The following is a 107,407-nucleotide window of genomic DNA, read 5'->3' as shown; positions in this document are numbered from 1 at the left end:
CAGCTGTCTGTGTGTGTGTGTGTGTGTGTGTGTGTGTGTCCTTGGGGGCTGCACTGGTCGACATTGGGCACAACAGGTGGTACATAAAATAATGGTAGCTTAAAAAAAGATACTCTTACAGTTGTTTAAATATGAAACATATAAACCTCAAACATTTTACCTCAGTCTTCACTAGCAAAAATAAACTTATGGAATAATGCACTAAACTTTTGCTAGTGTGGAAGGAGCACAAGGGACTATGGTGATGGGACATGGTAGAATTGGTGGTGGAAATTAAAACCTAAATGTAGTTGAGACGAGGCATAACTTCCTTACTTCCAATTTGCAGGTTTTATCCTATTTATCCAAACATTCCAGCTATTGCAAAACCTCTGCACACGTTGTGCATTTTTCCTATTTAATGACTATCAGTTTGTTAGGGGGAAAAGGATGTCCTAAAGCTAATTCCATACAGGCTTTGTGGACTCCACCCCCTGCTCCAGACCAAAGCCAAAAGACATTGGGAGAGACAAATCCCATCACCACCAAAAGGAAGGTTGCTGGGACCTGAGGGTGGGGTTAAGCAGCCAGGTGTGGTATAAAGCCAGACACGTGGGCTTTGGAGGGGAATCCCCCATTTTTGGCTCTCCACCAGCTCTGAGAGTGCCTTTGGGTTTCCAGGTCAGCGGATCGGGTCGGATGCATTAAAGACTTTATTTCCCTATTTTCTCCCTGAGTTGTACATTTCCTCATTTCCCTTTCCTTTGTAAATAAACCTTTTATTAACCTTTTTTGTGTGCGCTTGTAGTGGAGTATTAATAAGTCCCTTTAAAGCGTGCAGGTGAGGACCTGTTGTAGGGCAGCCCCAATACTGAACGGGTTGCCTAGCTGTGGGTCCTCACCCGCGCGCTTAAAAGGGACTTATAATACTCCACTACAGGCGCACACAAAAAAGGTTAATAAAAGGTTTATTTACAAGGGAAAGGGAAATGAGGAAATGTACAACTCAGGGAGAAAATAGGGAAATAAAGTCTTTAATGCGTCTGACCCGATCCGCCCACCTGGAAACCCAAAGTCACTCTGCGAGCTGGCGGAGAGCCAAAATGGGGGAACCCCTCCCCCCAAAAAAGCCCACGTGTCAGTCTTTATACTCACTTGACTGCTTAACCCCCAACCTCAGGTCCCAGCTACCTTCCCTTTGGTGGTGATGGGATTTGGAGTTCCCAGTGTCTTTGGCTGTGGCCTGGGGCGGGGGTGGAGTCCACAAAGCCTGTATGGAATTAGCTTTAGGGCATCCTTTTCCCCCTAACAGACCCACAGCCAGGCAACCCGTTTTTACATCGGGGTTGCCCCGTAACAAGTTAATGGAAATAACCCCTACTTTTTAAGTGTGGCCTGACCACTCCCAGCGTGCCAAGGTCGAACTTCGAACTTCGCCGGGACAACTCAGCCAGCGCAGATAAACACGCCCTGTCCCTCCACCTCGCCCAGGTAAGCGCCATAAACGTGGGACGCAAACTCCGATTGGCCACCGACGCCGAGAGCCGGCACAGAGACCCTCTGAGCATGCGCGGAAAAAGTACGCAAGCGCGGCGCGCCCTGCGCATGCCCAGTACGCACCTGTCGCACCTGGGGCGCCCGCGCCGGGTCGCGTAGTGCCGGCTGCTCCGCCACCGTCCGGCATGAAGCGCGGGGGTCTCGCTGCAGCCTGCTCTTCCCTCCGGCGCCATGGTCTGCCTGCGGAGCCTGACCCGCTCTCTGCCGCTCGCGGCGGGGCTGCCCCGGCGCACCCTGAGTGCTCTGGCCTGGAGCCTGACCCCCGTGACGCGTCCTGTGATCGCCCTGGGAAGGAACCCGGCGGCTCTGCGCTGTGGGCCCCGCCGGCTGCCCGTGGCAGGTACCGACCTGCCGCCCCCGGCCTGCTGCGGCCTCGGCCTCCGGGCCCGCCCTTGGGCGCCCAGGGGTCTGTCGGCTTGCTCGGTGCGCGGGCCGAGGTCGCTCTGTGCCCTGCAGGGACCCGCCCGCCTTCACGCCCCGAGCTGCAGGTCTCCCCGCTCAGGTGCCCTTGAAGGTGTTTTTGTTTTTGTTTTGTTTTACTCCAGCTAGGGTTTTCCCCTCTTTATGCTTTACTGTAGTTCTGAAGTCAAGATCTGAAATCTTTTATCGATCTGAAATTTTATATCCATCTGAAACCTTTTTCTGTGTTTTCATTTCTCCTCTCGGTCTTCTCTCTCTTTTGTACGTTTGTGCAGTTCTCAGGTGTGGGGGTGCGAGAACGCACCCAAGAGTGAGACTGGGGGCCTCCCTGTGGCGCAAGGGGCTAAGACGCAGCACTGTGAAGCTACTAGCCTCAGCCAATATAGCATGAATTCGATCCCCCGGCCAGGGAGCTACCCATCTGGTGCAGCAGACTTCTCCTGACTCTCCCGCTGCTCCCCTCAGCAGTGTATTTCAGTAGATCTGTCTGTTCTGCTCCCCACTCTGTCTCTGGTGAATCCTCTCACCCTCCTGCGCCTCTGACCTGTACCCCAGTTCTTGGATAAATAAATAAAATCTTTTTTAAAAAATAACAAATAAGAGTACATTTTCCCCTCTAGGGGAAAATGCTCAAAGCATAATAAAATTGTTTGAAGACCACATAGTATGAAAGTTGTATGTTAGCTGTATGTGAAAACCAATTGTCTAACCATAGAGAATTTACTTCTTTCTTTAGGTGAAATACAGCGGTTTAGAACTTCTGATGTCTCTCAAGCCACTTTAGCCAGTGTAGCCCCAGTGTTTACTGTGGTGAGTATGGCATATTCATAACTTACAGAAATTAGTTTCATACTTATTAAGTTAACTGGGTTGGACTGTGAGCCATGATCGTACTTATTATTTTGTTTTAGAATGAGTCATCATCAACCATGTTGGCTTTATGTTGTGAGCTGAGTGCCAGCACCCTTGCTGAAATTTTGCTAGTGTAACTCATCTTTTTATACTACAACAGAATTTTTAATACTACACAGTTCAGATTTTCCTACTTGAATGCTCACTTGACTTAATTTGGAATACCTTGAAAGCTATAGGCCATGAAGGTGCTAGAATCTGTGCTGTGCAACATAATGTATGCAGGAGCATTTTGAGGGCAGGACAGCACAGTTTCAGAGTGCATTTCAGCACTGTTTCAGAGTGGGTGCTTTGAAGGGTCATCATTTCTGGCACTTTTTTGAGATGGTTCAGGGAAAAAAGTAAATAAAATGATAAGAACGATATGTATCACACACATATTTAGAGAGAGAAATGAGGTCAATACAATGCCCAGAAGTGTTAAGAAAGGGTAACTTGCCAAAAGGCGCGGTTATAATCTTGCAACATTTTTGTAGGTTTTTAATTTTTTTTAAAAGATTCATTAAAAAGTATGCTGTACAATTGAAACTACAGGGGGAAGGAGGAGGTAGAGAGCAAAGTGGGGAGAGAATACAGTTGAATATGGTAGAAGGACTATGAATGCCTTGGTGGTGGGTGTGTATAGTAACACACATCTGAAAGGTGTGATCTTTTAACTCTAAATAATATACAATGTTGTAAACCAGTCACCTCAATAAAAAAGAAAAAATAACCTTTGGAGAATTCAGATCTCAGCTCTGCCTCTACCATTAATTTGGACAAGTTAAAATAATATCCTTGTACCTTTTCCATAAACTCAGGATAATAGTACCCACCTTATAAGATTACAGTAAAGCTGAAATTGACTCATGTACATATTTGTGTGTGTGTGTGTATATATCCCTTAAAATAGTGCCTTATGTATGGTAAGCATTCAGTATATAGTAGCATCATATATTTTGAAGACTTACTAACATATAAACTTTTCTTTATAAACTATGCCAGACAAGATAACCCCACATTTGCATATAAAAGTTAGCAGTGTTATTTGGTATTCTAGAAGAGCTGGCCATTTTAGTTAAACATATAAAATCCGATGCCTGTAGGTAAAATCTTAGTCCACCAGGATACTTAAGAAAATCAACAGATGCTGTTTGAAATAATGACAGTTTAGACCATCAGATATCAACTCACTTTCTGTGTAACAGAGTTGCATTATAAAGTAAACATTTTTTAAAATTAATTTGTATAATCTTATTTTTTAAATCAGAAAAATCCCATTAAAGAAAAAAATGAAATATAAATAAAGTGATTTAAAAATCAGTCTGTATTCTTAAGTTGAAAGCAAAGGAGAGAGTGCAAATTAGTGTGTAACCTCATTATGTTAAGAGAAGGGCTAGAAGAGAAAGATATTCAATAAATGGTTGTTTAGTTTTCTCTGCAATTTGATGTTTCAGGTGATTCATTTTACTTTGTTTTTAGATTTTCTGCCACAGGCAACATTTGTGGAGGAAAGCTAAATTTACACAAAACAAAGCTTCCTTTGACATAAATTTCCCTTTTACACTGATGTTCTGTGGTATCCTTTATATATTCATATTGCTATGTTTTTGCTCATGAGAAGCAAGCAAAACTATATATAGAGATTTTACTATTACTAGTAGCATGCATATATTTCTGTGGCAATAACCCATGATTTGTACCTACAACTGTACCCTAGAGTATATCTTTATGAAAATACATACTTAATAGTACTTAGTGTAGCCCCAGTACATAGTGATTCATTATTATTTGACATGTTCATACTTAACTATGGACAGATATAACAGAAAAATGTTACCTCTACTTTATAGAAAGGCTTCTCCTTTGGAAAGTCCTCTCCAAACTATCAGAAGAGGCCTTTTTATAAATCTTGGTTGCTTCTGCAGCACCCACCAGAGCTGACTTCCCACCAAGGACCTGTAATTCATTTATAGTCTTCCCAATCCAGTGTGGTCCCAGTCCAGTGGGCATTTTTACCATAAGCAGTGTTGCCTAGTAACACAACTGATAAGCCTATATCACGTTTCCAGGAGAACCAAGATAGAAAGCTAATTCAAAGTCAATATTGTCCTAGCATTAAGAAAAGGATTTTTTTACCTCATAACTGAATTTAACGTTGTAAGGTAGTTATGGGCTATAGCTCTATTTCAGTATTTGAGAGAGAATGCCATATGGGATATAGTACCATAAATAGTATGCTAACTTGGGAGGAAATAATATTTTTTTTTGTTCATCTTTCTTTAGACAAAATTTGATGAAGGGGGAAATGTTACTTCTTTTGGTGAGTATCTTTAATTTTCTTCCAAATTACTTCTTACTTAATCATTGAATGAGTTAATCTGATGGAATTCAAGAAATTACAATGTTTTGAGTCAGATTCCGTATATGGGTATGTTGAAGGAGATCTTCAGCACTTAGCAGTCCTAATTGGAACAGGCAGTGCCTGTAATGTACAATTTCTTACAGAATTGATTTTTCTTTTTTTTCTGTTTGGAACCACATTTACTCTGCAAGAATGTTAAAAGGAGTATTTGGAGAGCAGAGGCTGGTTCCTGGCTACAGCACACATGCTCTTCCCTTTCTCTGCTTTGGTCGTTCTTTGACTGCCCTAGTCTTCAGGTTTATCTACTCCTGTACCATGTTTAAGTGGAATCACATAGGGCCTCCCCTGGTGGCGCAGGCGGTTGAGCACCACACTGTGAAGCTGTCCGCAGCCTGCAGCGCCGGTTCAATCCCGGCCGTCCAGCAAGGGTCCCACATGGCGCAGCAGACCTCTCCTGTCGCATCCACTGCTCCCCTCAGCAGTGTATTTCGTCAGTCTGCCTGTTCTGTTCCCCTCTTTGTCTCTGGTGAATCCTCTCATCCTCCCGCACATCTGGCCTGTACCCCGGTTCTTGTATAAAATAAAAAAAAAAAAGAATCACATAATTCTGCTGAGATTGCAGTGGCAGTGGGGGGCAGAAGACAGGAGGACTTAGTCTTTGGTGGCAGTCAGGTGGAACTCTGCCAGTGGTTGCTGCTATAGACAGTTACTGTTTCAAATGAAAACAGACATTACTGTCCAGTCTCAGATTTAGCTCTCCCATGCACTGACAGCCCCATGATCCTGTTCCTGCTGTTGCTGAGATCCTATTAGAATATTTGGATTTTTTTTCTCATTGTCTCCTGCAAAGGATTGTTTTATTTGCAAATCTGTCAGAGGTGTGACTTGACTCCCTAAGTACATATAAAACTAGTATTCTTAAAGTAATAAATTTAGTCTTGAGGTAGGAGAATCTAATGTAAGAGCTGACTTTACATTCTCATTTTGTACTAATCCAAGAATAATAAAAATTGAACTTAACTTTTCACAGATTAAAAATACTGAAGATGGTCCTCCCTGGTGGCGCAAAGGGTTGAGACACAACCTATGAAGCAGCTACTGCAGCACAAGTTCACTCCCCAGCCAGGGAGCAACCCACATGGTGCAGCAGACCTCTCCTGACTTGCCCGCTGCTCCCCTCAGTAGTGTATATCAGTCAATCTACCAGTTCTCTTCCCCACTCTGTCTCTGGTGAATCCTCTCACCACCTCCCCCACACCTCTGGCCTGTACCTCAGTTATTGTATGCAAAAATAAATCTTTAAAAATAATAAAATACTGAAGATAACATAGATATTATAAAGAAGAAACAGAAAATGTATATGTCATCTTTAAAAAAGTATGACCTGTTTTTAGAGCTAGAAATTGATACTGTAAGTCCCAATGCTGTTCAGCAATATTTTTAAAGATTTATTTTTATTTATGCATGCATGCAAAAACTGGGGTATAGTACAAGAGGTGCAGGGGGGCGGGAGGATTCACCAGAGACTGAGTGGGTAGCAAAACAGGCAGATCTCCTGAAATACACTGCTGAGGGGAGCAGTGGGTGAGACAGGAGAGGTCTGCTCTGCCATGTGGGTCAGCTCCCTGGCCAGGGATCTAATTCGTGCTGCAGTAGCTTAATATAGCTTCATAGTGCTGAGTCTTAATCAGGGAGACCTGTGTATAGCAGTATTTTTTATATTCATTCCAAGGGGCTTCTAAGTACAAAAAAACATTTTACAAAGTATAGATAAGAGGAGAAAAGAATAATTAGTTTGATTACTTTTAGCCTGAGTACATTTTTGAGGTAAAACTGAATATTAAAAGGATCCATTTTAGCTTTTTTTCCTGGTAGTAATAGAAAATTATCTTGATGGTGGCAGGAGGGATGCTCTGATAGAAAAATCTGAACATTTTATTGGTTTAGCCCTGTCTTTATCGAGAACATTTCTTTTATAGAGAAGAAGAAGACTGACTTATATCAAGAGTTAGGCCTACAAGCCAGAGATCTGAGGTTTCAGCATTTAATGAGCATCACAACAAGAAACAATAGAGTCATCATAAGAATGGAGGTAAAGGATTCATTTCATCTGTTTCTCTATTACAATCTTATAAAAGTTACTTCTTGACTTCTTGACTAATATGTAAGTTAAGAGTAATTTTGTAAAATCTACAAAGAGCTGATGAGACTCAAAAAAAACAAAGAAAATAATCCAGTTAAAAAATGGGCAGAAGAGCTAAAAAGAAACTTCTCCAAAGAGGAAATGCAAATGGCCAACAGGCATATGAAAAAAATGTTCAACATCGCTTGTAATCAGGGAAATGCAAATCAAAACTGCAATGAGATACCATCTTACACCAGTGAGAATGGCATATATTAAAAAACTAGCAACAACAAATGTTAGCAAGGATGTAGAGAAAAAGAAATTCTCCTGCACTGCTGGTGGCAGTGCAAAATGGTCCAACCACTATGGAAAGCTGTGTGGAGATTTCTTGACCTACTAAAGATAGAGCTTCCATATGATCCAGCAACTCCTCTCCTAGGTATTTACCCAAAGGACACAGAAACATTAATTCAAAAGGGCACGTGCACCCCTGTGTTTATAGCAGCACTGTTTACAATAGCTAAGCTTTGGAAACAACCCAAATGCCCAAAAATAGATGACTGGATCAAGAAGTTGTGGTACATATACACCATGGAATATTACTCAGCATTCAAAAAAGATAAACACATGCCATTTGCAGCAACATGGATGGAGCTGGAAGGGATCATGCTCAGCGAAATAAGCCAGAAAGAAAAAGAGAAGTACCGGATGGTCTCACTCATAGAAGGAATTTAGAAAACCTAAACAAGGGACCAGGAAAAAGACTAATTTCAATAAAGTAAAAATCAAAATCAACAAGCAACTACAGACCAGAGACATACTACAGTGAGGGGCGGGGGGAGGAGAAGAGGGATTATGGTCAGAAAAAGGGGGTGGGAACTGTATGGGGAATATAACCAAAACGAAAATGCATACATTATGGAGAAATGAAAAATGATATAAGAATTACATAAAATAATTCATAAAAAAGGTAATTTGGTAGTCAAAATAGCTATGAAACAGCATTTTATAATAAAACACATTGTGAGAAGAACTCATTTTACACAGATTATTTACATATATGCGCAGCAGCCATAACACTGCACTACTTTATGTTGTGAAAATTCTGACTGTGGTTTTCATTCTATTTAAAATCAGTCTGAGAGCCTCCCCTGGTGGCACAGCGATTGAGCACTGGGCTGCAAAGCTGCCCACAACGTCTGCTGCACCGTTTCTATCCCCGGCGGCCAGCCAGGGTCCCACATGGCGCGACAGACCTCTCTACCGCGCCCGCTGCTCCCCTCAGCAGTGTATTTCATCACTCTGCCTGTTCTGTTCCCCGCTCTGGCTCTGTTGAATTCTCTCACCCTCCCACGCTTCTGACTGTACCCAGTGCTTGTATAAATAAATAAATAAATCTTTTTTAAAAAATAAAGTCAGCCTGAAATGTAAGAGAGAGAATTTGATTTATAACAGACATTTTCAGAAGTAATACAGTTATGTGTAGTTACAGTGTTTTCCAAATAGCAAGAAAATGTCCTTTAAATTTTTCAATCTTAATTTAAACTTTTGATTTTATGGAACACTTTCTAAAATATTTTTATTCCCTTCTATGCAAAGTATACCAAATACCATATGACTTTCTGTAGAGATTCAGAATTTATATAAATATAATTTTGGTAGGCTAAAGTTTAAGGTTTAGAAATAGATGAGTTATACAGGTGTCAGTGGTATTGGTCTTACAGTGGGCATGTGACAGTGGGCAGGTTTTCATCTATTTATCTAGAATTAATAATAAAAAAATATGGAAGCAGTCTTCACGCAAGTGATTTTTTTCAAAAAATATTCATCACTTTTTTGTCAATATTTAGCACCTCCAAGGTCTTTGGTAGAGAAATATGAGAGAGCACATTTAGTGGGATATTAGTTACATAATCTAATGGCTATATAGATGTTTGCTGAATAGGTTTTCAAATTTATAAAAATTGTCAATAAAATGTTTAAAAGCTAAAAAATCATATTCAGTTTTCATACTTTTTGTATTAAAAATACAGGGCCACAGTTTGCTAGCTTCTGTTAATCTTCTAACATGATAGATACCTTTCTCTTTGGAATCTAAATTTCTAATTTCATAGTGTTCTAAATTGAGCGCTAAGGCTGTATTTTGTCTTTATAATTTCAATTTAGCTTACTGTTTTGGTGATATTTTAAAAAGGAAACTTTCCAGTTTGAACCAAACTATTTGTGATTAAACTATATCTTTTCTGCAGGTCTGCCCAATACATGATTTTTAACACTTTGTTTTCTTTATTCCCTGTTTTTCTCAGTTACCTTGAAAGTCTTAAAGGGGTTTTTTTTTGTTTGTTTCCAATTCTGTTAAGAGTTATTCAGGACAAGATTTTAGGCTTCCCTTTCTTTAAAAAATAGTTTAGATTGTATTTTTTTGAAAACCAAATGAATAGTGGTTTTCTTTAGGCTTAATCCAAAATTAATACAATATAAACCCAATTTTATCAATGTTATGCTTTTTTTTTTTTTTTTTTTTTTTTTTTTTTTTTTTTTTTTTTTTGTGGGACCCTCGCCTGTGGCCAGGGAATCGAACTGGCGCTGCAGAGGCTGCAGGCAACCTCTCAATCCAGCGCCCAACCGCTGCGCCACCAGGGGAGAACCTCAATGTTATGTTTTCCTACAGCTTTACAACTTCCATATTTTTTTCTTTTGTTTTTACAGTATTTGAAAGCTGTGATAACTCCCGAGTGTCTTCTCATATTAGATTATCGTAATTTAAATTTAGAACAATGGTTATTCCGAGAACTCCCTTCACAGTTGGCTGGAGAGGGCCAGCTTGTTACATACCCTTTACCTTTTGAGTTTAGAGCTATAGAAGCACTCCTGCAATATCGGGTAAGTGTGTTTTTATTTCATTTCTTGAATTTATTCTGGTTTTAAAGTCTTACTAGTAGGAAGATAAATTGATATTGTTACCTGACCCTTTCCCTAAACATCCCTTCCCCCAAAGTCATAAAACATCTTTAAAGCTCTGTTTGGAGAAATACTTAATTCTTAAACTTTATGACCTAATCTGAGGCTGTAGGATGCAGGATCCTGGCCTTTTTATTTACAGAAAAGGGTGGATCCAGCTGAACACTGGATTTAAGGCTTTAGGGAGGGTGATTCCAAGATAAACTCCCAACTCCTACCCATGGCTCCAATCTTACTAACAAGGCGGTCCCTGATCACTCCCTGGGGCACAAAGCACATCAGTCATGCCTCCCTCGGGTGTTCACACCTTGAGATGTATACCTATTGCCCCAGGGGGATCAAGAGTCCTGCCTGCCCTTGTCTAACTTGAAAGGAGCCCTATTCGCTGCCACATCCACAGTAATCAAATCTGAAGTCTCTAGATAGTGTGTGTGTGTGTTTGTGTGTCTGTCTGTCTGTCTGTCTTCACTGTTATGACATTCAGTGAAGCACTTTTCAAGTTGGTGATCCTTTGTCCAGTTTTAATAACTATTCAGGAGTGATAATTCAGAACACATAATATCCTAAATATGTTATAATGAACATAAGTTTCAAATTGTACTCCATTTTAGTCTCTAGCTAAATTAAATTGTATATGGCAAAACTATTTACATGTGATAAATATTATAGCCTAAATCGTTCATCAGATTATACTAATACTTTGCAGATCATTCTTTGATTTCTTTGCACAAAGCTTTGTTTGAAGCAACTAAATGATGCCTGTTTGAGATCTGTTTTAACATAGGAATCTTATATAATTCTCCTAAAGACTCCCCCCCCCCATTAAATTGATTCATTAGTGTCAGCAGATCCTGTTAGGCCTTGAACAAGAATGGTCACAGCTTTTCTGGCCCCCATAAAGCTTTCATTATCTTTTCTTGACCCTGTTTGACACTTCGGGAACTGAGTGCCTGCAAGAGTTAGTGAGTGCTAAGAGCATGCTACCTTGAGTGGGAGGAAGAGGGTAGGTAAAAAAGACATGAGTTGGTAGGGACTGGGTGATCCCGGGACCCCTCTCTTTTTTCTGCCTTACTCTACTGCTCAGTAAAGGGGGTAGGAGGTGACTACCTACCCTACTTGGGCTAATTAGGCCACAGTACCAGCCAATACCAGCCTTTCCCTAATTGGAGCCCAGTTAGCATGCAAGGAAAAGAAAAGGTCAGTGGTCAGTGAGGAGTTATAGGGTTAGTCAGCTCTCAGGAACTCATGCTGATGTAAACAGACTATGCTGGAATTTGTATCGCTAATTAATTTTACTGTTTAATTTAGTTACTATTATGCTCTTTACCAATTAGTATGGAAGATTTTTAAAGTCCAAATTTTATAGTTTTTCCAAAATTTTGTTCATAAAATTTTGAATTATATTCCATTTATAAAAAAACATAAGTATTACTTACCGAATGTAGAGTTTGTGTTGTTAACTATGGGATGACATATTTTAATCAACGCCCCATTCCTTTTATAGTAAGTGTTTATAGAAGGAAGACATTTATGAGAGTTAATTTCCTGTCAATAAGATGCAAGCCTTATAATAACATTTTGCATGGTTATTTTTAGGAGATACAATAGTCCTTGAATCATCTAGAATGGGCATTCCAACAGTGACCATGTTCTGAAATGAACTTTCCTAACTGCTGTAGATTTCTGTATTGAATCAGAGGATTCATTGACCCTAAATATTCTAAAAAGATTTGTTTTAATTCTTATGAAAGGTCATGTTGTTATCTAGATCAACACCCTTCAGGGGAAACTTAGCATTTTGCAGCCACTGGTCCTTGAGACATTGGAAGCTTTAGTGGATCCCAAACATTCTTCTGTAGACAAAAGCAAACTTCATGTCTTACTGCAGAATGGCAAAAGGTAAATATCTTGAACTTCTCTTTCACTAGTTTTTTGTTTTTTGTTTAAAGATTTATATATTTATGCATACAAGACCTGGGGTGTAGGCCAAAGATGCGGAGAGTTAAGAGGATTCACCAGAGACAGAGTGGGGAGCAGAACAGGCAGCTCTACTGAAATACACTGCTGAGGGGAGCAGTGGGCAAGATAGGCAAGGTCTGCTGTGCCATGTGGGTTAGCTCCCTGGCCAGGGATCGAATTTGTGATTTAGTAGCTGCGGATAGCTTCATAGTGCTGAGATTTAACCCCTTGCACCAACAGGGAGGCCCTCTTCCAGCAGTCTTCACAGTGAAATATTCTACTTAAATACAGATATAAAATTAGTGTGATTATTACCAATGAGATCATTTAAAAATTGCCACCTCATATTGCTGATGGTAATAAGTAATAACTAACAGCGCTTTCACAATAGAAAAGTAGCCTGTGTGGGAAGTTAAGCCTAACAGGACACACAGACTAACATTCACTGAGAAGCTATTTTACATGAAATGTTCTGTCAGGCTTCTCTACCTTTGTGAGTTTATCTCTTCCTGTTGGTAATCCTGCTTAGCAGTTAGTAGTGTCCTCATTTTCAAGATGAGAAAACTTGAAGTTTAAGTAACTTGCCTAAATTTATGCAGCTGGTAAATAGCAGATCTAAATTCAAATCCAGTTTTCTCCCAAGATAATGTTGTTCTTTCTTTCAGTTTAGTATAATGCATTTTAAAATTTAAGAATGATATTTAATTAATTTGTATCATAACTTGAATAAACATGCTTTCAGGAATTGTATACCCCAAGATTCTTTCAAGAGTTAATGTTCCTCAGTCAATAGTTCTTTTGTCCAAAAATGTTGGGGTGTTTTTATCAGTCCTTATATTATCACTGCCATAAATTTCCTAACCAGAAACCTAAAAAAATTCAGTGATATGTTTCTGAAATAAGTAATATATGCTGAGATCAATTCCAATGAGTAATTTATGTTGTTGATCATTTCTGTACAATTACTCTTACAGTCTATCAGAGTTAGAAACAGATATTAAAATTTTCAAAGAGTCGATTTTGGAGATCTTAGATGAAGAAGAGTTGCTGGAAGAGCTCTGTCTAACAAAATGGAGTGACCCGCAAGTCTTGTAAGTATATAATCATGCTTAGGATCAATCTTCTGTTCAGGATGATTTTTCATAAAGAACATGACATTTTTCTGGAATGTGAATACAAACACATTGCATTCCTGCTTGGTTTTCTCTTTCTGTGCTCTATTGCATATATTAATAATTCAGTTTAACAAAGATATATTAAGTGTACAACACTATGCTGGGCTGTGACTTATTAAACACGCCAGTGGCTTTATCGTATTCTTACAACTGACCACCAAAATTGCACATCTGCCAAATAGCTTATCTAGGGAATACGGAATACAGCAAAAGAGGAGGGGAAATTCCTATGGGGAAGGGAAAACATGGGGTAAAGGGAAATGCGTAAGACATTGGTCTAAGTTCTGTAAATTTGGTAGAATTGAAAATTCTCATCTTACGAACTTTTTCATCTCTAATGAATTTAGAAATTACTCATCTTGTGTAAACTCAAGTTGAATGTTTACTTTTAAATATTCACAGTATTTCACTTTTCATTATAGACTAGTCTTAGAAATACAGACAACTTTGTCATGTTTGTTTCCATAGCCTGTACAGATTTTTAAACCATATTAAGAAATTATTTTCTAGTAAGAAAACATTAAGATAAAAAGGGATATTTTACTTTTAGTCTTATAACAAATACAGTAGCAAAAACTTGAACAAACTTGTAAGTAACTCAGTTGCATTGCTTATTAGGCTAATCTTTCTAATATACTTCATGATATAAATATCTTTTATAGAGTGCTTCATTTTCACTGAACTTCTTGTTGGGGCTAGGGATGTTGGTAAAGAGGAGCAAAGTATGTCTTGACATGAGTCAAAAGCAGTCTTCATATATGAAAATGACATACATTTGAAACAAAATGTTCTTTATATTCATGGTTAGTGTTTGGCTTTGTTTTGTCTCAACAGTTTGACGTTTGCACTATTTCATCAGCATTCACACTTGTGGATTTCCTGTAACTGGTAGTATTTATTTGCATGAAAGTCCCTTGGATTAGGGGCACAGATTATAATGACTAGCCAGTATAGTGGTGGGACTTATGCCCTGGATGTACCTCCAGAGTGCTCAGGGTCAGTTCACAGTGCCACGTATAGATTGGCCTCAATCACAGTAGTAGAAAAGGCACAGTCTAGTTTTTTTCATTGACACCTGAATATTATCTACTAATTCAGGAAATTTTTAGTACTGAAGGCAGGGTGGATATATTAGGGTCGTGTTAATTATGCTAACTCTTTCAATTGAAGTGAAAAGAGCAGTGCTGGCATTGACCACGCAGAAGAGATGGAGTTGCTGCTGGAAAACTACTACCGATTAGCTGACGATCTTTCCAATGCAGCTCGGGAGCTTAGGGTGCTGATTGATGATTCACAAAGTATAATATTCATTAACCTGGACAGGTAAGAAAGCATTATATAAAATAATATTTTCTGTATTATACAATAATTATTAAGTAAAACTTTTAAGGAATCATCGTTTTGGGAAGGATTTATACAATCATTATCATCTAGAACTATATGGAAGTCTGTCTTTTTTTTGTTTAAGGTATAATCCATGAGGTCTTTAATAGATTATTCAGTGAATTTACTAAGTATAGTTCATAGGCACTTCTGTTCTCCTCTCCAGCCACCGTAATGTGATGATGAGGTTGAACCTACAGCTGACCATGGGAACCTTCTCTCTTTCACTCTTTGGACTAATGGGAGTGGCTTTTGGAATGAACTTGCAGTCTTCCCTTGAAGAGGTGAGAATATGTTATTTCAGTAATGTAGAAGTTATTTTTTAATATTTTGAAGATCAATAGTAGGTTTTAAAAAAGCAAATCTTATTATGTATACTCCCCTAGTGAAATAAAACAAATGCCCTAAAATCATTTAAAATTCAGGCAGTATCATTATACCCTCCACTGTGAAGCAGTGTTTTATACTGTGAGGCATAAGATCTTTAATGAAGGATTTAAAAATTTTTTAATTCCTATGCATCAGGCATTGATGTCCTGGCAGTTTGCATGCTTTATTTGGCTTAATCATAATTCTGAAAACTGAACTGTTATCCCTACTTCATAGAAGTGAAAACTGAAGCTCAAAAAATTTAAGTAACTTGTCCAAGAGCACAAAACTAGCATTTAACCCAAGCTCAACTTTCCATTTTACTCTATTGCCTTTTCATATTAATATGATTTGGAATTCCTGGAGTTCCATCATAAACTTGTATTTTTTAAAAAATCTTAGTGTAAGATTTCTAGAAGTGTATCTGAGTATTCTTGTGGCATATTCTGGCACTGGGTTCTTTGTCCTAATTGACCTAGCAGGTCTGTTCTCTCTCTCCCTCTCTCTCTCTGGCTGTTTCCTTAGTTCAGCCCATAGCATCTCATAAGGACCACTGCATGATTTTAAAGATAAATTCATACCAATTTCCAAAATGGCTGTTCCAGTTTACATTCCTACTAGCAGTGTATCACGGTTTTTCTTTCTCTACATCCTGTCCAGCACTTCTTGTTGAAGTCTTTTTGACGTATCGTCATTTTTTTTAAAGATTTATTTATGCATACAAGAGCTGGGGTACAGGCCAGAGATGTGGGGGGGTGAGAGGATTCACCAGAGACAGAGTGCGAACAGAACAGGCAGGCAGGGGAGCATCTGCTAAGGGGAGCAGCGGGTGAGACAGGACAGGTCTGCTTCACCATGTGGTTTCTTCCTGGCCTGCCAAGAATCGAACTCATGCTGCAGAGGCTGCGGATTGCTTCACAGTGCTGTGCTTAACCCCCTGTGCCACCAGGAAGGCCTGATATATCATCATATTTTAAGATTTTTCATGTTGTTATACTTAACACTATTTTTTTCTTTTTATAACTGAGTAATACTCCATTGTATGACTATCCATTGAATTCCTTATACATGCACCTCTTGGTCTCTTGGATAGGGGCTTCCCTTTTCCACTAGGAAATCTTCCCTTTGATTCAGAGTCAGGAAAAGTGGCTGGTGTCATACCAGATGTATTCCAAATGACCTTACAGGAGTTGGGAGCTGTCTCACAATCTTATTCCCATCCTTTGCAGTGTTTCCCAAAGGTGTTTCCCATCCTTTGCGGTTCTGGTTTGGATTGAAAGTGCTTCTCTGGATTAGTTCTTTAATCTTTGTCTTTCATGAACTTGACATTCACAAATAGCGGCCAATTATTTGACATTTTCATTATTGGCTTCTGGTTTTGCATTTTGTCAGTGTGTTCTTTACATTGAATTCCATAAGGAGACACATGTCAGTTTGTCCTGCTAGTGATACTAACTTTGATCAATTCATTAAGGTGGTATCTGTCAACTTCCCTATAAAATTACTCTTTTTCTCTTTGGAAGGAGGTATCTTATAGGGAGGTACTTTGAGAGCTGTGTAAAAATCCTGTTTTGTCCAATATTCACCCTCTAGTTTTGGCATCCTCAAATTGATCCGAGTTTAAATATTACTGTGATGGTTTACTCAGTGCAGACTTTCTAATTCTGTCTCCTCCTAACTAATAAACTAACATTTATTAGTTATAAAGTAGAGCATTCCCTCCTCTCCCAGTTATTTATCCATTTACATCAGCATGGCCTCCTGGGATCGTATTTTAGTCAATGAGGTTGTTATCATGTTATCACTGTTTTTTTGATGCTCAAATTATGCCTTTTTGCTTCTGAGTACTTTTGACATCAGTTTTTAGTGTTTTTCTAGCCTCTGGCAGCACATCAAAAGGTTACAGGCATTTTATTTCTAAGTGTTATCGACACACTAAATAGTGGAGGAGATAAAGAGGGGAGAGTTGAAAAGTGGAGACTTCAGGCATCCAGCAAGGCTCACGCAGAGCAGAGGTAGCGTTAGACCACCCCCTCTCAGACATTCATCCTTTCCATTAATTTCCTAGAGGTCTCACACTCTGCTGTGTGTGTATTTTAATGACACATGACATTTGGAGTTTGGTTTGCCTCTCACTTGCTTACCTGTCAAGTTGGCACATTTTGGTATTCCCAGACTTTTGATTTACGGGGTATTGCAGACAAACTTACAGCAAAGAACAATTGTAATCTCTGTATTATATTTTTCCTTAATAAATTAGGAACCTCTTTGGATAACTAGAAATGGGCTTGACATTTAAAAACAGTTAACTCGTGTTAGCATGCGTCTTTCTAAATCTATGCCTGAAATCTGACTTCATGTTAAAAGGATAGATTTCTACCTGATCTGAGATAAATTTCCATCAGTGCTAACTGATCACTTGTGTAAGAGGCTATCTTGAAAGAAAGTAACCTCAATCACTGATAGCAAACTAATGGTATAGCTACAAATGGGCTATAATCTTCCCTGTGGGAGATTAAATATTTTGTGAAAAAATAAAAAATATTCCGTGAATCTGTCATAAATACATGAACTAAAAACATTGCACAGCAGAAATAACTACAATTTTGAAAATGACAGTGAAGAAAAATGCTTTCTTGCTTTCATGATGCTTTTTAGTGTCTTAGTAATTTTTTCCATAGCATCTCTAAACCAAAAGTTTCTTTTATTATTAAGTTACAGCTCTCTAACGGTTTCTTCATGAAGTAGCCAGGTCAGAACATTTTAAAAGTCATAATTTTCATGGTATCCCACAGATGTACTGTGTTAACCTTGAAAATTTAGAATATTTTGGGGCAGTATGCTATTTTGTACCTGAGTTCACAGTTTGGAAACTGTGGTTCTAAGCAAAAAATTTAAGTTGAATGTCCTATCTGATTATAATTGTTCAACTTTGTATACATAAAAGCGAACACAAAGTAAATTTTTTCATTATGGTATTCTTATAAGCGTCATATTGTTATCATTCTAAGAAGCACAAAAAAGATTTTCATATTGGGGAAAAGATGTACAACTACCAGTGCTTGATTCTTATCAAATGTTCAATTGCTTTCAGTTTTGTATTCACCAAAGGGATGTTCTTATGAACCTCAGAGTATGTGCTTTTTCTTTATTACATCTTTTCCCCAATGTGGAAATCTTTTTTGTTCTACTTAGAATGATAACAGTATGTAGCTTATAAGGATACTGTGAATCCCTGCCTTATTTTTCATGATCTTCAGATGAAGACAAACACTTTATCTGGAATTCTTGAACTGGTAAATTTGCAAGGAAACTGTTTTGTACAAATGAGACTTCATACCTGTTGTCACAGTCTAGTCTGCCTGGAGCGGACTCTGGATGCTCTCAAGGCACTTATTCTTAGTTCTTTCTGTAAGAGAGACCTGGGAGGGAAAAGTCTTCTTTTAAACTCTGGGGCAATCATAATTCGGGAAATTTTATCTCTATGGAACATAACCTTTTGTGATTGAAACTTACTGTGTGTTCTCTTAGGACCATCGGGTGTTTTGGCTGATTACAGGAATTATGTTTATGGGAAGTGGCCTAATCTGGAGGCGTTTGCTGTCATTCCTTGGACGCCAGCTTGAAGCTCCTTTGCCTCCTCTGGTATGAAGGGTCTGGTTCACAGCACAGTGACAAGATGACACGAGGCCTCTAAATTCTGACAACTTGGGCTTAATCTGTCACAGGCTATGTGACCTTGACCGAGTTCTATAATTTCTCTAAGTCTCTGTCAGTTTTCTCATCTGTCAATAAAGCCAGTGACCCCTGGTTCAAAGAGTTAATGGGAAAATTAAATAAGGTAACATATATAAAGTACTTACTTAGGATTTATTAGCAGTGACTAGCACAATAAATAAGTTATATTTATTTTGTACAGAACACTGTGACAGGCATTATATTTTATGTTTAGACAGATCTTAGTATTTTTGGTGCAGATTTGTCATAACCAAATTTAAAATGTAGAAAACATGTGTAGTGTTCTCATTAAAATACAAGCGCCCGTTTTTTTTCTTTTCTGCTTGTAGTTCATACTACTGGAATAGTTAAAACATTGATAATTGACATGCAGTCCTTCCCTCATTTAGTATTTACATATCAATTTACTAGGTTTTTGTTTTTTTTTTTAAAGATTTATTTATTTATACAAGCACTGGGTACAGTCAGAAGTGCGGGAGGGTGAGAGGATTCACCAGAGCCAGAGCGGGGAGCAGAACAGGCAGACCGACCAGGTATACTGCCGAGAGGTCTGCGCGCCATGTGGGACCCTCGCCAGTGGCTGGGGATCGAACCGGCACTGCAGAGGCTGCGGGCAGCTTCGCCGCCCAGCGCTCAACCGCTGGGCCACCGGGGGAGGCCCCACTAGTATTTGTTTGTTTAAGAAAGAAAGTAAAATTAGTTTTCTGTTTTCTTTAGATGGCATCTTTACCTAAAAAGGCAGATAGAAGGTTGGAATTGAAACACAGCTTCCGACCGGATGGACTTGGATCAAGCAGGAATGTCCTAACAAACCGTTAGGAAATACCCACTGGCAACTGGTATTTTTCATGGTAGTCATTAGAAACTCCTCTTATTCTTATGACTTTCTTTTATAGATTCAGGGACTTGGAAAAAAATGCTGATATTTAAAATATAATGCCTGATGATAAAAATAATGGCAGTCACCAAACTTCATTGCTGTCTCAGAATTCTGAGGACAGAAAGTGCTTGCTTCAAAAGGCCAAAATTCTATTTCCTGTAAATTTAAAAGGCTGTTTTTATAGACATGAGAATTGTAAAGTGTTAACACAAGTTATATTTTAATTTATACCTAGCAAGAAAAGTTCAATTCAATGCCTAATAAAGCCTGGAAACTTGACACACACACAGTTTTTCGATCACATAGCCCCTTCTTACCACAACGAATTATATTCTTGTGAATTTTCTCACTCCACAGGTCACTACAAAGCTAGTAAAAATGTATTGACCTTAAAATAACTCTGGAAGTTTGTGCTTTAAACCTTGACTTACAGTTGCCTTTTTTTGAGGTGAATAAAAAGGAAATACTTTAACATGAGCTTTTGATAATACTTAACATTTCACAGAGCACTCTTTGGCACTCCTTAAAACTCATCACTGTAAAATAAAGTAGTAATATTATTATACTTAACTGTGACATAGGAAGAATTAGAAGCTCAGAGGGCAAAATGTGATTTAACTAATCAGGTATAGGATAGAATGTTGGTCATTTTTCCTTGTGTTCTTAGTTTATAAACTTTTTTTTGATAAGTCTGTTTTTTATTGGAAAAAGGGAAAATAAATGCAACTACCTCATTAAGTCTCATAAAGGGAAGTCACCGATGTTTGATAAAATTTGCGAAGGTGCTTAGATCAAATCTGATTTGATCTAACTTTCAAACTCAACTAGCTCTGCTTTGGTGATTTCAGGATACTTCTTATAAAGTTCCCTTTAATAAAACAGCCTATGCAAAAAAAAAAAAGTTGATTGGTTTTAAAGTTTAAGTTAAAATAATAAATTGAGCACATAAAGTACTATTTGAAAGTAAGGTGATGGAATAAATGCCAAACTTAATTATGTAATTAATCTTAGCCCCCTTTTAACATGTGAAATGCATAATATGACACCCTTAATAGACTACATTTGCTTTTGGAAATCCTCTTAAAGTGTGCAGAATACATGTCATTTTCGGATGCTAATAACACTTGCTTTATTCTTGATAAATATAAACTGTGTTGAATAAAGTTAAACAATCTCATATTATAAAGCTGTTTATTTTGGTCAGTTGCCCCAAAAGTTGTACACGTCTTTATTATTTAGAATTGCAATATTAAGCTCACGCTTTAAATATAAGATTTACTTTCATTTACTTCAGTAATATCTACAGAGTGGTCTCATGGGTGATGCATGGGATATGGGCTTCAGAAACATCAGTTGATCCCCAAACTTAAATCATATTTATTCTCTTAGATCTGTGATGCAAAGGCATAAAATAATTTTGATCTTAAAGTTGAAAATTGTTACATATATACACATAATAAACACTGTAAAGCTGTAAATGTGATTTGCCATCTTGAAATAAAAGTAATTTTGACTTAAATGGCATAAAATTTAAGATTTGTATTAATGAGAGAATAAAACCCTACCAGGTATTTCCATTTTTGTTCCTCTACATTTCAGAGTGAATGCTTTAGAACTACAGTTAATACTTAGTAGAATGAAAAATTAATCCACCTACCAGAGTAATACATTTGATAGTCACACAGATTTTTTTTTCCTGAGTGCCAGGTTCTTACATATCTGCCATACAGGTTTTCCTTCACCAGTAAGAGCGCAGTTTACATCATTTCTTACTATGGGGTTAGTATGGTTAAATGTCCTGTATGAAAACTTGCTTACGATTGGTAATTTTAATCTGCAGCTGGGGGTTGCTACCTGGTATGTTCAGACATTATAAAAACTCGGGTAATAATGATGGTTTAAGCATGAGTCCTAGCATGTGATAATTGATATAATAATGACAAAGTACGCATTTTTCTAAAGGAAAGATCTAGTACAGAGAGAAACACTTCTGACTGAAATGCAATGTCATCAGTTTGTTCTTCACCCAGACTTCTTGAGAAACATCTAAGTAACTCCTTGTCGTTTAATATCAGGCTTCCTTTTAATTAAAAATACTTCCTGAGATGAGTTGCCAATAATTGTCACCCAAACTAAGCCAGTTTCCACAGGGAAAAATGCAGCAGCTTATCTCTTCCAGAAAGATGGGACAATGCCAGGAGTGAGCCAGGGGTGCTGTCTAGCTACATGCCTAGTCATGTTCTTTTCCTGTATAGACTCACTTTATGCTCACAATTGTAACTTTTAATTTTAGTTGATTTCTAATTTACCTTTATGCTTCACTGGATGCCTCTGACCATCTACTTCTGCCTCTAGGAAAACTGAGACAGGCTCTTGCCCTGTGTTATTTTCTCCCGTTTTTAGTTTCCTTTCACTGATAGCAGAAGAAGTTCTTCCCTGATTAATAGAGAATCAAATAGTTACGTTTACAGATAACCCTGTAATTTTGTAGTAAAACTAAAACCCCATGATGCATTCCTAGTCCTTAAATATGCCTGCAGGCCTAATGGGCGAAACCACTCTATTAAACCAGCCCGGGAAGAAGGAAAGCCAAGCCTGCTCCACTCCTCTTGGTCACGCTACTGCCTTTGGCTCAGCCCAGATCTCTCCTCTCTGCTTTCGTTCTGTTGGCACAACTTGTGGCATCTAATGCAACAGAGGCCACTCTCGGGATGACTTACTTAGCATTCTTTACATTTGTCCTTCACTATAGGAAACATTAAAAATAATTCTCGTTCAGAAATGACCGCATCATTTACATGATTTGAGAGTTGTGAAATCATTCCTCACATTCATTCACTCACCCCCATACTTTTTTCCTCATTCTACTGTTTCTCTGTACTGTTTGACCCTGTTCTATGCTATTGCATTTTGATTAGAGAGGCACCAATTTTAAAGGACATCTTTAGAAGAAATTGTATATAGAGATTTTCCTAAAAGAAACAGAAGCCTTTCTAGGCCCCAGAAAGATAGGGATTCATGTGAAGGAAGAAATACGTTGTACAAAAGGGCATGAATAACCACTGTCTGCCACTTCCCATATTTCTGATGTCGTCATAATGTGTTGTATGTCCAGATAGTCTGGCTGTGTATGTCTTCACTCCCAGGAGCCTCAGCTCTATCTAGAAGCATCTACAAAGGCTCCACTGGTCATGACAGTTTGTCCACCAGACTCTCACCTTGGAGATGACGTGGCAGGAGAAAGGGAGGGGTAGATAGGAAAAGCGAAATCTTTAATCTAAGCCAAGGCTGTAGATGTGGAGGGCGCCTGAGAGCCGGGCTCCAAAAGAACTCCTTCCGGCAGCAATGACCACTTGATTCTGTAGAGAACATGAAACAATTCATTATTCATCACCACTGTTACATTCCTGCTATAGTCCAGGCATCGTGTTAGGCTCTGGACATCCAGACACAGGTAAGAGACTGGCTACACCCTATGTTGCTCACTCTCAAAATATCTCCTTTCCCTCAGCTTAAAACCACTTTGACCCTTCAGTAGGTTAGAAACCAACCGCAGCGAAGGAAGTTCACTACAGCCCCCTCTCTGGCACACAGAGAATAAAGAACATGTTCATTCTAGTTTTCTAGTGGAGGTACATGACAGACAGCAGACCTGGAATAATGATGATTGTCAGAAGGGGCTGCCTTTGTCAGTGTGTTTGCAACACTTCTACTGCCCCTGCTGCTAAGATCCATCCTTCAGAATTCCTTTCAGAGCCTGGTACAAATTATTTTTAAAGATTTATTTATTGATGCATACAAGATTTATTTATTGATGGGTACAGGCCAGAGGTACGGGAGGTGAGAGGACTCACCAGAGACAGAGTGGGAAACAGAACGGCAGACTGAGTGAAATACACTGCTGAGGGGAGCAGTGGGCAAGACAGGAAAGGTCTGCCTTGCCATGTGGGTAGCTCCCTGGCTAACTAGGATCAAACTCATGCTGCAGAGGCTGCAGATAGCTTCACAGTGCTGGGCTTAACCCCTTGCGCTACTAGGGAGCCCCAAGCCTGGTACAAGTTTTTAAACATTTTCATTGGTGGCAAATCTATATGTTTTGAGATTGGATTTCATTTTTGGAAACCACCAAGAGATATTCTGAACAAAGGCTGGTAAGTGAGGTGTAAAAAATATTTTCATATGCCTACTGGCTGGCTGTCTTTAGAGAAATGTCTGTTCACATTCCCTGCCCATTTGTCATTCCATGTAGTTTATTTCCACTCTGATTTTTATTATTTCCTCCCTTCTACAGACTTTTGGTTTCATTTCTAGTTCCTTTTTTTTTTTTTTTTTTCATTTCTAGTTCCTTAAGGTGTAAGGTTAGATTATTTGAGTTCTTGTTTCTTATAGGCCTGTATTACTATATACTTCTCTCTTAGTACTCCTTTTACTGTTTTGCATTTGTCCTAGGCATTTTTAATTCATCTCCAGGTATTTTTTAATTTTCTTGATTTTTCTCATTAACCCAACAGACATTCAGTAGTAGTATTCAGTCTCCATATATTAGAGATTTTACTGGTTTGGATTTCTAGTTTGATACCATTGTGATCAGAGAAGATAAGATACCTGATGTGACTTCAATATTCATGAATTTGTTGTCAGTTGGTTTATGACCCAAAATGTGGTCTATCCTTGACAGTGTTCCATGTACTCTTCAGAATAATGTGTACTCAGCTCTATAGTACCCTTAAATGTTTAGTCCATCTGGTCTTACCAATTTTTCCTTGTTGATTTTCTGTCTCATTTGTCCATTAATATAGGTTGAAGTCCCCTATTTTTTAAGATGTTAATAGTTGTCATATATTTTGATGCTTCTTCATTTGGTATATATGTGTTGATGAGTGTTATACAACATCTGATGTATTGGGGCCTCCGTTGGTGGCCCAGCGGTTGAGCACTGGGCTGCAAAGCTGCCCGCAGCCTCTGCAGCACTGGTTCGATCCCTGGCCACCAGCGAGGGTCCCACATGGAACGCAGACCTCTCCTGCCATGTCCGCTGCTCCCCTCGCAGTGTATTTCGTCAGTCTGCCTGTTCTGTTCCCTGCTCTGGCTCTGGTGAATTCTCTCACCCTCCTGCACTTCTGACTGTACCCAGTGCTTGTATAAATAAATAAATAAATCAGGGGGGAAAAAAATCTGATGTATTGATCTTAATCGTTATGTCCATCCCTATCTCTTGTTACCTTCCCACCTTTTTGGGTTCTGTTTGCTGATAGGATTGTCTTAACAACCATTTACTTTAAACCTATGTTTATCTTTGAAGCTCTAGAGTCTCCTGGATATAGCAGAAAGTTGGGTTTTGATTTCTGATCCAGCCAACTACATTCTGCCTTTTGATGGGTAAATTTAGTTCCATGGTTTTGCTACTGACATTTTGTCTTCAGTTTTCTGTTTCAATTTAATCTGGTTTTTCTTTATTTCACTTTCCCAACACTCCTGATTATGATTTTTATATTGACTCGAGTGAACTACTACTAGAAAGGTAAACTTGCAGTGTTGTATAGAAAAAGTTACTTTTGGATGATCGAATCACTCTCGGTGTAAATAATTGTTGATTTATTGATAATATCTAATTTTTGAAAAATACATAAAATTTCAAATGCGAGGTAACCTAACAGTATTTCTGTGACCAGACTTTTTGAGAATCCGGTCATAAATTTAAAATGCTCTTTTGTTTGTATTTAACCCAAAAGTTGTGCTGTGAGGCTTGGCCACTTGAACTGGTGACCAGTAGGGGGCAATATCACCATAATTCTTATAAACCAAAACAGGGTCCACAACACTTCACATCTTACAAACCTTAATGTACAACATTACTTAGTGTTCACACTACTCTTTAGCATTTAATCTTATAGCATGTAATCTTTTAGCATTTAATCTTATGATTTGCATTGTATTTAATTTCCCATGTGTGTAATTCATATACTATATATCTCTCAGCCTAGCACACATATGTCCTGAGATGAATGAATGGATCTGGCATAGTTTAGCAGTATAATTTAAAATAAAACCTTGATCTAGCAGATATTTGCAGTTACATAAAGAGATAGCTGCAAGAATGCTCAATAACATTATCTATAGTAGTAAAAATTTGGAAATAAAAATATGGTCCATCCAGACAGTAAAAGAGTATGCAGCCATTAGAATCAGGTAGCAAATAGCTCTATATGTACTTCTCTAGGAAGAGACATAATATAGTATATGATTATCAAACAGTGAGCACTGGAAATGTGTCTATGTATATGTCTCTAAGTCTGGAAGAAAACAACATACTAACTACAGTTACCTAGTGTGGCAGTAAATTTTCTAGGAAGGGCTGTTATTGTAATAAAGTAGCAAGACTGTGTCCCAGTAAAACTTGATTTATGGACATTGGAATCCCAACTTCATGTCAATTTCATTTGTCATGAATTAGTCTTTTTTTTCCCCAATTAAACATGTAACAGTGTTTCAGTTTCTGGGCTATACAAAAGCAGGTGACCCAAGGGAGTTGGCCCCACACGTTGGGATAGGTCAGTCCAGCCCCCATTGTAGAGGATGAAACTGAAGGGGAAGTAGGGGAATTAAAAAAGTAATGAGTTATGTGAGAATGTTATTTTTATGTTTTATGTTCCTCTTCTTCAAAGAAGAAATGAACAAAATGAGATAATCCCAAAATACCAACCATAAAACAAGTATCAAAGGAGTATAGTCTTGATACTTGGAACTCACCTTGTTCTTGGACCTCACAGTGATCATAGCGCTCCCAAACCTTGAGCTTGCCTGTAAGATAAGCCGTGTTATTTTTCTCACCTTAAAATAAGAGAAAGGCTTTGTTTTTTTTTTTTCCGGGGGTGGGTAATTTTTCTTTCACCATTCCTTCAGGCAATACTTACTTCAGGAGAAATCAATACATATTGGGCCTAAAAGAAAATAGTGAGAAAGGGAGGCTATTAAAATTGGTTTTAAAAAACCCATAGTGATAGTAATATCATACCCTTACATTGACATTCCTACATTTCTAGTGTAGCCTTTAACGTTTGCATGCTCTTTGGCACCAAAAATTCCACTTGCAGGAATTTAGCTCAGAAAAGAATTCATTAGTCTAATAGTACTAATAGTCATTTAAAAAAAAAAAATGGTTAGCTTCTTCTCCGCGAACACACCAAATGGCGGACGACGCCGGTGCTGCGGGAGGGCCCGGAGGCCCGGGGGGCCCTGGAATGGGAGGCCGCGGAGGCAAGGCCGAGGACAAGGAGTGGATCCCCGTCACCAAGCTGGGCCGCCTGGTCAAGGACATGAAGATCAAGTCGCTGGAGGAGATCTACCTCTTCTCCCTGCCCATCAAGGAATCCGAGATCATTGACTTCTTCCTGGGGCCGTCCCTCAAGGACGAGGTTTTGAAGATCATGCCCGTGCAGAAGCAGACCCGCGCCGGGCAGCGCACCAGATTCAAGGCGTTTGTGGCCATTGGGGACTACAACGGACATGTCGGTTTGGGCGTTAAATGCTCCAAGGAGGTAGCCACCGCTATCCGCGGTGCCATCATCCTGGCTAAGCTCTCCATCGTCCCTGTGCGGCGAGGCTACTGGGGGAACAAGATCGGCAAGCCCCACACCGTCCCTTGCAAGGTGACTGGCCGCTGTGGCTCTGTGCTGGTGCGCCTCATTCCCGCCCCCAGGGGCACTGGCATCGTATCTGCGCCTGTGCCCAAGAAGCTGTTGATGATGGCCGGTATCGATGACTGCTACACCTCGGCCAGGGGCTGCACCGCCACCCTGGGCAATTTTGCCAAGGCCACCTTTGATGCCATCTCCAAGACCTACAGCTATCTCACTCCCGACCTATGGAAAGAGACCGTGTTCACCAAGTCTCCTTACCAGGAATTCACTGACCACCTGGTGAAGACCCACACAAGAGTCTCTGTGCAGAGAACCCAGGCGCCAGCTGTGGCCACCACATAGAAGAGTTTATACCAGGAAATAAAGTGAATTACTCCCAAAAAAAAAAAAAAAAAAAAAAAAAGGTTAAACCATGTTTTATCTGTAGATAAAATAGTAAGCATCCAGAAATGTGTTGTAAAAAATACAAGCTGGCACAGAAAAATCTTACAGTAGTGATAAAATCAAATACACAGTTGCCTACAAAATCATCTGCGATAAGATGGTTGTTAACGTACACAGTGAACATCAGCAGCAGCTCTTGGCTCGAGTGCCTGCTGGGCCATTTCCTAGCAATTTGATTTAAAACACCTTTTCTGATCTTCAAGTTCTCTATCTGTAAGTGGGCACAAGGCCCATTTGGTAACTTCAGTGTGCTTAGCGTAGTGCTAGACAGAGGAAATGCACCAAAATGGTATCAAGGTCATAGCAAAATAATACTAGGCAATATATATCAAAGGCTAACATGCACCTCTGCTGAGTCAAGTTCTAGGTAGATTTATTTGTGCTTTGTAAGAATTTTACAATAAACCTTTTTTAAAGAGGTGGGGTGGGGGCCTCGTGGAGGATTATGGGTGTGGTAGCATACATCTTAAGAGATGTGATCCTGTACCTCTGAATCATGTCCAATATTGCCTCAATAAAAAAATAATAATGGGTCAGTGTTTAATTCCAGGAAACCTGAGCATGGGAACAATGAAATAGGAAATCGGTACTCCAAGGGGTTGCAGCCAGATTCCTTCTGTGGCCTCTAACCAAGCACCAGAATGATACCAAGTCCAAGTAAACTTTAGCTCTAGGGAAGTGCTGCAAAATGCAAGTACCTGGGCCAGTGAACTACACGCAAGTGATTGTGCCCTTTAACCCAGGACCTCCCCATAAACATGGTAAATTACAGTGGATGTAACAAGGACTTGGCAAAAGGCCATACGTTCCCAATAGGGTATAGACGTTTATATGAGAACACTTTACCTTTTCTTCTGGACATGGAGAAATCCATGATTTACATTTTCCTGTCACGTCACCTAAGGTGGTGTGTTTGCCATTGTATACATAAACACGGCCATCTTCTCCCCCAATCAGTCCGGAGGTCACATCTGCTATCCTCAGTGGGGCTGCCATGATGATTTCATCTGTAAACAAAACCCGCCAGAAGAAAGTTTCTTGTCATCCTTTCCATTGTTCCCCTACTGGAACCTCACCCAGCCTCCCAAATATTACTAACGTGCTCTTCAATTAGCCTACCCTAACTGTATCCCATCATAGTCAAAAGCTTGTGTCATGATTTATCACGAACAATTGACATGGGTGACTCATATTTACCACCCTGGAAGAACAACTCACTCTTGTACATCTGGCGCCAGTCTCACCTGACTCAATCTACCTAAAGGCCCCAGGGCCCTGGACTGTCAAGCACAAGGACAGAGCCTAGATGATCTGGTTAGGGGACCGGTCTGATGGGAAAATGCACTAATTCCTCCCTACCTAAGCCATCGTTATCCAGGTCACTAAGGTGCAGAACTGCACCAAAGCGAGAAAAGCGGCGGTCTCCACTGAAAGTGCTGAGCAGAGAAGGCTGGGAGTCTGGTGTCAGTTCATACATCCGAGTAGTTCCGCCTTGGTGCAAGGTCATGGTCAGGAATGCCATTTTGGACACATCATCTGAAATAAACCACAGTACAATTCCTGCTGCCATCCTGAGAGCAAAGCTAGGGTGCAAGAGCACTGAATAAAATCTCAGCGCCACAAGGGACCCAAATCACTCAGTCATACCGGACAGACCATTTAGTGTCAGTCAACTCTTAATTGTCAGGAAGGTGAATCTATCTGGGACCCCAAGACCCAGACATTTGCGAAAGTTCAGTGATACCCCATCAGCCTTTTCAGTCTTCCACCTCCAGCATAGCCTCCACACAGCTCTTGTTTTACATCACAAATCACCTCTGTCACTCTCCTGACTTAGAGCCACTTGGCTGAAATCCAAACTCTTCAAGAATCTAACTCCTACCTGGGACTCTAGCATTCTTTGGGGCCACACCACCCTGGCTCATTGCAAATTTAAACCAAGTTTAATATTTCTTAAATCTAGGCCTTTGGAAATGATGTGCTCTCCGCCTGGAGTAGAGACCGCTCACTCTCCTCACTACCACCCTTCTGCTGGCAAAGTACTGCTCTTCCAGAATTTGACGCAAGAGTCACCTCTTCTGGAATCCTTTCCTCACCTCCCTGATCTAGAGTAGGTGCTGGTCCCTCCTGCACAGTCATCACCAGGGGGCAGCACCAGCTCCTGTGTCCCAGCCTCAGGCTGTCAGTTTACATGATGTGTATTTCTGTCTGCAAAATGATACACAGATGCAGGTGTGTGAGGTGACATACACACACGTACATATAATCACATGTTTTAACCAAGGTGCAGACTTTTGAAGATTATGAAGTTCTATATTCTTTTTACATTGAGGCCATTTCTAACTTTTTGCTATTATAAATAATACCATGATAATTCTTCCCCAGTTTTAAATATTTTCTGAGAACAAATCTTAGAGGTGGTCCACACAACATCCATGGGGACTGCCTTTTTTGAAAGGCTTTTGCCCTGTTTCCAAGCAGTATAATGGTCCATATCTCACTTCCGCCTTGCCACCTCTGAGTGTTTTTCATACTGTTAAGTATTTGACAGTTATTAATCAACACCCAAAAATTCCCACTAAATATTTGATTCTCAACTGCACACTGAAGCACTCTGCTGAACTCACAAGGACGCTGCAGCTACTTTGAACCTTTGAAGGTAGCACAATGACATCTGTCTGATGCTTCATGAACTACCCGGAGGCATTCACAGTGTCAACACTAAAGCCTTACATTCCTTTTGATGACATCCTACCTTTGCAAAACCGGGGTTTCCATGGTTGTTAATGACAAAATGATGGCCCCAGGAGCAAAATCAGTGTGGAATGGAAACGAGGTTAGTGGTGTCTGAAATGATTCCCAGGGCCTCCCTGATGCCATAAGGGGTTAAGACGCAACCTATGAAGCTCTCCGCAGCCACTGCAACACATGTTCGATCCCTGGCCAGGGAGATACCCACATGGCACAGCAGTCCTCTCTTGACTTCCCTGCTGCTCCCCTCAGCAGTGTATTTCAGTCAATCTGCCTGTTCTGTTCCCCACTCTGTCTCTGGTAAATCCTCTCACCCCCACACCTCTGGCCTGTACCCCATTTCTAGTATGCATAAATAAATAAATCTTTTAAAAAATGATTCCCAGGTTTCAGAAGTCGTCCAATGGCCAAAAGGAGCTAACTCGTGTGTGTGACATACAGTCACAGCAGGGGTGGGGCTGTGGGTGTACACTTAGAGAGGTGCTGTGTTTGGCTTTAGCCTCCTGTCACCAATTTGAAAATCAGAATAATTTTATAGCAAAGGATTCTGCATTTTTATTTTGTTTTAGGGCCCATAGATTATGGTGAAAATGGGAAAATCTCAACAGATCAGATCGGTGGAGTATACCAGTGTCGAAAACCTGGTTGTGATATTATAGTTTGCAAGACAGTGCTGGGGAAACTAGATAAAATGTAACTGGATCGCTCTACTTTTTTCCTGCAAGTGCATGTGAATTTATAATTTCCAAAAGTTTTATAATAGATATAGACATAGTCACCATTTTATTTTACAGACTATTTTAAAACAAAATTACAAAGATAGCAAGGAAGTGGGAAGCTCTAATTCACAGCATTCTGACAGAAAGACCAGTGAGACAAATAAAACCAGTAATGTGTGCTGCGAAAGCTGAGAAATCTCTACCTAGATTCTGTAAAGGAGGAAAAAAAAGGAGATGTTATCCCAAAACCAAGTCAGCCAACTCTTAGCGTTCTAATGCTGTGTCTTGTGTCACGCAATACAAATTTTAGCTATTCCGTTGCACACACTTCTGCTTATCAATCATATCTTCCCCATAATGTATTATGCAAAACTTTCTGAAAAATAATCTGTCAATATGTAATAAGAGCCTTAAAAAGATTAGACCCTCTAGTCCAGGAAGTCTACCTCCAGGGATCAATCTAAAAAAACGATTCACAAAGGCCATCAGATTTATGTACCTGGACTTCAGTTACACCTTATCCTCCATGGTAAAAACCTGGAAAGTCTAGATTTCCGGCAATAAGATTATGTTAGCAAATGTTGGCATGCGCCTATGGAAATCTGATACATTTATCAGAAATCAGTTTTAGAAGAGTATTTAATGACATATTCACATACTATCTGGCTGGATAAGGGGTGATTTATATATATGTAAACTTCCTTGTATTTTCATAACAAACATAACTCTTGTAACCTTGGAGGAAATAGTTTAAACTCTCCCACACTAAATCAATCTTTCTTTTTGTGTAGAACTGGAGTATAGGTCAGAGGTGCAGGGGGGGTGTGAAAGGATTTATCAGAGACAGAGTGGGGAGCAGAACAGGTAGATTGAATGAAAAACATTGCTAAGGAGAGCAGCTGGTGAGCAGGAGAGATCTGCTGCACCGTATGTGGGTCAGCTCCCTGCCTGGGGATCGAACTCAGGCCATAGCAGTGATAGTGCTGAGACTTAACCCCTAGGCCACCAGGGAGGCCCCCCACACTAAATCTTTCATGTGTGATTTTCGACAATCTTTGAGGTAGGAATTATAATTTGTATCTTGCAGACGATGATACTAAGGTTCAGGGAGGTAAAGTAATTTTACCAAGGTCACGCAGCTTGCTATTAATGAGAAAAGAAAGCAGTCCAAACAGTTCTAACTCCAGATCTCATGACTTGCCCTCAATATAGTCAAGGAACCACATGACTAGAAAGAAATGCTTCATGTTTCATGACCTACCGTGAGTTGGGGCCCCAACCAGAAGCACTTGTCTCTGGGTTCCGTTCACCATCACGTAGCCACTTGACAGAGAAGTACCCAGCTTCCCCATTGCCTGTGAAACGCAATCGATCAATAGAGCATAGCACCTAAGAAAGCTCCCTGTGACCTCCACTGTCCTGGGAGGGAGTGGCCCCCATACCTTGTCTCCAGAAATAGTAAACCGGCTTTGGCAGTTCGGTGGGAAATAGCCATAGACCCGTCCAAGACTCTGTTTCTCATCCTGAGTGCGGAACAAACTGCCCAAACTAGAAAGAAACACACTGGGCTTAGCTGCTGAGACAGAACTGGCCAGGTATTCAGGTGCAAGAAAAGGGCACATCTCCACCTCACCCATATACCCCTCCTGCACGCCTGGGGATGGGGGTGCTCTCAGAGTGAATCCCAACATCAAGATTCTCCAGACACAGAGTCCACCATCTTGCCTCTCAATTAACAGCAGAGCCTGGGATACCTACTCTTCTGGGCTGAATTTTTATCTCCCCCAAATTCATGTGCTGAAGTTCTAACACCCACTGCCCCAGAACGTGACCTATTTGGAGATGGGATCCTTAAAGGGGTAATTATATTAAAATGAGGTCATTAGGGTGGATCCTAATCCAATATGAGTGGTGTCCTTACAAGAAGCTATCAGGGATGGACACACAGATAAAATGAAAAATAAGGACAGAGGGAGAAGCTGGCCATCTACAGGCCAAAAAGAGAGACCTTAGAAGAAATCAACCCTGCCCGTACCTCAATCTCCAATTTCCAGAACTTGAGAAAATTATAGTTTAATTAAATTAATAGTGCTGATAGCACTGAAACAGTGCTATCCATATGGACAATTCCTATTGTTTAAGGCCCCTAATCTCTAGTACTTACATGGCAACACTGGCAAATTAATGCAACTATCTACCTCATTTTTAAGCTTCTAAGGGGGCCTCCTTGGTGGTGCAAGGGATTAAGTGTCAGCACTATGAAGCTATCCACAGCCACTGCACCACGAGTTTGATTCCCAACCAGGGAGGTGACCCACATGGCACAGCAGACCTCTCCTGTCTCACCCACTGCTCCCCTCAGCAGTGTATTTCAGTCAATCTGCCTGTTCTGCTCCCCACCCTGTCTCTGGTGAATCCTCTCACCCCCCGCACCTCTGGCCCATACCCCAGTTCTTGTATGCATAAATAAATCAATCTTTAAAAAAATAAAATAATAAACTTCTAAGAGGGCGAACTTGCAACTTTTTCCCAGAACCTTAGCTTGTCCTTGATGGGTAACAATTTCTTCACCCCTCTTTCTGAACCCTACACTTAATGGGTTCCCACGGCAGCAGGTACCTACCCTTTGGGCTGCCTTGGATCCCAACATGTGCACTCACCTGCTGGCATTCTTCCAGGTCGGGCTCCCAACCAACAGCAAAGTTCTGTTGTTCACGCTGACCCCGTGAAGCGAGTATCCCAGCCAGGAGAAATCTTCCTCGCCTTTCACCATCCAGTTGGCCGCCTCCACGTTCAACTGTTCTACACAAAACAACCAGTCCCTTCTACTTTAGGTGGGAGGGATGCTGAAGTGGCAAGAGTTATCTTTGGAGGCTAATGAGAAACAGATTCATTCTGCTGAGTTTTTGCCAGAACTCATATGCCCCCATGCAGTTCCCATTCAGAAATGGATCTGCCACTTCATACAAGAAATAAGTTTGTAGAGCTCACTTCTGTGGCGCATAGAAGGCTACTTAAAAAGAGCCTCTCTCTGGTATAGCATAGAGTGTAACATGTTACTTCCCAACTTTTGGAATGCCAGCTCTTTTGTAAATTTTTCATGACATTTAAAAAAATGTATTGTTGGGCCTCCCTGATGACGCATAGCACCGTGCTATGGAGGGATCCGCGGCCTCTGCAGCACGAGTTCAATTCCTGGCCAGAGAGAAACCCACATGGTGGAAACAGATCTCTCCTGTCTTGCCCGCTGCTCCCCTCAGCAGTGTACTTCATCAGTCTGCCTGTTCTGTTCCCCGCTCTGTCTCTGGTGAATCCTCTCACCACCACCACCCCTTCTCTGGCCTGTGCCCCAGCTCGTATATGCATAAATGTATAAATCTTTGAAAAAATGTATTGTTAATGCAAAATTTTTTTAAAGAGCACCTTTGGACAGAGCGCCACTGGGGTGCTTTTATTAGTGTTTCAATTCTTACACCGGGAAGCTATGAGAAGAATCCACTGGCCCTGGTAAATTTGGATCTAGAAGTTGGGTCCTTTTTTGTAGCTTCAGGGAATCTATCCCTATCACTCACCATAACATCTGCAAAAGTAAAAGACTATTAAAAAATGGAGGTGAAATGATATGGAAAGAGGAAGTAAAGACATAAATCATATAGAAAAGAAGTCATTCCAGGCATAGAGAACAGAAGGTAACCACCCATCCCTCCAGCCAGCACTACCTTTGTCAGTCCGTCTAGGGTCAGAATAAAATGCAGCCACAACTCCCTTCTGTTTCCCTCCACCTGGTGCAAAAGGGGAACCAATCACCAGATCAGGCTTGTTGTCCCCATTCATATCTGCGGCCAAGAGTGTCCAGCCCAAGTTACAGTAGACGTCCTTAAGAAGAAACCACATTTGACTCAGCCTTGGGGCCAGTTAAGATACAGTGAATGTTAGTTTTCTGCATCTGGCTAAGGTGATAAACATACCTGACAAGAGATGGTGATGTTGGGGGAACTTGCCATTCTCCCTTGCTTGGAACCAAAGTAGATGTACACTGTACCCTAGGCAAGGACAAACCTCAGGAAAGTCAGATGGCTCATGACTTTAAATAGCAAGATAAAGAACCTTAAATTGCAAGACAAAGATGGCTAATGATAAATCACCATCAGAGCTCAGGGACTGACAGAAACCTGTTCTAATGGTTGCTGCTGAGCTAAAAAAAAAAAAATACTTTTTTAAAGCTTATCATTTCCATCAGACTATTAGAGACCCCAAAGTAGAAACTGTTATTTCTATCTTTGCCTCCACAGTGTCTTGCCCACGATCTGACATCCATGACTGTTGACTGCATTTGCAGAATACCTTGTTCAGCTCCCCCCCTTCAAGGCCCTGCTGGATTTCTGGCTTTTCCAGGAAACCTACCCCAGCCCAGCCCATCATTCCTCTGAATACCCTGTTAATGCCATTCATTTGCCTTGGGACACGTGCTGTACTTTCATTCTGATTTATCAACCAGTTCCTATCTTATAACTTGCCTGTCTCTAGGCCTACCCATTACACAAGCAGTTATTTCCCATGCGGGGCTAAAGACTGGATATACAACAATCAATAAGACCAATCTGTGGCCTCCTGGAAAAGTACCTGATGGAACTGGAAAACCATGAGGCCAAATCAAAGCCAGGAAGGCAGGACCAGGTAACCCAAATTCATGTCAAGGACCCAAGGAAGTCCCTGAGGTCATCTACCCACAAATGTTCTGCCAGATAGTTGGCTGGCTGTATTTCTCCAGAGGTTCTACTCAGCACTGGCCTCCCCTCAGCAGCACCTCACCTCCCCCAGCTGTCCTCCCCCACCTCCCCAACTCCCCAACTCCATCAGCAGCCTTACCTTATATGTGAGCTCCTCCGAGCCCACTGAGGGGGCCCCCACCGCCAGGTCAGGCAGGCCATCCTGGTTAAAATCTAACACGGCCAAAGCTGACCCAAATCGGCCTGAGGGCTGAAGAGGCACAAATTAATTTTTCCTGGGCTGAGGAAAATTAAAATTTGCAAAGAAGCCCCAATTCTCTGGCAGTAGAGAGGCCGGGGACCCCATCCAGCACGCAGAGGGCTGGGGAACAAAATTGTAACAGCATGTTACACACCCAGGAAGTGTCAGCTAGGTAGCTTGGCCCTCAGGATATTTTTGGCATGCCTGTGTTTTTAGGAGAAGATGAAGTACCAGAAAGAAGGTAGTCGAAGGTATTCTTCTAAGTCCTAGGTCTTTAGAAAATGGGCTGGTGTGTACTCTATCCTACACAATGGCCAAACTGTTAACAGCAGCTAATATGTGTTGCGGACTCAGGGTGTTCACTGTCCATCCAGTAGCCACTAGCTAAAGGTAACAATTGCACTGACATTTAAAGTAACAAGAAACAGGGGCCTCCCTGTGGTGCAGGGGTTAAGTTTCAGCGTTATCCATATGGACAGCCACTGCAGCATGAGCTCAATCCCTGGCCAGGAGCTAACCCACACTTAGCTCAGCAGACCTCTCCTGTCTCACCCGCTGCTCCCCTCAGCAGTGTATTTCAGTAGGTCTGCCTGTTCTGCTCCCCACTCTGTCTCTGGTGAACCCTCTCACCTCCCTACACCTCTGGCCTACACCCCAGTTCTTATATGCATAAATAAATAAATTGAATCTTTAAAAAAAAATAAAGTAATGGGAAACAAAACAAATTCAGCTCCTCAGTTGCACTAGCCATAGTTCAAATTCTCAAAAGTCAGTGCAGCTATTGGTTCACACACTGGACAGCCCAGATGTAGATCATTTTCATCATTACAGAAAGTTCTATGGGACTGCAGTGCTGGAGACAACATTGTAAGCACTTTACATGGGTTAAGGTAAGGACTGTCGCTACCAGCCCCTTCATAGTTTGTAGATGGAAAACTCAATCCTGGAATGGTGTTCTTCCAAGATAGATTTTCTAGGTCTTTCATCTCCGACTGTCTAGAGTCAGCTTAGACTCCAACGTAACTCATTTTTAGGTTCTCAGATTCTTTCACAACATACATACATATGAATAGTCTTGCACAAGGGGATATTTGCCACGTAATACACATGCCACAGGGCCAACATCTATTATTTATTGCCTAATATCTGTATACCTGAGAGCAATGGCATCTGTGGACACTGCCCTTTCAACAAGACTGGAACTTGATAAACAAGAGAGGATATCCAGAACACAAAGCACACTGGGGCAGGGTGGGAACAACAGGTCCCCTCTGTTAAGTCAGGATGGGTTCATTTCATCACTACCAGCTGCGCCACCAAGCCCTTCTGTTGATCCACCAGTCATTCCAAGGAAAACACCTAATGTTAAGATGGGCAAATGCTTGAGAGTTGCATCCTAATCCTTCAGTTTATAGGCAAGGTAAACAGAAAGGTAAACAGACAAGGGAAACAGTAGGGGATTCCCATCCCCTAGTACATGCTTTAATTAAAGCACCTTCCAAATTATCAAAGAGAGAAGAGGGCATGGAGCCTCCTCCATATCCTTGCTTCAAATATCTTAGAGTTTATCATCCATAGGGTGCAGCTGTCTCTCTTGTTCCCTGCCTATAGGAGCCCAAGGAATGTATTTTACACAACACTGATGGGACTAGCTTCATGAAGAAGTAGGAAGCAACAGGAATGAGTAACTCTATTTTGGAAGTTTCTCACATGGTTTCAGAAAACACTGTCCCTGGGTGAGCATGTGAGCTCACACGCTGGCCAGACAACTTACTCACACCTTTCAGATTCAGGACTCCTGCTCTCAGAACCTAAACTAGATCACAAACCATTGTAGTTTTCATTTCGTAAAGGTTGTTCAGGCATGCCATCTTATTTTATCTTCACAGCATTAATGCTGCTATAACAAGAAGTTGAGTCAAGAACCCTCTCACCAAGAATGAGAGTTTCTTTTCTTGGTCTTTGATATTCAGAGCATGCGGTGCCCCAAGGCCCTCACAGTCATCTGTGACTAGTAGCAGGGCTACCTGCCCGTGGTATTGCTCTTGTAAGGACTCATGCCAATGATGCCCTGGAGGAAAGCCACCCAGGGCCCACTGCTCCCAGCAAGAAGAGTTAATGCTCAGTCCCTGAGGAGTTTCCTGGTGATAAATAACTCCTTAAAGGAATGAAATCCAAGCAAAGTGATGGACCAATGTTGCTCTCTTCATTTTTGACAAGTCTACCGTAATTATGGAAGATATTAATATAGGAGACTGTGGTTAACAGGTGAATGGGAACTCTGAACTGTCTTTAAAAATTTCCCATGAATCTGAAAGTCTTACAAAATAGAACCTTTATATAAAAAGGGGAGGTTTGGTATTATCAAGAAATCATCCCCTAGGGCCTCCCTGGTGGCGCAAAGGGTTAAGCACCACACTATGAAGCAATCCACAGCCTCTGCAGCATGAGTTCGATCCTCGGACGGCCAGGGAGAAACCCAGATGGTGAGGCAGACCTCTCCTGACTCGCCCGCTGCTCCCCTCAGCAGTGTATTTCAGTCAGTTCACCTGTTCTGCTCTCCACTCTGTCTCTGATGGATCCTCTCACCCCTCCCCTGCATCTCTGGCCTATACCCCAGCTCTTGTATGCATAAATAAATAAATCCTTAAAAAAAAAATCACCCTCTAATGGACTCTTCAAAGCAGTTCTAAATTGTATGTTGGTGAGACTCAGAGGTAGAGACAGACAGAGATAAATGAAGCGAACATGTTTTGAAAACTGAAAAGTGCTATTTCTTACTATCATTATTCTTGTTAGGGGTAATTTGTCCTGGAGAATTTTCCAGGTAATGTGGGCAGAGGCTTACTGACACTAAAGGGGGAAAGCCTGACATTAGTGTCATACCTGGAAACCCTCCAGGATCTCGTGGGCCTCCATGTCCAGGTCCACATCGATGGGGGGCAGGCCCAGGTCATTGCCATAGATGAGGTACACACGACCGACCTGGATGTGGCCAGGGTGGCTGTAGCCCGGGGCACCCACCACCAAGTCACCATAGCCATCCTGGTTGAGGTCAGCTGAGGCCATTGCCCTGTAGGGGAAATGAGGAAACCCACCGCAGTGACGATGAGAACTCTGGGTAAAACTGTCTCCTGCATCTTCCTTTTCTAGAATCTAACATTTTGACTTCCTCTCAGTGGTTCTTCCATCTGCATAACAGCTATGAGATCAATATTGTTTGTGTAATTCACAGTCTTGCTCTCCAAGAAATTTAAAAAATCAAGCTGAACAAGTTAAAGCTCTGGGCTTTTTCTGGATCATATAACCTGAGTAGCTGAAAAAGCATGCGCACAAGGCATCCTGGCACATATGAAAGCCCAGAGCAGCAGCAAAATCCTGGGCTGACCTGGTAACCAGAAAAGTCGTCTTTGCCAACCCCCTGCAGCTCATGGCACATGTCCATTTCTAATCTGCTCAACTCGTTTTAATTTGCAACCTGACCAACAAAGGCAAGCTTGAGTTAAATACAGCATTTTATTTCTACCATAGCTATATAGGGTGCCTTTCATTGGGCAAAAAATTAAATACTTGACATATTTAGCAGATCTTTCTAAAGGTGATTCCATGATCTACTAGTTATAGAGATCGACAAAATGAGACAGAGCTTGAAATGTCTCTGTTAAGGGTGGAGAAACCAAAGTCACTTATTTATTCTAGTGCGGCAGGCTGTGCCTCCCATGCTGTCTCTTGACAAGGTCCGGGCATTGGGGGAGACTGCCCAGAAGCGGGGAGTTCTTGTGCTCCCCCGAAGAGGGAAAGTTGTACTTCCCAGAAGAAGGAAGTTCTTGCACTTCCCAAAGAAGATCTGAACTAGGGAGTCTCCATGGCAATGCCTGCTAATGCTCTCCTCTTTGTTCTTGGTTAATGCTGAAGTAAGCAGTTACAAATTGGCCTGTGAAAACCTAATTCAGACTCAGGTGAGCATGAACTATCACAAAAGTAAAATAATTGTTTAAGGTATTGTTAGGAAAGAAATGTTTTGGCCCTGAGAACTATGGAGAACAAGCTGCCCTGAACCACCTTTGCTCGGAAACCATAGCCTAATATGGGGGGTACCTGTTTGCAGCAACAATACATTTCCTGGTGTATGAGGTCAATAATTCGCAGGCCGTGTGGAGGCTAAGAATTTCTAGTTAAGAGTTAGACTTCAGGGCCTCCCCGGTGGCGCAGCGGTTGAGCGCTGGGTTGCGAAGCTGCCCGCGGCCTCTGCGGCGCTGGTACGAACCCCGGCTGCTCCCCGGCCACCGGAGGAGGGTCCCACATGGTGCGCAGACCTCTCCTGCCGCCCGCTGCTCCCCTCAGCAGTGTACTTCGGTCCTTCTGCCTGCTCTGCTCCCCGCTCTGGCTCTGGTGAATTCTCTCACCCTCCCGCGCTCCTGACTGTACCCAGTGCATGTATAAACAAACAAACAGATAAATAAATAAATAAATAACATGCCTCTATTTAAAATAAATAAATAAATAAATAAATAAAAGAGTTAGACTTCAGTAGAACTTACGTAGATCTGATGAACTGTTTTAAACCACTTTGAAATAATTAATATATTAACCAAGTTATTTGAGTGCTAGGAAATAGATTGATTTTAGTAATTGAATATAGAATAGGAACTTTACACCCACGTTTGTAACTGGGAAAGTTTAAATGTTGCCAAATGTTGTGCTGTTGATCATGCTAGTAAATGAGCCATACCTAGGAAACTAATTGTTCTTAGGCAACAAAAAAATGGCCTACAGGTGTAAGGCCAAGGGAGTCTTTACATGATCATGAAAAAATATGTAATGATTGTCTTTGCTTTGCTTCAATGCTTATGCTGCTGTAATCCCACCACTCGCCTTAAGGTATAAATAAAGACCCGCTGAGACCCTCAGCAGGAGATACTTGCACGAACTAAGGTGTCTGTGTCTACCTCACTTCTACCTCGCTCCACTTCCCCTCAGCCCTCAGTCCTCCGAGAGAAAACTTGGCCGACGCTGTCCTCTCCTCTCTGAGACCCGACACAATTTCTAGCTGGGGCTGGTCTCCAGCATTCTAGCTCCTACAGCCACATAAAAAACGACAGAGTAGAAGAAAAAGAAAAAAAGTAGTTTCTGAAGAGTTTAGTGCCAGGTGGAAGGGTCCAGATACACTCAACATGGAGAAAATGCTGTTTCCTCATCTCCTGAGATGGACACTGACTAGTAGTGAGCCCAGAGATGGCCTCTGCATTGCTGCCCTCACAGTGGCAGTGAGCCTAGAAGGAGGCCTTCTTTTGGATCTTTCTGGAAAGCAGCCAAGAAGTGACATTATTCACAAATGAATGGCCAGTAAAACTGTATTCACCTCCCAATCTCTGTCTGGGGCTGAAAGCATTTCTAGCCAGGGAAATGCAGTGCACTGAATTTAAGCTGTATTATTTTAAAAGGCAATTTCAGAGCTTCCAGGTTGAACAGATAGATTCAAAGGGAGAGGTATACTCAGAGTCTTTCCCCTTGTCTTGCCCTATGCTTCTCTTTCATCTAGCTGTCCCTGAGTTCCAACAAAGGGGTCATTGGAATTCCCAACCTATAGATGATTCATCAGAAGCACAGATTGTTTTTTTTTACTTAACATCAAAAGCAAAGGTAACAAGCACAAAAATAAACTAAAAGACTTCTTTCCAGTAAATGAAGCCATGCATGGCAGAAAGTAGTTGCAAATCCTCATCTGGTAAGGGACTAATACCCAAAATATATAAAGAACCCATTCAAGTCAGGGAAAAAGAAAAACACAATCTAATTTAAAATGAACAGAGGAACTGAGATGTTTTCAAAGAAGACATACTGATGGCATGAAAAGGTGCTTAGAAAGTACATGAAAGGTGCTTAGAAAATCATTAATCGACAGGAACATGCAGACTAAAACTGCAATGTATTTTTACCTCACACTTGTGAGAATGGTTATTATCAAGAAGAAATAAGTGTTGGTAAGGATGTAGAGAAAAAAGAACTCTTACGCACTGTTGGTGGGAATGTAAGTTGGTGTAACCACTATGGAAAACAGCATGCCATGTTTCAAGAAATTAAAAATAGAACTACCAGATAATCCAGCAATCCCACTTTGGTATTTGTCCAAAGAAATGAAAATACTAACTTGAAAAGAGATGTGCGCCTCCGTGTTCATTGCAACATTATTTATAATTGCCAAGACAAAGGCAACCTACAGAATGGAAGGAAACATCTGGAAACTATATCTGATAAGGGGTTAGTATTATAAAAATATGAGGAAATCATAAACTCAACAGCAAAAAAAATTCCAATTAAAACTGGTCAAAGCGTCTCAGTAGATAGTTTTCCAAAGAAAACAAATAGCTACATGTTGGTACCTATATAGATATATATAGATATAGATACTTGTTGGTAGATGAAAAGACATTCAATAGCTTAATCATCAGGGAACTGCAAATCAAAACAACAATGAGATATTATCTCATGCTTGTTAAGATGTTGCTTTGTGAAAAAACCAAAAGATAACAAATACTGACAAAGATGTTCAGGAAAATCGAACCTGAGGTACTGTTGGTAGGAATGTAAATTGGTTTGGTCACTGTGAAAACAGAATGGAGGTTCTTCTAAAATTAGAAATGGAGCTATCACATGATTCACCAATTCTACTTCTGGGTGTTTATGCAGAGGAACTGAAATCAAGATCTTACAGAGACAATCAATCTCCAAGGAATCTGATTTTGGTCAATTTTTTAATAAACCAGAGGAATCCCAAATAATTCTCCTATAAATTATTGGGTATCATAGGCTTTTGCCATATGAAGTTACCATATTCTAGTCACCATAATAATTTTCTCCTATTATCCCTCTAAATTATTAAATTCCAGATAATCTGTAATAATATTTCTCCATGAAACCATTACAAAGATTCTATAAAATAATACTTTATTGATGTGATTGTTTAACAAAGCAGTTCCTCATATTAAAACATTTTTTGACCAATTTTAAGAAGATAGTTTTTTATCTTAACAATAACTTAATGTTATTGTTCATTTATAGTGATATAGGGCATCCCTAGTGGCGCAAGGGGTTAAGCACCGCACTATGAAGCAAGCATGAGTTCGATCCCCGGCCGGCCAGGGAGCAACTCACATGGCCAGCAGACCTCTCCTGTCTCGCCCGCTGCTCCCCTCAGCAGTGCATTTCAGTCAGTCTGCCTGTTCTGTTTCCCATTCTGTCTCTGGTGAGTCCTCTCAACCCCTGCATCTCTGACCTGTACCCTAGCTCTTGTAGGCATAAAAAAGTGAATCTTTAAAAAAAATTATATTGCTATATAAATTAATGTTTTATTGATGACTTGATTAAAAAGTAAGGTACTAACAGGCACCATTTTAAACATTTGTTGTATGACTGAATGAAATTAAACTGATGAAAGTGTTCAAGAATTAGGTAAACTTACACCTACCAACCAAGTCTTGCATAGGGCAGTGTCAAGAAATAAGATGCTGAGGGGCTGGAAATGTGCTTCAGGGACCGCCGAGAGCCCTCTGCAAACATTTTCCGTAGGTTCCTTTCCACAGTCTGGTACATAAATGATAGGGAATCCTGAAATAGAAAAATCACACAGGCAGATGAAGACAGATGCATCATCAACAAAGCTACCAGTTCCCATCAAAACCATTTCATAAAGGAAACAAGTTTTTACAAGTCCTAGAAGGTAAAACATTCATTCTTGTCAGCAAGGAAGATCCCTTAGAATAGGCAGTTAGGTATGCTAAGGGATGGAAGTTATAACCCTGGGGGGGGGGGGGCTGGGGGAGGAGGCAGGGCAACATGGAAGAGTCAGCTGGGACTTAACCGGAACCAAGTAGCCAGCATGAATCTTGCACATGTGAGTTTCAATGCATCGTTGTAAATCAAATCTGTACAGGCACTATCTTGTACCAGGAGGCCAAAATACCCTCCAAACCCAAATTGAGATGTTGCTGCATTTGCTTTGAGACCCAAGATATCCTGTGCACTGTGCTGGGAGCTATAAGAAAGAGAACTGTAGGGACAGCAAGACTCTCAACATGGCTCAACGTGGTTACTGCACACCGGAGCTGCCCTGGACAACCTGACCTGACACTACATCCATGTATGTTCAGGAGACATGATTTTAAATCCACCCAAAGGTGACATGAAACCAGACAAGAATTCCCAGGCAAGCCCCAGAACACAGCAGGATGTGCTCAGAAGCATTGCGGAAGCCCTGGCCAGCTCAGACTCTGGAGAAGAAGTACAGGTACTAAGGGTCACTGGGGAAGGGATCAGACAGCCTCTTGCAGGTTTTACACAGATCGTCTATCCTCATTCCAGTTCTTATTCATTCATCCAGAAATTATTTACTCAGCTCCTACTGTGTCTTAGCCACCACCATCACAGGCCATAAAGTAGACAGTGCTTCTCTTATGAAGCTTATTCTGATGCACATTTGATCCCAGTAACTGCAAGGTAAAATGTTATGATTTCATAGAAGTTCCCAGGTCCAGAGCTGGCAACATCATTTGTGGAGCTAAGTGTAAAATGAAAATGTCGAGTCTAGTGCTCAAAAGGGGCCCTTCCCTGTGACTGTTTTGGGTGCACACTCCTGAAGCAGGTTTTCCACAAAGCCATGGCCCAGCTCCTAGGAACACTATTCCCCAGGACATTAAATCTTTGTCCTGATATCAGGAATCCCCACTCCTACTTTCCAACTCTCTTTTAGTCTCTTCTATCTCTTGTCTCCTGTTCTAGGCAAATAAGACTACCCATATTTCCAAACATCCTGAGACTTTCCCAGTTCACTAGCAGAAAAACACACTCACGGATGAAATAATATCAGCTATTCAGTATACCAGCTCAAATGCCACATTCTCCATGAAGATTCCTCTGATGCCCTCCAAGATCACAATTATAGCCCTGCTAGCAAAACACCCCGCCATGTTATTTGTTGCATTATACTCATAAATGGTTATTTCTGTATTTATCATTCTTACCAAACTGAAATGTTCAAAGTCTGAATCTATTTTCATGTTATATCCCTCCTCCCAAGCCCCAGCACAATATCTGACACTTAAATGACATCAAGAATGAATTCCAGGGCCTCCCCGGTGGCGCAGCGGTTGAGCGCTGGGTTGCGAAACTGCGCACGGCCTCTGCAGCGCCGGTTCGATCCCCGGCTGCTCCCCGGCTACCGGAGGAGGGTCCCACATGGCGCGCAGACCTCTCCTGCCGCCCGCTGCTCCCCTCAGCAGTGTGCTTCGGTCCTTCTGCCTGCTCTGCTCCCCGCTCTGGCTCTGGTGAATTCTCTCACCCTCCCGCGCTTCTGACTGTACCCAGTGCATGTATAAACAAAACAAACAAACCAGCAAACAAATAAATAAAGCATGCCTCTATTAAAAAAAAAAAAAAAATGAATTCCAGGGCCTCCCCGGTGGCGTAGCGGTTGAGCGCTGGGTTGCGAAGCTGCCCGCAGCCTCTGTGGCACCGGTTCAATCCCCGGCTGCTCCCCGCCCACCGGAGGAGGGTCCCACATGGCGCGCAGACCTCTCCTGCCGCCCGCTGCTCCCCTCAGCAGTGTACTTCGGTCCTTCTGCCTGCTCTGCTCCTTGCTCTGGCTCTGGTGAATTCTCTCACCCTCCCGCGCTTCTGACAGTACCCAGTGCATGTACAAATAAATAAATAAAAAATACATACCTCTAAAAAAAAAAAAAAAATGATTAAAAAAAAAAAAAAAAAAAGAATGAATTCCAGGGGCCTCCCTGGTGGCCTAGGGGTTAAATCTTGCTATGGCGTGAGTTTGATCCCCGGCCAGGGAGCTTAGGCACAGATGGTGCAGCAGACCTCTCCTGATTCACCCGCTGCTCCCCTCAGGAGTGTATTTCAGTAGATCCGCCTGTTCTGCTCCCCACTCTGTCTCCGATGAATCCTCTAACCCCCACACCTCTGGCCTACACCCCAATTCTTCTACACACACACACACACACACACACACACACACACACAAAGAATGAATTTCATATACAATTATGTCCCTTAGCATGGAGCTACATAGTGAGTCCATAATATTGCTCATACACTTTGCACTGAGGACACAGCAGCCCTGGCCTGGGTGCCCAGGGTCACCCTGAACTCTATCAGATTTGCTGAATATCTCAGGAAGTCTCTGAAGCAAACCAGATTTGGAGGCCTAGGCTATCTGCCAGCCTGTCAAATGCCCAGGTGACTTTCAGGGAATGGTGAATTAACCAGTGAGTCTACGCAACAATGAGTTCACAAGAAATAACTTGTCCTCTTTCTTCATTCAAAAGCAGAACTTCTTACCGAGGTCCAAGGATCCATGCTAAAGAACACTCCTCTCTTGGTATGGTTTATATTTCTTCCAATATCTTTAGTGAGAGATGTAGTCAAATTTCTACGAAAATAATTCGTCTGTACTTTTGAGCTGCTGAAGAGAGAGAGGAGCAAAATGGTTGTGACTGAGAAAACAGCAAATGCCCTGAATAACTGAGTTGAAGAAGTTAATCATGGGTTAAATGACCATTAGAATTTTCACATCTGAAAGCTGAAGGAACAGAAACACAAAAAAATAAACTTTTAGAAAAACCTTCAAAGGAGAGTCCACAAAATCTTTCAGTAAATGCATTTCCAAGGCTTATGGCTTGTCCTGATATAAAGTATTTCCTATAGCCTCAAAGTTCTATAGAGCAGAAACTTTATATTACTTCCAAATGACAAAAAAATGTAAGGTGCTTCTTTTTGAATTATTTGTTTTTAATTGTGGTAAACTCAGGATACCCCCATCAAGTATCACCACCATGGTGTACCCACCTCAAATCACCCATATTTCACCACCAGAACACAATGTAATTCCTTTCTCCTTGTTTCTTTTCCTCACCCAACCCTGCCTCAAATTAAAGATATTTCAAAATTTCACAAAAACAGGAAGAATTAGGTCTATAGTGGGTAGAGAAACTGGTAAGCAGGTATACTGATTTATCTTTAGACACATGTTAGAGTTAGTTATACACTCAAAATATATTTCAAGCTCCTATGTTTTTAGCAACCTCTGAAACCTGAAGGATCCAGATAGCCACACAACAGAAAAAAATGGAGGGCCCATTACGACACCAGTGAGAGCAGGGGTTTGATGACCAAGAGATTACCAGTGTAATCTAAAGTCAATCAAATCAATTTTAAAAATTTACTTAATTTAAATAAATTAGCCAGTGAAGTCTTAATTGTGAACCCTTTCTGCCTTAGAACATTTCATTGCAAGCCCTCTTTGAGTATCCAACTCAAGTTCGGGCTTAAATATTTCCATTGAAACATCACTTCTTCACACCAAGCTCTCCAGTGACTGGGTTAGAATCCTCACCCATCCCCAAAACACCTGGCATGTTCCCTTCTTAACACCTAACAGTGTTTACGAGTCCACCAGCCAGGCAGTACACCCAACCAGAGCAAGAACTACTTGTTGGGCCTCCCTGGGGGTGCAAGAGGTTAAACACAGCACTATGAAGCTGTCTGCAGCCTCTGCAGCACGAGTTCGATTCCTGGCCAGGGAGCTACACACATGGTGCTGCAGACCTCTCCTGTCTCGCCCAGTGCTCCCCTCAGCTGTGTATTCCAGTCAGTCTGCCTGTTCTGTTCCCCACTCTGTCTCTGGTGACTCCCCTCAGCCCCCACACCTCTGACCTGTACCACAGTTCTTATATGCATAAATAAACTTATCTTTAAAAAAAAAAAAAAAGAACTGCTTATCATTCACAACATGGTGTCTAAAACCTAAAATAATTCCTGGCACTTAATGAGGAGGTATTATTAGTACTATTTGATAAACAATAAATACATATAATATTAATACAGTTATTAAGCATTAGTACCCGACTCTAACAAGAAATACCATCTCTTAGAATACCAGTCAGGCCTTTTGGTCCTCTTCTTCAGAAATTACCATAGATGACTTCTCTCCACCCAGTCTCATTATAAAAACATTTTAAGGATAAAAAAACTCAAAAATACTCTTTGAGTTAACATTCATGAGTAATAACAGTACTAATGAAAGGAATACTGTGAACTACCATTTGCTATTGAGGAACTTACTGATAGGGTAATTGTTTTATACCTATTGTTTACCCAATCCAAACCATAATTTGGGGAGGATGCATATGTGTTTTTCCCATTTTGCCAGAGGAACAGCCGCTCAAAAACATTAAGAAATCTTGTTTAAAATCACACAGTTGTAGGGAAGAGAAGGAAGAGGAGTCAAAACAGGGGAGGGAAGAGCAACAAGGGACTGTGGTGATGAATCACAGATGCAATCGTGGTGGGAGACCTACAGGGACTACACCTGAGGGAGAAACCAAATATTGTATAAAAATGAGCAACAATGTCAGAAAATTAATTAATTAATAAAAATCACATAGCTGTCAATGGCAGAAATGGAGTTTGACCCACTCTGTCAGTAAGTCCCAAGCATTTGGGTCTATTGAACACCACTCTGGGTGACATGTTCTTTTTCTATGGACAATTCCGGAATCCACTTACCCACTGGTATTCTTCCGCTGGCCACCACATGCAATGAACAGAGGGTTCTCAGGTAGGCTGCAGTCACTGGGGAAATAATAGTCCAATCAATTAGGCATATTTCTTTTTTTTTTTTTAAGATTTATTCATGCATACAAGAGCTGGGGTACAGGCCAGAGTTGTGGCGGGTGAGAGGATTCACCAGAGACAGAGCAGGGAACAGAACCGGCAGACTGACTGAAAACACTGCTGAGGGGAGCAGTGGCAAGACAAGCGAGATCTGCTGCGCCATGTGGGTATCTCCCTGGCCAGCCAGGGATCGAACTTATGCTGCAGAGACTGCGGATTGCTTCATGGTGCTGTGCTTAACCCTTTGTGCCACCAGAGAGGCCCAAATTAGGCATATCTCAACCTTCTTTACAGATAGGGAGTTTACGGACAACCCATGGTGCACTTCAAACCACCTCCAAAATTCTTAGTGCAGAGGGTGCTCATTACTTACAGGTACAGGACAGGACAGGTAAAGTCCTTCCCAACAATGGTGGATAACTGATTGTAGAGTATACTGTGATGCAGGCAGCCCCACACTGCCCTTCACCCCGAACCACAGCCTTCCTCATCCCTCCCACCTCCCTCTGCGGAGTTAACCATGTGCACAAGAACCTTCTCAGAGTCAAACCCTGTGAAAGGAGCCGATCCCCAATTATGACATCCTCTGCCTGATTATGCCCATGTATGCCCAAATGGGTCTTAATTTTTTCATCTCATTCCTTTAAAAAACAAAGAGTTATAGGGCCTCCCTGGTGGCGCAGTGGTTGAGCGCTGGGTTGCGAAGCTGCCCGCAGCCTCTGCAGCCCCGGTTCGATCCCCGGCTGCTCCCCGGTCACTGGAGGAGGGTCCCACATGGCGCGCAGACCTCTCCTGCCGCCCGCTGCTCCCCTCAGCAGTGTACTTCGGTCCTTCTGCCTGCTCTGCTCCCCGCTCTGACTCTGGTGAATTCTCTCACCCTCCTGCGCTTCTGACTGTACCCAGTGCTTGTATAAATAAATAAAAAATCTTTAAAAAAAAAAAAAAACCAAAGAGTTATTCTCTGTAATTGAAAGGATATCTAAATACCCCCTTTAACAAGTGAAAAGGCAGCTGAGAGAACAGAAGCATCAGGGAGTGGGTGTTACACTGGAAGAGTCTGCTCCAGAGTGAAGACTCTTTTGAAGGAGAGACAGGTTGGCATGGAGGACCTTGTGGGAGGTCAGGGTAGTATGGAGTCTGGAGGACTAGTTGCTGGAAAAGGAAAAGTGGGAGTAAATAGAAGGCAGGTTCCTATCAAAGTCTTTCTTCAGGCCAGTTTTAGGCAGAGGAAAAGGTTTTTCTCTGAATTCTCTTTTCCCCACCACTAGGCTTCAGACAATAGACTCACAACATCAGCGCTACAGTTCAAATACTGTTTGAGTTAAGCAGAGTTCTGACTGGGAATGTAACATTGATTTCCATTTCTTTAGGAAGAGACACTATGAGTTTCAAGTAATATAAATTCACCTTTGACGATAACCTATTATTAGAAAGTTGAGCAGTATCTATAATAACTATAATATGTATATAATATATAAAATGTTCCTGTTCTTCTTACTATCATGAAATTGTATGGTCTTTTTTTGGAGTCTTCTCCAGATTACCCATCAATCCTGATGAGTTTTTGCCAGTGTGTAGAAAGATACAATTAATTCAATGAATGTCCCACCTTGATAAATTAGGACAGGTCAAGAAACAAGAAACCTTTTCCTTCTTAATGAATTCTTCCTAATTAAAGGATGAGGTTGAGCTATACTTTCCTTAGCTACTGAACAGCCTAACCAAAAGCAAACACATAGATTGTTTTCCAGTTTGAGGATTAACACACATGGGCTTTTTAAAACAAATAAAGGAAGGTCACTCACTCTAACAAGGCCATATGTTACAAATCCACTATAAACTTAACTTCCTTCTAATAATAAATATGGTACTAGTAGCAAAACACTGATTAAGAGTTGACTCCATGCTGAACACCGAGTGATCTCATTTACTGCTCACAACAACCCTATGATAAAAAGAGAATTGTTATTGCTCCCATTTTACAGGGGAGGAAACTAAGGCTTATGGAGGTTTAGTAACTTGGTTGGGATAACTCAGTGGTAAGTGGCAGCTCTCAGATTCCAAAGCTCACACTCTGCTTGTTAACTCTTAGACACCTAAAAACCCACAGCCATAGGAGAGCTTGGGGATGTTACTGGAGGTCCATTTTGTTAGGGGGAAATAATGTCCTGAGTTAATCCCATACAGGCTTTGTGGACCCCACCCCCACTCCAGACTAAAGCCATCAAGACCTTGGGAAAGACAAATCCCATCACCTCCAAGGGAGGGTGGCTGGGACCTGAGGGTGGAGTTGGGTAGCCAGGTTGGATATAAAAACCAAACACGTGGGCCTTGGGCTCTCTCTGGCTCGCGATCGCTCGCCTCCTGGCTTCACTGCTCCTGGCTGGCGGCCAGCTCTGAGAGCGCCATTTTGGGATTCCTAATCGGCGAATTGGGTAGGACTCATTTAAAACTTTGTCTCCCACTTTTCACCCAGAGCTGTACATTTCCTCATTTCCCATTCCCTTGTAAATAAACCTTTTATTAACCTTTCACGTGTGCCTGCAGTAGAGCATGGATAAGTCCTTTTAAGCGCGGGTGAGGACCCACAGTCAGGCACCCCGTTTTGTATTGGGGTTGCTCTACAACAATTTCACTGTTTAAAAAAAAAAAAGGACCTCCCTGGTGGCGCAAGGGGTTAAGACACAACCTATGAAGCTGTCCACAGCCTCCGCAGCACAAGCTGGATCCCCGGCCAGCCAGGGAGCTACCCATATGGCGCGGCAGACCTCTCCTTACTTGCCCACTGCTCCCCTCAGGAGTGTACTTCAGTCAGTCTGTCTGTTCTGTTCCCCAATCTGTCTCTGGTGAATCCTCTCACCTCCCACACCTCTGGCCTGTACCCCAGCTCTTTCATGCATAAGTAAATAAATCTTTAAAAAAATAAAAAACAAAATAAATTAAAAAAGTAAAAAATAAATAAAAAATAAAAATAAATTTTAAAAATGACATTCACATTGAATTATTTGTCTGCCAAATTGTTACTCACCGAGTCTTAAAAACAAGTTTAATTATCCACAAGGCCAAAGTTGAATTTATCATCAAAGGGGATTTTGTTTCAAATTAACACAACATATAATTATGGTTAATATGACCTGAGTACCAGCAAATGTTTTTAAGGACAAAGCAACATGATCCAGTGTGTAATATTCCAGAGCTATGCCTACATAGGCCACTGAGCTAAGAAACCCCCATCCTCCTATGATTCTTTCATGGAACAGTGACTCAGGGGCAGCTTCTGCCATGGAACCCTCTCTCCTATTGTGGTTACGGTGTAATCTTCCTACGTACCCCATTCTCTGCATCCAGGGCTGCCCCCAATATCCCTCTCCAGACCCCATACCTGCCTCACTCAGTACAGCAGCATGGGAAGAGCTGCATACTCAGTGATAGGGCTGGGAACAGCTTCTGAGAGGAACATAGACTTTCTGGGGCCCTGGATAGATGCTCTGAGACCTGGAAGTGGGGATAATCTCAGTCTACCCTGGTCTACATGCCTCCTGAGTCTCTGGTTAACACTGGCCCTGGTCATGCTGGGGAGAAACAGAAAACTTACTGGAGGTTGACCAGCTGTCTCATCTGGACTACATATCAAGTTGCAACAGAAGGCTGTATTTTACAAGTACAGTCATTTCTGATTTCATTTTAGAGTATGGAGAGCTTGACCTGACAGTGGTTGGTAAAGTGGGGAGAAAAGAGACCCTCCACATCCAATGCTGGAGTCTCTGGAGAGCTGACACTTGGCCCACAATATAGGTTCTTCCAAAAGAAACAGATACAGCTCAGTAGTGGAAGCCAGTTCCTCCTGACTTGAGCTATTTCTCAAAGACCACAAATTTTGCAATATTTATCAGCCCCCAAAACATGAGCAACAGCAGCAAATTGAACTAGATGGGAGTTAGCTGGGGCTTTGAAATGATTGAGTTTTCACTCTTCCCTCTTCATTAGGTGGGACAGCACTTCATGAGACATCTTTCTTTGTTGGGTTTTTTTTTTTTTCCCCATTTAGTCAGTTTCAAGAAAACCCAAAGGGCCTTCCTGGTGCCCTAGGGCTTAAGTCTCAGCACTATTACCAATACAGCCTGAGTGCGATCCCCAGCCAGGGAGCTACACACATGGCGCAGCAGACCTTGCCTGTCTCGCCCGCTGCTCCCCTCAGCAGTGTATTTCAGTCAGTCTGCCTGTTCTGCTCCCCACTCTGTCTCTGGTGAATTCTCTCATGCCCGCCCCTCTGGCCTATACCCGCCCCCCAGTTCTTCTATACACACAAAAATAAATAAACATAAAATAAGAAAACCGAGATTTACCTTAGGGAGTGGGGAAGAGGAAAAGGAAAAGCAAGGCAAAAAGTGATGGGTAAAAAAAAAAAAAAAAAACAGTAATTCACCTGGTTCCATTCTCTAACATGAAGCTTGTCAGATGATAAATTTTAGTAGACCAAAATGCCATGTCGTCTAATCCTCCAAGGAAATATTCTTGGAATTGTTCCACCAAAAATGGGGACTTTCTAGAAAAAGTAGGATAAAGCTATGGCAGAAAGAAAAACAGTTAAGTAAATAAGTTGGTTTTCCTGGTATCTTTATAATCGCTTAAACTAAGATTTTGAAGGATGAAGCTTTTACCTTGGAAATGGCTAACATCTCACCGTGCCTGCAACACAAATAACAATTTTTTAACCGTAAGCTGTTGTTTCTTTAATGAAGCGAAACAAATAATGCAGGAAAAACCCCACCAACATGTATCCACCATTACAGTCATCTTTGCATAAGCAAAATCCAAGAAATCAAAATTCACTCACAGGAAACTAAATCATTAAGAAGCATGCCAAAGAAATCACAACAACATCAGCTGCAAATTTTCCTGTAGGTTATACCTACATTTCTAAGAACTGAAGGTAGGAACAGTCTGTAATCACATGTTTACTGATGACTTCTCGCCCATACAGTTTCTTGTAAATTTCCAGGAGATCTGTGACAGGCACATACCTGAGGAATGCGTTAGAATAAAACAAGCATTGTTTTGATTATGAAGTAGAATAACAGCAATAGTATGTATCAGATACCACGCGAAGAGCTTTATAGCCACCATTTATTTAATTCTGCCAGCAGGACTTCCCTGGTGGTGCAGGGGTTAAAGATAGCACTATCAAGCTGCTGCCAGCCACTGTAGCATGAGTTCAATTTCCCGGCCCTTGCCAGGGAGCAACCCACATGGCACAGCAGACCTCTCCTGTCTGGCCCGCTACTCCCCTCAGCAGTGTATTTCAGTCAGTCTGCCTGTTCTGCTCCCCACTCTGTCTCTGGTAAATCCTCTCTCTCACACACACACACCCCACCTCTGGCTTATACCCCAGTTCTTGTATGCATAAATAAATAAATCTTTAAAAATAATAATAATTCTACCAACAACCCTGGGTGGTCAGTGTTACCATATTTCTTTCACCAAGAGGAAACTAAAGCATAGAAAAGTTTAATAATTTGTCTAGTGATGCAGGGGATATGTCTGGTAAAACATTTATGAAGGTTATTTATGAAAGTACATGCAAAGATAGGAAATTAACTATAAAATATAAAAGGCACATTTAATTTTTGGATTAAGAGTTCAAAGAGCAATAAAGTGTTCTTATCCTTTTAAATTGAATTATTCTCGAGTTATTATTTTGAAAACACCAAGATGGCTCCTCATCCCAGTCTCTTACGTTTAAGATGCACAGTGCAAGGCAGTAAAAAATGTTCTATGTCAGGCTTTCGTTTCACAGATATTATTTCAGTTGGAAGAACAGCATCTTAAACATTAGATTTATATTGAATCACCTTCATCTCAAAATCCTTAGAATATACCAGACAGAAATAAGAACCAGTAAAATCTGATTTTACTATCTTTAATAGAATCTATTGAGATGTACACTTTGTCCTCTTTAACAGCACCCCAGAATGCTCCTCCAAATACAAACAACCTGAAAGGCTAGACAAAAATATTTTTTTAGATGAATCACCAAGCTAGTAACAAAATGAAAATTTTCCAAAGGCCAAAACAAATTGAAACTGGAAATTTTAGAAGGTAAATGAGTATGAAAAGCAGATTTTGCCTTCAGGACTTCTGACAAACTTTGGGAACTTGAACGTATTTTTTTTTCACAATTTTTGTGTAAAAGAACTGGAGTGTAGTCCAGAGGTGTGGGGGACAGGGGGTTGGTGAAAGGATTCACCAGAGACAGAATGGGGAGCAGAACAGTCAGATTTACTGAAATACACTGCTGAGGGGAGCAGCAGGCGAGACAAGAGAGGTCTGCTGTGCCATGTGGGTTAGCTCCCTGGCAGGTGATCAAACTCAGGCCATAATAGTGATAGCATAGAGACTTAAACCCCAGGCCATCAGGGAGGCCCCTCAAGGTATTTTTGATGGTTGTGCAGTTTGCAGGAGGCAGGAGATAAAGTATAGGAACCAGCTAAAGAGGGTCATCTCAGAGAAGAACCCCACTTAAAAGGTTACCTCTTCTGCACAAGTATAATCTAGTTGGAAACCCAACATACAAGTAAGAACAACAAAGAAACATGTCCGTCTTCATTTTGGCAATGGATATAGAGGGGTTAAAATCATCTTCACTTAGAATTAATAGCCTCTACCTAGCCCCACAAATACTTTGTATTATAATCATGCTGCGCAGTCAGAAAAATCTGTAAGGGTTGACAACATACATGGAGCTCAAAGGGATTATGCTAAGCAAAATAAACCAGAACAAGAATGACAAATACCCTATGATTTCACTTATATATGGAATAGAGAGAAACTAAACAAAGGGTCAGATAAAGTCAACTCAAAAAACCAATCCCTGAAAGCTGATTATAGAACTGAGGCATCCAGATTGGGAGGGGGAAGTGGGTTATAACAAAATGGGGAGGAGGCACAATAGACTATGGTAGAAGACTGTAGGTGCCTTGGTGGTGGGTGTGGTATGGTAGCATATTCTGAAGGGGTGGATTACTCTATCTCTGAATCGTATATAGTGTTGTAAACCATGTTTAAGAAAGAAAAACTTTGGGCCTCCCTGGCAGCGCGAAGGTTAAGATGCAACCTATGAAGCTATCCACAGCCTCTGCAACACGAGTTCAATCCCCAGCCAGCCAGGGAGCAACCCACATGGCACAGCAGGCCTCTCCTGACTCACCCGCTGCTCCCCTCAGCAGTGTACTTCGGTCAATCTGCCTGTTCTGCTCCCCACTCTGTCTCTGGTGAACCCTCTCACCCACCCTCCACACCTCTGGCCTGTACCCCAGCTCTTGTACGCATAAATAAATATTTAAAAAAAAGAAATTAAAGCTTTAATGGTTGTATGTAACTTGATGTGGTGGTCCCAGGTTATTAGTGCCTGAAGGCAACCTGCAGAAGCCACGGCCAACTCTGGAAAAACTGCAAATCTAACTCAAATCTTGAGGTCTTCAAGCAGCATGGAACAGAGAGTGGAAGTACAGTTCTGTCTGACAAAGTCAACTTGAAAGCAACCAGCACTGTTAGAAATACTACATCTGTGAGGATTACTACATCATGGTAAAAGGTGCAATTCACTAGAAAGGTAAGATTTTTGAGACTGAATGTACCAAATGACTATGTACCTTGCTTGTTTTGCCAAGTTATGTGGTAACTTAAATATATGTGGTAATTTGGCAAAACAAAAAGAATTGAAAAAAAATCCATTACCATAGATGAACACTTTTAAACAAATTTCTCTCCTACTAATTGTTAGATCAAGCTGATTTAAAAAATAGTTAAGACTATCTTACAGCTTATACATCTTTTTAATTAAACAGCAAACTTAGTAAGAGCTAACAAACACAAACAAAACATTAAACTGGGCCTCCTTTATGGTGCTAGGGGTTAAGTACAGCACTATGAAGCTGTCTGCAACATGAGTTTGATCCCCAGCCAGCCAGGGAGCAACCCACATGGCACAGCAGACCTCTCCTGTCTTACCCTCTGCTCCCCTCAGCAGTGTATTTCAGTCAATCTGCCTGTTCTGTTCCCCACTCTGTCTCTGGTGAATCCTCTCAACCCCTGAACCTCTGGCCTGTACTCCAGTTCTTGTATGCATAAATAAATAAATCTTTAAAAAAAAAGTTAAACCCAAAATTGAAGAATTACCACTCTTCCCAAGCACATATGGAATAGTTACAAAAGTTGATCACATGCTAGACTTTAATCAAGACTCAATGAATTTCATAGGAACCCAAAGGAAGCAGGAGAAAATAAATATGAGTAAAAAGTAGTGAAAGAGAAAATGAACATAAAATAAAGAGGATCAATAAATTCAAAAGTTCTTTTTAAAAAAAATAAAACTGAAAAATATTTGACAAGATTGATAACAGGAGGCAGGATAAATAACATTGTGGATAACAAAAAGAATGGAACTATATATTAAACAAGAGAAAGAAGATAGCCTTATAGCAAAATCTTTAAGCCTTTGATGAAATGGAAAAGTTCTAGAAAAACATAAAACTCTTTTAGAAGAAATTGAAAAACTATCCAGTCCAATAACCATTAGAGAAGTTTTTTTAAGTCTCTACCAAAAAACAACAACAAAACCCTAGACATAGAGAGTTGTATATAAAAGTAAGGACAATGCTCCTGAATGCTAGTGAGATATCACATTTTTAAATAGACAATGCTCTTACCAGCGCCGTGCCAGGTAATTAAAATTAAACTCAGACTGGCTCAACACGTCTCCTCCTATGGGATGAGAAAAGTATTTATACATTGGTGACTGAATCACAACACACAGCATTCAACAGTAATGTGCATAATCCAGATTATTGGTCCTTCACATTATTATATACTTATGTTCAATGTTTCAGGTACAGGCATGTCTTTAAGAAAAAGTAACCTCTACCTTTTTTTTTTTTTACATCTTTTAACATCTTAGCTAGTGAAACATGAATTAAGAAATAATCACCCATGCAAGTACTAACCAGGCTCAACCCTACTTATCAGACAAGATTGGGTGCCTTCAGGGTGGTATGGCCATAGACAACAAGCAACTATAAACCAGAGACACACTAGGTGGGGGGTGGAGGAGGGAGTAGAATTAAAACAAGGGGGGGGTGGGAATTGTATGGGGACTATAACCAAGATGAAAATGCATACATTGTGCAACAATGAAAAATGATGTAAAAAATATAAAATTTTTTAAAATAACAAAAAGGAAATAAAGAAAGAATCACCCATATCAGCAAAAGGCTTTAATTTTAAGATGAGCCATTAAGGTTCTTGTAAGCAAACACTTCACTTCTCACCATCTAATTTTTGTCTTTAAAGATAACTTACCACAACAACAACAAATGGTTGAGCTACCAATCTAAGGCTAAAGTATTAGGAGACACTAGGTAATGAATTTTAATCCACTATAAAAATAAAGTTTTTCTAAAATTTTGACATAAGTCGATGATAAAAATTGTAGCAAAGATCGTGTAACTTATAGGAGGAATATAGGGGAACCAAATATGACATCAGTGTAAAAAAAAAAATAACAATATAAAACACAGCAAAGCAAAAACAGACAATGATAAATCAGAGACATCCTGCAGGGAAGGAGGAGGGAGAGGGACCAGAGGGAGGGAGGGAGGAGCACAGGGGACTGAGGTGATGGTGCACGGGTGCATTGGGGAAGGAAATTCTATGGGGATTACACCTGAGGGGGTGGGGGGAAGCAGATATTGTTTAAAAATGGACAATGATGTAAAAAATAAACAGTTTAGGGCCTTCCCGGTGGTGCAGCGGTTGAGTGTTGGGCTGCGAAGCTGCCCGCAGCCTCTGCAGTGCCGGTTCGATCCCTGGCCAGCTGGCGAGGGTCCCACATGGCCCGCAGACCTCTCCTTCCATGCCCGCTGCTCCCCTCAGCAGTGTATTTCATCAGTCTGCCTGTTCTGTTCCCCACTCTGGCTCTGGTGAATTCTCTCACCCTCCTGCGCTTCTGACTATACCCAGGGCTTGTATAAATAAATAACTAAATCTTTAAAAAAAAAAATAAAGAATACACATGTACACAACTTGTCAGAAATTCATCTCTGTATTGAAATGTGGTATCCTATGCTCTATAAATGAATGCAATATTAAAATAGAAAACATTAGTATCTGCCATATACTAATATACTAATATGTGTTATATACTAATGTACTAATAGCTGTAGAAAGTATATTAATAGATGCTACTAGCAAGATAAGATAAAACACATTTTATTTCACAACAAATGAAACATAACTCCCACAAAAGAAAACATGGCAAATGTAAATAAACATACCAAAATCTCCAGCAGAATGCGCATCAGAGTAAGAGCCATGAAAATCAATCTGCAAAAGAAAGAGAAGCATCTGGTAGAAATCACAAAAGGAAGCCCAAACTCCTACTCCACAGGCAAGTGAGGAGATTACTGCCTATCCCAATTACTGAGAAGGTTGAATCGATGGACTCAATTTTCGGGAGAACATTTCATTTCATTATTTTATTTGTTAAGAAAATTACATTGGCATCTGAGTTGTATACTGTATGTCTGGAGACAAAGCTCTTATAGCTATTTGCACCCAATAAGATATGCCCAAAATGTCTAGTGAGTCCAAGTTTAAGCTTCTTATAGAATAATATTAATATCAATGAATGACCAGAGGGATTTCCAGAAACAAGTTACTAGGTAAGATCTCAATTTTCTGTTTGGGGCGATGACATTTTCATACAGAAAATTAAAAGGGAAAATCAGGGCCTCCCCTGGTGGCGCAGCAGTTGAGCGCTGGGTTGCGAGGCTGCCCACAGCCTCTGCAGTGCCGGTTCGATCCCCGGCCATCGGCGAGGGTCCCACAAAAAAAAAAAAAAAAAAATTAAAAGGGACAATCAAAACACATGCAATGATTACTTTTCAAAAGACCCAAGGAGTCGGTATACATACCCTTATTAAGATTCTCAAATATTGCTTGTCAGTACAACAGAACAGCACCTCTCCTGCTGTCCAGAGAGCATGTTACTCATTTTCCCCATGTGGCCGAATTTACCCAGTACCGAAAGAGGAAGACTATCATACAGAGAAAGGTGGAAATCTAACAAATACCTGTTAGGGTGAGAAGTCTTGTTTCCGGATGATATCTGAATAACCTAAAGTCTTCCTTTCCTTCACAAGGGTCTTTTGACATTGAGTGTGACTGTACCTCCCCTTCAGTCATTTCCCTTAAAGGCGTGTACTCACCATTCCCATTGTCCTAAGGAATCCTTGCTGAATGCCCAGGCTATGCCAACTGATATCTGCCACCATGTGAGAGGTGATGCCAAACAAGAAAGCTACCAGTTTCTCTGTGTCCTGCCAAATAAGCAAACTAGAGTCATGAGTGTTTAGATTCCTTTACAACAACAACCCTTTCTAATTTAGTTTAAATAAACATGAATCCTTTTCCAATACTGAGAAGGAACCAAAAAAAGTCAGAGGTAGATACACTGGACTTTTTGAAATGTTTTGTTTCAAAAGCCTGGGAAGTGCTTTCAGATTAATGACTCCAGGAGCAAAATGACGAAGTGACTTAACTAGCACATTAAAAAAAATATTTATCCACGTATGAACTAGCCATCTACGATGTTCCAAGCATTATGGAACATGGAAGAAACAATGGTGAGGGGCCCTACAGGGTCTGGGGTGGGGGTTGGAGACAGACAGGGCAAATGCAGGTGTAAAAATATGAATGGAACTGAATTTGCTTTTCTGGTTAGAGGGCCATACCTACCTCCTCCCAGGGCAGGGGATAGTTCTCTCGGATATAATGAATGCTTGCATTCAGAAATGGCGTCCAGTGAGTGCTCTCTGACACGTCATGGAATTTTCCTGACAAAACAAAAGCAAACCTCGGCCCTTAAATGGCTGGAGATTCCCAGCCAAATCTTCCACCACTGACTGCTGAGCTGCTGTATCTCTTTTCCTTTCTCTCCTCAAGACTCTTAGTTTCTTCTGTTGATGTTCAAAGGAAGTCTCTAGAACAGAAGAGTAAGTCAAACAAGAAACCTAAACTGGCTCATAGCATCTTGGACTGCAAGAGGGTGGATGTGTTCTCAATATCTGTGCCCTAGAACTAAGAAAATAAATTATGCGTGTTGTGTGTGCATGAGAGAGAGTGAAAGAGAAAGAAACCTTTGTCCATCAACAACCTAAGTGAATAATTGGAGAAAGAAGATGCGGTGTATATACACAACAGAATATTTCTCTACTATAATTTTTTCATCGTAGTAAACCTCTCCAATAGAACAAAAAACAAAAGCAGATTCCAATGGCTTTCAAGCATTATGTTTACAATCATTGCCTTAAAATGGCATCAGCCCCAAAGAATACTCTACCCAAGTATTATCTGAGTGAGTCGGTAGTTGTCCCTTGTTTCTCTTTATTCCCACAAGAGGGGCTGGAAAAACAGAACTAGCATCTATTTTAAACCTCCAAAGGCCACAAATTCTTCAAGAAGAATCAAATATCTCAGGGGTAGCTCAAAGCAAAACCCCGCTGTTCAGATCCCTCAGTTCAAATTTTCTGTGATGTAGCTCAAGTAAAAATTTTCTAAGCACTTTTAAATCATTGGTTTTTCTAAAAATGATTTTCAAAGACGTCATAACTGAGAAATTTTAGTTGTTCCACCCGTTGTCTTAGAGATAAAACTTAGAAAGCCTATTGCATAGCATAGAGTGAAAATCCAGAATTAAATAGTATAGCAGTCACTCTTTTGACAAGCTTCACTTAACCAAATTGATAGATTAACCAAAGCTTATTTTCCCCCTGCAACTAAGACTGACTGGAAGCACAAGAATAGCCATGTTGGATACTCTCTGCACACAGGCCACTGTCCAGAGGCCTTAGCCCTTCTGTCCCCACAGCAGCGCACAACTTACCAACAGTGAGGTCTGTTTCTAACCCAGAATATAAACCAGTGATCATGTAACTGTAATTACAGAATTCAACATTAGGTAAAGTGACGAATTATGAGTATAAGAAGAAACAGCTGTCTCTTTGGCAAGTAAGTGTTTAAGAAAGTAGTCTTTTGAAAGATTACATTAAAATGAATCATACAAGAAGAAAGAGATCTGCTACTGAATTCAAAAAGATTTAGAAAAATTCATGAAAATCCAAGAACCTGAACTCAGATTTGTTGTAATCAGTGTCTGTTTTATAATCCTTTCCAATTGACCTTTTTGATTTCTCAGTCATGCAAGGGAGTTGATCTTCACCTCAGATGCAAAAGTATTTACTGCTTAAAAAAAATAAATTATACAGGGGCCTCCCAGGAGGCACAGAGGTTAAAGTCTCAATGCTATCAAGCTATCACCAGCCACTATGGCATGAGTTTGATCCCCAGCCAGGGAGCTACCCACATATGGCACAGTAGACCTCTCCTGTCTAGCTCCCTGCTCCCCTCACAGTGTATTTCGGTAGATCCGCCTGTTCTGCTCCCCGCTCTGTCTCTGGTAAATCCTCACCCCCACACCTCTGGCCTACATCCCAGTTCTTGTATGCATAAATAAAAATAAATCTTTAAAAAGGTAAATAAATAAAATTACCCCAATTACTGGGTAATCTGCATTCTTTTCATTCTTCCCAGAAGATTTATTATTGTGTTTTTTCTAGCTCTAAAATTGGCATACATTAAACAATGTTTCTCAAACTTAATTGACAACAAATTCCCTTTCTATTTTGTTCTTTTTTATGTTAGAAGATATCAAGGAACTGTTAAAATATCAAGAGACATTGCAGCCCCCCTCATGGGAATATGGTTTGGGAAGTGACAGATTTGAAGTAACAGGTTAGAAAGAGGGAGAAACACAATAAACATGCAAATTAATAGAATTGAGATATGAGAGTTAACAGACTTGAGGGAAAAGGGGGAAATCCATAAATGAGAAATATACAAGTTTAGCTATCTGGGTTGATAACTATAGGAGTGAACAGCCCCCAAACATTTCATTGACCTTAAAGGCATCACTGTATTTTATTTTATTTTTTTATATTCTTTAAAGATTTATTTATTTATTTATACAAGCACTGGTTACAGTCAGAAGTGCGGGAGGGTGAGAGAATTCACCAGGGCAGGGGGCAGAACAGGCAGACTGACGAAGTACACTGCTGAGGGGAGCAGCGGGCGGCAGGAGAGGTCTGCGCGCCATGTGGGACCCTCGCCGGTGGCTGGGGATCGAACTGGCACTGTAGAGGCTGCGGACAGCTTCGCAACCCAGTGCTCAACTGCTGCGCCACCGGGGAGGCCCGGCATCACTGTATTTTAAAAAAAGGTTGGGGGAGAGATGATCAGTGCTGAGGACACCAGGCCTCCAAAAAACAGGCTTATTCAATGAGGCAGTGTGCTGGATGTTTTTTTTTTTTTTTCATCCCTACAGACCCATTCTCATTTTCCCCCAACCTTCAGTGAGCCTCTGAGGTGACCCTGCATCAAATGCCTCTGGTTTTGGTTCAGCTGGGTTTGACCAATGGGAAAAACAGACAGATGAGAAAAAAGACCAAGAAAGGTTGGGATATTCATTCTCTGTGGGTCCTGGGGGCTGCCATGTCCCTTGAGGGAAGTTCTGACCCCCAACCCCACCAACCTTCACTCTTCACATCCCTTCTCTTTGTCCACAATTCCAGTAACCACTCCCTCCCCTACACCATCCCTTGCAATTGTCTTACTTCTTGTTTATACCTTTGTAAACAGTCCTCTTATAAAATGTGCTTCTAGTTACTCATTTGGGTGTGTCATGCTGGGGCCTTGACTGATACAACCCATAAACCCAGTTTGCTGATAACACGACCTCAGATTTGCCAACCACTGGGCAAAATAGTGTCTATTAATGCCAACAAAAATTCAGTGAGGAAGCAGGACCTGCATTAATTAACATCACTATTGCTACAGACATGGAAACTGAAACTTGGTGTACAAGTGACTGTGAAAGTCACATGCTAACTGGCAACATGGAAGGAACAAAAACTCAGGCCTTTTGACCTTTTTCAAAATGCTTTTGCTTCTGCCATTTAAAAGCAGTAAAGGGGCCCTCCCGGGTCACACAAGGGGTTAAGCACCGCACTATGAAGCAATCTGCAGCCTCTGCAGCATGAGTTCGATCCCCAGCTGGCCAGGGAGCAACCCACATGGTGCAACTGACTTCTCCTGTCTTGCCCGCTGCTCCCTCAGCAGTGTATTTCAGTCAGTCTGCTTGTTCTGTCCCCCATTCTGTCTCTGGTGAATCCTCTCACCCCCCACATCTCTGGCCTGTACCCCAGTTCTTGCATGCATAAATAAATAAAACTTTAAAAGCAGTAAAGGGGCCTCCCCTGGTGGTGCAGGTGGTTGAGCACAGTGCTGAGAAGCTGTCCAGAGCCTCTGAAGCACCAGTATGATCCCAGCCAGCCGGCCGGTGAGGGTCCCACATGGCCTGGCAGACCTCTCCTCTCTCACCCACTGCTCCCCTCAGTAGTGTATTTCGTCAGTCTGCCTGTTCTGTTCCCCACTCTGTCTCTGGTGAATCCTCTCACCCTCCCACACATCTGGCCTGTAACCCGGTTCTTGTATAAATAAATAAATCTGTTTTAAAAATTTTTTAAATAAATAAATAAATGCAGTAAAGTGAGTAAGGGTCCTAAGAATAAAACATTCAGAATTTCTATGGTGGTTAAATGGAAAACTTGGTTAAATGAACCAAGTCATTGAGCAACATTTATGGAACACAGAATGTGCTGTTACATCTTTTTTGAGTCACAGCTATGCCTAATAACTAAGTAAAAGTGGGACCTTTGGATCTGCAAATCGTCATCTTACCTCCTTCACAGATGCCGGGATAAAAAGAATCAGGAAACACGGTTCCAGCCTGATAGGCATCCTGGTGTGCAAGTAACAACTGGAAATGAAAAAAATACAGAGATTAGGGGGCAAGATACAATAATTTGGGAAGTACTATTTACCAGTCCATTTCCAGCTATGAATTGTGATGGCTAGAACCATTTAGGGGGTAGAAGGAAGGCAGGCAGGCAGGCAGGGAGCAAGGCATAAGTTAATAAATTTCATACATAATAAATAAATTTCACTACAGTCTAAAACTTGACAATTTTTCCTACCAAGCATAAGCTAACTTAGAGGTGGTGAAAATCACCTATTTGAATTTTCACCTCCTTTCTGTCCACCAAAAGAGGAAGGTTTCCCTAAGGCTATTTCACTGAGCTGAAGCAGGTTTGTGGGAAGATTCTCCATGATCCAGTGAAATGAGGAAAATACAGACATACACACATATACATGTATATCTATGACTATATAGAGATATCAGAGAAATAGACATGGGCTGATTTATAGTTGTACCTATAATTTTGGGTAGGATTATGCATTCTTACTTTTGGAAAGTTAGAAAAATTATCCTTTCCCTTTAAAAATGATTTAAAAAAAGTAGATAGTAAAGGATCTCTTTTAAGTGTTCTTCCTTGGGGACTCCCTGGTGGCACAAAGGGTCAAGACACAACCTATCAAGCAATCCACAGCCTCTGCAGCATGAGTTCGATCCCCAGCCAGGGAGATACCCACATGGCACAGCAGACCTCTCCTGACTCACCTGCTGCTCCCCTCAGCAGTGTATTTCAGTCAATCCTCCTGCTCTGCTCCCCACTCTGTCTTTGGTGAATCTTCTCACCCCCCCACACCTCAGGACTGTACCCCAGTTCTTGTATGCATAAATAAATAAATCTTTAAAAATATATATACTTTGAATGTTCTTCCTTGGTTGACTGGCTCACTCCATTCTAACCCACAAAGGACATATGACCACCAATGTGAGGTTCTTACAATTCTGATTAGTGAACACACCCATTTTCTCAGCTTCATCCATTATTCTCCTATTAATTTAGTTAGTGTCAGTCAACATTGTTAAAGTACAGTTGGCTCTGATGTCCTAACAATAGATAATGTCCCAAAAAAAGATAAATCCAGACTAACACGAGTCAGACCCCATACGCGCAGACTCTATCCAACAGTCTGTGGGACTCTATCCACCCCCCCATCAGGCCATTTCTCACTGTATCTCTAGGGTAAGGTAAAAAGTATCAGGCTTTTCTGCCTTCCCGCCAATAGGATTGATGACAGAACGCTGTAGTCCTGAATGCAAGCCTGATGGCAGGCACCTGGAGTAGGGTGTGGGCATACGTAGATGGGGTACACCTGGGCTAAGGCTGGATTTATAAAGGCAGCGTCATGGGGACGCCAGCAGAAGCAGAACCACAAGAAGAGAATGAATGGAGAGTGGAAGAGAAGCAGAGCAGGAGCCAAGAGAAGCAGAGAGACCCCAGACAGAGTGAAGACTTGCTGGGGGCTGGGAGGCCTGCCAGCCTCCCGGCCCCCCAGCACCCCTGCCTGCTGTGTACCTGGTAAACCCCAATAAAAACCAGAAAAGGCACTGAGAGCTTCAGGACTCCCCTTTACCCCGTCTGCTCTGTGTCCTGTCCCTTCTTGCCGTTACAGTATCATTTCAGCAAACTGTGCCAGTGAGTCCTTGAGGTCATCAAGAAGCAGATTTAATAGGGAGTATAATTTTGTCTCTATTCTTTTTTTTTTTTTTGATCCTTTGTTTGCTTTCCTATATTCCTCCTATAAGGGAAACCATTGATATTTTTCTTTTTCCTTCTGACTTATTTCACTCAGCATAATCCCTTCTAGTTCCATCAAAACTTGCAGGCAAACTACAAATCTGAGGCACACAGCAGGGGGTGGGAGGGAGGTGGGTGAATAGGGGAAGGAAGAGCACAAAGGACTATGATGACAGCTCGTGGGTGTTGGGGTGATAGGAGGTTTATGGGGACAACACACGAGCAGAGAAATCAAATATTGTGCAAAAAAATAACAATGTAAGAAACTAAAAAAATTAAAAAGTAAAAAAAAAAAATAGGGAGACTAGGAAATCACAAAGATTCCCATCAAGCTTTGAAAAGAGATTTGACAACATTAGAGAGAGCAAGATAATCCCTGTCTTTTGGAAAGTTAGAAAAATTATCTTTTCTTTCTGTTTTTTTTTTTTTTTTTTTTTTGCCATTCTTAAGGCAGTCCTATAACTTGCAGTACAATGATCTCTGGTGTGAAACCATGATCCAGAAGAAAGCAAGAGTATTGAGGAAAATAGACTTCACTGTTTACTAACTATGCAGCCTATTTTTTTTTTCATATTATTTTTTTTTAAAAACAATGCAAAGTGGATAAAAGAACTGGACATAATACCTGAAACCATAAAATACATAGAAGAAAATATAGGGAAAACACTACAAGACATACATCTCAGAAACATCTTTAAAGACTCATCACCCAAAGCAGTGATAGTGAAAGCAAAGACAAACACCTGGGATTACATCAAACTGAAAAGCTTCTGCAAAGCCAAAGAGACATTAACTAAAACAGAGAGACACCCCACTGATTGGGGAAAAAATCTTTGCACTCCATCCAACTGATAAAGGACTGATCATAAAGATATACAAAGAACTCACCTGGCTCAACAAAAACAAAATAAACAATTCAGTCAAGAAATGAGCAGAAGAACTTAAAAGACATTTCTCCAAAGAGGAAATGCAAATGGCCAACAGTCATTTAACATGTTTTCACTTGAGCTAATGAGTTCGTGAATCCCTCTACTAGAAAAATCACTCTCAGGACTGAGTGATGAGCTCTGCTTCTCTTTCTCTTGCCTGGCTATTTTTTATCAGGTGAATGAGGTTGATGATCAACTCTAAATACTGTTTTTAAACAATGGGAAGATGACTACAATATAAATACAATATAAATACTGGCATGGGGCCTGTGATTAAGGAAGTTGAAACTAGTGACTAAAAGTAATGTGGGGATATAATACATTTTAGTTATTTGACCATTGCACTTCCCATTTGGTTATCAAGATGTGCTGGTAATAATTTGATCTAATTCTGATAGCACCAGGATATAGTCACCACTCTTATCAAAAGTAAATATTTAAGAAACATCTTTGTCTCAAAGAATTATTTAGCTGTAGAGCTAGAAATATTGGTTAGCGCCAAAATGGGCTTAACAAATTTGAGAATAGGTAAATATCTGTGAGGACCTTCATTGGAAGAAAGTTAATGCGCAAGGAATAAAAGCAAAATCAAACTCTACCTTTTTGTAGTTAACACTCCTATCCTGGAGATGGAGAAATTCCAGAGCTCTGTGTCCTGAGAGAAATAAATACATAAGTCAATGAAGTTCAGCTGTAACTGAAAACTCACTAGAGATCATTTTGAAGGGAAAATATATAATTGTGTGGTTGTAACTATCAAAGATTGGGAAATGAAATGTGTATGCACTTGTCATTTTCATTCGACATATTTATATTGTTATGATACAAGTAAAATTTGCATGGTGATGTAAAGTTTCTGCTTAATTACCTCTACGGACAAGTTACTTTACCTCTCGAAGCCTAAGCAACCTTCCATAGACAACAAGTACACAATACCTACAGAGAATCACAGAAAATAAATGCTAAATGAGAAACACACTGGCTGACACATAGTAGGAATTCAAGAAACAGAAGTTGTCATCAGATTTTCCCTCAACAAGACACTGAGGTAGAGAAGTCTAAGCAGGAAATAGGAGGCAAGGCCTACACCATTGACTGAATCATTGACACACAAATGTTTCTTCACTCACCATTTAGAAGGACAAATAAATGTCAGAGGCCACCTGCTGCACCCACATGCCCACACAAGTACACACACACTCACACACACACACTGAATCTTAGAATCAATAGGTAAATAAGCATTCCTTGTGAAGACGCATTTAGTAGTAATAGATTATTTCCACTCTGAATCACATCCAAATTTTTAATGCATACAGCAAAAACACATAATTACAACTACATTATAATAGATACCATAAGAGACAAGTTCACAAACCACCCAAGTAGCATATAGATAGGATTTCAGTGATTTACAGACCCAAATCTTTGGATGAAGCCAAATCTAATTAACTAATTCACTATATAAGAAGCAAAAACATAAACCACGATCTTTATAAAAACATCTAAGTTATTAGTAAATAAATATAGGAGCTTTATCTCCTTATATAAAGATGCCTCAAAATCTGTGCAGTTTAGAAGTTGCCTTCAATTGTGTTAATATGAACCTATGTATGTTTAATATATATTAATATATTCCATATTTGATATTCTATATTGTATTAAATACATTTAATATATTAATACTATACATTAATCTGTTAGGACCTTTGGTTTCTACTAAATAAAAGCAAGTAATTACTAGATTTTATTAAACTTTAAGATTTCATCTCTCTTATAATTGCTTAAAACTTAATTCCATTTATATTGGGGACAATATTTATATTCCTCTTTAGTCCACTTCAACAGTTTTGGCAACTTCGGTTTCAAAGAACTTAGACTTGGAAGTTAGGATTCATTTAGAAACTTAGACTTGGAAGTTTAGGATTAATTTAGAAATTCAGCCTCCTCATTTAAGAAGAGGAAGTAAGAGAGAATTGAATTGCTCAGACTCACATCTAGTTTGGTGCAAAGCTGGTATTAGAACCTCAGATCAATTTTCTTTTCCATTGTTTTCTAACTCACTTTCAGCAATAATAATTTTGCAAAAAACACTGGACTAGCTGTTAGGACATGTAATTCTAGGCCATGTCACTAACAAATTAGCTATGAAACTGTCAGATCCGTTTTTTCAAATGTGAAAGAAAACAGGAAGTGGACACAGTGACCTCTTCTGTGCCTTCAAATGGCAAAGGTCTGGAACTGCATATCTAGATCATTCTTCACTGATACATGTTCATGTTTCATTTGTAATCTTGTTCTGTTTTATTCCTTCTAGAGGTGGCATAACTATAAAATATTATTTTTATATAAAGGAAAAGAAACCTAGAACATCAGGTTGGATACATCCAAAATGAACCTGAACTTTGTCGAAGGATATATTGTGTAACACACTGATTCACATTCCCATGAGTTGCAAAAATAATACAACTACACCTCATGCAAGAACCAAATCTCTGCACTATCAAGCACCTCTATCCAGATAAAGCTTCACCCCTAAGCTTGCTGAACGTTCATCCTTTCCAACTCCTGTCATAATCCCGAGCACCTGTAATGCCAGCAACCAAACTCCCCTGCTTCCCTGACATGCCTGAAACCAACCATCTTTATATATATTTTATTATACAATGAGCATGATTCCGAGGTTCTTTGGATCTAAGTTACCACACCGCACCCATCACCAGGCCCGATAGTCCTCCAGCCTAGTCCATTGGGCCCATTCCACACTTTGCTCCCCACCCTCTCTCCCTTCGGGTTAGCCTCAGTTCTGCAGGCAGATTTCTAGGATTTTAGTTTGATTATGTCTGTTTCTTTGGTTAGTTTCAGAGAAACAAAACATCTTTAAAGCTACCTGAGCCAGGGGACAAACCCCTGGGGCCACAGGAGGCGCGCGCGTGTGTGTGTGTGTGTGTGTGTGCATATACAATATATATATATATATATATAAATCAACATACACACTTGGAAATGTAAACTAGCAAAAATTAGTTCCTCCTCTTACCAGAGTCTACCCATTTTGACCATTTTCTCTCCCATTCGATCTATTCTTTAGCTTTGTGGCAACCCTCTAACTTATCCAGCCCTTTGTTATTTCTCTACCCAGAAAAACAGCACCCTTGTACCCAAAGAGACTTGGGTGCTCCAGCTTATTCCCTCTTTCTAGCCAACCCCCTCAAAGCGTTCTCCCCTTCATTGTCAGTTACTGTTTTCAACACACAAATCGCCTTTAAATCAGCTGCCTACCATCTTTAGACAGATTCCTTGTCCTTCTTACCTGACGAGTCGAGGGCACCCACCTATTTCGATGTGTGTGGAGATGCCACACGAGGAGGCTCCCGGGCAGAACGCGCCCAGCAGAATCAGCAGGCCAGACCAGATCCTGGAAGCAGACATGTTCTGGTTACTCCCTGCAGCCGCTCACAGACTGAAATCCAGGTCCAGACCCACAGCTTCCCATTCAGAAACCCAGCCTCCTTTCAAAAGAATATATTTTTCGGGAAATCCAACTGTTTAACTACTGTTTAACTCCACCAGGACAGCAAACAAACCGCTGGGCCAAACCACTGGGCCTGGGAGAGGAAAAAAAGTGATACAGTGAAGTGGAAAAGTCTCCGGGGGAAGCAGTGGCATCTTCTGATTAAGGTTTTCTGTGGGTTTCTTTTTAAGAGGAAGTTCATTTCAGATGCACGTGAAGTTGTCTCCCAACATCCTTTGCTTTCTTAAAAGAAGACTCACCTGCCTCTATCGATAGGACATATATTAGATCGCCTCATTTTATTAGGGCTGATCTCCCATGCATCCTTCCCCCACATTTATCAAGCTGCTGGGATTCCTCAGCCTGCGAAGCCACGAGTGCTGGGAAAGTCTTATGATGATCAGCCAGAACCAGCTTCTCTTCTAGAATTTGGCAACAGATACTGACTCTTCTATGAGATTACACAAGAGCAATCACTCCAGCTCTCTCGACCTGACTGTTCCTACAGGGCTTATCTGGAGCCTGTTACACAGTCAGATTCCTGCAGCCCCAGCAAAGATGCTGATGCCACTGGGTGTGGGAGGGAGGCGAGGGAAGTCAGCTTTAGGACCAAGAAACAAGACTCAGAAAATGCTAGACTCAGAATTTACCTGTCACGGGGTATCCCACCGATAGCATTTAATCCTTGGGAAACTTTTTTCAATGAAAGGTAAAGATCTCCATGGAAATAATAGTGATCTTAGAGCTCAAATTATGAATATGGTACTTTATGCATTCTCAGATGAGCCGAATGGAAGAGATGAAGAGAAGATGGGATGATAAGGACCTGAGCTATCTACCAAATTTCCTCTGTAAACTTAGCTCAACCACCTGCAAAGCCTTGAGGAAAGGCAAACAGCTTTTCTCCTGAATTGAGGGCAGCTGCTCCTGGCTGCTTTTAGGCCAGAGGTCATAAGCTAATATGCTTTCTTGGCTAACAGGGTGTCTTATAAACTTAAGCCAACTTTTCCTTGGTGGCACAGGGGTTAAAGACACAGCACTATCAAGCTACTGCAGGCCTCTACAGCACAAGTTCCCGATTCCAGCCAGCCAGGGAGTGAACTGACATGGCACAGCAGACCTCTCCTGTCTTGCCTGCTGCTCCCCTCAGCAGTGTATTTCAGTAAATCTGCTTGTTCTGCTCCCTACTCTGTCTCTGGTGAATCCTCTCACCTGCCCCCCGCACCTCTGGCCTGCACCCCAGCTCTTGTATGCATAAATAAATCAATCTTTGAAAAATATAAATAAACTTAGACCAACTTTTTTAAATGAGAAAATTCACATAGAAACACAGATCTGGCTCTCTTTAAAACAGTCAAACAAGAATAGGCCTTGTGATATAACATTCCCCTGTGATAAGACAATTAATTGGTTGGAGCTGGAGAGCAGAATGCCCCCCCACCTGCCCCCCAACATCTTCTAGTCCCCATGTCCACATAAGACATGCAGGTGTCCCTTTTGGCCACCAGAGGCATCGGGTTTGCCTCACCATCTCTGGGCCTTCCAAAGTCTCCTGGGGGATTGGTGACAATTATAACTTGGCAGAATGATAAACCCAGAGGCAGCCAGAAGCAGTCAATGAACACAGAGGGTTGCGAAAGAGTAACATGGAAAAAATAACACTGCCTAGAAGTACTAGGTAGCTTTAATAAAACAAACCTATCCCAAAAGGACCATAGAAGGAAATGTGTTCCATAACTAAGCAATACTAATCCCAAATTTCTCATTAAGCATTTATTTGTATTTAAGGTTCAGAATGACTTAACTTCATTAATACAATAAAATAGAGTACTTGGGAATTTTCTTAGGCAGTATAGTGTGAAGATCATATGCACACCATGGCCTTTCTGTGACAATAATGCAAGATTTTTTAAAGACCATCTTAAAGAGGTCTTTTTAAAAGATATATTACTTTTGTAAGCATGAAAATACCACAGCTATGACTTTTAAAGGAAATTTAAAGTAGAACTTGCTGTATTAAGAAAACTAACTGGTAAATAATTAAGTGTAATGGAAATATTTTTTATTCCATGCCACACCTCCTTCCCTAATAGAGGACTCTTTCTTATAAAGAGTTCTACCATTCTGAGGTCTTCAGGAAATAGGCAAAAATTGAGAAGTAAATAGTCACATTAAGAAGGAGAGGGAACCCTGGTGGTGGAAGGGGTTAAGCACCGCACTATGAAGCAATCCGCAGCCTCTGCAGCACGAGTTTGATCCCCAGCCGGCCAGGGAAAAACCCATATGGCAAGGCAGACCTCTCCTATCTCGCCCGCTGCTCCCCTCAGCAGTGTACTTTGGTCAATCTGCCTGTTCTGTTCCCCACTGTCTCTGGTGAATCCTCTCGCCCGCCACACCTCTGGCCTGTACCCCAGTTTTTGTATGCATAAATAAATCAATAAAAAAAAAAAAGGAGGGAGGAGAATATGGACTTTAGAGTCACAGGGCCTCAGGCTTCCTTTGGCTCCCTGTTCTGCTACCTTCTTATTTGGGTGACCTTAGGCAAGTTACTAAAAATTCTTTTGCCTCACTTTACCAATAAAATCATCCATAAAAATGAGAACAATAATAGTGTCCACCTTATAGGGTCATGAGAAGGTCAGATGAATAAATACATGTGAGGAGCTTACAACAGAATCTGGTATACAGTAGGTATTCAACGAATGTTGATTGTTACATTCAAAACTCATGTTCCCCTTCCAAAAGATTCACCTTAGATTCCTATTGAATAACTATTTTCTTGATAAAATTTTTAAAAATCAGGAAAAAATATTTTACACTCAGTATTCAACAATAGTCTTTGTTATTGTTGAATAACAATAACAATAATTGTTAAATAACAATTTAAATATGTGCATACGGCAAAATTGGGTGGGGTTTTTGAAGTGAGAGTGGGTCTCCCAGTGCAGATAAATGAGGTGCAATTTTAATGTCCAGGAACTTTCAAGATAAAACAGATCATGTCAACTCACTCCTACACACATCTAATCTGTTGCTGCCATCAGAGTATAAGCGCACAACCGAGGGGTGTCCAGAAACCCCAAACCAAACGGTTAAGGGGTGTGCATACTCAGCATTCAGCCACCCACATTTGGAATGGCAAGGAAACCAGATTCTTAGTGTGAACAGAATTGCTGTCCGGAGAAAGAGAAGAAAGGTTAACAGATTCAAATAACAGATTCCCAATAAATCTCCAAAAATTACCCATCACTTCATGGGCAAATGCCCAGCCAAACTGGTTCAGCCTGAAGTGGCACCACCGAGACGTCAAAGCCTACCACACGTCTAAGTCACCTTCTGGTGGAGAACCACAAGAAAAAGGTTAGGCAGGTCTGAGAGAGCTAGGACAGGAGAGATCCCAAAGTCAAACTGTACCAAGTAATCCACCATGAGGTCCGGATAATAGCCGCCATTGTCTCTGCCAAAAGGTTACAAAGTCCCAGGAACAGCTTGTCCAAGTGTTGCTCAACCACAGGAATTTTCTCCAAGTATCTCCTCTAAGTGTCTCTTTTTCCTCTTCTCCTTCATTTCACCTCAATTTATAAATCCACCTTTGTCTTTCCCAGTTGCCCCACCCACTCAGAATGGCAGGCTGGGAATTGTAGTCCCAGGGGCCTGTATTTAAGTGGGTGGGGAGGTGCCATGGCCCCTTTCATTCTGCTGCTATGCTCCTCCCTCTTTCATGGAGATGCATCTTTAATAGGAACGTGCTTAGCAGATGAGGGGAAGGACAGAGACGGGCAAGAATGAGGAGGACAAGGGCAGGCTAAGGAGAAAGGAGAAAAAGGTCCTGTCACCTGGTGATCTTGTCCTTAACATCCTGATGCACACACCTAGCCTAGAGCCTCAGGACAGCCTAGAAGTAAGACAGCAAATGGGAGGAAAGTGCTCCTACTCTGAATGGGACTTGCAGAGGCTACAAAACAGAAGGGCCAGGAGTTCCTAGGCTGCTACACACTTCTGCCTTTGGGGGCCCCATACTTAATAAATAAATATCACATGTATATTTGCATTGATTGGCATGATCCACATATTAATGTTCAAACACACAAATCATGGCATTCCTAGGCTGCTACACACTTCTGCCTTTGTGGGCCCCGTACTTAATAAATAAATATCAGATGTATATCTGTATTGATTGGCATGATTCACATATTAATGTTCAAACTAAAAGTTCGTTTTCGTCTTCTGATTTTAGAAAAATTTAAACATTTTTGCGCATTCCTAAAAATATGGTGGACCCTGGGTCTCGTGTCTATTGAGTCTAAAGGGGATGTCAGCTAGGAAAGGGAGTGGCCACTGTTTTAAGTAGAACCTTATAAAGGATATGTAGACTCTCTTTGGATCTAAAGAGACAACCACAGTTGGCTTTTCTGCGCCAGCCCCACCCCACCCAGTTTCCTCAACAGAACTGATTCCCCCAAGTCTTTAGAAATCAGCAACTGGTAAAGCAGGCCGCAGATGGAAATAAGTCAGCTCCCCAGGCTGGGCTGTGATGCCCAACTGGCAGCCATCTCTAAAAGGGCGTTCTATCTCCCCAACTCCTTTAAAAAAATAAGAATGAAGTAGTGAACCCACACTATCACACGCAAGATCACACTCTGCTTCTGCCAGTGTGACTGACTCAGGTCTGGGTGGCTCTGACTCAGCAAAAAAAAAAAAAAAAAAAAAGTTAAAATTTCAAATACTAATTCAGCATTTTGCAAATACAAAGCCAATGCCCCAGAAAAACGGGACACAGCACACATGATCTGCAAAAGCCAGAAAGAAACTCTCAACTCAGTAGGAATGGAGGAGAGCTATGTTGATGCAAGGGTCTCTAAATTAATGCATAAGGTTGGGCTTCCGGTGAACCCACAAATAGGGAGTATAATCCTGCCATTTTCATTTTTATCCTCAATTCGAGTGGCTACCTCCAGCTGCTTCCCATGATTTAGGCCAGTATAATTGTGCCTGGAAGCAGCTGCCATTTAACAGCAACCATAACTGTGCCAAATCCTTATACCTTGATTGATTGATTCGATTTTGGAAATTGGTTCTGAACTTTAATCCTACTAGTGGCTTGACCTGTGGCAGCTGTGACGTTGGACTTTGTACTAAATTGAACATAGCAACTGCCCTAAGCATTCGTTGTCACACAACAAACCTTTGGGGGTATCACTCCATTATACCAAAAAATAAAAAGTAAAAAAAAATTAACCACGACTGAGGTTAAGTAATCTGTCGAAGGTCTCACCACTTGTCCACAGATTCTGAGTTGGGATCCAAATCAGTTTGTCACTAAAGGCCGCTGATGGAAATAAGTCCAAATAAGTCCAGCAGTCTGGAGGTGAGTGCGCTGGGCTCCAGTCAGGAATCCCTAATGGAGGGAACTGTCAAACCACCCGAGGCAGCAGCCCTACTCCCAGCAAATGGAGAATACCTTCACACACACCCAGAAAAGCATCCAACCACAGAACCGGGGTCGCACTTCACCCCCTCAGAGAAGCCTGGACCCGAATCCTACGTGCACACTTGCTGCGGCGACCAAGAAATGTGATGGAGACCGTGCCCTTGACAGGTGGGGCAAGCAGCGCCCCTGCGCACCCGGCACAAATGCTGCAGCCGGGGAAGGCAGTTTGGGTTTGTTGTTTTTTTTTGGGGGGGTGCTAAGGCATCGTTGCAGACCGATGCGCACCCGAGAGGGCGCACGGTGACCGTGGCTCGCAAGTGTCCCGGAGCCACATTCCCCCCGCGCGCCCAACCAAGGCTCCCCAGGCGGCGCGCGGCGTTCCAGGCCGGGTGGAGCCGGGCGCGGCGGTGCAGCGCGAAGGGCTCGGGAGAGGGGGCGCTGCTGGCGCCTCTGCAACCTGCGCCCGCGCCCGCCACCCCGCGCGTCCCCGCCGCCTCGGCCCCGGCGCCCGGGCGCGCGCTCGCTTGCCTGCGTCCCGCGGCGGCCGCCTCCCGGGCCATGGCCGCCTGCTTTCGGCTGCGGAGCTGCGGGGCCCCGCGCCTCCCGCCCGCGCCCTCGGGCCACGGCCTCCGCCCGGCACCCGCCCGGCGGCGCGCGCCCTGCCCGGCGCAGCCCCGCCGCTACGCTGGGGCCCCGGCGGGCCTCTCCGCGGGGCTGCTGCGCACCGACGCCTTCGTGGGCGGCCGCTGGCTCCCGGCCGCCGGCGCCTTCCCGGTGCACGACCCCGCCAGCGGCGCGGAGCTGGGCATGGTGGCCGACTGCGGGGTGCCGGAGGCCCGAGCCGCCGTGCGCGCGGCCTACGAGGCTTTCTGCGCCTGGAAGGGGGTCTCGGCCAAGGTGAGTGCGCCCCGGGGCCCGGGGGCCAGCAGGTTTCCTTCCACTCGTGGCGAAACCGGCCGCGTCTCCTCCCCGCGTGCTCCAGGATACCCAAGGCGGAACGTCAGAGAAGCAAGACAAGAGATCAGCCACAATAAGTTTAGCTAGGGCACTGGGTTTGTGCCAAGCACCCTGGCAGGAGGCGCTAGGGACGCGGGGCGTCCTGCCTGCAAACCCCCAGGGTCCAGTAGGGGAGGCAGAGCACGGACGAGCCTAAGGGAGCCGAGGGGCCTGACGCGCGGGTGGCCTTAAGGGCATCTGGAATGGTTTCCTGCCTGACCCTGCAGAAGGCTGGTGCTGAGCGCGCTGGGCTGCGGTCAGGAATCCCGAATGGAGGGAGCTGTCAGATCGGCCCGGTTAAGGCTAGGACAAGGGAGCCGTCCTGAAGCTGTCTTCAGCTTTTCACCTGCATGGAGAGATGCTGCTGTTGACCCACAGAGACACCCCTGTGGAATTGGGGGAATGCAGATGGTCAGACCAGAACAAGAAGAAAACTATTCCAGAGATTTGCTTCCTCCTTTATTAGGCCACCTGCAGCGAGCAGGCTCTGTGAAATCATTTGCTACCCCAGCCTCCCTCAGAAGACACACTTCCAGCAATGAGTCCAGGCCCCCAAGGGAGCTTTAGCATTCATTTACCCTACAGATGTTTGCTGAGTGCCTGCTGACTTAAGGAAGAGATGCGCTTGAGCTAGGATGGTAGCAGGGGAGGTAGTAAAGAGCAGTCCCAGTTATTTATTTTTTTTGACATGGAAATTTTATTTAGGAAATTTATTTTCTAATCAGGAAAATTTTTTTTTAATTTTTATAAATTTTATTTTTATATTCCCCATACAATTGCAACCCCCTTATTTTGACCCCAATCCCTCCCCTCCCCGCCCCTCACCCCTTATATAGTGTCTCTAGTTCATAGTTTTTGTTGTTTTTGATTTTCACTTTTTTATAGTTATTCATTTTCCTGGTCCCTTATTTAAGTTTTCTAGATTCCTGCTATGAGTGAGACCATCCGGTATTTTTCTTTTTCTTTCTGGCTTATTTCGCTGAGCATGATCCCTTCCAGCTCCATCCATGTTGCTGCAAATTGCATGTGTTTATCTTTTTTGAATGCTGAGTAATATTCCATGGTGTATATGGACCACATCTTCTTGATCCAGTCATCTATTTTCGGGCATTTGGGTTGTTTCCAAAGCTTAGCTATTGTAAACAGTGCTGCTATCAACATAGGGGTGCAGGTGCTCTTTGGAATTGATGTTTCTGTGTCCTTTGGGTAAATACCTAGGAGTGGAATTGCTGGATCCTATGGAAGCTCTATGTTTAGTAGGCCCAGAAAGCTCCACACAGCTCTCCATAGTGGCTGGACCAGTTTGCACTCCCACCAACAGTGCAGGAGAGTTCCTTTTTCTCCACCAGTTATTTTTTTGGAGGTAGAGGGAACTGCAAGATTATTAGAGGGTAAGAGAGGTGTCCGTGATGACCCCAAGCCACTGAGAGGTGGGAGTCCCCATCAGCTGGGGTGGGGAAGGGTGCATAGGGCTGCCGTTGCAGTGAGAAATCAGGGCCTGTTCTTTTTTTTTTTTTTTTTAGATTGATTTATTTATTTACTTATTTATACAAGCACTGGGTACAGTCAGAAGCGCAGGAGGGTGAGAGAATTCACCAGACCCAGAGCGGGGAGCAGAAAAGGCAGACTGACTAAGAAGTCTGAGGGGAGCAGCGGGTGTGGCAGGAGAGGTCTATGCGCCATGTGGAACCCTTGCCAGTGGCCGGGGATCGAACCGGCGCTGCAGAGGCTGAGGGCAGCTTCACAGCCCAGCGCTCAACCACTGCGTGACCGGGGAGGCCCCAGGGCCTGTTCTGAACACGTGGAGTCTGAGATGTCCTAGAGACTCCCTAGTGAGGATGTCAAGTAGGCTGTGTGGCAGAGCACCATAAATGGTGCCATGCTATTGGGGTGGCCTAGGATACCTCAGTCAACAAAGCTTCTTGCCCTAGGAGCTCACTTGGGCTGGAGGGGCAGGAGCAAAGGTGTGAACTATAAACGGGATGTAATATCTAAGCAAATAAGCATATTAGAAGTGATGATTGATGTGAGCAGAGAAAGGCAGAGCAGGTGCAGAGGATCACCACCAGAAGGAAGAGGCAGGGTGCAGGGAGGGGCAAATGTATTGTTTGCTAGAGCTGCCCTCCCACAGACTAGGTGACTTTAACAATAGAATTTTATTGTCTCAGAGTTCTGGAAGCTAGAAGTCCGGGATCAAGATGTGAGCAGGGCTGGTTTCCTCCAAGGCCTCTGGCTTGCTGGTGGTCCTGGGTGTGTGCACGTAGTCTTTCCTCTGTGCATGCCCATGTCCCCATCTCTTCTTGTAAAGCACCAGTCCTATTGGATTGAGACCCTCTTAGTGATCTCATTTCACCATAATAAGCTCTTTCAAGACCCTGCCTCCCAATACAGTCACTGGGGGTTAGAACTCTGACCTCTTCATTTGGCCGGGGCACAAAATGCAGCCCAGACAAGCTGTCCCTTATTGAGAATAGGAGATGCCAGGACTAAGGGAGGTGAGGGGTTTGGCCAGAGCTAACATCCTGAGTCAGGAGAAACATACCTGAGACATTTGTGAAACAGGCGAGTGGTCTGACAAGGAGGCAGTGGAAAGACAGGTTGTAGAGACAATGGAGGAGCACACAATCCAGGGGGATGTAAGTCATGCTAAGGACCTTGCATTTCACCTTGAGAGAGGTGGTGCTCCATCTCGGCACTGTAAGCAGAGGATCTGATTTACATTTTGGAAGGAGACTCTGGCCACGGTACTAAGAACAGACTGAGGGGCCCTGGTGACGTGCAGAGAACTGCCAGGGAGTCAGTTGTAATTTATTTTTTTTAACTGAAATAATAGGATATATATATAATATATATACACATACATATATGTGCATGTATGTATATGTTTATATTAGGGGATTGGTTCAAGTTAATATTTTTTAATTTATTTTTAATAAATTTATTATATTATCCTTCATATTTGTACAATGTATGATTTCACCGTGAAATCCCACCACCAGTTCACCAGTGCACCATCACCACAGTCCCTTGTGCTGTTGTAGTGATCTATGGAAGAGATGCACTTGAGCTAGGATGGTAGCAGGGGAGGTAGTAAGAGCAGTCCCAGTTATTTTTTTGGAGGTAGAGGCAACTGCAAGATTATTAGAGGGTAAGAGAGGTGTCCGTGACGACCCCAAGCCATTGAGAGGTAGGAGTCCCCATCAGCTGGGGTGGAGAAGGGTGCATAGGGCTGCCGTTGCAGTGAGAAATCAGGGCCTGTTCTGAACACGTGGAGTCTGAGATGTCCAAGAGACTCCCTAGTGAGGATGTCAAGTAGGCTGTGTGGCAAAGCACCATAAACATGGGGACTTAAACAACAGACATGTATTTTCTCAGTGCTGGAAGCTAGAAGTCTGAAATCAAGGTGTGGGCAGGGCTCCTTCCTTCTGATGACTGCGAGGGGAGAATTTGTCCCAGGCCTCTTTCCTGCTCATAGAAGACACAATCTTCCTGTGCCTTCCCATGTCCTCTCCCCTCTGCTTCTATGTCCAGGTTGCCCTCCTTTTGCAAGGACACTAGCATTGGATGAGGACCCCCCCTTGTGACCTCATTTTAACTTGATAACTTCTGTAAATCCTCTATCCACAAATAAGGTCACTTACTCTCTGAGGTAAGAGGGTGAGGGGCTAGGAATCTGACCTGTCATTTTGGGGTAGACACAATTCAGTCCAGAACACAGGCTTTCACACTGTCGGGGTGTCACCGCCCCTGCTGGTATCAGTTTATCCCAGGCATGGTGTCTTCTGCCAGGAAGCAGAATCTGCTTTTTACTCTTATACTTCTGCTGTTTCATATTCTTCTCTCATCCTCTTTCAGAGTGAGTATGGTGATTTAGCCCTACCAGGTCATTCATTCAGATAGTTCATTTCTTTTTCTGAGCCAGGCCTCCAAGCTTTTATTTAGTCTTTGGTCTCTCACCCAGTATAACCCCCAGCACATTGGCCTGCAGCGGTCAGATTCTCAACCTGGATTATTCAGCCTGAGGATAATCAAAATGACACCTGAGTAGAGGAATCTGGTTGGAAGAGATGCCTTTTCTCTGGGGGCCAATATTTAGACACTTAATCTCAACCACACCTTAGAGAGAGACATTAACACAGGTCTTGGTCTGGCCAAAGTATGGGCTGTTGGAAAAGTCATGATGCATTTTTGCCTGAAAAACACAGAAAAAATACTTCACAACTTCTCCAACAACCCAATAGAAAAGGCAGGAACCCAGAGAGAGATGGTTAGTGGTGTTTACACAGTGTTCTTCAGGCAGGGAAGAGCAAACCAGTCGATTCTTCCTGGCTTCAGATGCAGGTGTGGGACATATCTTTATTTCAAGCCCTCCTATGTGTCCTGGTTGACCAGGATGCTGTGGGTCCTCTTTTTTATTTTTAAGTGGTTTTAATATAAATGAATTCCTTTTTCTTTGTTTTAATGTTTATATTTTTAGAAACTAGTTCTTTCATCATATTCTTAATAATCCAAACTATCCTTTCATTCATTTTCACTCATTGAATTTTTTTTAATCATGGTAAAATATAGACAACATAAAATAAGTATCATATGGGCCTCTCTGGAGATGCAAGGGGTTAAGCACCGCACTATGAAGCTATCCTCAGCCGCTGCAGCAGGAGTTCGATCCCCTCGCCAGGGAGCTACCCACATAGCGCAGCAGACCTCTCCTGTCTCACCCGCTGCTCCCCTCAGCAGTGTATTTCAGTCAGTCTGCTGGTTGTGTTCTCTGCTCTGTCTCTGATGAATCCTCTCACCCCCTATATGTCTGGCCTGTAGCCCAGTTCTTGTATGCATAAATAAATAAATCTTTTTATATATATATTATATATATATATATCATGCTAGCCATAGAGTAGTATACAGCCAGTGGCAATGAATATATATTTACAGTATTGTGCCTGGAGCCTTTTCTTAAGTATGTAAACTGCTTTTGACACCTCACACTCCCCCATCCTCAGCCTGCACCACAGTCTGTGGAACTTATCCAATTTACCAGTGACTTATTAGAAGGAACTCTGCTTGAGGACATGCTGTGAGTGAAATAAGCCAATCACTAAAAGACAAACACTGATTCCACTTGCATCAGATATTAATGAAACAGAGGACAAAGAACATGGGGGCAGGGACAGGTCAGTCCTGTACCAGTCACTGGCCACCAGAGGGTCCTATAGCTGGGAAGACTTGATCGACACCGCAGTGACTGGGTTTTTCTATAATTACTCAGTTTCTTTTTCTTTTTCTTTTTTTTTTTTTTTAAGATTTATACTTATACAAGCACTGGGTACAGTCAGAAGCGCGGGAGGGTGAGAGAATTCACCAGAGCCAGAGTGGGGAACAGAGCAGGCAGAAGGACAGAAGTACACTGCTGAGGGGAGCAGCGGGCGGCAGGAGAGGTCTGCGCGCCATGTGGGACCCTCCTCCGGTGGGCGGGGAGCAGCTGGGGATCGAACCGGCGCTGCAGAGGCTCGGGCAGCTTCGCAACCCAGCGCTCAACCGCTGCGCCACTGGGGAGGCCCTATAATTACTCAGTTTCTGCCCATTTTATTGTTACTTATGCATTGTTCCCCTCATGCTTTGTTTGCCCATGGGCACTTAGTTAGTTCTGGGTACAGAGGGGCATTCTGCCGGTTTGCCAGCAGCCCTGACCATCATGTAACATCTGGCATTAAATCCTGCCCTCCCTCTGCCTCCCTTATCCTCCTGGAGTGCAAAGGCTAATAAACCTTGCCTGGTTGAACTCCACTCAACACTGCCTGGTAAATTCTTTCTCCAGGGGACAAACGACTTACACTCTTCTGTGGGTGGGTCTGTAATATCTAGAATAGTCAAATTCATAGAGACAGCAAGTAGAATAGGGGGAATCAGAGGCTTGAGAAGGAGTGGGGAGTGAGTATCCAATGGGGACAGAGTTTCTGTTTCTGCAAGATGAGTAGTTCTGGAAATGTATGGTGGGATGGTCATACAGCACCTGAGAGCTCCGAATGCCACTGAACTCCCCCTTAAGGATGTGAGGTGTAAATTTTATATTCTGCATATTTTATCACCATTGAAAATGATCATATAAAAAATAGGGAACCATACCTGTGTGTGATACAATTAAAATTTACTCATAGTTGGGCCTCCCCTGGTGGCACAGTGGTTAAGTGCTGGGCTGCGAAGCTGCCCTCAGCCTCTGCAGCGCCAGTTGGATCCCCGGCCGCCGGCGAGGGTCCCACATGGCGCACAGACCTCTCCTCCCGCACCCGCTGCTCCCCTCAGCAGTGTACTTCATCAGTCTGCCTGTTCTGCTCCCCACTCTGGCTCTGGTGAGTTCTCTCACCCTCTCGTGCTTCTGACTGTACCCAGTGCTTGTATAAAAAATAAATAAATCTTTTTAAAAAAAAAATTTACTCATAGTTGCCATTAACAGTAACAGCTATTCCACAAGACTCTATTTCTCTTTTACAGATTATGACTCAGTTTACTCCTTTCTATGCAACATATCAGATCTTACTGTTTATCAAAGGAAGGTCAATGTATGTCTCCCCCAGAATGAGACCACATAGCTAATTATTTAGGAAGTTACATATGATTTAAAGTCTCTCTTAGGCTTCATCGTTCACCCTTTCTCTTTAATTTCTTTTTCAGGAGAGGAGTTCATTACTTCGGAAGTGGTACGACTTAATGATACAAAATAAGGATGACCTTGCCAAGATAATTACAGCTGAAAGTGTAAGTTCAGGGTCCGAACATGCTACTCTGAGCAACTGTCCAGGAATTCTCAGAGTGAAAGTTAGGAAAGTCTCCCACTTCAGTGCTGATCTAGAGCTAAGGAAAATGCCAGTTCCTTGTCACATCAAATCATCATTGAGCCAAGAGTGAACTTTTTTTTTATTAAGCCAGTCGTATTGGCTAAGACAAAATTAGTATGTCCTCATTAATTCTTTTAAAATAGTCTCGCCTGCTGCTCCCCTCAGCAGTGTATTTCAGTAGACCTGCTGGTTCTGCTCCCCACTCTGTCTCTGGTTTATCCTCTCACCCCCCACACTTCTGGCTTACACCCCAGTTCTTGTGTGCATAAATAAATCTTTAAAAAAATATAAATAAGTGTCTCCCCTGGTGGCGCAGCGGTTGAGCACTGGGCTGCGAAGCTGCCCTCAGTCTCTGCAGCGCCAGTTCGATCCCCGGCTACTGGCGAGGGTCCGGCATGGCATACAGACCTCTCCTGCCACGCCCGCTGCTCCCCTTAGCAGTGTATTTTGTCAGTCTGCCTGTTCTGTTCCCTGCTCTAGCTCTGGTGAATTCTCTCGCCCTCCGGCACTTCTGACTGTACCCAGTGCTTGTATAAACAAATAAGTAAATCTTTAAAAATAAATAAATAAAAATAAAAATAAAAAAATAAATAAAATGCAAGAAGTTTCTCCATGGCTATACTAAATGGCAGTACGCCATGAGAGTGTGTGGGAGATAGTAGAAGGGGACAAAATTAGAAGATGTAGTTTTAGTCCTCACCTCCTAATTGATAAAAGTAATGAGAATGCCGGCCCAATTGTGGTTAGGGTTGGAAGGCAGACTTCATCCTGCCGACTTCTGCTTTCCAAGTTAGAAATTTCTCAGCAGCCCTGGGGTCTTTCCTCATGGAAAACTTTCCTTACTCTACTTGCAGCCTTGAAGAGTTTTGAGACATTTTGTCGGGCTCGCGTTATTAAACGATAATAAATGTGTCCTTTTCTGGTTTTGTTTAGGGCAAGCCACTGAAGGAGGCACAGGGAGAAATTCTCTACTCCGCCAATTTCCTGGAGTGGTTTTCAGAGGAAGCCCGCCGCATTTACGGAGACATTATCTATCCCCCGGCGAAGGACAGGAGGGCTCTGGTCCTCAAGCAGCCCCTGGGTGTGGCTGCTGTCATCACCCCGGTATGTGCTGGCAGGATCAGCAAGACCTTAGGGTGGGAGATGGGAAACAGTTTTCTTCCTGGTGAAGAAATCTTGTTAGCTCGGTCACCTGTTCTTGACTTCCTGATCCCATTGCTGGAAGTGGAGGTGTGTTTCTGGTCCTCTGTGATGATGTGGGGTGTGGTGGTACTGAGTGGGAGCACATGTTTCCCAAGGCCTGGGTAAGTGGGATGAATCCTGGGAGGAATGAGCAGCCTTTTCTGACTTGGCCTCAGGGCTTCTCTTGGCATTGCCTAGCACCTCTGAAAAGACCTGTATCATTTTTTTAAGATTAATTTATTTATGCATACAAGAGCTGGGGTACAGGCCAGAGGTGTGTGGGGGGGCCAGTGAGAGGATTCACCAGAGACAGAGTGGGGAGCAGAACAGACAGACTGACTGAAATACACTGCTGAGGGGAGCAGCAGGTGAGTTAGGAGAGGTCTGCTGCGCCATGTGGGTAGCTCCCTGGCCGGGGATTGAACTGGTGCTGCAGAGGCTGCCGATTGCTTTATAATGCCGAGACTTTACTCCTTGCACCACCAGGGAGGCCCCAGGACCTATTATTTTTAATATGCCATCATTTTAGAAAAATGTTACACCTGATGGGTGATTATGATCAACAGCAAGGTATTTGTGTAGCTTCCAGCAGACTCTGGCCCAGGTCCTGGAGGTAAAAATGCTAAGAAATAAGAGATTGTGTCTTCCTGGGTGGGGCTGCAGTATTCTTGTGGGTGCCCAGCCTTGTATTGGTGACCAGGCACTCCTGCTCTACCTTCTTGGGGTCCCTGTTTATGTCTCTACAGGCTCTGCCAGCTGGTCTGCTGGTTCCCTGCTCAGCAAGGTTAACACAGAGAACCCCCCCCCCCACTGGCTCTACTCACTGAGTTTGACCCAAGCTCACTGGCTGTGTGACCTTGGACAAGTTACTTAACTGCTCTGTCTCAGTTTCCCCAAACTTGCAAACTTGGATAAGAAGCCAACCTCATTGGATTGTAATGAGGATTTAGTTAATTTTGAGTTAAAAGTGCTCAGAATAGTGCCTGACATAATGTCAGTATTTGTCAAAACACTGTTAATACAGATTTGAATGTATCTACAGATAGCTACAAATAGAGGGGGTGCAGGAAACGTAAGAAATCCTCTGCCATTTTCAAAATCGCCTTTGTTAACATTATCCCCAAAGGGTCAGGGAACTACAGGCTGGGAGACGCAGCCACTTAACCTTGGAGTTGAAGAGTTGCCACAGAAACTACATCCCACACCACTTTTTACAGAAAAAGTTTGCCACCGCTGTTATAGATAATGTGCTCTTCGAAATTCTGAAAATGTTTCCTGTCTTTTGGAGCCTTTGTCTCCCAAGACTCTCCAGTTGACAGGTGTGTTACCTCCAATAGCAGGTGTTCCAAGGGCTCATCTGTGCAAGAGCCAGAGAACAGTTTTGCTGGTTAGTCCCATGCATGGAGTTTGTTGACTGTCTACCTGACCTGCCTGCCTTCGGACCAGGCACCTGTGCCTCCTCTCACTATTTGTCTGCTCTTCTGACCCCAGTGGAATTTTCCCAGTGCCATGATCACGCGGAAGGTGGGGGCTGCCCTGGCCGCTGGCTGCACCGTGGTGGTGAAACCTGCTGAGGACACACCCTTCTCCGCCCTGGCCCTTGGAGAGGTGAGCCTCCTGCCCCACCTTTGTGCAGAGCCCACCAGGCCCCACAAAGAGTATTCATTCAGGACACAAAGAAGCTGGTTTGCAGTGTCCCAGCCTCTGTCTTCGCCTACATCTCCCCCAGGACATTGTTATGTTTTCATCAGCAGCCCCCATTTAAAAGCAGATGTTGTTGGGCCTCCCTGGTGGCGCAGCGGCTGAGCGCTGGGTTGCGAAGCTGCCCACAGCCTCTGCAGCGCCGGTTCGATCCCCGGCTGCTCCCCGGCCACCGGAGGAGGGTCCCACATGGCGCGCAGACGTCTCCTGCCGCCCGCTGCTCCCCTCAGCAGTGTACCTTGGTCCTTCTGCCTGCTCTGCTCCCCGCTCTGGCTCTGGTGAATTCTCTCACCCTCCTGTGCTTCTGACTGTACCCAGTGCTTGTATAAATAAATAAATAAATAAATCTTTATTAAAAAAATAAATAAATAAAATAAAAGCAGATGTTGCTCTTTACAGACGAGAAAAGTATCCCCTGGGGATTCTCTGACTTCTGTAGGAAAGGTCTTTTTCTTTTTTTTGGCTACCCTAAAATTGAGATCATTGCATCATTTTCGTTAAGCAGGCAGTCAGAGTATGTGGCGAAATATGGGCATGTGGCACATTTAGGAAACTTATTTGCCACTCCCTTGGGAGTTTGGTCAGACCTTGTCTGCCTTCTGTTTAAAACCATCTCCTGGCCTCTTGTGTCACTCAGAGGAAAATCCAAACTTCCCCCGGTTGCCTTCAAGGCCCTATAAGATGCGCCTCCCCAACCCCATGCCCCAAGCCTTGTCTGTCACTCCTTAGCCCCTTTCTCAGCAGCCCCAGGCCCTCTGTGCTCACTGGACTCTACACTGGTTTTGTCCTCTGTCTGGAAAGTTCTCCCTCAGGTGTTCCCTTGGTTCCCTTCTTCATGTCTTTACTCAAATGCCACCTTTTCAGTGAGTCTCTCCCCCACCCCCACCACCCTGTTTGAGAGTCATAGGCTCAAACCATGTGCTCCTGATCCCTCCTCTGCTATATTTTCCTTCCTGTGGCATTTACCACATCACCTAACATGACGGGTAATTTACCCCGTCGTTGCAGTAATGATCTGCCCCCGCAACAATGTGCAGCTCTGCAGAGATTGGGATGTGTGTCTTTTGTTCACTGCTGGATGCCACAGCCAAGAGCAGTGCCCCTATATAGGGGACACTCATTTGTAGGTGGGACGCTGGGAGGGGACCACCCATGCATGGATGATCTTTGGGTGTCAGTATCTAGCCTGTGCTGCTGCTCTTGCCTTTGCTCTGTGATCACATAAAGACTTCCAGAAGCCCAGACTTAACCTTCATCACAACCTTCATCAGGGTGTCATTATAGCAGATGTTGCTACACTTGCTGTTCTGGGCTCCGAAGGTGCCCTGTGGCTCCAGGTCCACAGACCGGAAGCTTCTATTGTCCTTAGGGGTATATCCCCCCCAAAAGTCTCCTTATTTCAGCAGCAAATCATTCATTTTAGTCAGAGAAACTAAACTGACTGGAAAGCATTTTATTAGCCTGCAGAGGCATAGATGGAGCTAACGGTGCATTTCCTACTCATTCTAGTGTTTGGGGCCAGTACCCACCTAGGCCTAGTAGAGGCCACCAACTTACAAAATTTATCTGAAGCGCATACCTCTATTGATTGGATACAGTAAGGAACCCGTTTTTCTAATCCTCTAGAAACTGAGAAATTGTTTCAACGTAAAGGAGCAACTTCCTAGACCCACAGAAAATAACAGGTCATGAGTGAAAATCCTGGAGACTTCTCTGCAAAGGCCTTGTGTCTTCACCTTCAAAATAATTGTAAAATACTTGCATCCTGTTAATCAGTGTTTTTTTGTTTTAAAATAGAACACAGATAAAAGCCATACAGAACAAATTTATAGTGACTCAGCTACTGCCTATCGGTCTTGGTTTAAATATAGGTCATTTGACTTCAGCACAGCAGCCTTAATTTCAGCTATACTGGAGCACATGGATATTTAAATAGAGGCCTCCCACTTCAGCACTTTTCTTATCAGTCAGTCTTCAATCATCTATAAACAGCATGACTTATAAAAGTTAAGATTCCTCTTCTACAAGAGCAATGCACAAAATCTTGTAATGCACAAAATCTACAGTATGGCAATTTAAGAAATGAATACATGGAGAAAGAGTCAAATATGGCAGACAACAAATTGGGGAAAAAAACAGTTAAACAGGAACTTGAGTATGACCTGAGAGATCAAAATTAAATTTCATTTAGAAAAATCGCTAGCGTCATGAATAATAGAACACCCGTGTAGCCCCCACCCAGTAGAGAATGAGAGCTTTGCCAGGTGGCCCCGAGGAGCTCTGTGGTTTCAGTCTGAATCCTGCTGCTTCCCTCCCACCTGTCTTGATTTGCATCGTACCCACAGCACATGTTTTGCAGCTGTCACCCACGCGTACATCCCCACACACTATGGACTCACTCATTTTTATTCTATTAGTTCATTTTACTTTTTTCCCATCCTTATATGCCCTTGTCCCTCACCCTCCTCCTTCCTCTTTTTTTTTAAAGATTTATTTATGTATGCATACAAGAACTGGGGTACAGGCCAGAGGTGCGGGGATGAGAGGATTCACCAGAAACAGAGTGGGGAGCAGAACAGGCAGATTGACTGAAATACACTGCTGAGGGAGCAGCGGGTGAGCCAGGAGAGGTCTGCCGCGCCATGTGGGTAGCTCCCTGGCCGGGGATCAAACTCATGCTGCAGTGGCTGTGGACAGCTTCATAGGTTGCTTGTTAACCCCTTGCGCCACCAGGGAGGCCCTCTTATAATAACTTTATATGGGATTTTACTTCAGCATTTTTCTGAGAATTTATTTTTTTAATGTAGGTTTCCAAAGGAGGCCTAGATGAGGAGGCCTTCTCTAACTTCACAGAGTAGCTCTTGGTGTCTGCTTTCTAAGACTCCCTGACCTCATTCCATCCTCCTCCATCCACGGTGCCCAGGACGTGTGCCCTCCCTGCCCTTCAGCCCTTATTGCACAGTCCCTGGCACTCCCCTGCAGTTGCACTAGGCAGTGAATGCTGCTGTTCCCAGATCGGCTGCCATAGACACCCGTTGTCTGTTTGGGGTTCGCTTATCATCTGTCAGCTAGCCTACTGCTTCCCTCTTCTTTTTCTCACACCAATGCTCCCCAGGCCCCGACACTGTCAGGGTGTGTCCATGCCCACTTATAATTTGCTGCTCATGGAAATGCTTTGTCATCCAGTGTCTAGTACCTGTCTCAGCCTATAGATAGTGACACAGTGGGCTAGAATGCCTGGAGGTGCTCACCTGGGCCTTCAGATTGCTCCCCCTGGACATTTCCTCAACCAGCGCCCATGTGGCTAGACTGGTCCTTGTGGTTCTTATTATGATCACTGATGCACCTCAGCAAAAGCCATCAAGGAACTTTGCAAAAACAAAATTTATTACTTACACATTCTGAAGAGTACAGCAGGACCAGGGCCACACAGCAAGGGTATAGGTAGAGAGGCAGAGGCCTGGGGTCCCGCTTTTATTGGCCAGGTTTAGGGTTTTGCAGGTTCACTCTTTATTGGTGGATTTAAAACACAAGAGTGATTGTCTGTTTCTGCTTTGTTGTGTTTTGTACTGTTATTTTTTTACACTGATGTCTTATCAGGTTCCCCCATATTCCTGCTATGAGTGAGACCATCCGATATTTTTCTTTTTCCTTCTGGCTTATTTCACTGAGCATAATTCCTTCTAGCTCCATCCATGTTGCTGCGAATGGCATGAGTTTATCTTTTTTGATTGCTGCGTAATATTCCATTGTGTATCTATGCCACATCTTCTTGATCCAGTTCATCTATTTTTGGGCATTTGGGTTTTACATACTGTAAATAGTGCTGCAATAAACATAAATCAGAGACATCCTGCAGGGGTGGAGGGATGGGATGAGGGAGAGGGATGAGAGGGAGGGAGGGAGGAGCACAGGGGACTGAGGTGATGGTGCACAGGTGCACTGGGTAAGGAAACTCTACGGGGACTACATCTGAGAGGGTGGGGGGAAGCAAATATTGTTTAAAAATGAACAGTGATGTAAAAAAAGTTTAAAAAGTTAAACAAACACCTAAAAAAATAAAACACAAGTAGAAATGAAAGCACAGGAAGGCAAAAACAAGCTGCCCAGCGCGCAGTTTTAACTGAAATTTGAAGGGGACAGGGTGCCTGGCGCTCCATTTGTGGGACTGGCAATGTGTTTCTTCAAGATAAAGAGGCTTAGAAGTGGATGCCTCGAAATCAAAGCTTAAGTCAAACTCTTGTATTACAATTTAAAAAAGAGAAAAACTAACTCTCAGGGGCTTCTGCTCCATCCAGGCTCATTGTAAGTGTTGGCTCTGATATTTTGGCTTTATGATCTAACTGCTCTGTTTTATTTTGGTTTTTGCTCTATTTTTATGAGGGGATCTAGGGAGATTCAAAACCTCTGCTGCTACCATCATCTTCACCCAAAATCCCCAGTCATATTTGTGTAAAAAGTTCACTGTTAATGGATTCAGGAGTTAAACACATTCAGGATGTGCCTGATTTAAAGAGAATCACCACAGACAGAGCACTGGTTTCTGTGCCAGGCAAACAGCTGACTGCCGGTTGTGTGACGAGGGTATGATTCCTCCCTGCCAGCCTTCCCATCCTCAAACTGCCAGGGAGATGACCATGGAGAGGCCTTACCCAGTCCCTGCGCACAGTAGGTGTTCAGTGAAGCCTCCTTTGCACGTGCTCCCCTTGAGTCTCAGGTGGATCAAATAACATTTTTTTTGAACTCACCTCTGGTTTTTCTTGGGAAAGACATCCAAGGTTCTTGGTTTTGAGTTTTACTCTTTTAAACAGAAGGTGGCATTGAAACTCACCCTGAGAACTTTTGTGATATGTGTAGCAGCACATTAATATCTTTATCACTTCAGCACCACTAAGAATCTTATTCAGTTCCAAGTACATTCCTATTCTGTTCTCAAGGCCTAATTTCTTGGCCCATTACTTTTCGGGTTAAAACATTTATATATTTCTCTGTTCTGTTTTTCTAGTTTGCTCATTCGCTGTCACATGTGTGCTGTTTCTCTTTGTAGCTTGCCAACCAGGCTGGCATTCCTCCAGGCGTATACAACGTTGTTCCCTGCTCTCAGAAGAAGGCCAAGGAGGTAGGGGAAGCGCTGTGCACTGATCCTCTGGTGTCCAAAATTTCCTTTACTGGCTCAACAGCAACCGGAAAGGTAAGTCACTTAAGTCTCAAAGCAAACAGATGTCATTCTAACATTTTCTCTTTAGGGCTATAATAAAATACTATTTTACCTTGATTACCACGTGTGGAAAGATTTCCAGTGGATGCTTAAAAACATTGTCAAATGAACATTTGTTTTTCAAGTGTTGTCTGACCCTCCTCTGGGGGAGCGTTCTGCACTGTGACGCACCATAGCTTCTTATTTGATGATTTCAGAGGAGTTGGGGCTGCAAACATTCCCGTGGTCTGTCATACGTGGAGTGGCTGAAAGCTATTGGTTGCATTTCCTCAACGCTGGAATGCATGTTTATCTCGTAATCTGAATTACAGACTCCAGAAGCACACATTTGATATTGAAATGCATGTCTTAGAACTGTTACAAAAATTATTTTTGATATAGAGGTACTTAAAGAAGCAGAGAGTGCTCAGTCATGCCTGTTTTTCCCTTAAACATTGAAAAGTTGTTTCCCCAAAACTGAGTGGATGTTTATCCTTTTATTTTTTTTTCATTGCCCTGATAAATTTATTCTGGTTCTGCTTTTTTATAATCTATTTTTTTATTTATATATTTTACATCACTGTGTAGTCCCTGTAAAATTCCCACCACCAGTTCACCCATGAACCTTCACCATAGTCTCTTGCATGGATGTTCATCCTTTTAAATGTTTAAAAGGGAAAAATGTCATAGTAGAATGTCAGTTTTATTTATGGTATTTATCTCCAGGTAGTACACTTTTTTCTGCCGATATTATATGTGTGTTTGTTTACATACTATGTACATAGATTGGTGTATATATATACCTATATATGTGTGTGACTTGTAAATGTATATATGCTTATATAGATGATATATACACATATGTAATTGTGTTATGATAGACACACATAGAAACACTTATCAAGGTAAAAATAATATAAATCTAATTGAAAGTTTTTGTGAAACTGTGGTCATTTTTAGACACCATGAGAGGCAAGAAGGAATAAAGCAATTTTAATAACTGCCAATCATAATCATTTTTTTCATAGCCATAGGCGCATCCCTGGGGAGTTATTCCCTGAGTGACCTTGGGCTTGTGACCCCTATCTATTTGACTTGAACCACCCAAGCGGTTCCATCTTTCCTGTAGCTATGACTGGATAGAGAACCTGCTATCCTGTATTAAAACTGCAGTATCCCAGGCCGCTTTCCTAGGCCATAATATTCCTGAATATTTAAATTAAATTAAAGTCTAATTTTGCATGAAGCTATTAATTCTACTACAACTGCTGAGTTTATACTTAGGGGAGGAAATATTTATATTCCTGCCCAGGGAATAAATGCAGTGTTATTTTTGGTATCAAGGGCATGGAAACAATCTAAATGCCCAGCATTTAGGGACCGGATAAATGAATTATAGAACAATCTTGCAGTAGAACCCCCAAGCATCCAGAGGAATATTCTAGAAACACAGGTACTAACTTGAAAGAATCATCACATTACCATGTTAATTAAAAGAGGAAGTTATAAAGTGTTGTTAATGTATTAAGATGTCACAATTTTATGGTTAATTGGGAAAATAAAACAGGTTATAAAACTATATAACTATCATGTTTTCTTTAATTAAAAAAATAATATGTATCTGTGAATCTGCATGGCTACATTCTGGATCAGATGTGGGTTATAAGATGCTGGGTGGTTTTAATACCTATTTCTACATTCGTATTTTTGAACCTATCATATAATTTTTCAAAGAGGTAAGTTCACTTATATAGTTCAAAATTCAAGACAGTATAGACATGTTTACATGAAGAAATCTCACCCTGACCCTGATTTCTCCCTTCTTGAAGTTAATACATTTATCTCTTCCTAGTATTTCTTCATCAAACAGAAGTAAATGGGAATCTATATTCTTGCCCTCCCTTTTTCATGCAAAAAAATGGCATCTCATATATACTACTCTTCATCTGACTGTTTTCACTATTGGAGAACTTTTTAAACCAAGGCAAACCAACCCTGGTAGTTGATTTTGGTGCTCACTGCTTTCTCCTATGCTTACAGATACTGCTGCACCATGCAGCCAACTCAGTGAAAAGGGTCTCCATGGAATTGGGTGGCCATGCCCCATTCATTGTCTTTGACAGTGCCAACGTGGACCAGGCTGTAGCAGGTGCCATGGCATCGAAATTTCGGAACTCTGGTCAGGTGAGTCCTATAGTGTTTTTCAGGGTCTGTGTATATTTTACAAGAACCCTACCACTTTCCTCATCTCCTGTAAAGAGCTTCTTCCATTTTTCACTCTTTATTCACTCACTTTTTAAAATTGAAGTAACATTGCATGATAACATAATGTAAAAAATGTATAAAGTGTCTGGTGTGCATCATTGGGAATCAACATGTGCATGTACACTATGTTATGTTCACCACTGGACACTCAGTTTCCTCCACCATTTCACTGTCCCCTTTGTCATGATTTGCCCATCTCCCTGCCCCTTCTATCCTGGTGACCATTAATTGTTCTTGTGTTCCAAAAGTTTATTTTTGTTTTATTTAGTTCATCTGTTTGTTTTCTCTCTATACCACAAATGAGTGAACTCACAATGTTTGTCTGTCTATAGCTGACTTATTTCATTGCATAATACCCTCTAGGTTTATCCACATTGTTGCAAATGGCAGGGTTTTATCTTCTTGTTAGCTGAGTAATATTCCATTGTGAATATATATACCACATCTTCTTTATTCATCTGTCAGTGGGTACTTAGGTTGTTGCCAGCTCTTGGCTATTATAAATAATGCCACAAAGAACCTGGGAGTACATATAGCTCCTTGAACTAGTGTTTTTGTATCTTTGGGGTAAACACCCAGAAGTAGATTATCTAGATCATACAGAATTTCTGTTTTTAATTTTTTGAGGAATCTCCATACTGCTTTCCACAATATTATACCAATTTACATTTCCATCAACAGTGTACAATAGCTGCCTTTTCCCCACATCCTCGCCAACACTTCTTGTTTTTGGGATAATATCCACTCTCACAGGTATGAAGTGATGTCTCATTGTTGTTTTGATTTGCATCTCCCCAGAAATAAATCTCTATCTCAGAGAACATCTTTTCATGAGCCTCTTAGCCATCAGTATGTCTTCCTTGGAGAAGTCTCTAATTAGATCTTCTGCTCACTTTTTAATTGGGTTGTTTCATTGCCAAGTTGTATGAGTTCTTCACAGGTCTTGGATATTAACCTCTTGTCAGATATGATGCTACCCTATTTGTTTCATAATGACTTATGCAAGTCATTTGAAAAAACTCAGGTTAGGTGGCTTTTTGGTTTTTTGTGCACAGATATTTACACTTGCTTACTTATTTAATCATAGAGGTATGGCAGCTATGCAGGCACTTGGAAAGGAATGTGCACTTGCTCAGTACACTTATCTTTAGGGCCAAGCCCACATGGGAAGGAAAATAACAGGACAAAGGACAAGAACCACTTAAGGAAGTGTTTGCACATTCAGTGTGGTAATAGCAAGCGCACATCAATAAGTTGGGTCAATAGCTTCTGACAAAATATCTATGTGAGGTTTTTCTTTTTTCTGCTTAGACCTGTGTTTGCTCAAACCGTTTCTTGGTGCAAAAAGGTATCCATGATTCCTTTGTGAAAAAATTTGCTGAGGCAATTAAAACAAACCTGCATGTGGGTAATGGATTTGAGGAGAAAACTACTCAAGGCCCTTTAATTAATAAAAAAGCAGTAGAAAAGGTAAGTCCATTCTATTTTCTGCTAAAGTAACTTTCATTGTTTTGATATCAAAAAGTTAAATAAAAAAATACACTGGTAAGGTGCTTAGAAAGACTATTCTGGAAACGATGGAAAAATCTAGAAAAAGTGAATTTCTGTCCGTTTGAGTGAATCAGGTACTACCAACCAGTCATAAGCTGATCCAGCTCTGTTATTACCTTGAGTCCTCATGAAAGCTGTCACTTTAGGTCTTCTGCTCTCCCTAATCATTCTATCCCTAAATACCTCCAGAATTAGAATTTTGAAATTCCCTGGTGGCCTAGGGGTTAAGTCTCAGCGTGCTATCACAGCTGTGGCCAGAGTTCAATCCCTGGCCAGGGAGCTAACTCACATATGGCACAGCAGACCTCTCCTGTTTCACCCTCTACTCCCTTCAGCGGTGTATTTCAGTAAATCCACCTGTTCTGCTCCCCACTCTGTCTCTGGTGAATCCTCTCACCCCCCACCATCTGACCTATACCCCAGTTCTTCTATGCATAAATAAATTTAATTAATCTTTTTTTATGAAAAGAATTTTGAAGTACAAAGTTCTCTAAGTTTTTGAATACCTAACAGGAAAGGAAGATCAACTGTTTTTGAGGACATTTGTTTCAGCTTAAATGCAGGCAATGGTCTATTGTTTCTTCCCTTGACAATAAATGCCCTCTCAGAAGAATCCTTGATGACAGCATCCAGCAGAGGGCTATAGAAATGTAGAAGCCGGATTCAGGATTTAGAGAAAGCGGGAAAGAGAAACTTCTTTAAAAATGTATTTGTTCAAAAAAGGTCACTATTGATTAGATATCTTTCCTTATTCTACTCTTCATTATTATTATTATTATTATTATTATTTTATATATTTTACATCATTTTTCATTTTTGCACAATGTATGCATTTTCATCTTGGTTATAGTCCCCATACAATTCCCACCCACCCCTTTGTTTTGATTTTATACTCTTTTAAAAAAAAATACCCTTTTTAGCATTGCTTGCAAGGAACTTCCTTGCAACACCAAACATCCAATTTGCTCCCTAGGTCAGCCTCTACTGCTGGAAATGATTTTAACAGCATAATGTAAATCAGACACAAAAGGTAGGCTGGAGAATGTGTATGGACAGAAAGGGAGCCAAGGTGGTCAGAAGGGGCACAGCCAGCTTCCTGGGTCTCACTGAGCATCCAGAATTGAGTTAGAGCCAACTAAGTACTCAATGGACAGCAGAGCCCAACTACTGTCCTTTGGTTCTCCAAAGGACAAGCCCCTGAATGGCTGTCCCCACCCAGCGGGCAGTCAGGTAAGCTGAACCCATCTGTTGCTCTCCCCAGTGGAAACCTTTGACAGAGCTCTTATAACTGTCTAGTTATCACTGTGGGATTCCTCAGAAACAATCTGTGAAAGCTTACCTGTGCACCACCTGCATCGCTGAAGTGACTGTGGACCCTGGAACTACTTCAGCCAATGAAGACAGTCAGGCTCTATACCTGCTGTGGTTCAAGTCCCAGAGTTATCACCTGTAGGAGAGGCAAATTTTTCCTTCTAGCCACCAAGTTCTTTGGGCTATTATTAAATTGACATAAGGCAAATGAACAGGACAAAAACAAATTTTATTTTGTACATATGGGAAACACCAAAAATTTGAGCTTCAGTGACAAGTTGGGCAATTGAGACTTATTTGTCATCCTGAGCTAAGGAATGGGATAGGGACCTGAGGCTTTAAAAGGGAGAAGTGTAATTCGTAGGATAATAAGAGCAGATATTGGTGATTAGATATTCACCCTGCCATACAGATGGGTCATCCAGACAGAAAGGCAACTCTGGCAATAGGTCTTTCTGGGCTGAGCACCCATCTACATTCTTGTAGCAAATTATGGGAGGGGTAAAAGTTTCTCTGAAATCTGCTGGATCTTTCTTGCTTTCAGCCCAAAACAATCCACGCACCAAAGTGGTACATTTTGGGGTGGCATGTTCTGCTCCCCTACCCTGTGCCTTTGACAACTACAGGTGCATAGGCACTACCCGAGGAAATTGGATATGACTATGTCTGGAGTAAGGCTGCTTCACTGGTATTTTTGAAATGCCCCAGTTAATGCTAGTTTGCAGCCAGACTAAGGAAACCATTGTCTTTTCTGGGGGGAGGGGACCCAACATGGATGTGCACACATTGTCCTCTAGAGGGCGCTGTTTCCCAGGACTTCAAGCGATTAAGTTGCTTTTTTTTTTTTTGGTTGAGCGCTTAGCAGCAAACACATTTGTCTGAAAACAATCCATTGTGTTGGTTTTAGTATACAGTATGTATACATGCACTATCCAATTCTGGAGGTCACTTGCTGATCACATTAATAAGACAGGAAAAAGACAAAGTGTTATAGGACAGGGAGAGGGGCAGCCCAAGCCCCGCAAACCTGCCTATTCTAAATGGGTTCTGCCATCTGCCGCATCAACACAAAACATAGGAGACTTTAATGGGAAGGAACTTTAATACAACTAGGAAACAATACAGGAAAGGCAAAGAATCTAGTTTCTAAATCAAGCACCTAAAGTTACCCGTCCCCTCGTGGGTAAAAGTCCACCCAAGCAGGATTGGCCCAGAGCAAGGCCCCAAAACCTGCCCCAAGTCTAAAGCACCTTCCAGTGGGGACCCACAGAAAAGGGTCAGAAACAACCAGACAAGTCTGGGAGGAAAGGAGCAAAATCAAAATCAATGCAAAAACAGCCATTGTCACCTCCCCACAGGTCTCACCCACATCTGTGTCACCCAGTCCCCGACCAAAAGGCAAGCGCAGTTTCTTCACATGTCTCTCGGCTCCATGTGCCTCCTTGGGGTCTCCTGTCTCTCCATCCTGCTTCCTTCCTTCCTCAGTTTCCTGTGCAGCTTCTCCTCTTCCTGCTCAGCTCCACCCTCCCTTGGGTGGGGCAGGGAACCTGGAACTTCCCCCTTTCCTGGGGACCACCCTGTTACAAAAGGAGGGTCTATTGGTGGGGGGAAGTAGGTTTACCATTGGGCAGTAGGTTTTTGTTAAGTATGTTCAATATAATTATTTTTAGGGATATAAGTCACAGAGAGTAAACCATCCTGGCTAATGGGGATTGTTGCCAACAATGAGCTATGAAAATGTTTGTGGGTTGGTAGATTTAAAAGTTAGTCTAGATAGCAGAATGTAAATTCCTACGCAACATTCAACTGAGAATGGGTGAAAGGGAAGGACTCCGATGAAAGACTGTGATGAGTTCTGGAAGGCAGAGGGATCGTGTTAACAGAAGAGTCCTAGCAGCCCCAGCATGCCCAGGGAAGCCTGGAGAAGTGGGTGCCATTTTTAAGGATGGAGCCTTTCTAGAAATGGCTAGGGTAGAGGTTGGGAGTGGGGTGTGGAGGGGTAGAAATGGAGTTAATTGGCAATATTTTTGTGCAATTTTCTGAGTCATTCCCACACCACGCCTCCTCACCATCACCAGACAGCATTTGCTCCAGGCAGGAAAATACCTCTGAATATATGTATGTAGCAACCTACTAGGAGAGCTACAGCTTGGAAATGAGAGTAGGTACATGGGGGTGGGGGCTGTCTTGGTCCTTTTTTTTAATATCAAATTTTTTGGTAAAAATTTATTTTACTTATTTATGCGTACCAGAGCTGGGGTACAGGCCAGGGGTGCAGGAGGATGAGAGGATTCCCCAGAGACAGAGTGGGGAAAAGAACAGGCAGATCCACTGAAATCCACTGCTGAAGGGAGCAGCAGGCGAGACAGGAGAGGTCTGCTGCGCCATGTGGGTAGCTCCCTAGCTGGCCAGGGATCGAACTTGTGCTGCAGTTGCTGTGGATAGTTTCATAGTGCTGAGACTTGAGCCCTTGTGCCACCATGGAGGCCCTGTATTGGATCTGCCCCTAAGGGGAAGCCTGCCAAGAGAGAATCAACTGAGCTTGCAGTTGTCTCTCACTCAGGAAAGAAACTGGAAAAGACAGAGGCACCCACCTAAACTGTTTAGCTTAGTCCTTCATTAGAAAGATGAGCCACTGAAGATTACAGCACCTTTGAGGGAAGCCCTCAGCACATGAGAGGAAGAATAAACCAAGCAACTGACCCTGGAGGGAGCTGGAAAATCAGGCAACAGAAAGGAATTTTCTAAGAGTCTAATGTAATAGTGTCTTCCAAGAGCTATGAGAAGTTGGCCCTTCTGTTAAAACAGAAGCAAGTTCCGTGAAAATGGAACAACAAAAACAAGGAAGAGTTTGTAGACGTAAATGCATTATGATTTAAAAACATAAATGAAGATAAAAATTTAAATCAAGGTGATGTCCAGACCACTGCAGTAAGGCGACTTTCATAATAAATGAGTGTCATGAAACTTCTGGCTTCCTGATGCATAAACACTATCTTGTAGTCTGCTAAGTATGCAGCAGCATTATGTCTACAAAAAACAATGTACATGCCTTAATTAAATAATACTCCATGGCTGAAAAATGACAACTATCATGTGAGCCTTCAGCAAATCGTCATCTTTTTGCTGGCAGAGGGTCTTGTACAGATCACACTGTGAATCAAAATGAAATGAGGTGTGCCTCTGTTAGTACAAAGTGCATGCAAAGCCCAGGGGAGAGGATGACATGGGTTGCAAAAGTTGGAACTGACCCAGGAGTGAAATGACAGAAACCCCTGGGAAACAGCTGAGCATCAGGCCATTCCAGGAACACTGAGATCAAACAGGCAGGGAATCAAATCAGAGCTGGAAAGTGACCTTGCACACTTCACGTGTCCTCTTAGTGTCTCTTTCTGCATATTTGAAACGACAGTAGAATGTTCTTAACTTTTTTCCTCCAAAAAAGAAAAAAGTTATAGCTTTCTGCAGCTTAAAGATTCTATGACATGTTCTCATTCCACCGGTATCCTCAGCCTGCATTCCTGTGGGGTCTCCTTGTTCTCTTCGTGCAGGTAGAGAAACATGTGAGCGACGCAGTTTCCAAAGGAGCCACCATCGTGACAGGCGGGAAGCGACACCAACTTGGACAGAACTTCTTTGAGCCCACGCTGCTCAGCAATGTCTCCCGGGACATGCTTTGCTCTCATGAAGAGACTTTTGGGCCCCTGGCACCAGTTATCAAGTAAGATCACACAGCTGGTAGGAAGACAGGACAAAAATCGAAAGGGAAATAAAAACCTAGAGAGAGGTCCAGTTCGTGAGTAATCATGAGGCCTGAGTGGGCCAGGGGGTGGCTTGAGAGGCAGAGACCTGTATGTGGCCATTGAAGTCCCAAGTTCAACTGAAGAGCCAAGTTCGATTTAAGAGATTTTCTTTTTAATGTGATTGTTGCCTATTTAGACCTCAAGACGCACTAATGCTCTTTCTGCTGAACTAATTTTCTTCTTAATGGAGTACAGCCTGGAAGACGTCTTTCAAGGGAGTCTGTGGGGAAATAAACTTTCTCTGATCTTACATGTAAGACCTTTTATCTCACATTCACAAGTAAATAATAATGGACCCGGATAAAGTCCCAGTTTAAGACTCAGAAGCTGCCACTCCTTGGCTGGTTTCTCTCCAGGGATCTTTCTGCGAAAGCTACTGTCGGTCTGGCTCCTGCTTCTTTGAAAGGGGTCTACTTTGTCTCCTTGGAAACTTCTGAATTCCTCGTCTTTGATGTGCTTCAAGTCTACTGTGGCCACTCCAGTGACACACAACGGGAGTGTTTACAGTCCAGGTCCCCCCACCCCATCCTCTGCCATCAGGTCTTTAATATCTAAAGTGTTGGTTTAGTCCTGGGAATTCTTGGTCATTATTTTTCCAGTGACTTCTCTCCACCCCACTTATCTTTGTCTAGCCTCCTAAGAAGTCTGCTTCTGTCATTTATTGCTCTTCACGCTTGTCTGTCCATTCTCTGTCTTTATCCACTCCTGGTGCCTTCTAAGACTCTCCTCCTCCACCTGCCGTCTTAGTAATTCATTCTTCAGATGGACCCATCCTGCCTTCCTGCTCAGTGCTTTATCACTATTACTTTTTCATCCTTGATTTCTCCAGTTGGAGAGACCAGTAGCCATCTGTTTATAACCATCAGTTTCCCGTAACTCCCTCTTCTGCTTCCTTATTCTCCCTCGTTTTGCTGTGAATACTTACCCTTTCTTTACCTTTCTTTCTTTATTGTTTTATAAATTTATTTATTTTTAATTATTTTATATATTTTACATCATTTTTCATTTTTGTACAATATATGCATTTTCATCTTGGTTGTACTTCCCGTAAAATTCCCAGCGCCCCCATGAGCTATCACCATGGTCCCTTGTGCTCTTCCCACCCTTGTTTTGATCCTACTCCCTCCCCCCTCCCTGTAGTATGTCTCTGATTCATATTTGCCTGTTGATTTTGATTTTTACTTTATTATATTTATTTATATTATTATTATATTATTATATTTATATTATATTTATATTTATATTTATTATATTTTTCCCCCTGATCCCTTATTTGGATCCTCTACATTCCTGCTATGAGTGAGACCATCCAGTAATTTTCTTTCTCTTTCTGGTTTATGTCACTGAGCATGATCCCTTCCACCTCTATCCACGTTGCTGCGAATGGCATGAGTTTATCTTTTTTGATTGCTGAGTAATATTCCATCGTTATAACATGTACCCCATCTTCTTGATCTTTACATTTCTGTTCTGTTCCACTCTTTCTGCCTCCTCTGATATAGGTGGTTCTGCTTGTTGCTTTTCTGGGTCTTGGAGCACCTCACATCTTGTCATTTTCCCTGGGTACCCTCTTTAGCTTCTGAACTCTCAGCAGCGTTGGCCACATCTACCCTGGGACTATGGCAAAAGCTCTGAGCTTGGATATGCCCCTTCTGATACATGTGGAGGCAAGGGTTGACCTCAGGAAAGAAGCCTCTACTCTGAAGATCCCATCTCAATACTAGTCCCCCTACCCCAGCTATCCTTTGCCCTAGGGATACCTCCATATCCTCAGTTACCTCTTTGGTAATGAGTTGGAGTAAAGTGGATTCTGGTCCATGGTGCCACCCACACTTATTTGGATGGCTCACTAAGCCAGCTGGGCTGAGCCCCATCTGGGTCACCCCTGCCCTGCATTGGCCCTGCTGCTTTTCTGCCCCATGGTGATGGAGCCTTGGTGCAGGGATCCAGGCCTGTAGGCAAGATCCCCCAAAGTATACACAGCAGATGGGGGAGGTACCACCCCACCTCTGCAGGCTCCATAGAGCTCTGACCCTTCCTACCCCTTCATGCGGGCTCAGCTCTCCCCCACCTGGGGTCTTCCGCCCCTCCCCACCCGATCCAGTCACCTTCTTGGCCTCCAAAAGTGTCTTGCGCTTTGGCACTCGCTGCTGATTGAGGTTTGATGGGTCATGACTCTTCCTGTCTCCTCTGCATTGGTTCCCAGAGAGAACAAGCACAGGGGCTGCCTCTGCCGTCTCACCAGAACAGAAATCTCTCTCGACATATCCTTTGCATTTTGAAATGGGGGTACCTCTCACGCCAGTTACAGGTCTGAAGCAACAGAAAAATGCCACTCACAGCTTGTCCTAGAGAGAAAATGATAAAACTGGAAGGGACTGCAGAGGGCTTGGCACTCTCTTCCACTTCAGGGAGGAGCCAGTATGTGGGGTTAAGCAGCATCCGTGGTCACCCCACATTAGAACCCCAGCCCTGAACCCTCTCAGTGGGTTTCTTTTCAGACCTGAAAAGGGGCTGCTTCTGAAGCAGCTGTGTGCTTGTGACATATGCTTAGTGGGTGGCAGGAGCAGAAATCCTTTTATTTGACAATGTGACTTGCCACAGCTCCCTGCACCTCAGCTGCCTGTCTCCTGCACTGGCATCTTTTTGCAAAACCAGGGCTTACCCCTTGCCATTATTTGGGAAATAAAAGGAGACAAGCTGGCGGGGTTTCTTTCCTCTCCCCTGACTGACAGGGCTGATGACCCATCCTCACTTTGGCAGGTTCGACACAGAGGAGGAGGCGGTGGCCATTGCAAACGCGACTGACGTGGGCTTGGCAGGTAGGCGTTTGTGCTCTCCCAGCAACGTGATAGTTCCCTCTCAGGCTGATAAGGAGTCTTCCTTTTCGACACTGTCCTGGGCTTCTAGAAGGAAATGTTACTGGGACATATGGCATGTTGCTTCGCAAGGGCAGATGTGTGCCAGCTCATGATCTCTTGCCTGGTTCTCTGAGATGCTCATTTGGGGCTCCCTGGCTGTAGCTGGCACGGGAGGCGGGGGGGCGGAATCAGCAGAAGGTACAGCACAAATTGTTCTAGGTGCAGAATCTTTTTTTAAAGATTTATTTTTATTTATACAAGAGCTGGGGTACAGACCAGATGTGTGGGAGGGTGAGAGGATTCACCAGAGACAGAGTGGGGAGCAGAACAGGCAGACTGACGAAATACACTGCTGAGGGGAGCAGTGGGCGAGACAGGAGAGGTCTGCTGAGCCATGTGGGATTCTTGCCAGCCGGCTGGGTTCGAACCCATGCTGCAGAGGCTGCGGACAGCTTCGCAGTGTGGCGCTCAACCGCCTGCGCCTTATGAGAATCTTATGGGCACGGGAGGCCCCATGTTCTCAGAAGCTTACTGCCTGGAAATTCCAAGTGCTTCTCCCACACTTTGCCTGGGTCCCAGAAGCCTGACAGAGAGGAGGCACTGGGGTAAGGGATCTGCCGAGGCGGGCAGCCAGCACAAGTAGCAAAGGCAGCGTGGGCTGACAGAGCCTCATGGAGTTGGCCACAGTTCTGCTAGCTTGGAGACGGTTAGGGTGGCCCGGGGCACACGGTAGGTACCTATTTCCCTGCAGAGACTACACACGTGTAAATGTGCTTGACAAATCTTTGTTAGCACCCACTGTGAATGCAGTGCTGAGGAAGCTACAAAGACATAAAGACACAACTGTTGCTCCATATAAGTTGTTCCCACACCCAAGGGGAAACGCCTAGCTGGGGAGCAGTCAGGATGCCGGGAGTCCACGCTACCCGTCGTCCCAGAGCTGGAGTGAGAGGTTAACATGGAGGCCACTGGCCCTTGCTCCCCTTCTTGATTGGATGACGGTGGGGAAGCCCCAGCCTGACCCATGTCACCAGGGATGGCAGCATTCAGATGGCAGAGAGATGGGAGGAGAGGGATTCTGGGCAGATGTGCCCAAGGGTGTAAAGAAGAAAGGATAAGAATTGGATCAACATGTTTGGAGAAGATGTTTGGTGACAGGAAAGTGAAGCTGATCATGTTGATTGAGCTCACCCTAGGGAGGGCTGGATACCCACAGGAAGTCCCTGGAAGGTTTGGGCTAAAGCTTCCTGGGGCTGATCTAACAGGTGTGCAGGATGGGCAGGATGGGAGGCACCAGGTACTGGGGAGGTCATGGTTGTCATACCGCTCAGAGATGGGCCAGCCCTAGTGGGAGGTGACAACCCTTGTGAGGGGACAGAAGCAGAGAGATGATTTACAAAGTCTTTGAGGTGAAGCAAGGATGGAACCAACTTGAGGGTGCCACTGGGAACAGGCCCATGAGGCTGGCAGGTAGTCATCAGTGGCGTCCTCGGCCTTAGACATGGTGTCTCTAACTGCTGTTCTAATGCCATCTGTGTTCTTTTCTCCCTGTGACAGGTTATTTTTACTCCCAAGACCCAGCCCAGATCTGGAGAGTGGCAGAGAAGCTGGAAGTGGGCATGGTGGGTGTGAACGAAGGCTTGATCTCCTCCGTGGAGTGCCCGTTCGGTGGGGTGAAGCAGTCTGGCCTGGGGCGAGAGGGATCCAAATATGGCATTGACGAGTACCTGGAGGTCAAGTATGTGTGCTTTGGAGGCCTGTAGGATTCTTCCATTCTTTTAAAAATAAAAAAGGAAGCTTACCTACATCTATGGGGACATGCCATCCGTTCTTTTAAATGAACTTAGAGATTATGTGAATTAAGACTTTTTTATAGCTCCTCCAGTCCTCATAGTCTTAAGCACATGCCAATCCTACTCTTCCCCTTATCTAACTAGGGACCAATACATGCCATGGGCCGATGGCTGCAGACTCCCCAAGAACCAGCATCAGTTTAGAGAATGATGCCCTGGGCCCCGATCCCTGTCTGCCTTGGAGCAAGTGTGGTGTGAGGCAGGTGGTCCTGTGGCCCCGTCACAAAGGCGGGATCACTGCCTGGGTGATGACACAGCCATCTGCCATGAGGCTCCAGAGCTTAGACCAGGAGGTCTGTAGGCAAGACCCGGGTATTACTGGCCGGCTGTTATGGGGTCCCGGCACCCCCTGGCCGCCAACTCAACACTAGAGACGCTTGCTCTGTATTTGGAATGTTGCTGTGAGGGTTGAATTTTTAAGATATCTGAAATAGCACAGAATTGCCTGTGCCTCTGGGGAATGAGAGAGCCCCTGTCCCTTTTTCCAGGCCAGTTTTTTTCACTGAGGTTTTCATTGTCCTAAATTCACTGCCTGAAATTGTTTTCCTGTCTGTCCTGTTTTCCATTTCACTTTCTGTCCTTGGGGAAATGAGCACAAGGGTAGAGCAGAGAACAGCAGAGCAGGTGGTGGGCAGGCAGGCACATGAGTGGTAGCTTTCTGCTGTCAGACATGCTGTTCAACACCCTCCTTCCAGCCCTCAAGAGCATGCCTTACTTATTCGGTGAGCTATTGTGAGCCCAAGAGAAAGCAAAAGTATTTGCAAAAAAAAAAAAAGAAAAGAAAAGAAAAGAAACTAATATTTGAACCACAGCCATTATCAGGGGAGCAGTGCCTCCCTGGGACACTGGCAGTAGCTTGGCCAAGGTAAGGGCAGGCTACTTCCCACCTGCTCCTCTCACGCCCCAACCGGCACCTGAGTAAGTGGCTGTCACCTATAGCCTGCTCTTGCTGTCCTCATGAGGCCCTGCTCCTTTACCTCCAAATGAGCAAAAGCACAGCACTCTCAAAAGGAAAAAGGATTTCCTTCATTGCCAAACTACCTTATGGAAAAGGTGGGAGGTCTGAAATTTCAGGCATCTTTTCCCCAAATATGAGCATCTACAGTTCATCATTTAGAAACCCAAAACCTAAAGCCCTATGACCAGCATCTCCTCTCACAGGGAGAGCAAAACTCTAAGAAAATTCGAGGCTTATTCTTTCATATCTCCCTTCATCTTGATCCACTGAGGAAAGGAATAGTCACACATTGCTTCATGTTTTGGTCAATATACCCACGTATATTGCTTCATATACGTGGGTAGGATGGCAGTC

At 42.6% G+C, this 107,407-nt stretch overlaps 4 protein-coding genes across 5 annotated transcripts; 3 read left to right on the top strand and 1 right to left on the bottom strand.

Moving 5' to 3' along the window:
- Positions 1–1,707: 1,707 nt before the first annotated feature.
- MRS2 (magnesium transporter MRS2) lies at positions 1,708–19,741 on the top strand (the record flags this gene model as incomplete). The annotated part of the gene is made up of 11 exons (XM_084228268.1): positions 1,708–1,876; positions 2,693–2,766; positions 5,134–5,170; positions 7,192–7,304; positions 10,047–10,220; positions 12,067–12,197; positions 13,232–13,348; positions 14,603–14,755; positions 14,982–15,099; positions 18,716–18,829; positions 19,640–19,741. The coding sequence occupies 11 exons, from the start codon at positions 1,708–1,710 to the stop codon at positions 19,739–19,741; spliced, it is 1,302 nt and encodes a 433-aa protein (XP_084084394.1).
- A 3,250-nt stretch (positions 19,742–22,991) lies between these two features.
- On the bottom strand, positions 22,992–71,029 carry GPLD1 (glycosylphosphatidylinositol specific phospholipase D1; the record flags this gene model as incomplete). 2 transcript variants are annotated; one of them, XM_084229122.1, is made up of 25 exons in its annotated part: positions 22,992–23,161; positions 26,553–26,603; positions 26,717–26,743; positions 28,733–28,893; positions 29,246–29,422; positions 32,618–32,711; positions 32,799–32,904; positions 34,017–34,158; positions 35,076–35,232; positions 35,325–35,399; positions 36,226–36,336; positions 39,214–39,400; positions 43,796–43,935; positions 46,675–46,798; positions 48,901–48,966; positions 53,435–53,574; positions 53,670–53,697; positions 53,925–54,032; positions 57,717–57,771; positions 59,340–59,388; positions 60,273–60,383; positions 60,802–60,899; positions 64,861–64,939; positions 68,197–68,252; positions 70,933–71,029. In XM_084229122.1, 25 exons carry the CDS (start codon positions 71,027–71,029, stop codon positions 23,075–23,077), a joined length of 2,526 nt encoding a protein of 841 aa, XP_084085248.1. In that variant the 3' UTR covers positions 22,992–23,074. The 2 variants fall into 2 exon arrangements, with proteins under 2 accessions (XP_084085248.1, XP_084085249.1); XM_084229123.1 differs by having other exon boundaries at positions 46,675–46,795.
- Positions 26,688–27,818, top strand: LOC311167943 (small ribosomal subunit protein uS5). Its single transcript, XM_084229124.1, has one exon. The coding sequence runs from the start codon at positions 26,990–26,992 to the stop codon at positions 27,782–27,784; it is 795 nt and encodes a 264-aa protein (XP_084085250.1). The 5' UTR covers positions 26,688–26,989; the 3' UTR covers positions 27,785–27,818.
- A 6,062-nt stretch (positions 71,030–77,091) lies between the features above and the next one.
- ALDH5A1 (aldehyde dehydrogenase 5 family member A1) lies at positions 77,092–106,005 on the top strand (the record flags this gene model as incomplete). The annotated part of the gene is made up of 10 exons (XM_084229121.1): positions 77,092–77,439; positions 84,208–84,291; positions 85,305–85,475; positions 87,045–87,161; positions 92,302–92,445; positions 94,492–94,635; positions 96,028–96,186; positions 101,130–101,299; positions 104,145–104,203; positions 105,800–106,005. Exons 1-10 carry the CDS (start codon positions 77,101–77,103, stop codon positions 106,003–106,005), a joined length of 1,593 nt encoding a protein of 530 aa, XP_084085247.1. The 5' UTR covers positions 77,092–77,100.
- Positions 106,006–107,407: the final 1,402 nt, after the last annotated feature.

Source organism: Talpa europaea (genome assembly GCF_964194135.1).
Source record: "Talpa europaea genome assembly, chromosome: 2".
Lineage (NCBI taxonomy): Eukaryota > Metazoa > Chordata > Mammalia > Eulipotyphla > Talpidae > Talpa > Talpa europaea.
This window is presented reverse-complemented; position numbering and strand designations above follow the sequence as displayed.

What these genes read in the sequence shown, in the direction of transcription:
- LOC311167943 (XM_084229124.1), top strand. Translation starts at nt 26,990, where the DNA reads ATGGCGGACGACGCCGGTGCTGCGGGAGGGCCCGGAGGCCCGGGGGGC.